The sequence below is a fragment of the Bubalus kerabau genome, chromosome 19 (genome assembly GCF_029407905.1).
Source record: "Bubalus kerabau isolate K-KA32 ecotype Philippines breed swamp buffalo chromosome 19, PCC_UOA_SB_1v2, whole genome shotgun sequence".
Taxonomy (NCBI): domain Eukaryota; kingdom Metazoa; phylum Chordata; class Mammalia; order Artiodactyla; family Bovidae; genus Bubalus; species Bubalus kerabau.
In genome coordinates this window covers 33,639,273-33,749,806 of record NC_073642.1, presented here as the reverse complement: position 1 = coordinate 33,749,806, position 110,534 = coordinate 33,639,273, and the positions used below count along the sequence as shown (strand labels likewise).

The 110,534-nt window shown below is 53.3% G+C and overlaps 4 protein-coding genes across 19 annotated transcripts in view; 1 reads left to right on the top strand and 3 right to left on the bottom strand.

Annotated features, from left to right (window-relative positions):
- Window positions 1-10,613, bottom strand: part of SNUPN (snurportin 1) — an 18,110-nt gene extending 7,497 nt beyond the window's left edge. The window contains exons 1-5 of one of the 6 annotated variants that reach the window (XM_055556118.1): window positions 10,448-10,613; window positions 7,404-7,566; window positions 5,666-5,813; window positions 697-801; window positions 367-463 (exon numbers count right to left, since the gene is read on the bottom strand). In XM_055556118.1, the coding sequence (XP_055412093.1) occupies window positions 367-463; window positions 697-801; window positions 5,666-5,813; window positions 7,404-7,561 (508 nt within the window). In that variant the 5' untranslated portion in view covers window positions 7,562-7,566; window positions 10,448-10,613. Of the gene's footprint in view, window positions 1-366; window positions 464-696; window positions 802-5,665; window positions 5,814-7,403; window positions 7,567-8,065; window positions 8,143-10,049; window positions 10,202-10,231 lie in introns of those variants that run through there. The other 5 variants (XM_055556117.1, XM_055556116.1, XM_055556115.1 and 2 more) reach the window with 5 other exon arrangements.
- An 18,234-nt stretch (window positions 10,614-28,847) lies between these two features.
- Window positions 28,848-29,939, bottom strand: IMP3 (IMP U3 small nucleolar ribonucleoprotein 3). Its single transcript, XM_055556212.1, has one exon. It carries the CDS (start codon window positions 29,825-29,827, stop codon window positions 29,273-29,275), a length of 555 nt encoding a protein of 184 aa, XP_055412187.1. The 5' UTR covers window positions 29,828-29,939; the 3' UTR covers window positions 28,848-29,272.
- Window positions 29,940-40,890: 10,951 nt separating this feature from the next.
- Window positions 40,891-72,240, top strand: SNX33 (sorting nexin 33). 11 transcript variants are annotated; one of them, XR_008705712.1, is made up of 5 exons: window positions 40,891-43,910; window positions 56,661-56,771; window positions 62,443-63,566; window positions 63,713-63,806; window positions 65,087-65,878. XR_008705712.1 is itself a non-coding variant. In XM_055556770.1 (3 exons), the coding sequence occupies exons 1-2, from the start codon at window positions 42,449-42,451 to the stop codon at window positions 56,729-56,731; spliced, it is 1,533 nt and encodes a 510-aa protein (XP_055412745.1). In that variant the 5' UTR covers window positions 40,891-42,448; the 3' UTR covers window positions 56,732-56,771; window positions 63,713-65,878. The 11 variants fall into 11 exon arrangements, 3 of the variants coding, with proteins under 3 accessions (XP_055412745.1, XP_055412744.1, XP_055412743.1); XR_008705710.1 differs by having other exon boundaries at window positions 62,443-62,747; window positions 63,713-65,878; XR_008705708.1 differs by having other exon boundaries at window positions 63,713-65,878.
- On the bottom strand, window positions 67,105-101,933 carry CSPG4 (chondroitin sulfate proteoglycan 4). Its single transcript, XM_055556767.1, has 10 exons — window positions 101,702-101,933; window positions 82,646-82,809; window positions 77,414-80,941; window positions 75,776-76,258; window positions 75,278-75,454; window positions 73,476-73,674; window positions 73,262-73,396; window positions 72,996-73,162; window positions 69,216-69,399; window positions 67,105-68,939 (listed from the first exon to the last, which is right to left on the bottom strand). Exons 1-10 carry the CDS (start codon window positions 101,787-101,789, stop codon window positions 67,105-67,107), a joined length of 6,960 nt encoding a protein of 2,319 aa, XP_055412742.1. The 5' UTR covers window positions 101,790-101,933.
- Between the last annotated feature and the right edge of the window lie 8,601 nt (window positions 101,934-110,534).

Below are 110,534 nucleotides of genomic sequence, written 5' to 3'. Positions count from 1 at the left end.
AAAAGTGAAAGGGAAATCGCTCAGTCGTGTCCAACTCTAGCAACCCCATGGAGTACAGCCTACCAGGCTCCTTCATCCATGGGATTTTCCGGGCAAAAGTACTGGAGTGGGGTGCCATTGCCTTCTCCGTGGGAAAGGTACACTGACTTTAATTCAGGGGTTTAATTCAGCAGGCCTCCCAAGTGGCAACTATTCTGCAACTGAAGCGGCCTGACCTTGAAGGAGAGCCCAGTGGGCAGAACAGTATCTTTGTGCAGTTCCAAAGGTGTCCTTTCAAAGTGGGTCTTTAAAACAACTAAGCAAGTAACCGAGCACTGTCTCTTACTGATTATAAAACTTAATAAACAGACAACTTTACGTAGGCACCTTTCTCTGTTGTTGAGTTTCGCCTGTTGCCTCCTGGCAGAAGGGAAGGAAACGTGTTGACACAGTAGCCACTCTTGGTGTAGGCACTGGTAGAACCCTGTGGGGAAAGACAGTTACATCAGGCATCAAGGTCTCCTCCCCTTTTTGTTTCCACACTCTGCACGGGTGCCATCAGTCCAAGGATGGCTCTCACCAAATCCCTCCCGCAGGAAAGCGTTTCAATCCCTGGGCGGGCACAGCTGCCTGACAGATAAGGAACACAGAGCATGCAGAGAACCCCTCAAGCTGCAGGCCAGGCACGCTGGCACGGGCGTAGGAGCGGCTACTCACCTGGGAAGCCACGATAAGGGATCTTTTTCCAACAGGGCACACGACCACAATCCATTCCTGCCCCAAATCTGAAGGGACGTCAATTAACCACTCTGACAGCATTAACTGGGAACACAAAAAATGGTGTTGAAAGTGAACGAGGCTGATGATCTTTAGTTGGATGCAACTAAAGATCCTGCCTGCCACAACTAAGAACTCGATGCAGCAAATAAATAAATATTAAAAAGAAAAGAAATATATATATATATGGCTTCCCTGGTGGCTCAGATGGTAAAGAATATCAGGAGACCCAGGTTCAATTGCTGGGTCAGAAAGATCTCCTGGAACAGGAAATGGCAACCTGCTCCAGTATTCTTGCCTAGAGAACAAGAGAATGGACTTGTGGCGAGAACGGCGAAAGGTGAAGACGGGATGAACTGAGACACAGCGCTGACACACACACTATCATGTGTAAAAGAGACAGTGGTGGGAAGCCGCCATGAATATTTAACACAGGAGCCCCACCTGGCGCTGTGATGATCCAAAGATGTGGGATGGGGGTAGGAGGGAGGCTCAAGAGGGAGGGGGGAGATATATATATAATTATGACGATTCGAGTTGTATGGCAGAAACCAACACAACATTGTAAAGCAATTTTCCACAAATTAAAAAAACAAACAAACAAAAAACAGTCAACAGGAGTGTGCTGTTCCTGTGTTTACAGTGACAAAGAATTTACGTCCTGGGACTTCCCTGCTGGTTCAGTGGCTAAGACTTCTCCTTCCCAATGCAGGAGGTTCAGGTTCAATCCCTGCTTAGGGAAGACCCCACAAGATGGATGCAACTAAAGATCCTGCCTGCCACAACTAAGAACTCGATGCAGCAAATAAATAAATATTAAAAAGAAAAGAAATATATATATATGGCTTCCCTGGTGGCTCAGATGGTAAAGAATATCAGGAGACCCAGGTTCAGTTGCTGGGTCAGAAAGATCCCCTGGAACAGGAAATGGCAACCTGCTCCAGTATTCTTGCCTGGAGAACTCCACTGACAGAGGAGCTTGGAGGGCTACAGTCCACGGGGCTGCAAAGAGTCGGACACGAGTGAGTGACTAACACTTTCACTGCATGTATATATTATAATGAAAATACACGTAATAGAATGAGAACAGAAAACTGACAGTGGAGCCTCCACCTCACTCGCTCTTAGTAATCAACTCATCTCCTGTTCACCCTGAACTTCAACTTCTCACCTTCATTATCTGCATCCATATACATTCTTACTACCTCACATACTATACTGGAGGATGCGACCCTCTTTCTTTCCTTACTTTGTCCCCCCAACTACCTTTATCACACCATTATGTTCTAGGGATTATACCTCAGAGATGAATAAAATCCTTTACCTTGAGATGCTCTAAACTAGATCAAGTCCCAAACTACTGACCCAAATACTACACCAAAAGATGTTAGGAAATCTACCTCAAAAAAAGAAAGAAAAAAGGCTGTGGTAAAAGGAATTTGAAAAGATCTGCTCTTCCGTTCATCACTGGTCCCTCCCATTGATACCACCTATCAGGTAATCCCTCCCACTGAATCTATCGTCTCTCCCATCTCTCCTTCCCTGTAGGCCACAAAACACAACCCCTAATCCTCAAATCCAAGGCAAAAATAAAACTTTATACTCTACATTTCTATTAAGCTCTTCCACTTTCTCTTTAACTATGAATACTTCATATTTCCTGCTGCTGCCTTCCCACCCACTCTGATACCCTCAGTCCAGATTTGCTGCCTCACATCTCTGCCTGACCTCCCCGCAGCTGAGCATCTCTATTCCCTCATCTCCCCCTCCTTCCTCCACACCTGGTGCGATGCTGCCAGTCGTATTCTCCTCGACACATGCTTCCTTGGCTCCGTAACACACCACTTTTCTGTTTTTCCTCCAAACAGTCCTCCACACACTCTCCCAAACATGTAAATAATCTTCAGAGGGCTGTTTTAGGTCCCCCTTTTCTTTTCCTCTTAGACGCTATCCCCCGTTGGGGTGAATCTCATCTACTTCTGTAGCTTTACTTGTCATTCCAAAGAAGATGCCTCCTAATTCTCTCTTTTTCATCTCCAGAATTCTTTGCTTTGCTCCAATTTTGTATTTCCAGCTGTCCACTTGGTATCTCTTTCTCTGCTGGTCCTCTCTGTACCTTAAACTCAGCATATCCAAAACAGAATTCACTCCCTTCTGTACCCTAAGTACTTCCCACCCCTGAAACACCCACCCTTCCCCTTCTGCATTCTGTGCCCTATTAATAATATCATCACCTCCCTCTGTGTTATTCAATCTTAAACCCAAGGCATAATCAACAATCCCTTAAACAACAGTAGTAATGCAACATCAAAAGCACAAATGACAAAACAAAAGATAAATTAAGTTTACATCAAGCTGTAAAACTTCCGTGCTGCCAAAAATATCATTAAGAAAGTGAAGACAACCCAAATAATGGAAAATATCTGCAAATCATGTATTTCATACAGAACTTATAAAGATGTATCTCACACAGAACTTATAAAGAGCTCTTACAACTCAATAACAGAAGACAAATAACTCCACTCTTATATGGGCAAAGAATTTGAACGGACATTTCTCCAAAGATACTGGCTAATAAACACATGAAAAGAAGCTCAACATCATTAATCACTAGAGAAATGCAAATCAAAACTATGGAACAGCACTTCACACCCACTAGGATGGCTATACTCAAAACGCTGGACCATAACAAGTATTGGCAAATATGTGGAGAAACGAACTCTCACACATCGTTGGTGGGAATGTAAAATGGTATAGTCACTTTGGAAAATAGTCTGGCAGTTCCTCAAAAGGCTAAACACAGAGTTATCATACGGCCTAGTGACTCCCTCCCAGGGATATATCCAAGAGAAATGAAAACGTATGTCCTCACAAAAACATGGTAAACAAATATTCATAGCTGCTGCTGCTACTGCTGCTAAGTCGCTTCAGTCGTGTCTGACTCTGTGCGACCCCACAGACGGCAGCCCACCAGGCTCCCCCGTCCCTGGGATTCTCCAGGCAAGAACACTGGAGTGGGTTGCCATTTCCTTCTCCAATGCATGAAAGTGAAAAGTGAAAGTGAAGTCGCTCAGTCGTGTCCGACTCTTCGCGACCCCATGGACTGCAGCCTACCAGGCTCCTCCGTCCATGGGATTTTCCAGGCAAGAGTACTGGAGTGGGGTGCCATTGCCTTCTCCGATATTCATAGCAGCAATATTCATAATAGCCCCAAAGTGGAACAATTCAAATGGCCATCAACTGATGGATGGGAAAACAAATGTGGTATATCTATACAACAAAATATTACTTGAAAAGGAATGAAATTCTGACACATGCTGCAACATAAATGAATCCTTTTGCTAAATGAAAAAAGCCAGACACACTTTTACTGCCCTCAGTAGACTCACCATCAGCTCTTTTAGCAAACCTAGCTCCCTACCACAATCTCTCTCTTCCAGGCCTTTCTACACACTGATGTGGGAGTCATCCCATGAAGTCCCACCTCTGCCCCTGGCTCAAAAATTCTCAGTGCTTCCTCACAGTCTAGGCCAGAGTCTAAATCTCTGTACATATTTCTGCTATATACCTCCCCCAACCCTATGTTGCTCCATCCACACATACCCTCTGTACATCCCTCCTGAACACATCATATATTCCTCTCCCACCTCTGGGCTCTTGTTTAGCCTTATTGTGCTGCCTGAAACACTCTGAAATGCTCTGTACCTCTGCCTGTCCTACCCACGATTCAAAGCTGTCTTCTCTTTCATTAACCTTTTCCTGATTTTGAAACCCTGCTTCCTTCCCTGCTGGAAGTTAATATCACTTTCTTACTGAAAAAAAACATACTCTATACTTACTCTAGACGTGCACGGGCTATTTCCAGCCCATGTATACTTTCTGAGCATAGCCTAGCTTAACAAAGAACAGGGCCTTCAATAATGTTTGCTGGGGACTTGCCCAGTGGTCCAGTGGTTAAGAGTCATGCTTCCACTGCACAGGTTTGATCCCTGGTCAGGGAACTAAGATTCTGCATGCACAAGGCTTGCACAAGTTCCTTGCACAAGGCTCAATAAAACTCAACTGTACTTTGTCATGGAAGATGTCGTCTGTGCTATATTTGAGGCAGAGAAAGAGGATGGGAGTGTGTGCACCCAAGAACCATATTCTGAAAGTAGGAGAGGGTGCTGAGGTGACAAGACACTCGGGTTATAGAGAGAAGTATGCAATAGCAGGGTAGACCCCTGGCCCCACTCAGATACATGCCCTACCTCTGGAATACCTGGGTTGCCTAGAGCACTGGACAGTCTCCATGCCTGCCTCCCCTATGGCACCACAAGCCACAGTGGCTTCTCCTCTGGAATCAGCAGGGCACTAAGTGAAGTTTGCCGCAGTGTCTGTTATAGTGGTCTCAACCTCAGCTGGCTAGCCTGGGGGTGCTAGGCAGCTCCCAGTGTTCAAGGGCAGCTGTACTTCCAACCTTCAACCACCTGAATGTAAAGGTCCAAGACTGGCATATTAGTCCACCACTTGAGAAAGATTACTAACCTGGGGGGGTGGGGTGGGGCACAGTGCTGGACTGGGCAGGCCTAATCCAAAACATCTGTAAAATGACTAGTAAAGAAAGACAAGAATGGAATCAACTAGCATATCAATAGCTCAGCGGGTTTTGGCAGCAGGTCAGAAGCCTTTGCTAACAGCATGGGGTGATGATTCTGAAACCCACTATTCAGATTCCATCAGCGACACCCATCAGCACACAGAGCTGTAAGCCATCTCTTCATCTCGGAAATGTTCTGTACATCAGCACTTTCAATGCAGTTCCTGTTCTTCCTATCTCATTCCTCTCTGTTCATGGTAAGTAAAGAGCTCTGACTGCACAGTAAATGGAGCAGGACCAGCTACACCTAATCTTCTCTGGACCACTCACTTGATTAGCATAGCGTTTTGGTAACTCCTTGCCAGTATCAACGTCCATTTCCTCATCATCTTTCTTTTCTTCTTCTTCTTCACTCTCCATCCCTGTCCAGTCATCTTCAGCCAGTCTTCTGGCATGGTTCACATAATCCAGCCGCTTTCTGGGGGGGGAAAAAAAAGGCATAAGGCCAGGTCTTTATGTCTCACAGGAAGACACCCTACAATGTGACAGATGTAATTCAAAGTCTCTAAATTCAGGAGCAATTTGGAAATTGTGGTGGGAGTAAGAGATGATAGAATTTCCTTTGTAAGCCTTAACTAGTGACCACCTCCTCACAGTTCCTAAATAGGAAACCCAGTTTAAGCACACTCGGCTTTCTTCAGAGTTTCCTAGGAACAAGCAAAGTACAATATTTAAAGGAATTTTCAAGTTTTGCTAGTGGCTGATCCCACTCCCTCCCACTCCGCCCTAGACGCCCATCTCCACGTAGGTGAGAGCTGACACTTCTCTGCCTGGCAGACATCAGTCTGAAGGCTCTCAGGGACTGCAAGGAGGAAACCCTGGGATGCAGTGAGAAGTCTGAGACAGGGACAGCTTCTGTGGCTTTCTGAGGAACAGCAATGCATCTCCCCTAACTTTCAAAAAAGACCACTTAGAAGAGCTAAGGAAATCTAATAATAATGTATCAACATTTATTCATCAGCTGTAACAAGTATACTATAAGATGTGGGGAACTCCCTGGCAGTCCTGTGGTTAGGACTCGGCATGTTCACCACTGTGGGCCTAGGTTCAATCCCGGGTCGGGGAACTAAGACCCTGCAAGCTGCTCAGTGTGACCAAAAAAAAGAGAGCGAGAGAGAAAGGAACTTGATGTCTAGAAGACAGATTTTTCACCATGTACTCTTTTATGTATTGTGAATTTTGAACCATATGAATGTATTATCTATTCCAAACTAATTAATCACAATTAATTAACTGTGGAGGTTATGGAGAAGGAGCGATCTGAGAATGTAATCTGCAAGCAACCCAGAAGCCACAGGGTACCATCTCTGCTACACACATCTAGCGAGGAAGCAGTGGGCAAAATGGAAACTGCATCAAAATTGCAGCTGTTGACAGTTTCTCCTAATCCTTAATTCCTTACCCAGAAGAGGCCTGTGTTGTACCGAGAATAACAGGACAGGCCTCGCCTTCAGAGCAGCCCAGCCTCAAACGCTCGCTATCCTATAAACTCTCTTTCCCTGTTTGCTCAGCTTGGCACTGAGACTGAAGTGTATGGAAGACATTTCCTCAGATTCCCTGTGGAATTATTTGTCTGGAACTCCCAAGGGCTCCACAGAAACATCTGGGCTGAAGGAAGACAGGAAGCCCACACCAAAGCCAGAAGTCAGAGTGCAGGAGAAGCCACACAGGGAATGTGGGGAATGGAAGTCTGGGCGTGACTTTCATAAGCCCTTAAACTGCAAAGCTCAGTACTGCTGCCAGGAAAAAAGAAAAGAAAAAGTTAACCAGATAGTTGAGCTTTTGCTTTCAAACTTCAGTCTCTCCCTACTTCCTCATCTTTTCCCAAGCTCTGGATGTCAAGGATGTCTACCTCTGCCGGGATTTATCCCTCCTGACCTTGTGAGCAAGAACAATCTACAAAGGGTTCACTTTGAAGGGGGTTCTGTAGAGACAAGCCTGGAGCCTCCTGTGTGGTTCACAGCTGCCAGCCTACAGAGAGAAGCTAAGGAGTTAAAACATGTCTTACAATTTCTGCAGTTCCAGTAACTGGCGCCGCCGCTCACTCTGCTCCAAGGAACTGTACTTGGACTTGTACTGGGACAGGCGGGGGTGTGGGGTGGCTGTGCTGTTCAGATCTTGAGACACAGAAAAGCTACCAGCCAGGGCTTGACTCAGTTCTTCCATCTTCCCTACAAAGGAAAACATAAGAAAATGGTTCATTCATTTTGTATCACCTCCTGGGTACAGGCAGTTATGATGTAACGTGATGGCTACATTCCTAAGAAACCTCACTTAATCCAAAATCACAATTATTTCCATTGGGGAAAAAAGGAAATTAAAGGGTGAGTTACATATGAGCAAAAACCTTTTCCCTCACAGATATTTTAATAATGGTCATTTTGATAGTTCTGAGTGTATAAACTTCAACATCAATCACTAAGCAAATCCACCTGGTGACTGAATCTAATTTTTGCTCTTTGTCATCATTCACCAGGGATCTTGTCACTAATTCCTTCTTACTATCACTGACATTCAGTGATGTGATCAAGTATCTAGTTTTTTCCTGAATAGTTCTAAAAATCTGTTTTTCGATAACTAATGTAATTGTCTTTTTAAGACAATTTTTTAAAGAGTAATTTCAGATGCAGTTTGATGGGCTGTTTAGTTTTCTAATAAATGCCAACTCACATCAAGAAAATCGAGCTCCAGGAGAAGTGCTGGTTCTGAAGCCTTGGGAGGAAGACAAGGAGCCAAAAACCCAAACCTGGCAGTTACTTTCTTGGTCTGTAGTTTGTTTTGTATGTTTGTTTGGGGCAGGCAGAAGCAAAGTTTCAAGGTCACATATGCAGGACTCACTTGGAAAAGAACTAGAATATGGAAGGCCACCTCCCAGTTCAGTGAACACCAGCTGCCCTAAGAGTGTAAAGGACTAACCCGTGGCACATTCGGGAGACAGAGGGTGGATGTCACACTACAGACAGACCACCAAGGGCAACCCTAAAGAATGGGAGCAGAAAGAGACGACTTCACACTTCACTCACCCTTCCCTGAATGAAAGCATGGGGCAGTACAGAAGCTTGTCGCTCAGTCAAATCTGACTCTTTACAACCCTATGGACTGTTTGTGGCCCACCAGGCTCCTCTGTTCATGGGATTTCCCAGGCAAGAATACTGGAGTGGGTTGCCCCTTCCTGCTCCAGGGGATCTTCCCCACCCAGGGATGGAACCCAAGTCTCCTGCTTAGCAGGTGTATTCTTTATTATTGAGCCACCCAAGAAGCCCTGCACAGGCGCTTACCCAAGGATTAAATGTGTGCCTCAGGGAATTCCCTGGTAGTCCAAAGGTTAGGACTCTGCTTTCCCTGCCCAGGGCTCAATCCTTGGTCTGGGAACTAAGATCCCACAAGCTGCTATGGCCAGGGAAAAAAAGTGTGCCTCAGACTGTAAGAAAACAGGAATATTTGGGAGAAACTGGACTCACACAGCTGGGCTGGCCCAACCCTTCAAGTTCTAGTACAAACCAGAGGACACCACTAGTGTTCAAGTCCAGCCCAGGCCAGGTCCAGTCCTCTCAGCATCAAACCAGCAGGTTCATCTCAGAGCCTCCACAGTGAAAGACACACTCTATGGCCTCTACTTGGCAATGAGTTATTTTCCATTGCACACTTGAACTCAGATTTTTATTTCTTAATTTACAGCATTAGGTTTTTTTTTTTTAATGCCTGCCGCAGGGTTTGTGGGATCTTAGTTCCTCAACCAGGGATGGAACCCCACTGTGAAAGCACCAAGTCCTAACCACTGGACAGCCCGAGAATTCCCTAGTTTTTTGTTTTTGTTTTCTAATTTGAAAGGACATTTTGTGTGTGTGTGGTTAAAAACACATGACATAAAGTTTACCACTTAATCATTAAGTGTATAATCCAGTTGTTAATTACATTCACTGTTGTGCAAGCAATTTCCAGAACTCTCTACTCTTGAAAAATGGAACCTTTATACCCACTAAACATGAATGGAAAAAAAAAAACTTAAAGTTTATCAGTATGGATTTGAGGCGTACTGACACACATATGTTATGCAACTGGGGGTGGCCATTCATGGTTGAGGCTAGGTGGTAAGCACTTAGGATTCTAAATTGTATGCTATTTTCTGTATTTTTCTATACTTTTGTGTAAGTCTGAACACTTCCATAATAAAAATTTTTAAATATTCATTACGTCTTCGGTTTACCAAGTAATGACCAAACCAAAAATACATTAGGCCTCATCATGCCTTACCGTGGTGTGGGCTCATGCTCTGCCAAGAACTATAAAATCCTTAAAATTGATGCGTTGTATACTGGGGAGGGGCGGCTCCCCTCCCCCACCCCCCGCCCCGCTCCCCTGTACCACGCTTTTATGGCTGTCCTTGGCTAGCTCCTGCTTTCAACCCATTCTTCGGATGGAGATGACTCAAGGGTTTTGACTTGGCGATCTCATCTTCCATCTCCATTCATCCTCTAACTCTCAATTTCCGACCAGCTCAGGCCTCCCCTCCGAGCTCCAGACCCCGCGTGTTCCCCGCCACGGCTCCTTCCTCCTTTCCCTCCCCCTCCGGGGACCCCCGCGTCGAATCCCCCAGCCCAGGATTTGGGCTTCCTCGGCGTCTCCCATTGGGCTTCAGTTCGGGGGCCTCTACCTGCTCCACTCGACAGTCCTCCCCGCCACATCCCCGCACTGTTTTTCTCTATGGACGAGTGCTTGACTCGTCCCTCCCCCACAAAAGTATCCCCGAGGGGTCCAGGCTAGACAGCCGGGAACTTGAGAGTGGAAGCCCGCCCAAGGAAAGGCCCCGGCCTCGCTCGGCGCCCCCACCCAGACCATGCCTCGGGAGGCCGGGAGCGTGGAGCCGGCCCGAGGGAGTCACGGCCGGGCGCCTAGGGACAACTACGGAGCCGACGAGGCCCAGGCTCGAACTCAGGACTCACCAGGCCGAGGTGACGATTCCACGCGCAGCCTCCACCACCGCCGGGCTGACCAATCAGCTGCCGTGAGAGAGCCAGCCCCGCCCGCTTGGCTGCCGCCTGGCCCACCCACCTCGCGCTGGTAGTTTCCGGCTCCTCTAGCCGTTGAGAACTCTGGGAGTTACTCGGGGATTCGGTCACAGGTTTGCGGTTACTTCCGTCCTCAACGGCTGGGTATTTTCCAGTCCGCTTGCGTTTGGGGTCCGCCTTCTGCTCTTGTGTTGTGACCCGTCTGCAAGGTGACTTGGCTGGGCCGAGGCCTCACTCCTTGGCACAAACTGCTCCAGGTTTCTTTGGCTAACAGCAGGAACTCCGATCTCGCGGCCGGGCATTCAAGTTCCTCCAGCGCCTGCGTCCTGTCGCCTCCCCCAGATCCGCACAGTCCTTAAGGGTCCAGCTGCAGTCCGCTCCCACTCCTGTGCCCGTGCTTATACGGGCAATGCAAGTTGCCCTGAATGACTGCCTCCTCCTCACCCGCCCGGCGGATCCCTAAGTCTCAGTCGTCCCCTCCCCATCTCCTCCTTAGAACACTGGAAACCTTGATTACAGCCCGTTAGTCGGCTGTGAGCTTGGCAATGGTAGGGACCTGGTTTGATTTCTGCCTCCGGCAAACGGCAAGGTACTGGTGAAGGAATCATTGAATTGGTGCTAAGGGTAGAGGGAAGCAGCTGAGGTTTAGGAAGTTAAACTAGACAGTGGCCTTTGTAAACTAGGACCGCAGAGATGCGAAATAGAAATGTGAATAGCCATTTATTGAATACTTACGTTGAAGCGGATACCGTGTTTCACACGCCCTATCTTATTTAAACTAACAATAATACAAGGAAGTAGAGACTGAAGCGAGAGAGGTTAAGTAACGGTGGAAGTCACACAGCTTTTGAGCCAAATAGTTAAGTTTGCGGCATGGTTGTCTTACAGGGAAGTTGAATATTACTATACTACGGAAACAGTGTTGGCACATTTTGAGTCCAAGGAATGCCAAGGTGTGGATTTGTTGCATATTTTATATACACGATTCCATCCATTTGGAGGTCAGATTGATGGAAGGGCAGAGGGGTCCTGGAAGACCAATTAAAAAAATTTTTTTTAGAATTTATATAGGTGAGCTTTAACTTGCAATGATTAGGCTGTGCACTAGGTTATTTGATGCATTGGCAGATAAAAGCTGATTTATGAGACTGACTTGGACACCAGGATATTAAGTATTTTGTGTCTTAGAACCACAATTCTCTACCCACCACCACAGAGGTCACAGAAAATAAAAGCCCTATACATTGGAGGAAAATAGACTGACATGGACATATTCATGCACTGAGGTCCAGGAGAATGGCTCCAGTCCATCATTCACACCAGATGAATAACTTCTCATGTCACTGAAAAAAACAAACTAAATGGCACTCAGCCCAGGGGCTCATCTGGGGCCAGTTTACTGTAAGGGGAACTATGCTCTACCTGCAACAATGATACCATAACTGTAGACTCTTGCACTCCACAAGGTTGGCCACATACACCTGTATTTAATGTCTTTAAACCAATTTACTTTTTAGAAAAGCCTAGTACTTTAATTGTGCCCATCTTTGCATGATATGTTCCCCTGGTATCTCTAATTTTCTTGAGATCTCTAGTCTTTCTCATTCCATTGTTTTCCTCTATTTTTTTGCATTGGTCACTAAGGAAGGCTTTCTTATCTCTCCTTGCTATTCTTTGGAATTGTGCATTCAAATAGGTATATCTTTCCTTTTCTCCTTTGCCTTTAACTTCTTTTTTCAGGTATTTGTAAGCCCTCCTCAGACAACCATTTTGCCTTTTTGCATTTCTTTTCCTTGGGGATGGTCTTGATCACTGCCTCCTGTACAATGTCACAAACCTCCGTCCATGGTTCTTCAGGCACTCTCTCTATCAATAAAGGACAGAAATGGTGTGGACCTAACAGAAGCAGAAATATTAAGAAGAGGTGGCAAGAATACACAGAACAACTATACAAAAAAGATCTTCATGACCCAAATAACCACGATGGTGTGATCACTCACCTTGAGCCAGACATCCTGGAATTCAAAGTCAAGTGGGCCTTAGGAAGCATCACATCACTACAAACAAAGCTAGTGGAGGAGATGGAATTCTAGTTGAGCTATTTCAAATCCTAAAAGATGATGCTGTGAAAGTGCTGCACTCAATATGCCAGCAAATTTGGAAAACTCAGCAGTGGCCGCAGGACTGGAAAAGGTCAGTTTTCATTCCAATCCCAAAGAAAGGCAATGCCAAAGAATGCTCAAACTACCGCACAGTTGCACTCATCTCACATGCTAGCAAAGTAATGCTCAAAATTCTCCAAGCCAGGCTTCAATAGTACGTGAACTGGGAACTTCCAAATGTTCAAGCTTGATTTAGAAAGGCAGAGAAACCAGAGATCAAATTTCTAACATCTGTTGAATCATTGAAAAAGCAAGAGAGTTCCAGAAAAACATATATTTCTGCTTTATTGACTATGCCAAAGCCTTTGACTGTGTGGATCACAACAAATTGGAAAATTCTTCAAGAGATGGGAATACCAGACCACCTTATCTGCCTCCTGAGAAGTCTGTATGCAGGTCAGGAAGCAACAAGTAGAACTGGACATGGAACAACAGACTGGTTCCAAATAGGAAAAGGAGTATGTCAAGGCTATCACCCTGCTTATTTAATTTACATGCAGAGTACATCACTCAAAATGCCAGGCTGGATGAAGCACAAACTGGAATCAAGATTGCTGGGAGAAATATCAATAACCTCAGATACCCAGATGACACCACCCTTATGGCAGAAAGTGAAGAGGAACTAAAGAGCCTCATGATGAAAGAGAAAGAGGAGAATGAAAAAGTTGGCTTAAAACTCAACATTCAGAAAACTAAGATCATGGCATCTGGTCCCATCACTTCATGGCAAATAGATGGGGAAACAATGGAAACAGTGAGAGACTTGATATTTTGGGGCTGCAAAATCACTGCAGATGGTGACTGCAGCCATGAAATTAAAAGATGCTTGCTCCTTGGAAGAAAAGCTATGACCAACCTAGATAGCATATTAAAAAGCAGAGACATTACTTTGCAAAGGTCCGTCCAAAGCTATGGTTTTTCCAGTGGTCATGTATGGATGTGAGATTTGGACTATAAAGAAAGCCAAGTGCTGAAAAATTGATGCTTTTGAACTGTGGTGTTGGAGAAGACTCTTGAGAGTCCCTTGGACTGCAAGGAGTTCCAACCAGTCCATCCTAAAGGAAATCAGTCCTGAATATTCATTGGAAAGACTGATGCTGAAGCTGAAACTCCCATACTTTGGCCACCTGATGCGCAGAACTGACTCTTTGGGAAAGACCCTGATGCTGGGAAAAATTGAAGGCGAGAGAAGGGGACGACAGAGGATGAGATGGTTGGATGGCATCACCAACTTGATGGACATGAGTTTGAGTAAGCTCAGGGAGTTGGTGATGGACAGGGAAGCTTGGCATGCTGCAGTCCATGGGATCACAAAGAGTCAGACACAGCTGAGCAACTGAACTGAACTGAGTATGTTTATTTGAAAGAAGAACACCATATCATTACCTTAAATCACTTCCCACTTTAATAGAAAGTACCTATGAACGCAATAGTGAAGATAGTATAATGTTATAATCTAGATACTGATGTATACAAAAAAGTGTAAGGCTGTAGACTTTGTAAAAATCAGATTAGCAAATGTTGGAAAAGTCATAAGGAGTAACACAGAATTCTTCTTTTATATAATTAGAAAATTCACAGCAAACATCTACTTTCTCAATTTAAGACTTAATATGATTTAAGGTGTAATTTGGGGATTTCCCTGGCAGTCCAGTAGTTAAGACTCTGGCTCCATCGCTAGTCAGGGAACTAAGATCCTGCATGCTGAGCCACATGGCCAAAAAAAAAAAAAACGTGGAATTTATATACCCCCTAAAATCTGGTAGGGTTTCCCAGGTGGTGCATTGGTAAAGAATCTACCTGCCAATGTAGGAGACACCAGAGAACTCGGGTTCTATTCCTATGTCGGGAAGATCCCCTGGAGAAGGAAATGGCAACCCATTCCAACATTCTTGCCTGGGAAATCCAGTGGACAGAGGGACATGGTGGGTTACTGTCCTTGGGGTTGCAGAAGAGTCGGACAGGACTGAGTGACTGAGCACACAAAGTCTAGTAAGCACGTATAGGCAGAAGAATCTCTACCTTGAAAATAGGAGATTGAGGGCAGAAAAGTGTCCACCCTTTTCCCAAAGAGGAGCCCTGAGTGTCACTGTCTCTCAATTAACAAATATGTGTTTAATGCCTACTGTTGGTCAGGTATTGTGCCAGGCCCAAGAGATACCATAACGACCAAGACTGAGTTGATGCCTGCCTTTCAGGAACTCACAGCCCAACTGTGGTAGGAAAGATAAACAATAGATGCCATAGCTGAGTGCAGACCAGTACCAGGGAGTTCAGGTGACTGGACAGAGAATGAGTTGAGTGGAGCTGCTGAAGCTACAGTGTTTGCGAAACTCCTCTTCCAGGAGGTAACATCTGAATCTAGACCTAAATAATGAAAAAAGGAGCCAGTCACAAGGATAGGAAGACCAACCATTTCCAGGGGAAGGCACCATGGGTGCAAAGAGAGGCTTTGTGTGAAGGGTAGACAGAAAGCCTTTATACAGTTCATGAGGTTCTTGCGGCAAGTATACAGGATGGTTTGCCATTGCCTCCTCCAGTGGATCATGTTTTGTCAGAACTCTCTGCTATGACCTGTCCTGGGTGGTGCTACACTGCAGGGCTCATAGCTTCATTGAGTTATGCAGGCCCCTTCACCATGACAAGGCAGTGATCCATGAAGGGGTGAACTGTGAAGAAGGTAGAACACCAAAGAATTGATACCTTCAAACTGTGGTGCTAGGGAAGACTTCTGAAAGTCCCTTGGACAGCAAGGAGATCAAATCAGTCATCAACCTTAAGGGAAATCAACCCTGAATACTGATTGGAAGGACTGATGCTGCTGAAGCTGAAGCACCAGTATTTTGGTCATCTGATTTGAACAGCCTACTCATTGGGAAAGTCTCTGATGCTGGGAAAGATTGAGGGCTGGAGAAGAGGGCGTCAGAGGATGAGATGGCTGGATGGCATCACCGATGCAATGGACCTGAACTTGGGCAAACTTTGGGAGATGGTGAGGGACAGGGAGGCCTGGCCTGCTGCAGTCAACGGGGTCGCAAAGAGTCATATACGACTGGGTGACTGAACAACAACAACAGACAGAAAGCCAGCAGGAGGGGGAAGCAGGAGACAAAGGGAGTCACAGAGGCAGGCGGGACACAGGCCTGTGGGCCAAAAGGAGTTCGGATTTTACCTCCATTACAGACAAAGGTTTTTAAACAGCTGTAACATAACCAAAATTGAGCTGCAGAGAGAGTACACTGGCTATTGGATAGAGAACTGAATTCAGCCAAGCAAGCATGGAGGTCAGGAGGTCAGTAAGCAGCACTAGCACTCAAGTTGTGGCAGTGGACATTATAGGAAGGGCTGGACTGGGGATATAGTCTAGAAAAGAAGCCAAGAGGGCTCACTGTTCTTAAAAGGAAGACGTCACTAAGAATTATACATGTGTAAAAGTCTAGCCCCCAGCGAAGACTTTCCCCTTGAAGTTACTGAAATTGAAAAGGGAACTGCTTTCCCCTATGTAATTCAATATTTAAGGCCTGGAGGGGGAAACTGAGACTGTGGAGTTGAAATAACTCCCTGAGGCCATCACCTACGCCATCTTAAGGACCGGTGCTTCTCACTGCCCACTTGGAGACACCTGCAGGAGGGGGCTTTTTCAGCTGTTTGTGGCAGGAAGGAGAAGTTGAACTGAGCGTGACAAAGTCGTGTATCAGTGGGAGGGGTCCCATGAGCCAGGATGCAGAAACTCAGTCATAGGAGACTATTAAGTTCTGGGACATGGCAAACCTCTTCTCCATCCCAGCATGGTTCCTGGGGCTCAGCTCTGGGTTGCAGGAAGCATGTCAGAGTGATTAAGGTTTTAGGCTCTGGAGTTGGATGGCTTGGGTCTAAATTTTAACTCAGTTACTCGCTGGCTCTGGGGCCTGCATGTTTATTTCATCTCCATATGCCTCAGTTTCCCACTTTGTAAAATGTGGCTAATAGCACCTACCTCATAAGATTATCATAGTTAAGTGAGTCATTCCAGGGAAGGTCTTTAGAACAGTACCTGGCACAGGCTAAGTCCTCAAAAATGTTGTTTTGTTTGTAGGCAGAGGAACCAGAGATCAAATTGCCAACATCCTCTGGATCATTGAAAAAGCAAGAGAGTTCCAGAAAAACATCTACTTCTGCTTTACTGACTATGCCAAAGCCTTTGACTGTGTGCTGCTACTGCTGCTAAGTCACTTCAGTCGTGTCCGACTCTGTGCGACCCCATAGACGGCAGCCCACCACGCTCCCCTGTCCCTGGGATTCTCCAGGCAAGAACACTGGAGTGGGTTGCCATTTCCTTCTCCAGTGCATGAAAGTGAAAAGTGAAAGTGAAGTCGCTCAGTCATGTCCAACTCTTAGTGACCCCATGGGCTGCAGCCTACCAGGCTCCTCCGCCCATGGGATTTTCCAGGCAAGAGTACTGTGTGGATCACAATAAACTGTGGAAAATTATGAAAGAGATGGGAACACCAGACCGCCTGATCTGCCTCTTGAGAAACCTATATGCAGGTCAGAAAGCAACAGTTAGAACTGGACATGGAACAACAGACTGGTTCCAAATAGGAAAAGGAGTACGTCAAGGCTGTATATTGTCACCCTGTTTATTTAACTTATATGCAGAGTACATCATGAGAAACACTGGGCTGGAAGAAGCACAAACTGGAATCAAGATTGCCGGGAGAAATATCAATAACCTCAGATACCCAGATGACACCATCCTTATGGCAGAAAGTGAAGAGGAACTAAAAAGCCTCTTGATGAAAGTGAAAGAGGAGAGTGAAAAAGTTGGCTTAAAGCTCAACATTCAGAAAACAAAGATCATGGCATCTGGTCTCATCACTTCTTGGCAAATAGATGGGGAAACAGTGTCAGACTTTATATTTTGGGGCTCCAAAATCACTGCAGATGGTGATTGCAGCCATGAAATTAAAAGACGCTTACTCCTTGGAAGGAAAGTTATGACCAACCTAGATAACATATTCGAAAGCAAAGACATTACTTTGCCAACAAAGGTCCTTCTAGTCAAGGCTATGGTTTTTCCATTGGTCATGTATGGATGTGAGTGTTGGACTGTGAAGAAAGCTGAGCACCGAAAAATTGATGCTTTTGAACTGTGGTGTTAGAGAAGACTCTTGAGAGTCCCTTGGACTGCAAGGAGATCCAACCAGTCCATCCTAAAGGAGAGGTCTTGGGTGTTCACTGGAAGGACTGGTGCTGAGGCTGAAACTCCAATACTTTGGCCACCTCATGCAAAGAGTTGACTCATTGGAAAAGACCCTGATGCTGGGAGGGATTGGGGGCAGGAGGAGAAGGGGATGACAGAGGATTGGCTGGATGGCACTACTGACTCAATACACATGAGTTTGGGTGAACTCCAGGAGTTGGTGATGGATAGGGAGGCCTGGCGTGCTGCTATTCATGGGGTCGCAAAGAGTCAGACACGACTGAGTGACTGAACTGAACTAAACTGAATAAGATAACCTTTCTCCAACTTCCCTGGTGGTCCAGTGGTTAAGGCTCTGCTTCCAGAACTTCCCTGGTAGTCCAGAGGCTAAGATTCCATGGTCCCAGTGCAGGGGGCCTGGGTTCGCCTGGTCAGGGTACTAGATCCTGCAGGCTGCAGCTAAAGGTCCCAAGTGCCACATCTAAGACCCAGCACAGCCAAATAAATAAGTAAATATATATTAAAAAAAAAAATGCAGACAGCAGTGCTTACCCAGATTAAAGGGTTTGAAGCAGCTTGTCCAAGTTATGTACAGCCAGAAAGCCATGGGGCCAGGATTTTAATCCAGGCCCCACTGATTCCAACGACCTAATCTTTACTCTGCAAGATCAACCGAACAACCAGTGGTTAGGACTCTTGAGTTTTGTTTTTTCTATTTGGATTCATTTTTGTTTGTTTATTGGCTGCACTGGGTCTTCATCGCTGTGAGTGGCGGCAAGTTGTGGCAAGCAGGGCCACTCACTGCCTTGGCTTCTCTTGTTGCAGAACTTGGGCTCTAGGGCATGCAGGCTCTGTAGTTGCTGTGCACCAGCTTAGCTGCCCTGAGGCATGTGGAATCTTCCCAGTTTAGTCACTCAGTCATGTCGGACTGTCACTCTGTCGTCCCCTTCTCCTCCTGCCTTCAGTCTTTCCCAGCATCAAGGTCTTTTCTAATGAGTCGGCTCTTCGCATCAGGTGGCCAAAGTATTGGAACTTCAGCATCTTCCCAGACTGGGGTCAAACTGGCAAGCAGACTCCCAACCACTGGACCACCTGAGAAGTCTGTTAGAACTCTGATCTTTCACCGCCCAGAATCCCATAAGCCTCGAGACATGACCAAAAAAAAAAACCAACAAAAAGCAAATTCTCAGGCCCACTCCAGACCTCTTAAATCAGAAATTCAGAAGGAATGGGAAACATCTGTTTACACGAGCTCTCCGAGTGAATTTGATGCCTGCTGAAGTTGAGAACTGCTCTAAGCCATAAGTGTTTGGAACTTGGAGCCAGCAGCAAGCAAATCCAAGGTGCATGTGTGTGTAAATAAGTGACTGGGGTTTCGATAGTGGCTCAGTGGTAAAGAATCTGCCTGTCAATACATGAGACATGGGTTCGATCCCTGATCTGGGAAGATCCCATATGCCATGGAGCAACTGAGCCTGTGGCCCAGAACTATTGAGCCTGTGCTATGGAACCTGGGAGCCGCAATTACTGAAGCCTGCAGGTTCTAGAGCCTGTGTTCCAACAAGAGAAGGCACAATGCGAAGTCTGTGCACTGAAACTAGAGAGTAGCCCTTGCTTGCCACAGCTAAAGAAAAGCTTGAGCAGCAAGGAAGACCCAGCACAGCCAAAATAAATAAAAATATTTTAAAAACTTAACTAGAACTGAGAAAAAAAAAAAAAAAAAGAACCAGAATTGAAACAACTGAAACTGTAAAACTTGTAGAAGAAACCACAAGGGAAAATCTTTATGACATTGAATTTGCCAGTGGTTTCTTGGTTATGACACCGAAAGCACAGGCAACAGAAAAAAGTAGATAAATTGGACTCCATCAAAAGTAAAAACTTCTGTACATCAAAGGACACTATGGGGAATTCCCTGGCAGTCCAGTGGTTAGGACTCTGTGCTTCCACTCCCAGGGGCCCAGGTTCAATCCTGGTTGGGGAACTAAGATTCCCTAAAGCCGCATGGCATGGCCAAAAAAAAAAAAAACCCAGAAAGCAAAAATAAACAAGGACGTTGTCAAGAGTGAATAGACAACCTACAGAGAAAATTTTGTAAATCAAATATCTGACAAATGGCTAGTATCCAGAATATAAAAAAGAACTGCAGCTCAACCAAAAAGACCTAACTTAAAACAGGCAGGAGGGACTTCCTTGTTGGTACAGTGGATGAGTCTGCCTGCCAATGCAGGGGACATGGATTTGGTCCGGGCTCTAGGGAGATACCACGTGCCTCAGACAACTAAGCCCATGCACCACAACTACTGAAGCCCACGCTCTAGAGCCTACGAGCTGCAGCTACTGAAGCCAGCACGCCCTAGAACCGGTGCTCTGAAACAAGAGAAACCACAGCCATGAGAAGGCCACACACCACAACTAGAGAGTAGCCCCCTCTAGACACAATTAGAGAAAGCCCTCAAGCAGCAGGGAGAATCCAGCACAGCCATAAAAAAAAATAAACATAAAGTAACCCAAGGGAAGAAGCCCAGATCTAAGATTTTCCATTGTCCTCTCCCTATGGGGTCAGGACAGCATTCTTCTGCTAGCTTCCATGGATGACAATATGCACAGAATGCTGCCACCCAGCGAAGATCACCAGGCCAGAGTCTTTATTGGGGCTCCATTACATAGAAATGGTTAACTGTCAAAATAGGTAGCTAGTGGAATTTGCTATATGACTCAGGGGGCTCAAACCGGTGCTCTCTGACAACATGGAGGGGTGGGAAGGGGTGGGAGGTGGGAGGGAGGTTCAAGAGAGAAGGGACATATGTATACCCATGGCTGATCCATGTTGAGGTATGGCAGAAATCAACAGAACATTGTAAAGCAATTATCCTTCAATTAAAAATAAATTAAAAAATGAATGGTTAACTGTCCACCTCGGGGCAGTTTTCAGCCCCTTCAAGACTACAGCTATTATTCCCAAACTCCCACCCTTCATCATGGTGTGGGTGTGGCTCAGAGCCCCACCCTAACTCACACTGCTGTTATCTGACTGTGCCAAGGGCCCCAGGCAAACAAAGACATTCCCATCAGAGGTGACAGTCCACAGGTTTAGGGATTACCTCCCAGAAGAAAGGGTGATGACCTTTTGGGGCAAAGTTATATTCTTTTTTTTTTTTTTTTAATATTTGTTTATTTTTACTTCCCTAGTGGCTCAGACGGTAAAGCGTCTGCCTGCGGTGCCGGAGACCGGGGTTTGATCCCTGGGTTGGGAAGATCCCCTGGAGAAGGAAATGGCAACCCACTCCAGTATTCTTGCCTGGAAAATTCCATAGACTGAGGAGACTGGTAGGCTACAGTCCATGGGGTCGCAAAGAGTCGGACACGACTGAGCGATTTCACTTTTTTTGGTTTATTTTAGCTGTGGTGGATCTTGATTTGTTGTGACATGTGGGTTGTTTTTTTTTAGTTGCAGTATGAGAACTCTGAGTTGTGGTTCATGGGATTTAGTTTCCTGACCAGGGATTGAACCCAGGGCCCTGGCATTGGGAAAACAGAGTGTTAGCCACTGAACCACCATGGAAGTCCCCAAAGTTAAATTCTTTACTACACCATAATACCAGTGGGAAGTGGCTATGGCAAATAGTGTGATAACTGTTCAGAATGACCAGACCCTGGGAGACCCAGAGTGAGGCCTGTTAGATTCTCCTCTGGCTTGCTCAGCTCCCAAACCCTCAGCTGCTAGTGAGTCCAGATATGTAAACAGCCAGCTTACTGTAGCCTCTGTCTTCTTCAGATAGGGACCGGGACTTCTCTGTACTAATTTCTCACGAGCTTTGAGAGCACCATGCCTATCACCAGGGCAGGAGCTAAGGAGAGACAAATGAAGGGTGCAAAATTTAAGCAGGTGCTCATTTTTGGGGTCTAGCAAGTACCCTGGGTGCCTTCTCCCCTTTAAAAAAAATGTATTTATATGGCTGCACCAGATCTTAGTTGCAGCATGCAGGATACAGTTCCCTGTTGTTGCTTAGTTGCTAAGTCGTGTCCATCTCTTTGCGACCCTATGGACCATAGCCCACCAGGCTCTTCTGCCCATGGGATTTTCCAGGCAAGAATACTGGAGTAGGTTGCCATTTCTTTCTCAAGGGGATTTTCCCAACCTAGGGATCGAACCTGTGTCTTTTGCTTGGCAGGTGGTTTCTTTACCACTGAGCCACATGGGAAGCCCACATTTAAGGCTGAGTTGTGAGGCATGCAGGATCTTGGTTCTCCGACCAGGGATCAAACCTGTGCTCCCTGCGTTGGGAGCTCACTAGACCACTAGGGAAGTCCCTCCTTTGTCTCACCTTGATCCAGCCCAGCTGGTCACTACAAAGAGGCTAAATTTGAAGCAGTTATTAAACACCTACTGTATGCAAGTCCTCATCCTGGGGCCCATGGTGTTCCATCATGCCTGAGCCACACTCTTGGGCAGTCACACTAGCCACAGGCAACTTGAGACTAATATTAAAATACCATGCAAGTCAACTGCTGCTGCTGGGGGATGAGACAAATGCAGTTCAGCCAAGTTGCCAGTTTTCACAGCCAAGGCATCCTAGACCAGCTGACAGCCAGCCAGCCTACCTCCAGACTTAAGAGACAGCACAGTCAAAGTCAGCAGAGTCATTAATCCAATACACACTCAATCACAGAATCTAAGTGAGCCCAGCAAAGATCTGAAGTGCCAGGTGACCTGCAAATTCATGAGCTAAATCAATGCTTACTGTTTTAACTCTGAGTTTTGGGTTGGGTTTGTTATACACCGTTATTGAGGCAATAGATAACTGATACAGAAATTGGCCAGACCAAACCAACACAATATGAAGCAACTATCCTTTGATTAAAAATAAATTAAAAAAAAATTGCTCAGACCAGAGGTGCATGTGACTAAGTAGGCACAGAACTGGGCAATGCCAAAAGCTCTGACCTAAGTACTTACAGAATGAGGCCTGAGCTCTCTTCTTTCCTTTTGTTGCTTCTCCTCTGGCTTGTACAGCCCCCAAACCCTCAGTTGCTCTTGACTACTGTGGTCAGAGGCATTTTTACCTCGACATAGCTCACATGCAAAATCACATGCAAAGGCCTCTGGGGGAATGGCAGCCTGGGACCTGCTTTTATCCACAACGTTCCCAGGTCAGCTTGGTCCTGTAATTTTTTTTTTTTTTTGGCTATACCACAGGGCATGTGGGATCCCAATTTCCCAACCAGGGATCGAACCCACGGCCCCTGTTTTAGAAGCTCAGAAGTCTTAACCACCAGGCTGCCAGGGAAATCCCGGTCCTATCGTTTTGATTCTTCATATCCAGCCAGAGTCTCTTGGACATCCCTTGACAGTGAGGCCTGCCCAAGAGTCCATCTGGGCACACAAGCTCATTAGAGGGCTTTGTGATATCGTCACATTATCTTCATTTCACAGATGAGCAAACAAGGCTCTGAGGCGCGAGGAAGCTTATTTGTGATTAAATAGTCAATAAAAGATGGAGCCTGTGTTCTGCCCCAACAGCTGGAAACAACCATTTCTTAAATATTCCAAGTTAAAATACCATAGTAATTTGAAAAAGGTTGAAGTGTTATTAAGGGCACTTTTTCAAACTTGAACAAAGGTTTTGACTCATCAGTGGATTGTGAAATTAACTTAGTAGGTTGGGACCAGCATTTAAAAAAATTAATAATGACACATAGTTTTATAAAACTTTTGTTTCAGTTATCTACATATTAATACTTAGGAAGCTGGCCTAAGTTGTGATGGCGCACCAGGCTCCCGGAGGCTGAGGAAAGCTGACCATTCTTTTTTTTTTTCCCCTTGTGATGAGCAACTTTTAGTATCTACCTAGTTATGTATTTATTTTGGCTGCACTGCAGCAGCATGCAGAGTAGGGATCAAACCCAGGCCCAGCAGTGAAAGTGCTGAGCCTTCACCACCACCACCAGGGAATTCCCAAGCTGACCTTTCCTTGATTCACTGAATTTGGGGAAGAAATGATTTTCAGTTCCCTGGGCTCTTTGTCCAAGCCTCTTTCTAAGAGAGGTTAGTGTCACTCCTTTTCTCTTTAATGAGACCATTTCAGTCACTCTTTGATTAAGAACACTGCTTTTTAAAGCTGTTTCTTTTCCAAAAACTTGCTGCAGGTATAAACGTCGGACTGAGATCATACAAAACTGTAATTTATCTTAGCATAATGCACAATCTTCATAGAAAAGTTGGAAAATACTGAAAAGCACAAAGAAAAAGACTAAAATCCCAATACTACTACTACCCAGAGACAATATTTTTTCCATTATTTTGTCTATGCTTATATGTCTTCAAAAAAATGGGACACTATTAGTACTGTTTTACATTTTATTTATTAACTTTTTGAGTCCTTAAATATCTTGTTACAATAATTTTAATAGTTGTGCTTCATCGTAAAGATATCCGGTAATTTAATAGATCCCCTTTAGACATATTTTCAATTCTTCCCTATTATATTCTATTTTGGGGGCTTCCCTGGTGGCTCAGACAGTAAAGAATCTGCCTGCAATGCAGGAGACCCAGTTTCAAACCCCGGGTTGGGAAGATCCTGGAGAATTCCCCTGGAGAAGGGAATGGCAACCTACTCCAGTACTCTAGCCTGGAGAATTCCATGGACAGAGGAGCCTGGCAGGCTACAGTCCATAGGGTCGCAGAGTTGGACACGACTGAGCAACTTAAACACACACATACATGGTGATGAAGATCCCTGTAATTAATTTTTTGCAAATATCCATAATTTATTTATGCTGAATTCTTAAAAGGGGAAGTTCTAGGTCAGAAGGTATATAATGTATGTTTCTAAGGTTCTTGATACATGTAAAACCGCTCTCCTGAGAGCTTGTACGAACTTGCCCTCCTGCCCCCTGTGTAATAAATTTTTTTAATTATTTATTTTAATTGGAGGATAATTACTTGACAATATTATGATGGTTTTTGCCATACATCAACATGAATCAGCCACAGGTATACATAAATCCCCCATCCTGAACGCCTCTCCCACCTCCCTAGTCTTAATATCAATTTTGCCTTATATATTACCACAGAGGCATTACTTTGTCAACAAACGTCCGTCTAGTCAAGGCTATGGTTTTTCCAGTGGTCATGTATGGATGTGAGAGTTGGACTATAAAGAAAGCTTAGCGCTGAAGAATTGATGCTTTTGAACTGTGGTGTTGGAGAAGACTCTTGAGAGTCCCTTGGACTGCAAGGAGATACAACCAGTCCATTCTAAAGATCAGTCCTGAGTGTTCAATGGAAGGACTGATGTTTAAGCTGAAACTCCAATACTTTGGTCACCTGATGAGAAGAGCTGACTCATTTGAAAAGACCCTGATGCTGGGAAAGATTGAGGGCAGGAGGAAAAGGGGACGACAGAGGATGAGATGGTTGGATGGCATCACTGACTCGATGGACATGATTTTGAGTAAGCTCTGGGAATTGGTGATGGACAGGGAAGCCTAGCATGCTGGGGTTCATGGGGTCACCAAGAGTCGGACATGACTGAGCGACTGACCTGAACTACCACAGAATCTTCTTTACTTCTCTATGGTTAAGAGATCAGAGACAGAATACCCATTATATTTTCTGTAAGTTTCAGTTTCCTCCTTAGCATGCTTGATTCCAAATTCTTGGTCAGTTTCCAGAGGTTTGGATTGTGGCGCTGTTGCCATAGGGTGCAGTAGCAGTCAGTTGGAAAGACTCAGGAAAATAATAGAGCCATACGGTGATAAAAAGACCTGATGTACCAGTGAGATATTATTCTTTCCAAAAAGAAAGAACTACATTGGAAATTTCTCCAAGTCATTTTGTAAAGAAAGACATGTTTCAAAGCCCCACCAAAAATAGGCAAGTAAGTAGAATAGAGTAAAGGACTAATCAAAGGCAGCAGAGAGAACATGAAAAATTAAACTTTTTACAAGTTTAATCTGGAGCCATTCTGTCAAACTAGAGGTCACAGATAAGAAAATTTATATTGTAGTTGTTGTTAAGTGTGTTTGGGGATGTTGCTCATTTGGGTGCATCAGTTTGTTGCCTGGAAAGTAATAAACTTGTTGCTTAGTTGCTAAGTTGTCTGACTCTTGCCACTTCACGGACTGTAGCCCGCCAGGCTCCTCTGTCCATGGAATTCTCCAAGAAAGAATACTGGAGTGGGTTGCCATTTCCTTCCCCAGGTTGGGGTGTGTGTGTGTGTGTGTGTGTGTGTGTGTGTGTGTGTATAACAAAACTTGTCATTTTAGCTATTTTTAAGCGTACAATTCAGTGGCATTATATTTGCAATGTTGTACAACCATTATCACTATTTCCAATTTTTTTTTCATTGCCCCAATCAGAAATTCTGGACCCATTAAATAATATTTCCCATTCTTTCCCCCCACTCTATATTACCGTATTTGTGACAAGGAAAATGGAGGCACATAGAGGCCAAGTAAAATAATCATTACAAGCTAGTTGGGCACAGACCTGGTGGCCTTCTGAATCACTTGTTTTGCAGTGGGTTTTTTTTTTGGTTTGTTTTTTAAGCCCAAAGTTTCTGGTTACAGGTTCTGGTAAGAATCTTGAATTTTACTCCTAACTTTCTAAACCCAGTTTCCTTCATGAGAACTTTGAAGTTGTATCTGCTTGAGTGATAAGGGCAGGATTCAACTACTCCAAAGGGACCAGTCTGCCTTGCCCTGTCAGGGGTCTAGTGAGAGCTGGACGGCTGTAGGTGGTTTCTGCCTTCTAGAACCACCAAATTCTCCCCCGTAAGATCCCTAATTCTAAGAGCCCTGAGGACACTCCTCAAATGGGCAAGAGATTCTGCTCAGCCACCAGAGCTGAGGAGTGGGATTCTTTCTTCTTCCTTTCTTAAAGGAATGGCACTGAAAAGAATACGGCCTCTGGAGCTGCATGAGCCTGGACCCGAACCCCAGCTTTGGACAAGTTCTCCTCCCAAATTTGTTTGCCAAACTGAAAATGTCTAAATACCACCACCTACCTGTAAGGGTTGTTAGGAAAAGAAATGGCAGCCTAGCATAGACAGGACCTCAGTGAATGTTAGTCAAACCTTGGCAACTCAATGCCTGTTCCTTGTTCAATTCAAACCTTTACACCCTGTTGGGGACCAACCATGTTGTCTAGAGCTGCTGCTTCTCTGCTGGCTTGGAAACTGAGGTTCAGGAACTGTTTCTAAACCCTGATGTTTCCCAAGGGCTGGCTGTGACAATGTTTGTACTTTGTTTGTTTTGGACACACCCTGTGCCATGGGACATCTTTGTTTTTGACCAGGGATTGAACCACCAGCCCCTGCTTTGGAAGCACAGAGTCTTAACCACTGGCTCGCCAGGGAAGTCCCCGCATGACTCTTTTTTTTTTCGGAGGCTAATTACTTTACAATATTGTATTGGTTTTGCCATATATTGACATGAATCCACCATGGGTGTACATGTGTTCCCCATCCTGAACCCCCCTCCCACCTCCATCCCCATCCCATCCCTCTGGGTCATCCCAGTGCACCAGCCCCGAGCACCCCGTATCATACATCACACCTGGACTGGTGATTCGTTACACATATGATAATATACATGTTTCAATGCCATTCTCCCAAATCATCCCACCCTCGCCCTCTCCCAGAGTCCAAAAGACTGTTCTATACATCTGTGTCTCTTTTGCTGTATCACATACAGGGTTATCGTTACCATCTTTCTAAATTCCATATATATGCGTTAATATACTGTATTGGCGTTTTTCTTTCTGGCTTACTTCACTCTGTATAATAGGCTCCAGTTTCATCCACCTCATTAGAACTGATTCAAATGTATTCTTTTTAATGGCTGAGTAATACTCCATTGTGTGTATGTACCACAGCTTTCTTATCCCTTCATCTGCTGATGGGCATCTAGGTTGCTTCCATGTCCTGGCTATTATAAACAGTGCTGTGATGAACATTGGAGTACATGTGTCTCTTTCAATTCTGGTTTCCTCGGTGTGTATGCCCAGCAGTGGGATTGCTGGGTCATATGGCAGTTCTAACTCTTAAAAGAAGCATTCCAGCTCCACCACTTATTGGCTATGCAATCTGGGGTAGTTTGACCCATCTCTGCCTCAGTTCCCTTATTTGAAATGTAGAGAACCGGGCTCCCCACATCACTGAATTGTTGGATTAAACGGATTAAGATATGTAATGCACTAAGTGTCTGACACACAGTAGAAGCATTTGCTATTATTGTCATCTCCAGTGTCACCTTCTCGTTCCTTCACCAAATGTTGCCTTACACCTGGGGAAATGGAGATGGTACAGGAAAAAGCAATCCACTGGTCCTGGCATTCTGTTATTTTCCTTGTAGTGGTACTGAGTAAATGCGATAGTCTTCCTACCAGTGAGCTGGCTGCATTAGAACAGATCCTCTCCCTTCATGTTCCTCCATTGTCAACAGGCTAGGCTCCCTGACTCCCAATCCATCCTTTGTGTCCCTCAATAAAACCCACTCTAATTAGGCAACAAACCTTTCTCTAAATTAAAGGCTAGGCAGGTAGTGATGGCGGGCTGTGATGGCTAGTAGCTGTGCAGCTGCTGCTTTGGGCAGGCAGCCCTGGAGCCTCCCGAGGGCTCCACTCCTAAGAATTTTCCAAGACCCTCCTGGGCTACTTCTAACCGCTAGATAGACAAGCTACAGGGTGATTATTTCCTTAGGCAAGCAAACTTCAGCCCTCTAATATGGTATTTCCTGAGGCTGGAATAGCAACAGGAAGTCCTGTGGGGAAGAGTTCTGCCAAAACACTCATTCTGAGGAAGGGATCTGTAAACGGACAAATCTGCTCAGCCCTGTGCAACATCCTGCAACCTCCGCACGTGGAGCCCAGGGCAGGCCTCACCCACAGGCAGCTAGCTGCCACCACTATTCTGTGGGTTCCTGAATTCAGGGAGACCTATAGATGCCACCCTATGTGACAAACCCAGACAAAAATTTGCACTTAAAAAGCAGTTGGGCCACTTATTGGCATTAGGAGAGCATTCCTTTAAACAAGAGAAAGAACTCTGAACACTAAAATCGCATCTATTTTATGAAAACTTGAGACCAACCTCTACGACATCTGTACACAGTTTAATCACGAACAAGAGCAAGGATTCCAGTTAAATAAATTAAATCACACTGTCCTGTTACAAGGAAATGAAAAGAAAGCTGGAGGCGGGGGTAGGTCCTTCCCCATCCCAAATCCTTGCATTCACACCAGTGTTTCAGATATAAGAACATAACAATTCCCCAGTGCAGCACCCAAACCGCTTCCCATTGTTTCTTATGGCAGTCACTGAATTACCAATTGTCCGAAGGCTAAGAAAATTTCGTGGAAAAAGGGCGTACCCTTTGGCTCCGTGCGTGGCCTGTAGCTGAGGAGGCAAGTTCTTAAGAACCGACGACAGGCTGATAACACTCTTGGGGAGACGCGCCTTCACAGAATCTCAGGCTTGTGTCTCAGCTTCCCCATGCAGTCCTGGCGAGGGGAGATCCGCTAGGCGTCCAAATCGAAGTCGTCACGCTCCTCATTGTACTCCAGCACGTGCCGCTTGATCTTGGACGAGTCAACCCAGGTGACAAAGTCCTCCATGCTTCGCGTGACAAGGAAGGCGGGGTCGGTGACCACGTCGGGGCCCACGCGCACGTGGCCCTGCTCCACGAATGCCACAGCGGCCTGGAGGTGCTGCGCCATGCGCAGCTTAAGCAGCACGGTGGGCAGGCGGCGGCGGCAAAAGGACGAGGCCGTGACGAAATCGCAGAGCTCCAGCGATCCCCTCGTGGGCACTAGGCCGAGAGCATACAGCTTATCCAGCAGCGCGGCCGAGGAGCGCACGCGAAACGGGTCGCGCTCAGGCAGATCGCGCAGGCGCCGGGCCAGCTCGCGCACAGCACGGCTCAGCTGGTTGTAGCGCGTATAGTCCTCGCGCCGCTGCAGCCGATAACGCCGCAACACGCGTAGCTCATGCAGGTTGTGATCTGTGACCTCCCAGTTCAAGAAGTCCACCTGCTTGAGCAGCTTCTGCTCGTGAAACTTAAGCTTCCGCACCATGATGGCTGCTCAAACGCTGCCAGACCGGAGGCTCAGCGCGCATTCCGGCTGCCGCGCGACTTCCGCCTCAGTACGGCTAGACCCGGCCGCCTTGGGGATCCTGCGCCAATGAAAGGAAGACTCAGGGCCAGGCCTCCCATTTCCATTGGTCAAGATGAGGCCACGCCCCGTGCTCGTATCTCGCGTTTCTTCTCCGCGTTCTCTGAGGGAGGCGCCTGGAGAGGCCGGGGATGGGAGGGGCGGCCTCCTAGGCGAGTCTGCGCGGTTTTAAGTTGCCGAGAATTAATTACCTAGTGCCGTAATTATTTCCTCTCGTTTAGGTTTCTGTCATTCAGGGCCTCTCTGGGGAGCCTCTTCCAGAAGAGCTAAAGAGGATAGTTCCGGGAAAGAGGGGTGACCGCCGCGCTAATATGGATTTACTGTGCTAACTGACCTTGGCGGGGGGAGGGGGTGGGGGGGTGGGCGGGGGGGGAGGGGGTGGGCGGGGGGGGCGGGGGCGGGGGGGGCGGGGGCGGGGGGTGGGGGAGGGGCGGCGGAGGGGCTGTCCTCCCGTCGTGTGGGGGCTTCTCGGAGCCGACAGGGGCTGATCGGGTATCCCCACAGCCTACTAACCGCAAGTCCATTACTAGGCGGGCGGAGATTTTTCACCCTACCAATTGGTGCTTGAAGCCACTGAACCTATTCAGTACTGATTCCCAGGCTACTTCCTGCATGCCCAGAATCAGGATCTACCCAGGAGTCACTTGAAAATCTGTATTGTTAACAAGAATGCCACGTGATTCATAAAATCCAGTAAATTTGAAAAGCTTGGATAGTACAAATCCTGACTCTTTAATCGGGGCTGAAAAGAATTAGCCTGACAGGTTGGATTTCTGGAGTATTTAGTGAACCCAACACTTTTTCTGCAAATTATATCTGTTTTAGTTTAGTGTAGCACTAACAGGACTAACTTCTTTATTTACCCAAGACTTTGACGCCACCTAGCTTCTTTGCCTATAATTTTATTTTTGTATGCTTTTCATTGTTTTTTAAAGATACAATATTTGATATGGGCGATACTATATGTAACATATGTGAGATACAAAGAATACTTGTGGACCCAACAGCCAGTTTAAGAAAGCATCACCAGGACCTATTCAACCACTCTCCCAGTCAGAGGTAAAGATATCTGCTCTCCTGAATTTAGTGTTTATTTTTGCCTTTTGTTTAAAAAGAAAAATAGTTTTATCATTTTATGCATCCCTAAGTATACTGCAGATGGTGACTGCAGCCATGAAATTAAAAGACGCTTACTCCTTGGAAGGAAAGTTATGACCAACCTAGATAGCATATTCAAAAGCAGACACATTACTTTGCCAACAAAGGTCCGTCTAGTCAAGGCTATGGTTTTTCCTGTGGTCACGTATGGATGTGAGAGTTTGACTGTGAAGAAGGCTGAGCCGAAGAATTGATGCTTTTAAACTGTGGTGTTGGAGAAGAGTCTTGAGAGTCCCTTGGACTGCAAGGAGATCCAACCAGTCCATTCTGAAGGAGATCAGCCCTGGGATTTCTTTGGAGGGAATGATGCTGAAACTCCAGTACTTTGGCCACCTCATGCGAAGAGTTGACCCATTGGAAAAGACTCTGATGCTGGGAGGGATTGGGGGCAAGAGGAGAAGGGGACGACAGAGGATGAGATGACTGGATGGCATCACTGACTCGATGGACTTGAGTCTGAGTGAACTCCGGGAGTTTGTGATGGACAGGGAGGCCTGGCGTGCTGTGATTCATGGGGTTGCAAAGAGTCAGACACGACTGAGCGACTGAACTGAAGTATACTGAGAATTTTCTTACGTGAAGCATAGCCCATGGATCAGCAGAGAGCTGTTGAAAATGCAGAATTTCAGACCCCATTCCGGACTTACAGAAACAGAATCTGCATTTAACCAGATCCCCAGGTAATTTGCATGCATGATATTTGAGAAGTGTTGCTTGGATGATATCACATATGGAATTTTTTTATATATAGCTGCAGTTGCTTTTTAAAAAACTACTGCATTATATTCCATTGTTTTGTTGTTGTTCATTGCTCAGTTGTGTCCGACTCTTTGCGACCCCACGGACGCCAGGCTTCCCTGTCCTTCACTATCTCCTTGAGTTTGCTTAAACTCATGTCCGTTGAGTTGATGATGCCGTCCGATCATCTCATACTCTATTGTTCCCTTCTCCTCCTGCCTTCAATCTTTCCTAGCATCAGCGTCTTTCCCAATGAGTTGGCTCTTCGAATAAGGTAGCCAAAGTATTGGAGCTTCAGCTTCAGCATCAGTCCTTCCAATTAATATTCAGGGTTGATTTCCTTTAGAATTGACTGGTTTGATCTCTTTGCAGTCCAAGGTACTCTCAAGAGTCTTCTCCAACGTCACAGTTTGAAAGCATCAATTCTTCAGCGCTCAGCCTTCTTTATGGTCCAACTCTCACATCCATATATGACTACTAGAAAAACCATTGTTTGGTTCTATCCAATTTATTAATCCATCTCCTGTTGGATTTTTCTTTTTTTGGAGTGACTATTTTTTAGCAGTACTACATTCCTGTAGGTTTCCTGTTGCACCTATGCAGTAACTTCTAGTGTACATCTTGAAGTTGAATTACTGAGTTGTACATATTTTTACTTGTACAATTACTGAGTGAACATGTAAAGTGCATGCTCAGCTTTACTAACTATTGTCAAATTGTTTTCCAAAGGAGCTGTACCAATTTATATTCCTTTGTCACTATATGAGAGTTCCCTTTGTTCCTCATTCTTGACAGTGCTTGGTTGGTAGACTTTTTAAATATTTGTGAATCTGATGAGTATGTGATGGCATTTTATTGTGATTTTAATTTACATTTCCTGATGAATAAAGGTTTCATATATGTTTCTTCCTCTGTGGAATGCCTCTTTGTGTATTTTTCTATTGGTTTGTGGAGTAGGTAGAATAGTGACCCCCCTCCCAAGATGTCCACCCAGAGCCTGTGAATGTTACCTTATAGGAGAAAAGGGATTTTTCTTTAAATTAAGAATCTTGAGACAATGACATTGTCCTGGATTAACTGAGTCAGTCTCATTAATCACAAGTGTCCTTAGAAGTGAAAGAGGGAGGCAGAAGAGTCAGGGAGATATGATGATGCATGCAGAAGTCTGAGATGTGATTTCTGACTTTGAGGATGATTGGGAGCCAGGAGCAGAGGAATGTGGGCAACCTCTAGAAGCTGGAAAAGGCAAAGAAATGGATGTTTTACCTAGAGCCTTCAGGAGGAACATGGCCCTTGCTGACACTTTGATTTGAACCCAGTGAGATCCAGTTTGGTTTTCTGGTCTTGAACACAGTGAAAGAATAAATCTGTGTTGTTTAAAGCCACTAAGTTTGTGGTAATTTGTTGTAGCTGCAATAGGAAACATACAGATTGTTTGCTTTTTTTTTTCTACTTTATTTGAAGGTGTTCTTTGTATATTCTGGATAGTAATCCTTAGCTAGTTATCTATGGCGTGCAAATATATTTTCCCAGTTTGCACTTCGTCCTCACCCTTCCTATTCCCCCAGCCTCACTCCCTTCCATCTTCAGCCTTTGTTCAGTGTGTGGGGGAGGACTCCCTTCTCCCCAGACAATAAACATAATAAATAAGTAAATTATATTTGTTAGCAGATGATAAGTGTCATGAAACAAAATTGAGCAGGATATAGGAGGGCTTGGGGTGAGGATGGGCTGTAATTTTAAACAGGGCATGTGAAGGTAGGTCTTACTGAGAAGGTAATATTTCATGGTGGGTTAGCCATGTGGATATCTAGAGGAAGAGTATTTCAAGAAGAGGAAGCAGTGAGTGCAAATGCCTTAAGATAGAAATGTGCCTGGCATCTCAGAAGAGGAATAACAAAGCCATCTTGGCTGGAGCAGAGTGAGCTAGTAGGTGAGGAAAGGGAGCTCACATAACAGAGGCTCCAAAGGCTCTCTTAAGGTCTTTGGTTTTTAGGTTGAGTGAGATGAGGACACTGGAGGGTTTTGAACTGAGAACTGACATCTAACTTATGTTTTAAAAGAACCACTCTGACTGCTGTGTTGAGAACAGACTGTCAGGAGGCAGAGGTGGAAACATTGAGGCAATTAGGAAGTCGTAGTGATGCAGGTGAGAAGGGTGGTAGCTGGGACCAGGAAAGCAGTTGTGAGATGCCAATGAGAGAGGAGTTCCAGAATAAGAAGAAAGGTCAAAGAATGGCTCCAGTTTTGGACCTAAGCAAGTGGCAGAAAGTACTCATTACCTGAGATGGGGGAGATTGCCAAATAGAACAGATTTGGGTGGCAAGATTAGAAATTCAGTTTTGGACATGTTGGCTCGGAGATGTCTACTAGACATGCAAAGAGAGATGGCAAGGAGAACGACTTGTAAGTCTGGTAAGTCTGGGGTTTTATTTTTTATTTTTCTTTTTTGCCAAACCTTGAGGCATGCAGGATCTTAGTTCCCCAACCAGGGATAGAACTTATGCCCCCTGCAGTGGAAGCATCAAGTCTTAACCACTGGACCACCAGAGAGTTCCATCAGTTTGGTATCAGCCCAGAGAAAGGCCTGGGCTGAAGATTTAAAATTTTGGATATTATTGGCAGAAAGATGGTGTTTGAAGAAGTGAAAATAGAAAAAGACAAGAGGACCACGCTACTAGTAGGCACTCTGGTGTCAAGAATTATTGACTTTGTCCCTTTCCGGCATTCAAGATGTCGAAGCAAGGTGTGAAATTCTGGATTTCCTTGGGTCTTCCGGCTGGAGCCATGATCAACTGTGCTGACAACACGGGAGCCAAAAATCTGTATATCATCTCTGTGAAGGCAATCAATGAATGACTGAATAGACTTCCTGCTGCTGGGGTGGGTGACATGGTGATGGCCACAATCAAGAAAGGCAAATCAGAGCTGAGAAAGAACGTACATCCAGTGATGGTAATTTGACAACGAAACTCATACTGAGAAAAGATGGTGTGTTTCTTTATTCTGAAGATAATGCAGGGGTCAGAGTAAACAATCCCTGGAGGAGGAAATGGCATTCCACTCCAGTATTCTGTCTGTGCACGGACAGAGGAACTTGGCGGGCTCCAGTTCACGTGGTCACAAATAGTCTGACACGACTGAGCAACTGAGCACATAGTAAACAGTGAAAGCAAGATGAAAGGTTCTGCTGTTATAGGACGAGTTGCAAAGGAGTGTGCAGACCTGTGGCCCAGGATTGCATCCAGTGCTGGCAGCATTGCACGCTTCTTCGATGTATTTGTAAAAAAGATGTAAAATAAAAATTATTTTCTACCCCGCCCCCCCCCCCCCGGAAAAACAAAACAAAACAGAATTATTGGAGAGAAGTGGATGAACCAGTGTAGTAGAAGGGAAACCAGGAGAGTGTGGCTGGCCAGTGCAAATGAAGAAAGTGTATCCAGGGGGAAGGAGCGATCAACCTGGTCAAATGCTACAGAGAGCCTAAGTACAAGAGAAGGGCTGAGAATAACCATTAGGTCATTGATGACTGATAAGAGTTTCAGTGGAGTGTGAGATTGAAAGAATGGCTAGAGGGGTTTAAGAAGAGAAAGGGAGGAAAAATGTTGGAAGCAGCTGTTAGAGATGGCTATTTTGAGGAATTTGCTGCAAAGGTGAGCAGATAAAGGGACTTGCTAGATGGTCCAGTAGTTACGAATCTGCCTTGCAATGCAGGGGACATGAATTCAATCCCTGGGCAGGGAACTAAGATTTTACGTTCTCAGGGCAACTAAGGCTGCAAGCAGCAACTTCAGAGCCCTTGTGCTCTGGAGCCCATAATATGCCATAACAAAGATCCTGCATGCCACAAGTAAGACCTGAGGCAGCCAAAAGAAAAAAGCAGAGGTGGGGTGCGGGGGGGAGTAGTTTTGGCGGGGGAAGTGGAGTCAAGAATCTATTTTTTAAAGGTGTGGATTGACTCTTCCCTCAATATCGACATCTTGTTGGTTGTCATTCCAGTCTGTTCTACCCCCATAAAATCCCAAATTTACTTCTCCCCAGACCGTTACCGCAGGCCTTCATCATCTCTTGAATGCATTTCTGTAGTAATAGTCCAGTGTGTCTACCATGCTAGCCGCCAGCAGAATCAGCCTGGAAGCCACTGGCCATAGTTCTCCCTTGCTGATTCCTTTTCTAAAGGAGGAAAGCTGGGATGGGGATGGATGCTGTTTCCTGTGTCTGAGTCAGGGTCCCAGCAGGAAAGAGAGAACACACTCCAATTAGAATAACACGAGGAGAATTTAATAAAAAATTTCCTAAAGGAATGGGCAGAGTGGGGAAACCGCAAAGGTTAGTGCAGTTGCCTGAGAGTAGTAACTGTGGGTCCTGTTACCCATAGGTTTGAAGAGAGTTGGGAATAGAAGATATAGGTTCTGGAAATCTCTGTGAAGCTTAAGAGTGAGTTTTCCTCAAGAACCTGAAAATAGGGTGGCCACTGTGAGACAGAAACCACCTCCTCCCTCAGCAGATATGGAAGTAAATCCAAGGTGTGAATGTGTATACATATGTGACTTGGGCTTCCCTGGTGGCTCAGTGGTAAAGAATCCACCTGGCAATGCAGGAGTTACAGGTTTGACCCCTAATCTGGGAAGATCCCACATGCCCTGGAGCAGCTAAGCCCGTGCTCCACAACTATTAAACCTGTGCTCTAGAGCCGGTGCTCCACAACAGAAGCAACCACTCCAGAAGCGTGCGCACCGCAACTGGAGAGTAGCCCCACTAGCTGCAGCCAGAGAAAGCCTGCGTGCAGCAACGAAGACCTAGCACAACCAAAATAAATAAAATTAGCAATATGTGGCGGAAGTATTTGGGAACCAACTAAAGACCATCAAGGTGGTGGCTGGGGGTCCCTCTGAGGGATGGGGTTAGACTAGGGGTTAGGCTAAGCACCGAAGATACTTTCAAACTGTGGTGTTGGAGAAGATTCTTGAGAGTCCCTTGGACATCGAGGAGATGAAACCAGTCAATCCTATAGGAAATTAACCCTGAATATTCACTGGAAGGACTGATACTGAAGGTCCAATGCCTTGGCCACCTGATGCAAAGAGCCAACTCATTGGAAAAGACCCTGATGCTGGGAAAGATTGAGGGCAGGAGAAGAAGGGAGTGACAGAGGATGAGATGGTTGGGTGGCATCATCGACTCAATGGACATGAGTTTGAGCAAATGCTGGGAGACAGTGAAGGACAGGGAAGCCTGGCATGCTGCAGTCCATGGGGTCACAAAGAGCTGGACACAACTGAGTAACTGAACAACAACTAGTCGGGTGAGTAGAAATCCCATCAATTGTCAGGAGCAACAGTTAGAACTGGACATGGAACAACAGACTGGTTCCAAATAGGAAAAGGAGTACATCAAGGCTGTATATTGTCACCCTGCTTATTTAACTTATATGCAGAATACATCATGAGAAACGCTGGGCTGGAAGAAGCACAAGCTGAAATCAAGATTGCTGGGAGAAATATCAATAACCCCAGATATGCAGATGACACCACCCTTATGGCAGAAAGTGAAGAGGAACTAAAAAGCCTCTTGATGAAAGTGGAAGAGGAGAGTGAAAAAGTTGGCTTAAAACTCAACATTCAGAAAACGAAGATCATGGCATCTGGTCCCATCACTTCATGGGAAATAGATGGGGAAACAGTGGAAACAGTGTCAGACTTTATTTTTGGGGGCTCCAAAATCACTGCAGATGGTGACTGCAGCCATGAAATTAAAAGACGCTTACTCTTTGGAAGGAAAGCTATGACCAACCTAGATAGCATATTCAAAAGCAGAGACATTACTTTGCCAACAAAGGTCCATCTAGTCAAGGCTATGGTTTTTCCAGTGGTCATGCATGGATGTGAGAGTTGGACTGTGAAGAAAGCTGAGTGCCGAAGAATTGATGCTTTTGAGCTGTGGTGCTGGAGGAGACTCTTGAGAGTCCCTTGGACTGCAAGGAGATCCAACCAGTCCATTCTAAAGGAGATCAGTCCTAGGTGTTCATTGGAAGCACTGATGCTAAAGCTGAAACTCCAATACTTTGGCCACCTCATGCAGAGAGTTGACTCATTGGAAAAGACTCTGATGGTGGGAGGGATTGGGGGCACGAGGAGAAGGGGACGACAGAGGATGAGATGGCTGGATGGCATCACCGACTTGATGGACAGGAGTTTGAGTAAAGTCTGGGAGTTGGTGATGGACAGGGAGGCCTGGCGTGCTGCGATTCACAGGGTCGCAAATAGTCGGACACGACTGAGCGACTGAACTGAACTGAAATAAAGGTAAAATGTTTACAACAGTCTAGCACTCAACAGGAGAATGGCACCCCACTCCAGTACTCTTGCCTGGAGAATCCCATGGACGGAGGAGCCTGGTAGGCTGCAGTCCATGGTGTCGCAAAGAGTCGGACACTGCTGAGCGACTTCACTTTCACTTTTCACTTTCATGCATTGGAGAAGGAAATGGCAACCCACTCCAGTGTTCTTGCCTGGAGAATCTCAGGGACGGAGGAGCCTGGTAGGCTGCCATCTATGGGGTCACGCAGAGTCGGACACGACTGAAGTGACTTAGCAGTAGCAGCAGCAGCACTCAACAAGCACTAAGGGAGTAGCTGCTTCTTAACAAGTTTGGAGAGAGGTTCTGCAAACAGAAGAGAGATCACAGAAAAGGGGTGTCCCGAAAGCAGCTGTGGGAAACATATTCAGGCTCTGGTCCTGGCGATCCTAGGCTGAACTGAGTCCTTAGAATCAAGGCTGCACCTGTGATTGAGGGGACCAGACCTCAAGGTTTCTTGGCTGAGAGAACCATTGGTTCTTCCCATCCTGGGGCATTCAGTTTCACTGGACTCAACTTCTGGTAACTGGGCTTCCCAGGGAGTAGCTCAAATTGCCTTGATCTATTGATGCATAAATTCAGGTGTGCCTGGACAGTTGAATTTCTCTTTGCAAAGTAATACCTGGGCTTTTGGGGTTTGCACATAAACCTTTATTCTGGTCAAATGCCAGCTCTGTGTGGGGCATTGGATCTACTCACTGAACCAGTGAAATTGGCTTTTGGAGCCAGAAGCCTGCAAATTACACCCTTCAAAACAACTCAAGGTGGGGAATTCCCTGGCAGTTTAGGGGTTAGGGCTCTGTGCTTCTAGTGCAGGCGGCATGGGTTCTATTTCTGTTGGGGAACTAAGATCCTGCATGCTAAGCCGCCAAAAGGCAAAAACAAAATAAAACAACAGCCCAAGGTGCCCACCTTTACAGCACCACCTTGTGCCAGTTAATCTACAAGTGGGGAGTATTAGCATGAGGGGGAAGGAGGTTCTAGATAGAGGAGGTAGACAAGGCTCAGGGCATAGCCAGGAAGGGGAGTAGGGGCTGAAGCCTTTGTTCATCTTAGGTACCTCCTGTCTACTTAAAAAAATTGGACAACATGAGAGTTGCAAGTTAAGTTTTATCTGGGGCAAAATGCAGATTGTAGCCTGGGAGACAGCACCTCAGATAGCTCTGAGAAACTGTTCCACAGAGGTAGGAGTTAGGGGGAGGACAGTATATATGTGATTTTGGTAAAGGGGGAGTACATTGTAATCAAGCAAATATTTTTTGTAGAAGGTTTCTGCTAGTCTTGTGAAGCTTCTGTTCATCAGCATTAAGGATTTTAGTTTTAGTGCTTTTCTTAATATGAGGAGATACAAGAATTGGGCTCATAAAATCAGCTCCCGAGAATATCTATCTGAAGACCTGTCCTGCCAGTTTTTCCCTGAGCACAGGGTGCCTCATTTCTGCTTTCCACCCTGAACTCCTTCAGGGGTGGAAAGGCCAGTGGTGCAGCAGCACAGGCTTTAATCCTTATAGTTAGGTAGGTAGATGGCAAGTGCCAATTTGTAGTTGACACTCCTCCTCCAGGAAGCGTTCCTTGATCCTTGCTCAACCCAGGTTAGGATAGGTGCCCTTCCAGTCACATTTCATGGCACTGACCACACTGGGCAGGGAACATCGCTTTATTTTCCTGATCCATCTGAACTTCTGGTAGGTGAAGACAATGCCTCGTTTGTCTTTGTAGCCCAGGAGGCCTGGTACAGAATACTCAGTTAATGTTTCCTTGAGTGCATGATCAAATGAATGAGACAAAGAATGAATGAACAGAGGACAAGAGTTGTTAGGTCGCTCAGGCGTGTCCAACTCTTTGGTACACCATGAACTGCAGAATGCCAGGCTTCCCTGTCCTTCACTATCTCCTGGAGTTTGCTCAAACTCATGTTCATTTAGCCGGTGATGTCATCCAACCATCTCATCCTTTGTCACCCTCTTCTCCTCCTGCGCTCAATCTTTCCCAGCATCAGGGGCTCTTTCAATGTGCCAGCTCTTCTTATAAGACAAGAGGGTAGATTGTAAACTCTCCAGGGCAGGCACCCCCACTACCTTCTGGTACCCTGATCCCCAGTGCCCAGCACAATGTCTGGCAGAATCAATGACCAGGGTCAAGTACCCTTTACCTCTTCCCAGAGCCCCAGCCCGACCATTCTTCTCGTCTCCGTGGTGCTAGCAGACAAGACACCGGTCTCCGCCAGCCGCCGCACAAAGCACGGCGGAACCTGATCGTGCCTGCTCTTGTTCTCCGTCACTACAGATGCAGAGTCTTGTCTTTCTCCCTGAAGGGAGTCGCCCAGGACAGGGGTTCTCCTGGCCCTGTCCGTCTAGGGTACTAGGACCCGCAGCAGCCCGTATCCCAGCCTGCTCAAGCTTTTTCCGTGAGGGCATCGCTGGCTCTGGGGCCCCCTCCAGAAAACAATCCCCAGGCCGCGCCACGGCGGCGTTCCGCCGGAGCGGTGGCGGGACGGGGAAGCGGGAGCGGGGGTCTGCGGGTTTCCGCGCACCCTTCCTCCACCTCCCGGGTCCCGGCTCTGGCGCTCTCCTTGTAGCCCCGCACGTGGCAAACTTTCAGAGTTTTCCTCACTTGCGTCACGGAAAAGGCAAGAGGGTGACGGAGCCCGGGAGGCGAGGCGGCGGCTGGAGAGCTCCCCCGCGCGGCGCTTGAGCCCCTCGGGGCGAGAGGTGTCTCTCTGAGAGCGCGGACAGGCTGCGGGGGTGCGGATGCCCTAGGGTCTGGCCCGGGAGGCTGCCTCTCGTCCGCGATCGATCGTCTCCTTGCTCTCGCATCCCGATCTCCCGGCGAGTGAGTGAAGGCGCCCGCCACAACCGAAAAGAGAGGAGTAGGCGGGAGCCAGGCTGCTGCGTCCCAGGCCCGCGGGAGGGCGGAGCCGGGCCGTCCCTGGCCAGCCAGGACGCAAGGAAGTGCCGCGGAGTTTGCCCAATTCCCCAGCCTGCTTTTCCTTCTCCCTCCCTCTCCCCACCCCTCAACCCTCCCTCCCCGCCCCCCCGCCGGCTATTCCCTCCTTCCTCGGGACGCCACCTCCCGGAATCGCCTTTTTTTCTGTTGTTTTGGATCTGGCTTCTCGCTGGCGGCGCCGAGGAGCCGCGAACGCTAGAGAAGAACGCGGGCTCGGGGCACAGCCCGCCGCCCACCGGCGGGATCCCGCAGGGCAGAGCGGAGGACGGACGGACAGACGGCGGGACTGACTGCCGGCCGCACGGTCAGCTCTGCGAGCTCACTCTCCAAACTCCTGTTGAGTGTGTGCGTGCACGCGAGGGGTGCGGGGTCTACGTCCGGCGCGCCGGGGCGGGTTACCAAGGGGATTACCTTTGGACGAGGGTCCTTGGACTCAGATCAGGTCATCTTCAGGCTCAGAAACTGCTGAGGAATTAGACAAACAAAAGAGGCCACTCAGCTAGTGGCCAAGAGTCGCCCGAGCGCCTCGTTGCGTCCCCTCCTTTCCCCCGGGTTGGGGCTGGCCGCTTGGGGGCGGGGAGAGGGCACCCGAGCCGGCTGGGGGCTGGGGGCCGGGCCGGGCCGCCGGGTCGCAGAGTTGGCCGGCCTGTTGTGTAAGCCTTAGTCCTTGTTTTCCCGGCCTGGCTTGTTGTGAAGCCGGACACATCCACCCCTGGATTCGATTCAGGAGGCTGCCGCTTTTCTCCTTGCCCCTCTTGGATTTTCTGGATTTTTGAAAACCCAGTGGCCCAGGAAGAGGAGGAGGAAGGAGGAAGGAGATCTGCAGAGGAATGTGAGAGCCTCCCGAGGCCCAGGCTGGAGGAGCCAGAAGGAGCTGGGAGCCAGAGCTGCCGGAGTTTCTGGGACGGTGGTTTCCGAGTGATTCTCTTCTATTTTAGAACATTGTTCCAGCGGAGAGTGTCGAATTCTTGCCTGCTCAGGGCTGGTTTTCTCCGAGTCACTTGACTTTTCTTCTAGGAGTGGGAGGAGGAGAGACTGTCCCCTGCAGGGGCTGCGGAAGGAAGGGAGGAAGACCAGGGACATGAGCCGTCCCGGCTCACAGGCATGTGCGGGCAGACCTGGTAGGGCCGATTCTGGGCCGTGGACATTGCTTTGAAGAGAGGGAGGCTGGATACCTTCTGTGGGTGCTCAGACCCCACAGTAAGGGCTGAGAGACTGAGGGCTGTGGCCAGCCTTGAGTTGCTCGTGCATCCTCGGACACCCTAACAAGTGTCCTCAGTTCTGGGCGGGACTCTCCTCATCGTCTCTACCACTGGCCCAGACATGGCACTCAAAGGGCGAGCCCTCTATGACTTCCGCAGCGAGAACAAGGAGGAGATCAGCATCTGGCAGGACGAGGACCTGGTCATCTTCAGTGAGACCTCGCTGGATGGCTGGCTGCAGGGCCAGAACAGCCGTGGGGAGACTGGGCTCTTCCCTGCCTCTTACGTGGAGATCCTCCGTTCTGACACCGGCTCCAACCATGCCAACTACTCCGGCAGCCCCGCAGGCTCTCTGGGCACCCAGGTGAGCTTGTATGACAGCTCCAGCACTTCCAGAAGTGGCGGCGGCAGTGGCTTTCTGTCAAACCAGGGTAGTTTTGAGGAGGACGATGACGATGACTGGGATGACTGGGATGACGGATGCACGGTGGTGGAGGAGCCACGGGCCAGTGGGCTGGGCACCAATGGGCACCCTCCGCTCAACCTCTCCTACCCTGGTGCCTACCCCAGCCAACACATGGCCTTCCGGCCCAAGCCACCCCTGGAGCGGCAGGACAGCCTGGCATCTGCCAAGAGAGGCAGCGTGGTGGGGCGCAACCTCAACCGCTTCTCGTGCTTCGTGCGTTCTGGCGTGGAGGCCTTCATCCTGGGTGACGTGCCCATGATGGCCAAGATCGCTGAGACATACTCCATTGAAATGGGCCCCCACGGCCCCCAGTGGAAGGCCAACCCCCATCCATTTTCGTGCTCCGTGGAGGACCCAACCAAACAGACCAAATTCAAGGGCATCAAAAGCTACATCTCCTACAAGCTCACACCCACCCACGCCAGCTCACCTGTCTACCGGCGCTACAAACACTTCGATTGGCTCTACAACCGCCTGCTGCACAAATTCACTGTCATTTCGGTGCCCCACCTCCCAGAGAAGCAGGCCACAGGTCGCTTTGAGGAGGACTTTATTGAGAAGCGGAAGCGGCGGCTCATCCTCTGGATGGACCACATGACCAGCCACCCTGTGCTGTCCCAGTATGAGGGTTTCCAGCATTTCCTCAGCTGCCTGGATGACAAGCAGTGGAAGATGGGCAAACGCCGGGCTGAGAAGGATGAGATGGTGGGCGCCAGCTTCCTGCTCACCTTCCAGATCCCCACAGAGCACCAGGACCTGCAGGACGTGGAGGACCGCGTGGACACCTTCAAAACCTTCAGCAAGAAGATGGACGACAGCGTCCTGCAGCTCAGCACGGTGGCCTCAGAGCTGGTGCGCAAGCATGTGGGGGGCTTCCGCAAGGAATTCCAGAAGCTGGGCAATGCCTTCCAGGCCATCAGCCATGCCTTCCAGATGGACCCCCCTTTCAGCTCCGAGGCCCTCAACAGCGCCATCTCTCACACGGGCCGAACCTATGAAATGGTTGGTGAAATGTTCGCTGAGCAGCCCAAGAATGACCTCTTCCGGATGCTTGACACACTGTCTCTCTACCAGGGACTGCTCTCCAACTTCCCCGACATCATTCACCTGCAGAAAGGTAAGAGCCAGTGTGGGCTGGAGACCCTGACAGCGTCTGCGCTCTGCAGGGCACAGGGCCTATGAGGATGGCCTAGATGGAGCAGAGCGGCTCAGCTAGTCTTTCGGTCTCTGTCTCATCTGTTCATTCAGCAAGGGTGTTGAGCACCTAGCAGATGACAGGTGCTATTCTAGGTACAGGGATATTTATGGGCAGGGCTGGTCCCTTTCCTCATGGAGTTCACTGTTTACCTTCTTGTCTGTTCATTCACTCACTCACTCACTCATTCATTCATTCATTTTCTCTGTTTCTGTCTCATTTACTCATTTACCCATTATACATCGAGTCCTCCAAGTTATTAGACTGGGTTCTGGAAACACAGAGCTGACCAGGGCCCAGCCCTTGCCCTTGAGGAGCCCACAGGCTTGTGGGGGACATGGACACAGACCCAGATAACGAGAGCACAGAGCGTAACCTATCTTCCCGCTTGTCAGCAGCTCACCTCCCTGCCTTTGCAACTTCAGAGACTGTTCTCATGGCTGTACATCCTATCTGTGAGCTTCCTCCCTATCTGTGTTCAGGAGGGTTGGCTCTCCCCATTTTGCAGATGAAGAAGCTGTGTCCACACAAGGGTGGCTGCACAAGGAGTCCATGGCCTAGCTGGGACTGTCCCTTCCTTTTGCACCTCCCCAAGGACACATGCATTTTGGCCACCTCCCAAGCTCAGCCGTGTGTTCAGTTCTCACGGTCTCCTCCCTAGGGGAGGGACAGGATGGGTCCCTGTTGCTGTGGGGCTGTCAAGGAACTGCCAGGGAAGTGACTCATAGCCGGGTCACCGAGGGGCACCCGGACTGGGCTGAAGGAGAAACCGGGGGTCCAGGGCACTGCCCACATGGTCCATCCGATTCCCCCTTCCTGAGCCTGGCTTCTCTTCTTGCCTGAGCACTGAGTCAGGAGCTGACCGGCAGGTGGCTGAGTCTTGTGGACTACAGGCAGGGCAGGAGGGAGGTGTGGTCCTCCCCAGGGCTGCTTGGTAACTCAGGAAGAACGTCTGCAGGGCGTGGGGCTGGCTCCCAGGCCCCTGAGCCCTGAGGTCAGGCCTGGCTTGGTGGAGAGTTTTCCTCTGGGCGGGGCCAGGAAGCCGGCTCTGCACTGAGCCTCGGGGACAGCAAACATCACCGCCCTACCCTGGTTGCTGGTCGTAAACCAGCCTTGTTTTCCTTTTGTTGTTGTTGTTCAGTCACGAAGTCGTGTCCGATTCTTTGCAGCCTCATGGACTACAGCACGCCGGGCTTGCCTGTCCCGCTCTATCTCCAGGAATTTGCTCAGAACTCATGTCCATTGAGTCAGTGATGCCATCCAACCGTCTTTAGGAAGTTAACTTCTAGAACTTCTCCAGCTTCCAGACTCTTTTCTCCCCTTACTGTCTCTTCTTCCTCCTTCTCCTCTCTGCTTTTTTTTTTCCTTCTCTACATTCCTCTCTTCCTCCTTCCCTTCTTTCAGCTTCAGGAGACATGACCTGAGTTCTGGTCCTGGCTCTGCCCCCAATTTGCTGTGTGTCCCTGGGCAGTGCCTTCCTCTCTCTGGGCATTAGTTCCTCAGTCTGTAACACAGAATGGACAGTGTGAGCTCTCAGGCCTTCAGTGGGGGTGGGGTGGGGAAGAGAGTCCTGGGGAGGGTCTGGTCGAGGACAGAACGATGCCTTAGTTTCGGCTCTGAGTTCTGGGCAGGAACAGGGCAGGGGTGGTGGCTGGGCCAGCTGGCCCACTGGGGCAAGTGTCGCCTTAAGTAGAGCCACGCTCACTGCCGCACTAGGGCTGGGAAAGCTGGTTCAACCAGCTCCTCGGATGGCGTGTTCCTGTGTGGGCAGCAGGAGAAAGGTGAGCAGGGGCAGTGATGAAACAGCTGCTCACATGCGTGGCCGGGGACCCTCCACCCAGGGCAGAGCTAGGGGCAGGAAGGCAACCCTGGACTCAGGGCTCCCAGGCTCCCATTAGAGCAGGAGGGATAAAGGCAGTTTGGCCTTTCTGGCCCTGGATCAGGGGCACAGAGCTGAGAGGGCCACTTCTGAGTTTCCACTGGAGGCTAAGATGAGGGGTCAGTGGTCCTCTGGGGGGTGATGTATTCAACCTCAGACAGATGCCACATCCACCTTCCCTTACCCAGAGGACCCCTCCCCATTTGGCCAAGGGCTTTGGGGCTTACTATTCCACTTTCTAGGCTCTGTACCACCACTCCCAGCCCTGTGTGGGGCAGGTACTACAGTGGTTAGGGAGTGGGGCTGGACTCTGGCTGAGACAGAGTTGGGCAGGCTTTGGGGAGCCACAGCCTGCTATGGGGAGAAGAAGTCCCATGGTGGCCCTGTGGATAGAGACCTTTCACAGAGGGAGGAGCAGGAAAGTTGGGCCCTGGGTGCCCAGGATGCTGTCAGCCTGTTCATACACTTTCTAAAGCATGGTGAGCATGTGGGAGAGGCTTTGGAAGAAAGGAGACGGGAGGCCTGGTAGGGTTTAGGAGACCAGAATTTGGACAAATGTTGTCTTTGAGGTGACCCTGATTGAATTTGCTCCCCTGAGAAAGCTTAGGAAAATGGGCCATGGAACCCATTTGGTGCAGAGGTGAAGCCCACCAGCCTTGCCTGCCCACCAGCCCAGTCCCTGGAGCTCAGTCCAGGGGTTTCTCCTAAAGGGAGAAGGGTAACCATGTGATTTATCATCCAAACCAGGGCAATCTTGTGGGGGGAAAAGAGAGCCTTGATAATAGTTAATCTGGGACAGCAAGGGGAAATGGTGACTGTCCAGGGCCCCTGCCTGAGAGCCAGCCAGGGCAGGACTCTGTCCTAAGACTCGTCACAAACCACGGAGGTCAGCGTGGGTCCCCCCATTCTCCGATGAGGGGCAGTGAGGTGGGCTGATCATCAGAGCAGGATTGGAGCCCCAGTGTCTCTAACTCCACAGCCAGGTTGTAGCCACTGTGCCAGACAGATGGGAGAGGGGGCTCCCTAAGGGGTGTGTGCCTGGGGTAGACGAGCCAGAAGGGGAAGGACCAGGGAGGCAGTTGGGTGCTCTCGCACCAACTCAGCCGGCATCCTCTGTGGAGGATGGACGGAGTTCCTCCAGAAGGCAGGCCCTGGACCACACAGCATGCATGGAGGGGTCACGGTGCTCACAGGTTGGCCAAGGCAAAGTGGCCCTTGCAGGACCAAGTTCTACCCTGGGGGAATAGGTGGGTCTAGCCTCTGTGCTCTGAGCCATCACCAAGCTCTCCTTCTGCCTCCCCTCCTAGGTTCCCATGAACAGAGAATCATATGGCCCCGAGCCACCACCAGCTGGGTCTTGGCTGTGACTGAAAAGCAGTTTGCACCTAGCTGCACATAGCATCTGGAACTTTTATCCTGGAGCTCCTGGAGCTCCATCCCAAGTACTTTAAACATATTAGTTCAATTAAACCTCTGCTCTAACTAGAGGGCGAGGACCATCATGATCCCATTTTACTGATGTGGAAACTCCAAAGTGCTATACTGCCCTGAGCCGCTGTCAGCAGCGTCATATGTAGTCCAGCCTGTCCTGTTTGACAGTGGGAGACCTGCAGTCCTTGTTGGAGGTGACACAGTGGACTAGGACCCAGACCTCCTGCCCTCAACCTAGGGTAGGGACAAGGTGGATTCAGGGGGAGTTTAGGGAATATGCCTGAGACCCTGGGGATCTGAAACTCCAACCTTCCCGTCCCTGTTTCTGGGATCCGGTCTATAGGACAACTGCCAGGGCAGGAGGTGCCCGGGGCCCTCAGCTCTCAGGGTGAGTCCTAGGTGGAATGTGGTGGGGTGAGGGGGGACTGGCCCAAGCCCTGACTCCCGGTTTGTCTCTGGGGTGCGTTAGTGTTAGCTGGTACCAGTCCCACATCTGAGTCACAGGGTGGAGGGTGACAGAGAGCAGGGTGGGGCCTTCTCTGGCCCCCAGAGCCTTTGCCCCCGATCCCTGGCTCCCTGCCTGTGTGTGGATACCTAGCAATTGCAATAGATTCATTCCTATATCTGGGCCTCGATTTCCTTCCTCTAAGGCCATGGGCTTGTGCTTACTTGCTCAGTCAGGTCTGACACTTTGTGACCCCATGGACTTTGTAACCCACCAGACTCCTCTGTCCATGGGATTCTCCAGGCAAGAATACTGGAGTGGGTAACCATTCCCTTCTCCAGGGGATCTTCCCAACCCAGGGATCGAACCTAGGTCTCCTGCATTGCAGGTGGATTCTTTACCATTTGAGCCACCAGGGAAGCCCAAGGCCATGGGCTATTTAAGGCCTTAAATAGCTTCTTAAATGCAGGTCCGTCCCCACCGCACCCAGACTTTCTCAGGAACGTGGAATCCAGGCTGATATGTTTCTTTTGCTGAAGCCTAACTCTAGTTTCTTTGTCCAGCTATTTTCTACCTTTCTTCTTCTGGTTCTTTCTACCTCTTGGGAGCTTCTCAAATTCCTGAGTCCATTGTCTGGACGCCTCATGTATGTGCCTGGAGGACTTGGCCTGGGCCCCCTGCAGTAGAAGTGGTGTCCACTCCCCACTCTGCAGGGCTCCCTCAGGGCCAGATATCCCGCACTTTGTGAGCATGAAGGAGGCCGGGAGCCCCTGGACAAGTCCTTTCCCACCAGGGCCTGAGTTTCCTCTGAAGAGTACTGGCGTGGTGGTGGAGGTGAAGGTGGCCCTGGGGGTAGGGGCTGGACACCTGTCCTCTAAGGCTGCTCTAGTTCTGAAGCCTCTCAGGGGGGTCTCATCTTGGTCCCACGGTCAATCCCTCTCCTTCTGCCCAGGTCTGGGTGATCAACCTAGGGAAGGAACCCAATTTGGAAGAATCTGAATGAATCAATAAGAATGGAACAAGAGGCAAGAAGAGGTGGTTCAAGGAAGGTGCTGAAAGGGCTGAGCGGGCTGGGAGCTGGGCACTGCGGAGTTCTTTTGGGTGCTGTGTTGGCAGTCCTGGAAGTGTTGCAAATGTGAGTTGGTTTGCCCGAAATGCCACTATTTGCCGATTAGCCACACACTTGCTGTCTTCTGTGGGTAGTGCTCCTCCTAAAGGCAGGGTTATTTCCAGCACATAGTAAATGTTCAGTAAATGCATCCTGAATGCATCCAACAACTTGAGAGTAAACAGATTATGTTTCAAAGGTCCCTGAGAGGCTCCCCCTTAAGGAAGAGGTGAGAAGCATTAAAAACAAGCCTGTTACTCAGGTGCGGTGGGTGCTTTTGAAGCGCTCCGGGAGCATGCTGTCCTCTGTGCCAAGCCTGCCCACCTCCACACTCTTCTTCACACTGTGGATTCCCTACAGCCCTGTGAGGAGTGCCTGCCAGGCACAGGCAGACTTCCTCCCCGGCTCAGCAACTGCCCACTGGCTTCAGCGCAGAATCAGTCAAGTGCCCGTTAATTCAGAACTGAAATCCTTTCACCAATAGCCTGTTGATTCACTCAGGTTCTTCCAAATTGGGTCCCTTCTGCAGGTTCATCCCCTGGCTCCCCGTCTGTCACCTGGTTATGACAATGGCCTGGGGACTGGGGTGAGGAGGGAGCAGAGCCTATATGTGAGAGACTCACACAAAGGAAAGCTCCAGGTGGTCTCTGTTTTAGAATCAGCAGTGTGATGGGGGCAGGGAGGATGCTCCATGTGGGAGTGGCACCTGATCAGAGCCTTGAATTATGCATAAGGATCGGGAGGCAGAGATAGGGAGGTAGGAGAGAAAGGGTGCGTTTGATGAATATGGGGTCAGTGCGGAACAGGTGCAGGGGTCAACTCCCAGAGGGCCTCCCAGGCCAGGAGAACGGGGGACCTTGCTCTGCAGGCCAGAAGGAAGCCAGGGGAGACCTGGAGCTATGGGTGCCAGCTTGGCTGCTCTTCAGGTGCTATGGAGAACCTCTCAGAGGTTGGGACTGAAGTGGGGAGACCCGTGGGGGGCCTGTTGCAGCAGTCCAGTGAGATTGAATCTGTTTAGCAGACACATGTCAGAATCTGCATGGGCTAGGCTTTGTTCTAGGTGCTAGAGACATTGAGCTCATACCTGGAGGGACGCAGTCAGAAAAACCACAGAGAGGTAAGAGCTGTGGTAGAGGGAAGCCCAGGACACCTGGGAGCAGGCGAGGCGCCTGATGCAGTGGGACTGCCCAGAAGGCTTCCTGGAGAAGGTGATATCTGAGCTGAATGGGGAACCAGCATGAGGGCTGATGAGGCCTCTGGTGGATGGGGACAGCCTGGTCATAGAAGTCAGTACAGCTAACAGGGCTGTGACCAGTCAGGTGTACGCCGCTGGCAGTGCCTCATGTTTGGAGGGAAGATGGTACGTCTGGCTTAGGACATGCTGAAGGTGAGGGTTCGGGGAACATCCCTGTGGAGACATCAAGTGGCTGGACCGTGGGTCTGGAGTCCAGGAGGGAGGCCCGAGTTGAGCCGATGAGGGTACTGTCTGCCCTCGAAGGGTCTCAGGGCGGGGTTAGGGAGCGAATGGGAGAGACCGGAGCCCTAACTGCCCTTGACCTCCGCTCTGCCTGTGCCAGGCGCCTTCGCCAAGGTGAAGGAGAGCCAGCGCATGAGTGACGAGGGCCGCATGGCACAGGAGGAGGCTGATGGCATTCGCCGGCGCTGCCGCGTGGTGGGCTTTGCCCTGCAGGCCGAGATGAACCACTTCCACCAGCGCCGCGAGCTCGACTTCAAGCACATGATGCAGAACTACCTGCGCCAGCAGATCCTGTTCTACCAGCGGGTCGGCCAGCAGCTGGAGAAGACGCTGCGCATGTATGACAGCCTCTGACCGCTGGCCCAGGCCCTCGCCCCGCCCCCAGGGCCTTCCCACACCAGCAATGCCTGGAGGGCAGGGACTTGGGGGTGGCCTTTGGAGGAGTCATGAATATCCCTGGGAAAGTCCCCCACCCCTTAGAGCTGGGGGCACAGCAGGGATGGGAACGGGGCCAGGAGCCCTCCAGGCCCAGGCCTGGGCTGCTGGTCAGTCACTTGAGGCCAGGCCAGGGTCTTAGCTTCCCCTGGAGCCTATAGCACATGCCCACCTGGCCACTTCCCCCTCATTCGTTCAGTAGACACACGGGCCTGCTGCGGTCAGACACTGGGCATCCAGGGCTGCGACACGCCTGCTCTTGTCCCCAGTTGAGGTGGGGGTCAGACGCAGAAACAGGCGGGGGCAATACAGAATGATCGATGGTAAGGAATGGGCTTCTGAAAAAAAAAAAAAGGAATGGGCTTCTGGAAGCTCGCTGAAGGGACCACTCGTTCTGCCGGTCAGGGATACTCCATGGAGCAGGTGACATGTGACCGGTGTGTCTTGAAAGATGACAAGGAACTGCCAGACAGTAAGTGGGGACAGTGGACGGGGAAGGCATTCAGAGTACAGCCTAGACAAGCTGTGGAGGCCTAGAAACACCTCTTCTCCTCTCCTTTGTCTTTCCCCAGCAAGTTTGGTGCCCCCTTGGTGTGTCCCCTTGTGTGACAGAGGGTAGGGATCTGCCTGGCTCCCATGGCCCTGGCCCTGCCCCGCTCCCCCCCACCCCACAGGAGGGGCTGCAGGCCAACTCCCTCCCGACTCCCCCTTCACCAGCTGAGCCCCCTCACCCCCTGGCTAGGGGACCATGCAGCATCTTTGCCCTGGGCTCAAGGTGCTGAGACAAGCCACAGACCCCAGGATTTTGGTGGTACCTGCCTGGAGGGGACACCCGCAGGTTACTGGGTATTTGAGTTCACCAGCCATCACTCTCACACTCCTGGCAGGCTTGGACCTCCGGCTCCCAGGGGCCAGCTTACCCGTCGCCCCAGGGATCCCGGGCCCACCTGCCCATCACCAGGCTCACTGTGATGCCATCCAGGTCCTGGTGGGATTGTGCTGTCTCCCACTCACGTTTACATCCTCAAGGGGGCTCTTCCCATACCCCCAGGTCGGGGTATGGTCAGAAACTGACAGATGTCACTGCTGGCCTTCCCAGGAGGTCATGGCTATTTCTGGCTGCTGCTGCTTCAATCTTCATTCTTTCTTGTTTTCTTGATAAACCTTTTCCAATTAAGATAACAAAAGTATGACTCCTTATTTGGATCCCGGGGCGGGGGGATGAGGGTGGAGGGAAGGGTGGAGCCCTAGTTGTTCCTGGGAGCAGCTGGACCAGATTCTGAGGTCGTGATGGGCACAGCATTCACTCCAGAACCTCAAAAGTTGGTGGGGGGAGGGCAGTGCTGGTGGTCAGGGCTAGCTGGGGGCCTCTGGGTGGCCATGGACCCCAGCTAAATGCACACCCTTTTGAGACCTCACTCTCCTCTTTTCTCAAACGGGTGGACTCCTGCCAGGGGTTTGGCCCTGCTGCTCTGTGATCCAGGACTGAGGGTCACACGAGGAAGGGACAGTCTAGACAGGGGGTTCATCTCCAGGAGGGCATATCCCAGCCTTGCCCCCAGGAAAGCCCAGTCCAGCAGAGGGGGTGGGACTCAGACCCTGTGTCCTTCCCTGGGCCATCCAGTCCAGGGTGCCCAGACCTGCAGTGGCTTCCTGGTTGGAAACTGAGGTGGACCCCCAAGCTGTGCCCTTGGATGTATCCTAGGCAGGATGGACAGGAATCTGCACACAGGAAAGAGGAGGGCTGGAGGGTCAAGGTTCTCTTGGGGGCAGTGGAGACTGGGTGGAGGGAGGGAGGCTGGGGTCCGGGCATCAGGGGAGGCTTTGGCTGGGCCAGGGGCTGCAGGAGCTCACGGCAGTGAGATGGAATAAGGGGCGGCAGGTACAGCGGGTAGAGGCAGCAGAGGCTCCCTGATTGGGGCAGAGTGTCCTCAGAGGAACTTCTGGAATGGGCCCCTGGCCCTGGGTCAAAATTAGGTCAGATTTGGGACTTTCTGTGGAATTTTCCCCTCTCTCCTCCCTGTCCTCCTTTCATTTTCCAGCCCATCTGAGGCCTTTCCCACCCTTAACCTCTTCTCACTTCAACCTCTAGGCAGCCTTCTGCAGTGAGCTCTCTGACCATGGGGAGAGGCGGGCGTGAGGGGGTGGTCTTCCCAGGGCTCGTCTGTGTTGAGTGATGGGAATGCTCTTAACACCAGTGCCTGGAGAGTCCCCTGTTCATGCTTCCTGCCCTGGGAATAGTGTCGCCTCTTGTGTCTCTTGAGAGGGGTGACCACCTCCCACACCTTCCGTCCTCAGGGTGAGGGGGCTTAGTCTGACACATTTCTCAGGAGGGGCTGCACGTAGGAAAAGTATTGAGATGTGAGGTAAGGGAAGGGAAGGACGGGCCAAGCCTCTGAGGTCTCTAGGCTGGGACGGACGTCTGTGTGGTGGAAGCGGGGAGTCACAGCCCTTCTCTCTGTGAGGATCGGGGTGCTGGGGGAATTTGAGATTGATTTGGGTTGGCTAGCCTCTTTCAGCAAGAGCCGGGGGACCAGTGTGCGTGGGGGCCCGGTCTGGTGGTGGCTGGGGCTACTGGCCGGCCTCAGTCACACGCCAGGCAGATGTTCCAGACTGAGCTGGGCCCAGCTGCCTCTAGTTTCCTCCCTTGGGAGGAGGGTGGAAAACAAGGCCTCTCTTTCTGCCCTGGGCAGCTACCAGGACCTGGAGGTGGGGGGCAGGGGACCCTGAGCCTGTCTTGGCCCAGCCCAGGGAAGGAGTCTGCTTTGTGGCCTCAAATGGGGGTTGGAGAATGGGGATGGCTCTGTGATCCTGCACCCTATTGCTTCCTGGGCACAGGAGGGCCATGGACCATGGGGCCACTGCTGGGCCATGGCTGTAGCAGAGCCAGGTCTGGTCACAGACACAGTTGCCCAACCCAAAGCGGATACAGCCACACAGCCTGCCCATGGGCACACAGGTCACACCTGGCTCCACACACACACACGCATGCATGGTCACATGCTGACACACCTGTACTCCTAGCCACAGTGCAGCAGCCACACATTCCCAGCCATGTCCACACTTGCTCACACCCACATGCACGGTGTCTCTCTCAGTCACTCTGTCCCTCATAGCCCCACCATAGTCCTGTGCACACAGGACTCACCCAGTGGCACACACACTCAAGCCATGCGTGGTCACAAAGTCACACGTGCACATAGCGAAGGTGTCACACACATAGATGCTCTTAGAGTCGGCCTGCATCACCTCCTGGGGGAACCAGTCCAGATCCTTCATTATCTGACACCACCAAGTTCAGTTCCTCGTTGCACAGACGGGAAACCTGGCTATATCACCCAGTGGGGATGGGGTATGCTCTAGTCAGAGACCAGTTCCCAGTAGGCTCTGTGGCCTGGCCTTGGCCACTCCTGGGCAGTCCCTGGGGCCAGACTGCCTCTGAAGGCCCCTGGCTGAACCCACTCAACAAAGCTCCAGGCATCTCGTGTCTAAGAGCCAGGATGTGGTGGGCAAGTCCCAGGCCTGGGCGGGAGGAACATTCCTGCACCATCTCCTCCCCAAGCCTGCAAGGACTGGGCCCGCCCTGCCTGCCCGCCCGCTGACTCAGGCCTCCAGGAGCCAAGCCGGCTTGGCTCCCTCACCCACCCCAACCCACCCCAACCTGCTTCCCCACCACTGCAGCTCTGATCCCTCTCTCTGCTGCTTGGGGCAAGAGGAGATGGTGAGGCCTTGGCAAAAAGACCATGAGGAAGCATAAAAATTCACCTCCCCCAGATATAGCTCAGAAGGGCTGATTGTGAAACCCTGCTCCGGGCTTTGGCAAAGCTTTTTTCCTTTGGTTTTGTTTGGTTAGTCAAACTCCAGTGCAGTCTAGTCTGTTTAAAAGCAGTGTCTCACATGGTTGCGTCCTCCTTGGTCCACATGGCAGCCCTGGTAGGCAGTTATGCCATTCCACAGACGAAGAGACTGAGGCTTGGCCCGAGAGAGTATGTGACCTGGCTAGGATCACACAGTGGGTCAGGGGTGGGGATAGACTTGAACCCAGCTCTCTGGCCTCATTCCCTAAAGTCACCTTGATTAACTCCAGAGGGGTTGGCAGATCTTAGCTCCAGAGGTGTGAAAGAATGGGAGGCTGGTAAAGTAACTGCTGAAATGTGCGGGGGCTCTGAGGCTGGGGCAAGTCCCGCCAGCCCCCAAGGGATGAAGAGGCTGAGGGTGGCATCGCACAGCGAGGTCTGCAGTAACTCAGGGTCTCCGTTTACAAATGAACATGTGCGAGGAACATCACTTCACTTTTCTGTAATGACCTGAATTTCCCTTTTGCTTTCTCCTTAACCCACCCAATAGAAAAGTAATCTGAAATCAATCTTGGGACCCTCCTTTCCCCAGGGAGGCATGTAAGTTTTGGGGTTGGCATATTTGAAGACTCTAGGCAGGCCCCTGGCACTTTGAATTTTAGAAGCTGAATCCCTGATCCTATCACTCGTGTGAAATTTTGCCTGCATTCCTCATTAAAGGTCATTCATATATACTTACTTGAGTTGGGTTCAGTTAATTACTTGACAATGTGTTGTCGTGTAGATATTTAATTAAATTTTATTCATTTTGATTTTGTCTTTATTTTCTTTTGCTTTTTGGTGTTTTGCTACTTTTTGTCTACCTGGCTACAAACATTGCTGTGGGTCTTGCAGAGCCCCTGGACCCTGGCACTGGGCCTGTGTGCCCACCGTGGTCCCAGGTTAGCGCTGGACCTTTGGCTCATCTTCCCGAGTCTCCTGCCTTCCCACCACCTCCTCCTTTGATCCCATCCTTAAGCCTCCGTGGGTCTGGCCCTTTTTCAGTTTGGGGCACTCCAGGTTCCTTCAATTGTCCCTGTACCTCGTGGGCCTCAGGGAACCTCAAGGGGCTGGAAAACCATTCCACAGCCTCCACCGCACATTCAAGCACGAGGCGCTCTGGGAAGCTGCTTACAGACCCTGTGCAACCCTTTGTCTTAGTCTGGTTCTGCCTGGGAAGGGGTTCAAGTCCCCACTGCGTCTGGATCTCCCAACATCTGGGGCATCCACCATCCCCTGGGCAAGGGGTACTGTGGTGGACAATGGATGGCCAGTGTTTCACAACCACCCAATATGCAAGAGATAATCAACATCATTTCATAGACTGGGAAATAGGGCCCAGTGAGGGAGGTGCAGAGTAGCAGAGCTGGTGTGAGTGATACCCAGGGTCTGGGCTACCTCTGGTGGGGAGGCAAATGACTGATGCCCAAGGTAGGAGCTGGGGGCTGGCTGGTGCCTGGAGGTACCTGAGGCCTCTTCTGGGCTGACTTAGTCCCTTGGCTGCCATTGGAAGGCGTGCTCTGGGTGAGGGTAGCATGAGGCTCTGGCAGACAACCCTGCTGCCCCTCAGACACAAAGCCTCTTTCCCTCCACCACTCAGAGGCAGGACCGTCGTGGCTGAGCCTGAGTACAAACCACTCTACACCTGCTTGTCGTCAGGATGTTACTTAATGCTGCCATGCTTCCGCTTCTCCATTTATAACAGGAATTCCAGATGGCTGTTAGGGGGGATTTATGAGCCAAACACGTCAGCAGGACAGTGCCTGCACATAGCCAACGGCCCAGTAAGGAGAAGCTGGGATTACCAGCCGCCGAGCAGCCCTAGAGACAGGCAGGACCAGGAATACCATTACCCCACTACATGAGTGAGAAAACTGATTGGACGAGCCCTCTGAGGCCACCCAGTGGGTGGATGTCAGGGCTGGGCCCGAGTGCACAACAGCGGCCACTGAATGGCCGCCACGTGCTGCTCCGTGGTGGGCATCAGCCTCAGTATTCCCGGGAACTGTCTCCTTGCTCACCATGCTCTGGAAGGTGAGAACCACTTCTGGATTTCTCCAGCAGACGGAGACTCAGAGGCAACGAGTCACCTGTGTGAGAGGGCGCAGCTGCTTGGTGGCAGGCAGGACTGACTTCTGCGTGGACACAGCCGTGCCCTTCCCACGGCACCAGGTGCCCTTCCAAGGCTGGCAGGCTGTTTGGTGGGCTGGGGTAGGTGGGCAACTGTCCTGTGGTAGAGCGAGTGCAGGAGTGCTAGGAATCAAGGGGAATCAGTGGGGAGGTGGTGGGGATTGGTGGAGGTGACCATGCGCCTTCAAGGAAGGGCAGAGGGCTTGGCCCACAGTGAGTGCTAAGCAAATATTGAGCGATAATTTTCTGTGGGCTTCTCTGATGGCTCAGGTGGTAAAAGAATCTGCCTTAGGGTGGGGTATGGGAGCAGGATCTGGAGGCGACTGGACAGATGAGGCTGGGGGCAGGGGGCTGGGTTCTGGTGTCCAAGAAGAAAGTGAGTCAGGAGTCTCCTTGCTCAAGGGGCCGACATGGGAGGTGGTGGTGAGAGTTGGTAAGGAAATGCTAGGACTGGGGACCCTGTGGGTGCTGAGGCTGAGCTGGAGAGCACGGGGGCTGTAGTCCTGGGGCTTCTGTATGGGGCACGCAGGGGTGGTTTTAGGGCTGTGTGCCTGGTGTCCCAGAGTGTGTGCATCCCCCTGTGTGCTTGCTGGGGGGCTGACGCCAGGTGTGAGGTCCCCACCGGGGTGCTCTGTGCCTGTAGTCAACCGGCTACACATGCTCCCCACTGTGTCCCCAGCCCTCACTTCCAAGCTCAGGTCCTGCTTCGGAATCATGCTTGAAAGTGAACGTAAAAGTCGCTCAGGGGTGTCCGACTCTTTGCAACCCCATGGACTATCCAGGCCAGAATACTGGAGTGGGTAGCCTTTCTCTTTTCCAGGGGATCTTCCCAACCCAGGGATCGAACCCAGGTCTCCCACATTGCAGGCAGATTCTTTACCAACTAAGCCACAGGGGAAGCCCAAGAATACTGGAGTGGGTAGCCTCTCCCATCTCCAGGGGATCTTTCTGACCCAGGAATTGAACCAGGGTCTCCTGCGTTGCAGGCAGATTCTTTACCAACTGAGCTATCAGGGAATTGTGCTTAGCTCCTCTTTTTCTCGCTTCACATCCACCCGTGAGCAAAGTTCCTCAAAAGAGATCCCACACTGGGTCTGTCTCACCATCTCACCAAGAGTCCCAAGCCAGTGCCATGCTTGCCCAGACTACTGAGTAGTCTCCAAACACTTCTGTTGTCTCCTCCTCCCAAAGATCTAACAGGAGCCAGGGTGAGCTTTTTTTTTTTTTAATATTTATTTGTTTGGCTGTGTTGGGTGTATATATGTGTAGCTGCCGCATGTGGGCACCTCCTTGCGGCTACTACAAATACTCCAGTTGTAGTTTGTGGGCTTAGTTGCCCCTCGGCACATGGGATCTCAGTTCCCTGACCAGGGATTGAACCCGTGTCCCCTGCATTGGGAGGCAGATTCTTAACAGTTACTGGATCATCACGGAAGTCTCCAGAGTGCTTTTTAAGACCATATTATAAACCAAATCACATCTGTCCCATGCTTTTGACCTCCAGGGCATCCTGCTGTTCTTAAGAGAGATTCCTAACTCTTATCACAGCCACAGGGCCCCTTTGATCTCACTGTGGAATCCTGTGTATTTTGGCCACAGAATTCCAGACCTGCTGAGCTGCTAGTTCTCAAGCTTGTTATACCTCAGGACCTTTGCATTTGTGGGTCTCCTCTGTCTGGAATGTTTTTTTTCTGCCTTCTAACAAAAAGCTATATTTCGCATCTAACTTGGGCACTTTTAAGTACTTGTAGAGGAGGCTGTGTGATATCTAGAGTTTGCTGGAAGCAACGGGTGCTGGGAGTGAGACACTGGCCCAGGGTTGATAATTGTTCTTCCTCCCAAATGTCTGTGTGGTTTGAACCTCAGTTAATTCAGGTCTTTGCTTAAAACGTCACCTCCTTGGAGAAGCCTTCCTTGACTTCTTAGTTCTAGTGCTTTGTATCTTTACCCTGCCTTTTCCCCTCTTCATTTTACTTATTATCAATTGCCAATTATATATGTACATGTATTTAACTTTTTATTTTGGAAAGTTTCCAGCATATGCAAAATAGAGAAGCTAATACAGTATCATGGATCGCTGTGTGTCCATGCCTGAGCTCCAACAATTATCAACCCTGGGCCGGTATCTTACTCCCCACGTTTGTTGCTTCCAGAAAACTCAAGATATCACACAATCTCCTCTGCAAGTTAGATGTTAAATGTATCTGTTTGTTAGAAGACAGCCTCCAGGGGACCTGGGGTCACTCTGTCGTGCCCAGCATGGTGCCTGGCTCATAGCCGGTGACCCAGAATGTCTACATGGCTGTGTCTCGGGTCTCTGGGGAGAAGGTGTGTGTGGGTTCTGGTTTGCACAGGTTGGCTGCTGTCAGGGAGTGAATCGGCACATGTCTGCGTGCACAGCTGCATGTGGCAGTCCCTTAAATTGTGTGTGTGTGCACACACGTGTGTGTTGCCACAGCGGCTGGTGGCTGAATGCATGCTTCTCCCCTGATGTCATCTCCCACACCCCCTAGGAGCCAGTGACTTGCTCTGGGGAGCCGTTCCCTCTTCCTAAGCAAAGTGTGGGTGCGAATGGGTGGGAGGGATCAGATCCTATCCACTGCCTCCACCCCAACCCCGCCCCCGCTTTAGAGGGCTGGGTTCAAGGCCAGAGCAGAGAGCCCCTCCCTGTTCCTCTCTGGTTAGCGAGGCTGTGCTGTCCTAGCCGGCCGAGCGGGCAGCCTCCTTCCCTCCCTGGCACTGGAACCCTGCCCTGTTGGCCTCGGCTGGGTGGGGTGTGGGGTACATATGTATGAGGGTGGTGGTGTCCCAACCTGACCTACTCTTCAGGCTCCTCGGGTGACTCCTGGATAATTGGGCAAACAGGGCCACTTACACTGGGGGTGACTGGGTGCAGAGCTCTGGTCCAGGTCTCAGAGCCCCCAACTTCCTACCCTGGTTCTGCGTCATAAGGGGTGGACCCTGGGGTCACGGGCAGTGGGAAGGAGTGCTTCCAGTCCAGCACCGGGCTTACTCTTGGGGGCAGCTTCTGCTCAGACCTGGCTTCCACAGGAGCGTCTCTCAGCCTCCTCCCAGAGCTCTGTCTGCTCCAGGGCCTGTCTCCTCCTCGCTCAAGCTCTGCATCATCTTCCTCCCTCTTAATACTCCTACTTAACCTCAGGTAAGTCCTCTGACTCAATGGGGAGGCGGGAGGTCAGAGTGGGGCTGCTGGCTTCTCCTACCCAGAACCTGGCCCCTTGCTGCACACCTCACTCTCCCTGCCCCAGCCCAGCAAAGCACATGCTCCCACGTCCATCTTCTTCAGGGGGGGATGCATGCATCTGGCCTTCCAGGAAGACTGAACATTTGTTCAGCACCTACTGTGCACCAGGCACTGTGACAGCTGTCATATATCACAAAGATCACAGCAACACCAACCTGGAAGCGCCTACAACATGCCAGATCCACGCCAGGCAGTTCAACAACTGCTGTTACAACAGCGACTCATCACGGCGTCGACATTCACTGACTGTTTACACACGTACTGAGTGTTCACTGCGTGTCCGGGGCTCTTCTAAGAGCTTTGCAACAGCCATGACCCTTTGAAACAAAGCCTTGGTCAGTTGCTCTGCCAGGTCCTAACTCAGGCAGAGGAGCGGGAGCTGGCCGGGGCCTCTGGCTGCACACGTTGCACAGATGCTGGAAGGGATAAGAGATGGGGCAGAAATGAAGGAGTGGGGCTCTAGGCAGAGAGCGGGCGGCCTGCTCCTCCCAGCTGGCTCTGTCCTCTCCGGTGTCAATGATCCCATCACGAGTTACAACAGGTGGGTGGACTTGTACAAGTTCACTGGGCGGGCACAGTCACCACCTCTGCCCTCCCTCCTTCAGTTCGTGGATTCTGCCCCCAGACTCTGAGGTCCTCAGGGCAGACCGTGGGGCAGAAGGGCGAAGGTCCTGAGGCCTGGAACCTTCTCGGAGTCCTCAGACCTTGCCCCAGCCATCTTTGCAGGTGACATGCTCACAAGGCAACCTTTTAGCTGGGTTGACTCAGAAGGGGCCTTTCCGGCCTGAGTCACCGCCTTCCAGGAGTGCCCAGGCTCTGCCAGCCTCGCCCACCTGCCTGCTTGCTCAACAGCCCTTTACAACAGGCTCCACCTTCCTCAACAAGACCCAACAGGGTTCCCCCTGCCGCTTTCTGGTTCTTGGCGGTCTCTGCCCTGGTCAGCATGGCTGGCAGCCCTGGCCCACCTGCGTTTGCTCTGCTGCCTTTGTGGGAACCAGGAATCCCACTCTGCTGGGAGAGGCATCCTTGGCATCTGGAGGGGTTTGGAGACTCGAGGAGGCCCAGCTCTGCCAGCGGATTGCTGTGTGACTGTGGCAAGGCACTCCTGTAAGGTTGGGACTCTGAGCCCCCAAGATGAATGCAGGCAGTCCAGCAGTGGTTAGACCAGCTGGGCCAGGAAGGTTCTGTCAAGGGGTTGGAGTAGCAGGGGATCCTGAGTGGTAGGGGTTCTAGTTTGTCTCCCCCCTCCTGCCCTGTGTAATTCATTTTGACTCTCTCTGGTGGGCTTCCACATTTAACTTGGTCAAAGTGTTCTGCCCATGAGATTCTGAGCAGATAGACCCCAGGTGTCTGGGTGGGAGGGAGCCATGGTTCGGGTATGGAGGGACAGAGAAGAGTCTGGGAGGGAGAGAGTCAAACCTGCCCCTTAGAAACCTGAGATCTGCCTGGGCTCGAGAGGGGAGGCGGGAGCCGGAGGAGCAGCAGCGGGGAGCCTCATCAGCTCTCCTGGGGGATGAGGGGAGCTGGGAAAGGAGGTCTGGGTGGGACTGGTGTGCGAGACCTCTGGGTCTGTGGGGAGGGGCTGTATTCTGGCAATAGATGTTTCTTGACCATCTCTGCATGCCTAGCATTGGGCTGGCATGACCCTGCCCCGAGGGAGCACACAGCGTTGAACCTTCTGCAGGGAGAGGCTGCAAGGCTGGGATCTTCTCCCAGGCTGGGGGCCTCTGAGACCTGGGAGGGGAGGGGACCTGGGTGCTTCAAAGACAGTCCCAGCAGCAGGGCAGCACACAGACTGGAGGTCAGAGTCAGCGTTTATTTTGGGGGGCAGAAGAGTTAGCCTGGAAGCCTCCATCCAGCCCCTCCTGCTCCCCACCCTCTACAGGATGGAGAGTTCTGGGGAGGCCCAGCACCTCTTCCTGATCAGGCTGGGAGGTAGCCGGGCCAGCGGCTTCTTCCCTCTTCTCCTGACTGCTGTGCCCTGCCCTGGAGGAGACCCGATGCGCTGACCAGTAACCCTAGCTGGACACCTCCCTTCTTTGTCCCTCCCTCTGCAGGTGGGGAGGGGCCAGGGAGGGAAGGACAGGCTAGATTGCAGCCGGCTTGGTGCGCAGAGCTGCTGCACTGTCCAGGCACCTGTCTGTCGCTGGGAGGTAAGGGTGGGAGTGTGCAACTCCTTGCCTACTCTCTTCACTGGATCTGACCTCCCTGCCGGCCTCACCCTCCCCTGCTTCAAGGACTTAGACAACCTAGCTAATTTGGACTTCAGGACTGATACCTGAGCCCTTCATGACCTCACAAAGCTTCAGAAGGAAGCCTCAGGTTTAGCTCCAGGCTAAGGGCTACCTGAGCTGGTAGTTCCTAGATTGGGGGCCAGGGGAGCTCTCTTAAGGTAGAAAAGTCACTTCTGGGCCACTGGTTGATTTAAGCAAGGGCTGCTTCTGTCTTTAGGGACTCCCAGGACATCTGAAGTGTGAAAGAACACAGTACAACCCACCAGTTATCCTGGTGGCCACAGGGGCCTCTCAGAGGAGCTGGCACCTTTTATGACGACTCAGCCGTCAGTTAAATACTGTACCTCATTGCACTGAGCGTGGACATGTGAGCAGGAGGTGGGCTGAGCATGCTTGGCATTAGCACTGCGTGCCTGCTTCTGCCATGGAAAGACCCGGTGCTCTGTAAGGAGAAACAAAGCAGCCAGAGCCGGAGGCCCTCCCGCTCCGGGCTTTCCCGCACCAGCCAGCTCACGCCACCAGGTTAGGGCACACGTGGTGTGGTAGTTACTCACTAGCATGTCTGGGGCTCTTCAGGAAGGGCTGGGTATATTTCTGTTTGCATCTCCCACAGGATTTTTGGCACCAAATGCCCTTGCCAATGTCTGACTAATCCCAGCGGTGATTACCCAGGGATGACATTAACTATGAGAGGACCTAGGATGGGACGGGGGCTGCAGAGAGAGGAGTCCAGCATGTCTGGTTCCCCCATCTTGGTTCCACTCACTTGCCAGGGCTCCCTCACATGTGCCAGCCAGGAACAGCAGACCCAACCTGAGAAGTTGGGGGGAGGCGTTGCTGCCCAGGTACCTCCAGCCCTTTAAGATCTGGAATCTTCAGGGCCCAGAGGAAGATACTAACACCCTTGGCAGTTCCCATTGGTCAGGAGAGATTGGTTGTGGGGAAGGAGGACCATTTCTCTTGCTTCCTATTGGAGGACAATGGTTCCAGCTCTGTGGGTTCTACAGCCGCCCCAGCAACTCGACTTAAAGGGCCAGCTCCTAGAATGAGGAGAGGGGCTCAAAGGAAGCCCCCCCTTTTTTTAGCATCTAAGAGACTAAACCACTGAGGGTGGTGGGCAAGGCTTCTTCCAAGCTGGTGACCTGGGCCCTTCTGGCAAGCCCTACCCTGCTCCCCACACCCCTTTCCACCATCTTTCCCACAGTGGGGTCACTTCCCCACTGTGCGGAAGTGAGTTCGGACCTGGTGATGGGCCGCATGTCCCGGGTCCCACATGGCCAGCTTCTGGGACTGTGGGAGGACTATAGGCAAGGGGCACTCAACTCTGGAGTTTGTGTACCTGTAAGTGTGTGTTTGTGTGTGTGTGTAGGGGGTACATAGGCAAGTATGTATCTCTGGGTTGTGTTTTTGAAAGTCTGAAAGTGCACAGCTCTGAGCACAAGCCCACATTGTGTGTGTGTGTGTGTTTGTGTGTGTGTGTCTAACAGGGTCAGAGGCTCCCGGACATTCCTGAGTGCTTGTACGCAGGCTGGCTACTGTTCTCAGTGCCTGGGAGGACTCAGCTACTTAAATGAAGGAATGGTGAGTTATTTTGTAAAGTGGGTAGCAACCTCCTTAAGTTGGGGTGCTTATCTGAAATCTGCAAGGGATTTACCTAATAAACTGAGGCCCCACATTTAGAATGGACTCTGAGGATGGTATGCCAGTCAAAGACCCTCTCCCAGGTCCTGGCGGAGCCGCTGGCACAATGCCTGGGTGCAAGCCCACTGTCCAGCCCAGGCTTGAAGGAGCAAGAGCAGTATCGGCCTGTGCCAGCTTGCTGGGGGCAGGGCAGGCTGGGCCACGTGAACAGAGAGGGTGTCGTCAGGCCTCTTGGGGGAACCTGAGCCGAGCCAGATCCTGCCTGGCGGGTCCGTCACCTTCATCTCAGCTTACGCTCCCAGGGAAACTGGCTGCTCTGGGTGGAGGCTGGCCCCAGATATCAGGGCCCCGAGGATGCAGCCTTGAACTCCAGAGAGAGGCAGACCAAAGAGTGGGGCGTGGCATGGAGACGCCCTTGGCAGGGCCCCTGGGTGAGGCTGGCGTGGGGTGGATTGGAGAGGCCAGGCTTGAAAAGGAAGCTGGAGCCAGGACTTTGAGCTCCGGGTACAGAGGGATCTCTGCAGAGCTGCTACTTATAGGTCCTGGCTACCTTCCATGAAGGGGAGGCTTTCAATGTGGCAAGAGGAGCTGGCTGTGCTCAGGGTTCTGGTCTACCCAATGCAGGAGACATGAGACACAGGTTCGAACTCTGGGTGTAAAGATCCCCTGGAGTAGGAAATGGCAACCCACTCCAGAATTCTTGCCTGAAGAATCCCCATGGACAGAGGAGCCTGGTGGGCTACAGTCCATAAGGTCGTGAAGAGTCAGAATGAAGTGACTTAACACGCACGCATGGCTGCCTGCTGTGCAAGACTCTAGACAAGCCTCTTGCCCTCTTAGTCCCCCCGGGTCCTCTGGGGGCCCTTCCTGCAGTGACCTACCAGGATTCCAGGTTTCCTTCCCAAAACTTCTGAGAGTAGGGGAAGCCCTAGGAGGGTGGATGCTGAGATGTGAAGGGCATCGTGGGGAGGGGTGGTCCAGGGACAGCAGCATGGAGGGGAGGGAATCTCCCCTCTTGTCCTAATTTCTGGTTCAGATGCTACAGATGTGGAGAACGGCAGAGAGGTGATGCTGCTGAGCTGCCAGAGGCTGGCTGGGGCCCTCCACCCCCAGTGCAGCTGTGCTCAGATCCCAGACGCCCCTCCCTTCATCCTGCCCCTCCCCCGCCCTCCCACATCCCCCCAGAGCTCAGACCACTTTCCTGCTGCTTTTCTCCTGAGGACTTCAACCTGCTCCCAGGGCCTGGGCTCTTCTCTGGGACCTCGAATCTGTCTCCATTGCCCACGACCCTGGGAGACCCTCTGAACGGAAAGGACCAGAGAGTGGTGGCTCCTCGGCAACTCGTGAAAGACCGTCTGAGGATGCTTTGTCTCAGATCTATCTCTGACTACAGGGACAGACGACTTGTTGGAACACTTGCTGCTTGCTCTGCCTTTGAAAAGAAGCACTCTTGGTCCTCTCGTTGGAAGGGTTTGTCATTTAGTCCCTCAGTTGTGTCCGACTCTTTGTGACCCCATGGACTGTAGCCTGCCAGGCTCCTCTGTCGATGGGACTGCCTAGGAGTGGGGTGCCATTTTCCATTTCAATATACTGGAGTGGGGTGCCATTTCCTTCTCCAGGGGATCTTCCCACCCAGGGATTGAACCCGTGTCTCCTCCATTGACAGAGGGGTTCTTTACCTTTGAGCCACTAGGGAAACCCTGTTGGAAGGGCAGAGACCAGCAGAAACCTTCCATGGGAAAATCTCCAGGGAACCGAGCAGAAGCACCTGTGGTGGTCCTCCTCTATCCCTCTCCCCGTGCCCCAGCCTTGGGATCCCCAAGTCCCCCTCTGCCCCTGGCCCCGTGCCCCAGCCTTGGGATCCCCAAGTCCCCCTCTGCCCCTGGCCCCGTGCCCCAGCCTTGGGATCCCCAAGTCCCCCTCTGCCCCTGGCCCCGTGCCCCAGCCTTGGGATCCCCAAGTCCCCCTCTCTCCCCATCTTTGCTGTTCCAACCTCTTGAGAGATGGACAGAGAAACAAGGCTGTGGAGCCCCAAACTCAGGCTAAGACATCTATAGCTGGGGCTCTGAATGTTTCTTGGTTTTGTTTTTCTTTTCTTCAAGCTCCTTGGAGAGGGCCTAGCTTATCTCTACCGAACCAAAGCCCCATCCCACAAAGACTGGCCCACCTGCCCACACAGGTGGAGGCAGAGGAGATCTGAAAGGCTCCAGGAGGTGGAAATTCAGGCCCCATCTATCCTGGTGACTGGCCTGGGGAAGTGCAGCCTAGTGTGGATGGGGGCCCAGTGCACAGTCAGACAAACAACACACAACTGTCCAGAACCTCTGAAGCACCTTTTATCCAGGCCTCACAGAGCCCAGTGCCCCCAAGTACCCCCCACCCACAACAGTCCTCAATGGGCACAGGCATTGCAGCACTCCAGAGCTTGAGAGCCTGTATGCTCCCCAGCCCAGCCCTCTCTGGGGCCACAGACCCACTTTTGCCTAGCCATCAGCCCATCAAGGTGTGGCCTTGGGAGTGAGCTGGCCTCAGACCTTTCTCCATCCCTTACCCCAGGGGCTCCATCAGTCTGGGCTGGCTCAGCACCATGTTAAATAGCTTCCTTGCAATCCCCCTTAAATAAAACCATCCCAGAGCAACCCACCCACCTGGCACCCTGGATATATGATTCCACTGCTTATGCTTTTGAGAGAGTAGGGGGGACCCTCTTTTCCTGCCCTCTGCTCCAGGGAATAGCATCTCCCTGAAAAACCAGGGGAAGAAGTTTTCCTCCCCATCCTGGGGCAGAGATGAGGGGAGGCCTGGCACAGAGTGGAAAATCCAGGAATCCCCATCTGTCCCCACCATCCCTCTCTGCTCCTTGCCCTCTTAGCAGCCTGGGTCAAGTGTGACTTACCCAAGGTCACAGACCCAGGACTCAGAGTCCTGCTCATCTAGGAGGTGGCTCTAGTTTTGATCACCCACACTAGCTCCAAGGCAGGGGACTGACTCCGAGCCTACCTCTGTTCTCGGCCCCTTGCAGTTCTCTTGGCCAGAAGTGAGCTGGAGAAGTTCCAGCTCTTGACCCCACTTGGTCCTTGATCCCTGGGCCTTCCTCCCAGCACCCTCCATACCCTGGTGTCCCCAGGACTCTCTGGCCCTGGGGAGACTCAGACAGCACCAGGGCATGGGAGCAATAGGGCAGGGGCCCGAGCAAGCCTGTCCCTGGCCCAATCGGCATCTGGGCCCAGGCCAGGCCTCACACCCAGTACTGGCCGTTCTTGAGGGCAGGGTTGGCTGTCCGGCAGAACTGCAGCAGCTCGGGGTCAGGCTGGCCCCCCGGTGGGGGCCCCTGGCCAGGCACGGCCATCAGTGGGATGGCCTGGCCTGGATCCACCTTGCGGAAGGTCTCGGCGTCACTGGCCAGGCCGTTTCGGGGCTTGGTGGTCAGCACCTGGACGTTGTGCTTGCCTGTCTTGTTGCGTTTGCGGAGGTAGAAGAGCAGAGGCACGATGAGCGCCAGGAGCAGGAGGACTAGGCAGATGGGGATGATGATGCTGAACATGTTGGCCTCCAGGAAGCCCAGGAAGCCCCCGCTGGCCACAGGGGGCACGGGGCTGGGGGTCACTGGGCTTGGCCCGCCCGTGGGGGTGCTGCTCTCTGGCTCCCTGGCTTCGGTCCAAGCAGCCTCAGGCAGACTGAGCAGGGCCACTCTGTAGGTCCGGGCTGCGTTGAAAGGCTCCGTGGCAAAGTCCAGCGAGGCCACAGCGGGAGGGACACCCCTTGCCCACAGCTCCAGAGTGAGACTGTCACCCGTGGGGCCGGGAGAGCTACCCTCTGGCCTTCCCACCTCCAGCCCCAGCCGTCCATCCTCAAGGTCCTGCTGGGTGAACTGCTCCACAAGCTGGCCGCCCCGTGGCTCTGTCCTGGCCCGGGGCACTCGTACCACGCGGCCGTGCCGGGGTCCTGCCAAGAGCCGGAAACGCGGCACACTGCCCGTGCGGTTGGCCAGCTCTCCCGCATCTAAGACAGTGGGGTCCAGGCGCAGGGTGGCACCCTGGGGCCACGGCCCACCTGCCCACACATGCAGCAGAGCCCTCACGGTGACGTTCACCGTGGCAGATGCGTTGGCACCCCTGGCCAGTGCCAGGATGCTGAACTGATCCTGAGAGGAGGAGAAGTTGGTGAAGGCAAAGACCACGTCTCCCTGGTCTACCTGGAGCTGGCTGAAGGCTGTGGCAGGCTGCCCGCCCACCAACAGATGCCCGTAACAGGGCCCCTGGGTGAGGCGGTAGGCTGCGTCCGGCTCCTCCCGATCGGAAACCACTCGGAGCTGCTGCCGGCTCAGGGAGGAGCGCCCTAAAGCTTGGGGCACCTCCAGGGGTGCCCGCAGCTGCACCTCAATGGCTGAGGGAAGGACGTCCACCGCCAGGGACATGAGCAGGGGCGGGCTGGCCCCGTCGGACACGCTCAGCTGGAACACGCCCACCACACTGCTCCCGTTGGCCACGAATGCCAGGCGTCCTGCATCCACGTCAGCCTGCGTGAACCGGGTCACCGGCCCCGGGCTGGCCCCCGCCAGGCTCAGGAAGCCGTTGTGGGGGGCCCGCTGCACCTCATACTCAATCTCTCCGGGAGCGGAGTCTGGGTCCACCACGCTCAGCTGGGCCCGGGAGACAGGGCTACGGGAGCCCCGGGTGAGCCGGAGCGGGATGGAGGCCTGAGGCTGCGGCGGCCGCTCATTCACATCGCGCACTGTGATGGCGAAGGCCTCTGAGGTCTGCGGTCCCGCCACGGAGGCCCCCGCTGGCCCCTGGAGGTGGGCGCGGAAACGGAAGCCATCCTGCTGGGTGCCCCCGCCTCCGTGGGCATACACCAGCTGCCCTGCGGCCAGCTCAGACTGCAGGAAGTGGGGCCGCCCGGCGTGGAGGGGCTCCTCGGACACCAACAGCTGGCCCCGCGTGGGGAACTGCGTGATCTGGAAAAGCACGTCGTGCTCCAGGCGCCGGGGCGATGGGATGCTGGCCAGGAGGTTGGCGGCGTCGAGGGCTGCGGTGGTGATCTCAGCCCTCTGGCCTTCGGAGACCCAGAGACCTGGGGACGGGACACAGGCTGTGAAAGTCCCGTCCACCGAAGGGAGAGCCATGGACATTCACACCAGAGTCTTCAAGGCCGGGTTGTCCCTCCCTGCTCAGACCAGGCACCCCAGCCTGGGGCTCCGGGTCCCATGAGGACCGGTATGTATCCCCCTGCTGACCCCACCTGCCCATCCTCCCTATAATGTACCAGGCCCTCAGAGCTGACATGAGCTGCTGACTTTTGGCCTTGGGCCCCCCACCCCCAAATTTGCCAGCCCATCATGCTGTTCACCTTTGTTCCTCCAGAGGCGGCTGGGGCGCTGGGGACAGGCAGCCTCGAAAGTCACGGTCACGGCAAGGGTGGCGACCATGTCGGGGGCAGGGGGTGAGGACAGCTGGAGCTCCAGGGCGTCATGAGCCTCCCAGAAGGGCTCGGAAGGCATCTCGTGCTCATACAGAATGTTCCCAGCATATACCTGCAGGGACACCCACTGGTTGGATGAGATCCTGCAGGGCCTGGGACCCCCTCCGAGGCTGGCACCAGCACCGGGCGCTGGGGTCTCCCTGGCAGACACCCAGAGCCCAGCCACCCTCGCGGCTCTCCCCAATGTGCCTCCGTCTATGTCTCCATCAACTCAGGGGGTCGCCATAAAACAGTCAGACGACAGTGAAGAGCTAGGCTCTGGATCCGGATGCCTCTGTCAAATCCCAGCTCTGCCACCTTGGGTGAGTCACCTCATCTCTCTGAGCCCCTGGGAAAGCAGTACTCTATCTGTGCTTCTCTCCACAGCAGCTCGGTCCTCTTTTGTATGAAATCCCTGTCCCTCTTCCCTACTGAAGCCGCGGCTTCTACCAATGCCCATCTTTTTCCCACGGCGTCAGTGTCCCCCCAAACGGATCAGTCCCATCATTAGGTAACTATGCTATCCACCCATCTTAAAGAAGAAACTTCTCCTGACTTTACTTTTTACACCAACATATGTTTTTCCACCTTTTAGGCTCTTTGCAGCAAAAAGCTAGAAGGAATAGTCTATACTCTCCCCTATGCAGTCTTGAGCACGCTCCCCCCAGACTTTGGTTCCTGCTGTTGCCAAGGGGACCATGGCCTCCATGTCACTGAATCCAGAGGCCAGTTCTCAGCAGCACTGGACACAAGTGAGCGTCCCTTCCTCCAACCCACCCGATGGCTTCCAAGCGGTTCTGCTCCCTTGGTTGACCTCCAGCTTCACTAGTTGCTTCTTCACAGACTCTCCTACTGGTCCCGCCCCTTCCTCGCCCGCTTCCCCCCCACCCCATGTCTGTGGTTTGGCCTTGACACTCTGCCTACAGGCACTACCCACGCGCTCTCACTGGGTCTCACGTCCTCAGATGCCAGCCATGAGACGACCCCTTTATTTGTCTCTCCAACCCCAGGCTTTGCTCTCCTGAACTCCAGGCTCATAGCTACCTGCTTCCTGGGCAGCTCCACTGGGATGTCTGAAGGACATCTCAAACTCAGCATATCCGAGACAACCCCTGACCTGCTCTCCCTCTCCCAGCCTTCCCACTGCGGAGGGCATGGCTCTGTTCGTCCTGTGGCTCGGGTCCCCAGACCATGAGTCCCCCCTGATTCCTCGCTTCCTCTCTTACAGTGTCATCTCTGGCCTGGATCATTGCTGGAGCCGCCTAACTGGGTACTGGCTCTCTCTCTGCCCGCCACGCATGCGTGCTAAGTCACTTCAGTCGTGTCCAACTCTTTGCAACCCTATGACCCTAGCCCGCCAGGCTCCTCTGTCCATGGGGATTCTCCAGGCAAGGATACTGGAGTGGGTTGCCAGGCCCTCCTCCAGGGGATCTTTCTGACCCAGGGATTGAACCTGGGTCTCTTAGGTCTCCTGCATTTGCAGGTGGGTTCTAACACAGAAGTCAGGGTGAGCCTTTAAAAATCTAAGTTGGGTTCTGTCAGTCTTGCTCAGATAGTGCAAGGGCTCACTACCCTTTGCCTTCAAAGACCCTGTGTGACCCGTTACCTGCGACCTCACTTCCTCCCTCTCCACTCCAGCCACGCCCGCTGTTCTCTAGGGCCAGCTGTGTGTTAAACACCAAGGAATAGTCTCCACTTCCATCAAGAAATCCACTCCCTCCCCTTCTAATCCCAATGTGTCCTCTTGGCTTATCTTTTGTTTTCCCCTTTTAGGAGACACAGGGAACTATTTTCCTTCTCGTGGAAAAACAGGACTTGTGCAATAGTGCGAAGGAAGCCGACTGGGGTCACAGTGTGTGGGAGGTTCGAGGCTTCCTTCTCACTGTTGCACCGGGGTTGTGGTGAAGTGGGGCCCCCTGCCTGGTCAGGAGGGGGAGCAAAGCTGGAGGTGCTCTTCAGAGGCTGTCTGGGAGAGGGGAACACAAGCTTTTTAAGAAACTGGAAATCAGGTTGTGTGTGGGTGAAATACCCCAAAGGTTCTATCTTGTCCACTAATTTAAAACTATTAATTGCATGCACAAGCCAAATAAAACACATCTGTGGGCCAGCTGTGGTCCACAAGGACTGCCAGCTGTGACCTCTGGCCCGGGGCTGACCGATGAGCAGGAAGGAAGCAGAGGCCCTCGGGAGCTGGGTGGTGGGAAGCTGGAGGTCTGGGTACATGAGGTACTTGTGGGTGGGGGGGCTGTCCTGTTGGGGATGAGGCAAATCACAGGTGAGGTGGAGAGGGGTCCCTGACCTCTGGGAACCAGCAGCATCCTTTGCTGAAAGAATCTTGGACTAGCAATCCGAAGGCATAGCCCTGGGATGGCTTCTCCCTAGCCATGGGATCTGAATAAAGTCCCTTAAGTCCCTTGACCTCTGTAAGCCTCAGTTTCCTTATCTGTAGAATGGAGACACCTGGTCCCTGTCTCCTCTCCACTGCCCCCAGCTAAGAGTACTGTCAGATTCCACCCAGTTCTGCCCTGCCCCTTTCACCAAGGGGAGGGTGTGTCTGCCTCAAAGCCTCCTCCAGCTTCCCTGGGTGGCGCTGCCAGCCTGGCCCCCTGGTGGCCATTCAATCTAGTCCACAGGGTGGGGGAGGGGCCTGAAGTCCTCCTCCTGCTCCACCCCTCTCCCTGGGCATCCCAGGGATTCAGGGTGCACAGCTGGCCTGCTGAATATTTAATTGTGGGGAGAGGTTGGAAGGGGGGCCATAGCAGATGCTGGGAGCACAGAGAACCCCAGCCTGGGGGATGGTGATGTGAGAGACCTGAGAACCTCTTTCCACCCTCATTAAAGTTCCTTCCTGCCCTCATTTGTAAGACACTCCGCCTCCCCTCCCCCCTCCACCGCCACAGGGAGAGCCTTCAGGGCGAGCCAAGGCTGCCCTGGAATGCTGGGCACCTCCTGCACTTACAGGGACCTTAATTTAAATGATGGCTGCTGGCCCCACTGGCCCAGGTAGCACAGAGCGCTCTGGGACCCCAACAGAAGCAGCCCGGTGGTCTGCCTCTTCCCATGGCTGAGAGTTCTAGCTTTCACTGGTGGCCTCTGCTCGGGGGCAGCTGTGTCCTGAAGCTGCCCTGAAGCATGGATGGCAGCTTCATCCCCAGCTCGACTTACTCAGCTGCTTGTGTCCACTCATCTGCTTTCAGGACCCACCCTGCTTCTTTCTGGCTTTTCACCTGAGCCCCGGGCTCACATCTCTGCCCACAAGCCCACCAACTGCCTTCATCCCAAACTCTACCCACCCCAAACCAAACACTGTCCCCCACCAGCCACTGGGGTGTCTGGTGTATTCTATGCAGTATACCTTTGCCCTAGTCCCCTAGGGTCCGAGTGCAGTTCCTTCTGGAAGCCAAGTCTGAGAACCTGATCCCAGGAGAACCGGGCCCCTAGAGCCCTGGTCTCCTGCATCCTTCTTCCTTCCCCTGGAACACTAAGCCCCATCCCTCCGCCATCCCCCTGCCTGGCGGCTTCTGGAAGGTGGTGCATGCAGGGCCTGGACCATGGCGGGCCCAGGGAGGCTGGAGCTGGTACCTGTGTCCACAAGTGTGTCCAGGGGGACAGTGGGCCTTAGACTGGATGGAGTCTAAGCCTCGAGTGGCTGAAGAGAGCGGCCCTTACCTCTGCCTGAGTGAAGTTCTCCAGGGCCTCCCCAGTGCTGCCCCGCTGGGTGTGGAAGAGCCGGCCAAGCTGGGGGCCCCGCAACACCCGGTAGAGCAGGTGGTGGGGGTCAGTTCCCGCACTGGAACTGGCTCTCAGGCTCTGGCTGCTGAGCGGCTGGATGGACCCTGCGAGAGGCCAAGGGGGACTGTCAGCCTCTGACCAGGAGGCAGGGCCAGACCCACGGCCGCTGGGGAGGCAGAAGGGCCCTGGCGTGGCTCACCCACCTGGGCAGACGGTCAGTGTCCGGCTGCCCTCCAGGGAGAGGAGCAGCTGCTTCTGGGCCGTCACCCGGAAGAAGTGTCCCGCGGAGCTGTGCTCGCCGTCAGACAGGCTGAAGCGGAAGCCTCCGTCCAGGGCTCCTGGGACAGGAGGGGAGTTGAGCCTCGCTGGCCCGCGCCGGCACCCAGCCTCGGGGCACCCCCACCTCTCGGCGCCCACCTCTGTGTGAGAAGAGCACGAGCCCGCCGTCGAGCTGGGCCTGGGTGAAGCTGTGGGTCTCGGTGCCCGGCGCCATACTCAGCACCACCCGTCCGTTGCTGGGCTGCTCCAGGGTGTAGACCAGGTCCTCGGGTCCGGAGTCGCTGTCTGTGCTCCTAAGGGCCTCCGCTGGGATGGGCACCGTGGCCCCCTCCCACATCTAGGGATACAGGCCTGTGAGGGATCTGATCCCACCAAGCCTACCCACTTCATTCCTCCCTGGCCTGGGGGCATCATCAGGGCTCCAACCGCACTGCCATCCGGGGCTCCCCCACACAAAGGGGCCCTCCACCCCATTCACTTTCCCCTATTGGCCCAAGGTTCCCACGCCCAGGCTCCCTGCTCTCCATCTGCCCTAGTCCAGCTTGTCCCTCAGGGCCAGCTCATGTACCCCTACTCCAGGAAGCCACCAGCTTTCACCCCTCAGAGAGTCTCCCCACCCTGACCCACAGCGCCATTTCTGTGGTTCACTGGCAGGGCAGGGGTCTCCCTTCAGACCCTCCATGGCGAATCTGGGCAGGGGCACAGGATGGGAATCGGATCAGGATACTTAGAAATGGGCTCCCCTTCCAGGTGAAGGATGGGGTGGGAGGCTTGGTGAGCTGGAGAGGCTGGCGGCAGACCACTGCCTTGCAGCACTTGATGGGGGCCCAGGTGCTCCCAGTGCAATCACGAGCCCCCAGCCCGGTGGGTGAAGGCTTCCTGGGTGCAGGCAGCCCCTCCCCATGCTCAGAGTGAAGGGGAGACCCCACAAGCCTCTCTCCTGTTAGCAGGACAGGATCCTATTCGGAGGGTCCTGTTGGGTCAGCAACTTATGAGCAGTATTGGGGAGGGGGTCCCTAGAAAACCAAGCACTCTGGGATTTCCTCTCCCAACCCAAGGCTGACCTCAGCCAGAGCTCTGGAAGGAGGGCGTAATGTATAGACCAGGCCTTAGCACAGGGCTCCTGGTACAAACACAGTGGACAGCACCACCTGGTGGCGAAATGGCACACAGCACCATCTGACTGTGGTCTCCCGGCAGCCCTCTGCCTGAAACCTACCCTCTGCAGGCCTCCCTGGCACCGGGCTGTTCCCCACAGGTACATCCTATACACCAAAGATTCTCATGTCACAGACAGCCCAAATCGGCCCTCTTCTGAAATCTTCCATAGCTGCTGCTGAGCCAGAGGTTATACCCTAGAGGTCAGCATTCAGTGCCCTGCCTGTTCGCTATCCTGCTGTGTGGCCCTGGTCAAGCCACACTCTTTCTTTTCCATCGGTGACTTCCACTGTGACCCTGGAGAAGTCCTGTCACCTGTCTGGGCCTCAGCCTTCACCTCTGCTGGATGGGGACCCCACTATCCTGCAGTAGTGTAAGAGTCAGGGGATTGGGGGGTCCAGCTGTGGCCTGCACTTGCTGGGGGTGGAAGTGGGGAGCAGTTGGAGTCCACCCCTAAGGGTTTGAAACAGTTTTCTTCAGGAGTCCTGGTGCTGAGCCAGAGCAAAAGCTTCCTGACGAGGGTGAGTCCAGGGAGCAATGGGACTAAGCATGTCCATTCACAAGGCTGTCTACTGCACTTGTAAGTGACCAATTACAAAGCCTCACACCTGTGTTCTATTTTCGGTGCAGTAGCTCTTCTCTCCTCCCAATAACCTAGAGTGGCATGGGGCAGGATCCCCATTTTATAGAGGAGGAAACTGAGGCTCAGAGAAGGGGAGCTCGGTGCTGGGCCGCTCTGGTGGGGATGGGGACAGTGGGAGGCGGTCCTAGAATGCTCTCACCTGCAGGCCTGTGTTTGTGGTGAGGATGGGGGGCTGGTCATTGACAGGCAGGATGGTGATGGTGAGGACCACGGGGTGGCTCTGGCGGTCCATCTCTGAGGCGTTGGCCACCAGGACAAAACTGTCTTCCAGTGTCTCACTCCCATCATGCACGTAGCGGATCAGCTGCTGTTCCACCTGTGGGCAGGCCCCGGGCCGGAGGTCAGGCCCCAGCAGGCCTGAGTCCCCTGGTGGGTCTCAGGCCCAGCACCCTTCATGCCCTGCCTTTGGGCACGGGAGACTGACTCCTTCAGAGCCTCTGCTTCTGCGGGCAGTGAAGGGGACTGTCATTTCTCCCAGAGTGAAAGAATGATGGAAATGGGGACACTCATTTCTCTCTGCCGGTGAAGGAGGGTGAGATGAGGTGCTCTGTAAATGTGGGCTCCTGCCTCCTCTCCTTGCATACCCTCAGACTTGGCCCCCAGAGCTGGGCTGTACCCTGGGCCTCCCTGACCGTACCTCTCTCCAGGCGAAGGCGCTGAGGCTCCCGTCTTGAGGTCCCTCTTCTCTCTGCAGGGCCCCATGCCGGGGCGGCTCCAGCACCTGCAGGTGGAGGGCCGGCAGCCTGGGGAAGTAGGACCCCGCGATGCGGAGCAGAGGCGGGACCAGGGTGCGGGCCCCGCCCTCAGGGACACTGAAGTTCTGTGCCTCCAGGGGGATGGCGGCGGGCAGCACCTCCAGCTCCACGCGGACGCCCTCGAGGGGAGCACCCAGGCCTGAGGACACATCCAGGGAGAAGGTGTCGCTCCAGACCTCAGGGCGGGAGTGCAGGTACAGGACCCTGCCCGCATCCACTGCCTCCTGGGAGAAACGGTTCACGGGGTCCAGGCTGGGCGGCTCAGCTGCCACGGCGCCAGGCGACAGCATCACCAGGTAGCCGGCGCTCGGCGGGGTCTTCACTGAGAACACAATATCCGCTGGTGGCACTGCCTCCTGGGCTGCCTGGTTATCAGAGGGGTCACAGGGGGAGCCTGTTGAGGCCTCTGAGACACACACACACTCTCTCCGAGATGTACACAACCACATGGCCTCAGGTTCAGTGACACGGACATACAGTCTTATCACACGCCAATGTGTGCACCCAGACACGTATGTCACACACGGATATACACACTGACTATCCATGACATGCTATTGCCACCAGAGGGCGCCCCATCCTTCTGCGCGTCCTCGATTCCTATGCTACGGGGCTCTTTGGAGCTTGCAGACCCGAGTCCAGTCCAGAGCCTGGAGGGAAGGTGCTCCCTCATCTGATGACCCAGTCATAACAGGCTACACACCACCCCAAGCTCACATGTTGTATTCTGTCCCCCTGCCTGGAAGACTGTCCCCCTGCTCCCTGCTGTTAAACCCCAGACTCTTCAAAGCCTAGCTCTTCAAAGCTGCTTTCTCCTGGGCAAAGACTTCCTTCCAGCCATCAGATATGTTTAGTCACCATCTGCCCCAAAGTCTCGACAGCCTCAACAACCACAAGAGGCTCAGAAGCTGGCAGCTTATTCTCAGTAGGAGAATAAAGCCCAGAGAGGGCAAGCACCTGGTGTGAGATCACACAGCATGGCAATGGACCTACCGGATGGCCTGTGGTTGCTCAGTGAGGTTCCTGGGTGGTCAGTGGCCCTCAAGGCCTGGTCTGAGGCACAGGAAAAGAACAGAGGACACAGGAGCTGGCTGGCAGGATGGGTGTGGGGGGAGCCTAACCTGTCTCTAAGGCCTGTAATCCTCAAAGTCTGCACCCGTCAAAACCCTTCAGACAGCCTACTCCTATTAGAGTGCAGATTCTCAGGCTCCAAATCAGAGTCTGTGGTCTGGGTAGAGCCCAGGAATCTGCATGTCGAGCACAGCGTGTACACGTGTGCATGTGACATGTGGAGGAATATGCAACCCACAGGCAGCCGTGCATACAAAACACGGCCCAGAAACCCTCAGGCACACAACATACAGAGGTACAGGTACACACCCAAGGCACATGCACACATCTGGCCCAGAAGCCACCAGTTACATCCCAAGCCATCCAAGCAAGCATGCCTGCCATGATTGCTCGGGTTAGGGGCCCCGTTTACTCGGCCCAGACCTCTGCTCAGGCCCCCGGCCCTTTACCTCCAGCAGATCCCTTCTGATCTCAGCTGCCTCTCCCTGGAAGACGTAGATCTTCTTGTGCTGGACGAGGTGCAGGGGGGCCACTGGCCCCTCGACGGCAATGGTCACTTGCAGGGTGGCTTCTGTGTGCACAGGCCCTGCCTCCACAGAAAAGGCCAGGGTATCACGGGGACTGAGGCTGCCGTTGTGATTGTAGAGAATGGCCCTCTCCAGCAGGTCCTGCTGGGTGAAGCTGGTGACTGGCTGGCCAGCCCGGAGCAGCTGCCCCCAGCGTGGACCGGCTGTGACCTGGTAGTGGACCTCATCACCACTGCGGATATCTAGATTGGTGTCCAGGGGGAGCACGTCTGTGTCAATGGTGCCCTGGCCTCCTTGAGGGACCACCAGGCCAGAGCCACTGGCCACACGGAGGTAGGGTTCCGAGGCCTGCACTTCGAGCAGCGCTGTGGTCTGGTGCTGCCCGTCGGACACCTGCAGCTGGATCCAGCCGCGGTCGGCCCCTGAGTGTACAAACAAGACCCGCCGGTTCCTGAGATCCTCCTGGGTGAAGCGGTATATGGGCCGAGAGGGCTCGTCCACAGCTACGATACTGCCGAAGAGGAGGTCCTTGCGGGTCAGCACCAGCTGAGCATCTGCAAAGCCGGAGTCGGCATCGCTGAAGGCCACATCGTCCGTGGTCAGCAGCCGCTGCCCGCCACGAGCCACGTGGAAGATGCGGCTGATGGTCTGCACAGGAGCGTGGTCATTCACGGGCTGGATGGCCACGCGGAAGACACCCCGTACCTCCTCCCAGGCCATGTCACTGCTGCCCTCGCCCTGGCGGGTAGCCACAAAGGGGATGTCATCTTCCATGGTCTCGGAGTTGTCATGCTGGTAGACCAGCCGGCCGTGCAGCAGGTCCTCATTGGTGAAGGATGTCACCATGGTGGCCTCGTCCTGTGCGTCTCGCCACACCAACCTGCCGTGGCGGGGTCGCTCCATGACCTCGTAGAGATAGCTGGCGCTGTTGAGACTCTTGACAAAGAGGTGGTCAGCAGAGAGGACGCCCTTCCCGCCCTCGGGCACCGAGAGGAGGACATTGGTGAGGACAGGGGCGTCCGGATCACCGCCAATGTGGATGGAGAAGGTGTACAGCGGGGAGAAGTGCGGCGGGGCTGTGACGCGGAAACGGAAGGCATCCTCGACTGCCTCTGAGGCACGAGCTGTGGCCCCGTAAGTCACCCGGCCAGCCTGCAGGTCATCCTGGGTGAAGCTCTGGCCGTCTGACAGCCGCATGCTCTGAAGCTGAAGATTGCCCTTCCTGGGAGCCTGAACCACCTCATAGTGGAAAGTGGTGGGGTTTGGGCCTGCCTCCTCCAGGGTGGCCTCCAGGTGGGCTGTGGTGAGGGCCTCCTGCTGGGTGTTCTGGGTGTGCAGTGGCTCCAGCCGCAGCAGCCTCACGGTGGCTCTCTGGATCATCACTGGGAAGGTCAGATTGCTCAAGGCCTCCTGGCCCACCTGCACCTCCAGGGTCACGCTCTCCACTGTGTCCTCGGCGTGGTGCTGCGGGTCGGTGCTCAGGTACCTTATGCGGCCCTGCTCCACGTCCCGCTGGTGGAAGGCCCGTGTAGATCGCCACTCGGTGCCCTCTGCCCCGCCTGCCCCCTGCTTCTGCAGCTCCCCCAACCGCAGGGCCCCGGTGACTCGAAACAGCACGCTCACATCCTGCCCCACGGCATTGGTCTCCACCGACAGGTTGGCGGGCAAGATGGGTGCAGCGGAGCCCTGGGCCAGGCGCAGCCCCGTGTTGTGGAGGACTTGAATGGCCGGCCTGACGGCCACCACCTTCAGCGTGACTGGGGGGCTGGCTTGCAGCCCATCGCTGACCCGGAATGTCAGGTCTGGGGCGGGCCCGCCACGATGGACGTAGACTAGGCTGCCTGCCTCCAGCTCCCGGCAGGAAAACTCGGTTGCTGGCTCCCCGGGCTGGTCTCGGCGCTCCACGGGTAGGCCGGCGGGGGCACCGAGGAGCTGGAAGGTGAGGCCCTCGCAAACGGAGTCTGGGTCGTAGGCCTGGAAGACCTCTGGCCCCAGGGGCTTCTGAGTGTGTTCCAGGATCACCATGAGGCTGCCGTGTGGGAAGATGACGCGAGGTGGGTCATTGACAGGGTTCACCTGAATGGGCAGGATGTATGTTTGGCCCCTGCGAAGGCAGGAAGGCACGGCCCCCCGAGCTGTCACTGACACCTCGAGCACCAGCTGGTCGGAGGGGTCCTCGGAGCCATCGTGGGCAAAGCGGGCCTTGCGGTTCACCACGTCCAGAAGGGTGAACATCTTCCGTGCCTGGGCGCCCGGAATGTCCAGCTCCAGCTCACCGTGGCGGGCCCCGCGGCTCACGCTGAACAGCACCTGGGACTTGCGAAGCTCGGCCTCATTCAGGTCCAGTGTGGGCTGCACGTGCCGCCACTCCAGCCAGGCTGTGCCGCCCTCAGCCACCACCAGCGGGCTGACGGTCAGCAGCTGGGTGAAATTGGCAAAGACCGGGGGCAGCCCCGGTTCTGGCACGCAGGGCACGGGCAGCTCCATGGCCGACCACACCTCGGGTGCCAGGGTGGAGAAAGCTTCATACGGGCCGTAGGCGTCCTCCTCGTACTCGTCTTCCTCCAGCCTGCAGCCGGCTGCCATGTTGCGGGTTAGCAAGGCTTCCCGGAGCCCCTGCCTCTGACCGTTGACGCTGAGATCCTCCATGCAGCCCAGGAGGGAGACGTTGACAGCCAGGCCCAGGCGGTGCTCCTGGAGGTGGCGAGAGGCCTCGGCATCCAGCCCCCCGAGGAGGAGATTGCCTCGTGGCTCCAGGTAGCTGAGGACCCCACGGTTGGAAGTCCGTGTGGGGTACTGGTCCACGGAGATTTCCAGCCGGTGAGCATCCACGTGGACGCTGACCTCGTGGGGCTGCCCATCAGCCACAGGCATGCTGTTGTGGAGCAGTACGGTGCCCTGACCCTTCTCTACCACGGCTCGCAGGTGGCCCTCAAATATATCGACATAGATGAAGTCCCCCTGCCGGCCCCCAGCCTGGAAGGCCAGGGGCGCCTTCTGGCTCCGTGTGGTGAGTGTAAACTCCAGGGTGCCTTCGTCCCGAGTGCCCCAGGCAGGGAAGGCGGCCAGCGAGTAGGGCCCAGAGAAGCCCACGGCCACATCGTCACCAGCAGAGAACTCCTCGGCACAGCCCTCAGGCACATCCGCCGTCAGTGGCCGGAGGAGGCTGCGGCCATTGAGGGTGGCCGTGTGGAGGCAACCTCGCAGGGGTCGGCTGGCTCTCGTCAGGTAGGGCAGGTCAAGGCTCCCCGTGCCCCCCAGGAAGAGCCCATAGGGGACCTCCAGGGGAGCGCCCTGGACTGGGGCTGAGGCATTCAGGAGCCCGTCGACTGACAGCAAGGCCCAGCTGTCTGACACGGTCAGCTCCACGATGTGGGGGACAGAGTCGCTCAGCAGCGTCTCTGCTGGGGTCTGCAGCCTCACCTCTTCCTGGCCCAGGAGAAGTCGGACCTGAGGAGACACGGTGGGAAAGGAAGCAGATTGCAACCAGTACTTCTGCGGTAAAAGCGTAACTGGCTCCCCACACTTGGGGTCCCCGGAGCAGAGGGCCTAGGACAAGTGCTTCTCATGCCACTCCCCTCTTTCCTGCCAGCTCTTTACTCATCCCCCAAACCCTCCTCAAAGTGATTTCTGAACCAGGCCTGGATGTGCGCAGGGGACCCTGATGTGAATCAGATGTGGTCCCTGCCCACGCAGACCTGTCACACAGCAAGATGCTTTCCTAGAGATTCAGCCTAAATTCTTGTATGTCTCCCCTCTTTCCTTAGGTGAGAGGTGCCAGAAAAACCACCTTGGAATACAGAGTATTCCTCCCCTGGAATAATGGGCACCTGAGAAACCCTTGCTGTGTCCCCCAAGTAGAGCAAAACACCTTGGAGTCACTGAGGCAGCTAGGCTCATTGTTCAGGGAGGGGGCACCCAACCAGATGCTCGGTGTTTTGACCTGTCCAAGAGGGGTGGTCCTTGGGGAGAGAAGGTTCTGTCTCTAGGGCACTGACACAGAACTGGCTCTGGTGCAGGGCTCCCACAGCCAGATGGTAGAATGGGTGGTGGCAGAGTATGGAAACTGAAAGAGCAGAGCACTATGAACTTATGGCCTTGGGAGTCCATGTATGGAGCCCCTTTCTAGGAGTGTGGCATCAATATACCTGGCAGAAAGAAAGAACATCAGTGCCAGGTTGTACCAGGCCATGTTCAACAGTGACACCTTGTGGCAGTGAGAAGCAATGGCAGCATCAGATGGACAGAGGGGACCAGAGTCCTCTCCCCACTGGAGTGTGGAAACAAATGGCTCTCCCAAAGATGGACTAAGACTTCACGTCCTCAAACTCTTCATGGTCAGGGGAAAGCCTCCAGAGACAGCCAGAAGACTCTTTGCAAATAAAACTTGTGGTAACTTGAACAATTAAATAAAATTAAGGAAGCTGTGGGGCTTCCCTAGTAGCTCCGTGGTAAAGAACCCTCCTGCCAGTGCAGGAAACATGGGTTCAATCCCTGGGTCAGGAAGATCCCCTGGAGAAGGAAATGGCTACCTGTTCCAGTATTCTTGCCTGGAGAATCCCATGGACAGAGGAGCCTGGCAGGCTACAGTCTATGGGCTCACAAAAAAGTTGGACATGACTTAGTGATTGAACAATAGAAGTAGCATTCCTAGTTGTTCCATCATCGACAGACAGTGGTATACTGTCATAGTGGTGATAGAGGGTGGCCAGGGCTTTGCCAGAGGAACGCACAAGGGTGCTGGGACCCAGGAGAGGGGAATCCGCCCAGGTGAGGAAGGGGTGCCCATGCTGAGACTTCAAGGGGAGGCTGGAGTGAGGCAGGTGCAGGGAATGAATGAAGCTTGCATCAGGCAGAGTAGTGAGCAAAGGCTTGGTAAGAGCAAGAGACCACGGGATGGCAGAGAATGGAGAGTGGTCGGGGTGCTCAGAACACCAAGGACCGGCGAGGGGTCGTGGTGAGAAGCGTGGCTGGAGAGCAAACGGGCAGAGCGGGTTCCTGAGGGGCTCACACTTCTGTCCATCTCAGAGCGGGTCGGTGCGGGGAGGGCCCTTGAGTCCTCAAGGTGAAAGCGACATGCTCAAGGTCACAGCTGGTGGGTGGGGGTGTGCACTGGAAGCTAGAGAAGGAGTCCAGCAGGGCGACGTCACTGACCTGCAGGCGTCCGGAGTAGAGCTGCAGGAGTAGGTAGTCAGCCGGGCCTGCCGCCAGGAGAAGCAGGGCCTCGGGCTGTGCCGTGGAAAACTCCAGCTGTAGGTCTATGTCGGTCAGAGCCGTGGCCACAGGGACCTCCAAGTGGTTCTCTCCGAAGAAGGAGGCTGTGTGACAAGAGAGAGCTGTGGTGAAGTGCGGCCCTGTACCTGGAGGAGGAAAGGAGCCTCAGGGTGGACGGCTGGGCCATTTGGAGTACGCTTCAGGCGGGGGCTCCCCCTTGGTTCTCCACAGTGCCCCCTGTGGCCTCAGCTGGTCCCGGCGCCAGAAGGCACGGCCTTGCCTCATGAACAGCCTGGACCCTGGCTCTGAAGGAGGTCAGACCCAGCAATCCCAAGCATCGAGGTCTCCTCCTCGGGGGTTTCTGGGGCCAGAGGCTTCTGCCAGCTCCAGCTCTCTTCCCCTGGGCTCTAGAGGAATCCCCATCCTGGGTCTGGCTCCTTCCTGGCTCAAAGGGAAACCATCACTGGCTTAATCAAGTGGCCCGAAGGCCACAACCCCCAGAAGTGAAGCTCTAGGAGAACCATTGCTACCCAAACTGATCCCTGCTCAGATTCCTTCTCCGAGGTGCCCATCTGGTTTAGCTCCTGGACTGGCTGGCCACGGCTGAGCCCTGGTGGTGATGAGTCCACCGAAGAGCAAAGGCTCTGAGCCCAGATGGAGACCACGTGCGATGCCAGACCCAAAAGGGGCCAAAGCTTCCTCCATCACCCTGTATTGCTTCCTGCTGCTTAGCTATTAATGGTCCCTGGTGAGCTGTCAGATCCGGCCCCATTATTTCCACCGTGGCCCGGAAGCCAGGGTTCAGCTGAGTTCTCCAAGCCTGGGTCTCAGACTGAAGGCAAGGCCTGGGAGGGGCTGACGGTCTGATGGGCCTCCCAAGATAGGAGGTCATATTTGGGGTTTCCCAGGGTCACTGTGTAGACCCTACACTGGGACACCTCCTCTTTTTAAGTTGTCACCCCCTCCAGGAAATTTCTCCAAATGAGCTTCCCTTGGCCTCTAGCCTGCTGCCACAATTTCTGGTCCATTCCTTTCATGGAGACTAGTGCCAAATATAATACTGACTCTGCCCCCTTGATGTCCAGGGCTGCGGGGGGGTAAGGGGAGACAGGAGGGGGTTAAAAAGATGGTTCATCTTCCTTGAGCTTCTCTTAAATCCTCTGTGAGTCAGTCAAGGCTGTTGGCATCGTTAGGGAGGATCTGTTCCCCGGAGGGTCTGAGCCAGCTCACATACACCTGAGGAAGCTGCATCAGCCCCTGGAGGCGTCCCAGACTTGTGTGCCCTAAGGGCAGTCAACACGGCCTGTAGAGATGGAGGGATGCCCAAGAAAGATGAAGCTCTCCCCTTCAGGCTGAGCTGAAATCCCTTCTACTTATCCCCTTTTGCCAGCACTTGCTGGCCACACCAGAGCCTTCTCTAGAAAGCTAAAGAAATCAAAGCAAAAGTGCCAAGCCATCTAGGTGGACACAGCCCGGTGGGCCCAGCACATCTCGGTGTCCGCGAGGGACAGACCAGGGAACTGGCAGCTGGCAGGCACCTACAGGGGTGTTTTATCTGCAAGGTCACGGACTCTGAGGAACAAATTGCAGCACACTAAGCTGGGGGCAGCCACAGCGCAAGGAGCGGAGGCAGGTGGCCCCCCGTAGGATGGAGCCACCACCACGGCAAAGCTCAGAATGGCTGGCAAGAGATGACTGTTACATTTTCAGGAATTTTGTAAGCCAGGTGATGCTGCCCATTGAGCTTATTTATACCACGGAAAGAGGCAAAACACACTGATCAGGGCTCCCTCTCTCCCGGAGAGCCTGCTGTTAAACCCTCACCTGCTTAACATGCACTGGCTGGGGGCCTCTTTGCTTCCCAACTGTGTGCAAGTGAGCACAGGCCCTCACCCACACTCCCTTTCACTAAAGGTGGATGTCAACCTGCCAGGGCGTGGTCCAGCTGGGGACCAGGCAGGAACTGAAGCAGCTGGCTGGCTCTAACCATTGAACCACCCGCCCGCAGCGCCCTCCTGGCACGGGGGAGTAGCAGCCTGTTTGGTCTGGTTCTCCAGGCCAGAGTGGGAGGGCGACAGGAAGCAGAGGTGCTTTCCAGAGAGAGCTGGGGTCTGAATGGGCCCATTGAGGGGCTGGGCCCTGCTGTTTCCTGTGGGGCCACGCGGGAAGGGCTCACACAGGCTGCCTTGTGCAGCTGGGAGCGCACAGGCCGGGAAGCCCCCTCACCCCAGCAGAGGCCTCTGAGGCCTTGCTGGCTGAGGTTTTGGAAACTCTGACAGTGCCATTCCCCCCATCTCCTGGTCTTCTTCTGCTGCCTCTCTAACTGTTTCTGATGGGTGGCAGTGGTAAGAATCAAGAGTCCCTGTCCTGGGCAGTGGGCCAGGCGAACAGTTGGAGAGCGCCTTCAAATGGAGAAGGCAGGCAGGATAAAGACGGCATGAGCTAGGAATCAATCCTGGAGGGCTTCCTGGGGGAGGTGAGGGTTATGTAGAGGAGCAGAGAGGGAGGGAAATGGGCAATCTCAGAGGGAAGCAAGGCCAAGAGGCTGGCGGGGATGTACAGGTTCTGGAAATGCTGAAGACAGAGGAGTAGAGAGGAAAGCAGCAGGGGCCACACCAGGCTCGGCAGCCTGATAGGGATGTCAGGGCAGTGCGGGGGAGAGAGGAGGCCTCATTACAGCCTGGAGGCCTGGCCTTGACGCTCCTGGGTCAAGAAGACCCGTGATTTATCAAAACACCAGTTTAGGCCTGCAGCAGCTATGTGGGCTCTCCTCTGGGCCAGAAGGGGCCCAATTCAGGCCTCAGTGTCACCATTCTGTAAAATGGGCACCCCTTCCCACTCTCTCCCCCTCCCGTCTGTAGGGATTAGTCCTGGAAGTCCCTTTCTGGCCTGAGGTCTGCTCTCAAAGGTGAGTGTGCAGAAGGTCATTGGTATGGGCTGCTTGGGCAGCTCCAAGCTTTTGGCATGGGGGGATCAGGATGCCTAGAGGGCCTGAGGGACAAGCAGGAGGGGCAGGACGAGTGCCCCAGGTATGAGTTTCTCTGCCTGGAAGAAGGCACACAGGCGGGTGTCCTGGGCTGCGTAGCTGTGTACTCGCCTGTGTGTGCAAGTGTGTGGGTGGCTGCTGGGAGTGTGTTTTGGGTTTGCGTAAGGCGGTGTGTTTGTGCATGTGTGCGCGTGTGGGCCGGGAGCTGCCAGGACAGAGCAATGATTGTGCCCAGGCCTGTCCTGCCCCTCGGTGCCCGCCTGCCGTGACTTGGCTGCTCTGGGCTCCATGAAAGGGGCAGTGTATTCCTGGAGGGCTGCCACCCCTCCCGCCCAGCACCCATCCGCCCGAGAGGTTTGCCGAAGGTGGAGAATCCCGCAGCTTCCCGCCCTTCCTGCCCATGAACAGGGCGCTGCTGTCTGGGTCCAGGGCGGGCGCCTCCATCCCTCTTCCTGAGACGAGGGCTGGGGGCACAGAAGGAGTCTGTCTCCATCCCCGCCGCACCCCTTCCTTACACACAGAGATGAAGCCTAGATCAAGGTCCCCCAACAAGCCACCCCCTGGCAGAGCATGGCTCATGCTGGCATCTCCTGGCTCCCTGGGCCACTCCTAGGATGTTTATGAGTGAGGACCGGGTCCCTGTCCCTGGGGGACCCCAAACATGAGGCTTACTTGCATCGTGGCGTTCAACCCTCCGCCTGGCAGCAGGATTTTGGCCTCTCAGTCTCTCTCAGGCTCCCCAATCACCCCCCAGGCCAGGGCCAGGGGCTCAAGCAAAGGTGCCTTTCCAGTTCTGGGGCTGCTGCAGACCCAGCTCCTAGGAACCCCTGGGGCTGGCCAAGTTTGTCTCTCCCTGTCTCTGTCCCACAACTCCCTTTCTCTGCCTCTGCTCATCTACTTCTCTCCTTCTCTTGGTCTTCAGCCCCTTCTTCCCCTTCCCATCCCGGCTGTAACTCGGGGCACCACCCTTGCCCTAGGACAGTCCAGAGAGCCAGACCTGCCCCCCTCCCCCACCCAGCCCTGGGACCCCCATCCCTTGGTGATGGGCGCACAATATCAAGGCTCTCTGTGGCCCTTGCCTGGAGGAGGGCACTTGGCTTCCACTTATCAGACAGACAACTGAGGCTTCAGAGGAGAAGCAATTTGACAGAAGCAGAAAGCCTGTAGCTCCGGGCCTTGCCGCCTATCAGAGCCCTGCCTGCCTGGGCACCCCCACCCCACCCACCCTGGGCAATCAATTTCTTTGTGCCCCGTTTCCATCACATTCCTGGTCGCCTGGGGGCAGCCAGGCAGCCCCGCAGCCGCATGCGTCATGGGCAGCAGCAGCATTCCTGGGTGTCTGCTGCCGCCTGACTTTATAAGGGAGAAAGTTCGGGAGCCCAGAGCTGCTGGGCAGGATGGCCAGTGGGGAATGCCTGGCCCTGCAGTCAAGGGTGGGTGGTGGGAGACCTGGACCAGTGGATGTAGGGGACGTTCAGCTAGTGACACTGAGATGGAGCAGGAGGTGAGAGGTGGGCGGGGAGAAAAGTGGGAACCCATACATTCATTCACTCATCATTCATTCACCAATATAACAACCTAGCAATGGGAATGGAAAAGGGGAACTAAGTTGAGAGACACAGAAAGCCTGAGGAAGGTATTAAAAGTGAGCTTAAAAAATAAAGACCCCCCTCTCCTCTGCAAAGACTGAATTCGGAATCCAGACGGAGGCCTGAGGTGGGAGATGGAGGAAGAAAAACCAAGAGAGAGCAGGCAGGATGTGGGACAGGAGTGGGGAGGGTGAGGAGGCAGGGAGACCCCAGCCAGCTGGGGGAGGAGGGGTCCTGCTCTGGGGTGAAGCTGGGCTTCTCCTCCAGGAGTTCTCGGGGTTTGGCCCCAGGGGTGACAGATCCTGTTTCTAACCAGATCCTGGGTAGGCAGCGGTGAGGCTGGGAGAATCCCTCTGAGGGAGTCTGAGGGGCTGCAGAGAGCGCCAAGGCAGGGCTGAAGGGCTCTCTGTCTCCCCTCGTTGGGGTGTGTGTGCGGCCCACCTGTGGGCTGAATGCGGCCCTGTGTGCGAGCAGGGATGGGCCGGGTGCTCTGCCCCGTCACCCAGGCTCTCTGGACCTCATGCCTGATCCCCTCCTCTCGCGCCTCCAAGGGGCTCATTTTTTCTTTACTAGCACTGTTCCCAAGCCAGGGAACCTCTGGGGAGGCCCGGGTTGGGTGGAAAGTTCCCTCTGATTCAGAACCAGAGTTTCCGCCCCCAGGATTGGCAGCGAGGCTGATGTTCCCGCCACCACCCCTACCATTTCGGAGCTGGCAAAGTGAAAGTGTGGGGATGAGAACTCGACCCCACAGAGCACGGCAGACCCCCGAACGATCTCAGAGGGCTGCATGAGTGTGCCTGAGGGCAAGTCAGCGCCATGCATCATGGCGGGTTGAGGGCAGGCGTGTGGGCAGGTGAGGATTCAGTGCCGTGGGCCCAGTCTGGCTCTGGATGGTGGACCATGACTCCCTGGCTACACCTGCTCCCAGGGTTCCCAGGTGAGGGAGAAGCTGCCACCGCATCTACTCAGGTGCCCGACCTTCCCTCATCACATCCCACAGTCCCCCAAGCCTCAGCCCTCCCAAACCGAGCTATGACCTTCCACCCAGGCTGTTTCCACTGAAGATAACAAGGGGGTAAGTTAGAGGGATGACTTCAGGTCAGACCAAAAGGACAACGTAACCTGCCCATGGTGATGACACCGGGGTCATAGAGCCAAGGCTAGGTGGCTTAGCACCTGCCGGGGCTGGCGCCTAGGAGATGCTCACTCACCTGCAGACCCACAGTGCTCATGGCACTGGCTCTGCTGCCCTGATTCCAGACCAGAGAGTGACCCAGAGCCACCCCAGTGGCCCGCCAACCACCCGCACCTCTCCTGCCCCGCAAGCCTTGGCTGTAGGAACAACAACAGCTTATGGGAGTCAACTTCCGCGGTGGCTTCCCTGGTGGCTCATGGTACAGAATCCACCTGGAATGCGGGAGACCTGGGGGCAGTCCCTGGCTTGGGAAGATCCCCTGGCGAAGGGAACGGCTATCTGCTCCAGTATTCTTGCCTGGAGAATCCCATGGACAGAGGAGCCTGGTGGGCTACAGTCCATGGGGTCACAAAGAGTCAGGCACCACGGAGCAACTTTCACTTTTGCTTTCATGGGAGTTAAAAAAGCAGCCTTCTTCTTGGGAGAGACAATAGCTGTCTCCATCGAGTACAGGAATGCTGGGTCCTCCTGCCCACCTCCCCATCTCAACACTACAGAGACCTCACTGGGGTCAAGACGACCCCGCCCTTCCTCACTCCAAGAACTCTTGAGCTCCGAGACTCCCTCTGGGGGACTTAACCTCTTCAGTTGCCTTTCTGGTTCCTCACAAGGCCCGAAAGGCCAAGGCAGGACAACCGTTTCCTTAGCTATTGGCTGATCTCTGACCCTGGTCACTGGCCTTGGCTATCATCTAATCAAGCATCTGGAGGCCACCCGTGCTGAGCGGCATTCGCTGGGGAGCATTTCCAATTCACAGACCCCCTGTGGAAGGTGAGCACCCCTGGAGAGGAAGCAGGGGATGGGTGGGGGTGGGATATGCCGAGCTTGGTCCACAGGCATCAACAGGGGCAGGGCTGGTGTCCTGGGCGCCCAGTCACGTGTTCCGACCCTGGGGCCCACGTGGGGCACAGAGGAAGTGGGAGGGAAAATGAGAGGTTTTGCTGGAAGCAGCAGCCCAGCGTCCACCCAGGCTGGAGGGCTGGGGTGGGGAGGAAGCAGGGCCCTCAATGAAGTCTTTGTGGAGACTCTGCTGCTCCCCGGGGTGGGGCGGCCGAGGTGCGGAGCAATTCCCAGCGGCTTTTCCTTGTCTTGTAATTTGCCGCCTTCTAGGGCGGCTGGGTGGATTTCCATGCCCTTTCCCACATCCCCTTCCCTCCGGCTTTCTTGGCTGCAGAAGCAAGGTGGGATCCTCATCTCAGTAGGCCCAGGCTGAGAAGAAAGAGAGGGAAGGACCCTCGCCTGGCATTGGGCCTGCAGTCCCCAGCCCCCAATAGGGTCCTTGTGAGGTTGCTCCCATTTTACAGGTGAGGAAACTGAGGCTCCAAGACAGCAGTCGTCTGTGTTAGGGTGTCAAGATGGACTGCGGCCGGGCTGGGACTCAAGCCCCTGTGCATGTGGCTCCAGAGCTGGGTGCTGTGGATTCAGGGAGGGGTGTGTGCCCACAGAAGCACGGAGGGGAGTGGGGTTAGTTAGTGTCTGTGAATCGGAAGTGGAGCATCTGCTTCTGGCCCCAGGGGGAGGAGGGTGTGAGAGCTGGCCCCCTGCCTGGGCAAAACACACTTTTTCCCTTCCCTTCCTTTCCTTGAGGGCTCCCTCTCTCAGGGTTGGGGGTGGAGGTGGGAGGGAGTGAGCGGGGCGGGGGAGCATCTGCTTGCCATGGGTGGTTTGGCAGCTGGCCTTTCCCAGTGTGGCTGGCTTGGGGCCGACCGGACCAGGGAAGGACCTTCTTCAAGGCTGGCTGAAGGCGGCACGTTCCAGAAACCAGTGATAAGTGCTACTCATGCCCACTGGGGTCTTGGAGGTCAGAGAAGAGGGTGGAGAGGCAGGGGTGTGGGCTCTGCCCAGGGTGAGACGGGGCTCTCTGGCGGGCCAGCCCCTGCTGTGGCCAGAAGCCAGAGCCCGGATGCCTGTTGCTCGTCTCCGAGTCTCCCCATCGTTCTGGGCTGAGAAACCGCTGAGGGCAGGGCTGCTGGAGAGATGTCTCAGGGCTTCCCCCAGCCTGGCAGGCAGATCTGGGAGACAGTGAGTGTGCAAGCTAGGATGGGGATTCTGGAAGCAGTGACTGTGGGTTTGGACGGAGGCCTGGCCCCATTTGGCTCAGATTGTGTTCAACAGGCCGAGGGCCCCGGAGAAGCCAGCACCATCGGTGCCTCAGCTCCCCCACCTGAAATATACGATAGAGGGGTGGGGTGACCCCACAGACGGAAGTCCCACATCCAGGAGACTGGGGGAAGCAGAGGCTTGGATCAGGGATCACCCACAAACCTATACACACACCCTTGGCCTCTGGCCAGCCCAGGCAGCAGAAAGTGGCTGGTGGACAGGTGTGATCACTACAGCAGGCAGAGCACGGCCGCCTCCGGCCTGAGTGGCCACAGGCCTGGCTAGCGTGGAGGCTCTGGAGGGCAGGACCCAGTGCCTACATCCGCAGGTCAGCTCATCTGCCATGCACACATGCAGCAGTGGAGGAAACATCGGCGCCCAGGGGCATGCAGGGACAGTGATGCTGCCCATAGGATGGCTTTCCCATCAGCACTGCTGTCTGACAGCAGACAGGCCGATAAGCAAGTCCCTGGCACTGGTGCTGTGCCCGCAGGAGTGTGTGGCCTCAGAGGGTGGACCAGGAAACCTCAGTGCCCTGGCCGGGGGCCTCTGTGCTAACCAGGATCCACCAAGATCCCCAGACTGACACCCCCTGCCCCACTGCTGGGCAGGCCTGACTCCTCTTGGAATAGTTCCTGGCACTCTCACCTGCCAGCTTTGTAGACCCCTCCAGTCTGTCAGCACCCACTGAGCTGTGCTCCATCCCTGGCCCCCTCTCTCCAGCCCCCCACTTCTTCCCGGGGTTCGGGCACTGCCTCTTTGCTCTGGTATGCCTATCTCTGTCTCCAGCACCAAGTCTCCAGGGCTCTGGGCCTGCCTGCCAATGCCCCTTGGACATTTACACCAGGAACACCCAAGGGGAGCCCCCCAAACCCAAGCCCACTTGTTCAAGCCAGACTCAGCATCATCTATCCTCCAACCTGCTCACCACCCAGTGAAGGGCCTACGGGCACCCACTGATGGGCAGAAATCTGAAAGTTGCTCTGACCCTCTCCCTCTTCCTGATCTTGAATGAACTTCCCATTCATTCAGCCCATTCATCGTCCTTCAAATGTGTCTCCCATCCTGCTTCCCTGTGCCATTCCACAAGACAGATGGTCACCATCCCTCGCCTGGCTTAATGAATTTCCTGCCTCCCTTTGTTAATCGCAGCCACAGTTAGCCTAAACTGAGTTGCTCCATCATCCTCGCTTGCCTGGATGCCTTCTATGGCTCCCCAGTGCCTCCCATCAAGCCCCCAGTCCTCTGGTGTGGCACTGAAGATGCTGGATGACCTTGTTCCCACCCCACCAGGCTCTCCTGTTCACTCCTCCAAACACCCAAAGGTGCCATCCTCACCAGACCTGGGCTGTTTTCCTTCCACACCTGACAGGCCTGCACTCTGGCCTTTGCTCAGGCTGGGCCTTCTGCCCAGCAAGCTCTCCTTTCCCTTTTGCCTGTGAAATGCCCTCACGCTCCTTCAGGAAAGACAGGCTCCCCACCCTTCCCCGCAGCCCATAGCTCCTTCTCCCGCATTTGGGGTGCAAAGAGACTCCACCGCAGCTTGAGGAGCTGTGTGACTGTCACCTCTCTCTGTTAACACTGTGAGTCTCAGGGACAAGACTGGTGATGGGAGGTGGCGAGAAAGGGATGAGAAGGCCTGGCAGGGCAGGAGGAGGCCTTGTTCCCTGGCTGACCCAGCCGGGAGGGGCTGTACCTAGGAGGCTTGCCCCAGCTCGGCCCCTCCAACTTGTCTTACCTCCAGGCTTGCTTCCAGCCCTCCCCTGCCCTCCGGGGCCCCAGTGCCTGCAGGTTGGGGCAGGGTGGGGTGGGGTGGGACACAATGGCTGGGGCGCAGTGGGGCACTGCCCCAGCCGGGGAGTGCTTTTCTGGGCCTGTGGTGACAGTCTAGTGCTTGTTTTGAAAGAAAATAGACCCTGAGCCCCTATTTATAGCTGGAGGCCATAGCCACAGACAGGAGATGGATGGCGTTTGAGGCTGTGCAGGCCCGTGTGCAGGCAGGGGCCGGGGGTGGAGCCATTCCCAGGCCCCCTGCCCCCCTTTCTCAGCCTCCAAGCAAACTGTCTGAGGGATCCTAACGTTCCTTGGGACAGGATGTAGCCTGTGCTCTGGGGAGGGAAGGTGGGGGCTTGGGTGATGAGGAAGGAAATTTTCTAGCAGCATGGGTCCCTGGGGCCCAGAGTCTGTGGTGGGAATGGCTGGAGGTGAGGGTGTGTGATGTCTAGGAGTCTAGGAGGCGGAGAAGGGCCTGCAGAAGGTGGGGGTGCCATCTGCCACTGCGACTGGATGATGGAAAGAGAACAGGCCGGGGCCACAGAGATGGGGCAGCCAGAGAGGGCCAGGCAGCGGTGGGGAGTGAGATGGAGAGACAGCCTTGGGGAGAGACGGGGAGAGGCGGGGGTGGGGGGCCGAGCCGCGGGCCAGCTGACATGGTGAATAGAGGGGAGACGGGGAGCAGGGGAAGAGCTGAAGTGGGGGTTCTGTTCCATAGAAAATCTTCACCGTGGTCTGGACAGACTGGTCAGTGCACGTCGGATCCAGGTGAGGAAGGGCAGGAATCAGGCATCTCTGTGGCCTGTACCCCAGAAGGCCAGGCCTCTGCCCGCTCCCACCACCCCCAGGGCTGGAGACCCTGTGTGCCTGGCAGTCTATGGCTGAGAGGCCCCGGGGTCTCTTTGGAGGCAAAGCAAAGCTGTGGGGGCAGAGCTGATGCTGAAGGGCTTTGTCGCCAAGGTCTCTGAAAGGCTGTCCTGAACAGGGGAGCGGGGTTGTTCCAGGACTGCTGGGGACAGGTCTGGGTTCTGAGGTGCTGGGTGGGGAGTTCCCTGGGCATGGAGGGGTTCCAAGCTGAGGCGGTGGCCTGGGCTCACACCTGCCGCTGGCTTCTATTCAGGCCTCTCCCTTGGTTGGGCCGTTGGGGGCTAGGGGGTGTCTATAGCCCTGGTCATGTGTCATGGAGTTATAGCCACAACCGGTGACTCAGACAGTTAAAAAAGGAGCAGCTCTGAGCAATGACTCAACTGGCTCTGGAGGGGCTGGGTGGGTCTGGCTGGTACAGGATGGGGTGGTCTGGGTTTATTTTTGGTGGGGTGGGGCTGGGGCCAGGGGGCTGGAAGATGGGAACCGGGGGTGGAGAGGAGCCGTTGCTCTCCTCCCAGGAGAACCCCAGGGCTCTGTGCCAACTTAGAAAAACGGTTTCTCCATGCCAGGGAGCTCTGGCAACCCGGGCTGCCTCTCAGTCCTGTTCTAAGCCCAGCCTGCCTTGCTGTGTGGACCCAGACAAAAAGCCGGCTCTCTCCGGATATAAACAAGAGATCTTTCTCCTGCTCCGAAGAGGCTTGAGCTCAGAATTTTAGAGCTGACCTTGGAGAATGGACATCTGACCCAGAGACCCAGAGACAGACAGAGGTTTGCTCAAGGCCACACAGCAGGGCCAGGTATCCCAAGGGCTGACATTACACATTTGGCTCAAGTTCCTGCAACATCTCTCCTATCCCAGGGCTGTCAATAGTTGGAGGGGCAGGCCCCTGTTTGAGTACCTTCTCCCTGGAAGGGCTCAGCTGGGCTCCAGATGAGTGTCTGGAAGTATAAGGGCCAGATGCTCAGAGATGGAGCCTGAGCTGGGGACAGGAGCCTGGACTCTATTAGCACACTACCAGGGAGCTGGCCAGTCTTTGCCCAACAGTCTATTCAGGGGATGAACGCAGAGGATGCCCCCACACTGGGATCATGGCTTGCGGGGGCCAAGGATCTTTACCCAGAGAATCTGTCCAGTTGGCACTCCCCTAGGCTGCTCACTCCAGTCTGAAGCCATTTCCTGAGACCCTCTCTCATCTCTACCAACTCTGATCTCACACATCCACAGACTCAGGCATCACCTATACCTCTGGTGGGTCCAAGCAGCCTAGGCAGGGCAGAGAGAATCCTCAGTTCTTCATTCTAGATCCTCTTGATACAGATTCAGCCACTGCTGCTTGCTGAGTGGCATTAATAGCCCCACAGGAGCTCCAGGGGAACCATCTCATGTCACCGGGCCCTGGCCTCCAGCCCCTACCGTCACAGGAGCCTGAGAAGGGTGGGCAGAGACCAGGGAGAAGACAGGCTTCCAGGATCCCCACCCTATAAAGGTCTTGCTGCCTGCTCCTTCTCTCCATCCCCATCCATCTACTTCTGGGATAGGAGTCATTTGGTCACTCATTCAACAGATTGGTTGTGCTGCATCTTGGCTCAATTGTCTCTATCCAAGGCGCCATTAGGCTTTGGGGTGGGGCTCGGAGGGGCTTTTCTGCTTCTCCTCACACAGGAGAGGTGTGTGGACCTCAGCCCAGTGAGTCAATCAGATGTAGCCTCCCCACTCCCCTCCTTTTAAGGGGTCCTGGGCTGGCTGGCAGTCAGAGCCTGGCTTGACAGCTCCATTTTCCACATCACTTTGCCCCAGACAGACCCTCTCCTAGGGCCACCTCCTCCAGTCCCCTGCTTTGGAAACTTTCTCAAAGATTTCTAAGCAGGAACCCCCGCGCTCCCGCCCTGCTCCAATGATGCACCTGCCCCACTCCAGAAGAAGATGGTAATAACGGAATATTAGCAACCTCAGGAGCAGGCACCTGCTGAGCATTTACTCCAGACAAATCCTCAACACGCAGGAGGCAGGAATTATTTATCCCATTTTAGAGCCTTTTCTGAGGCTCAGAAAGGCCTGGTCACTTGCATCGAGTGGCTGGGAGGGAACTGAATTCTGAGCTGTCTTCTACCGTGTTCTTCACCAGGTGAGCCTGGCCTCCTGCCTCCCCCAGCCCTGCAGAGCTGAGGACTCAGAGGAGGGAGAGGTGGGGCCTGAGTCAGGACTGTGAGGCGGGCGGGAGGGAAGCTTACTCTGAGCTGCTCCAAGACGCCCAAAAAGGGTGATTGGTTCCTTCCCTCACTACGGTGAGAATGTGTGTGTGTGTGTGTGTGAGTGTGTCTGGGCCTGAGGCTGGCCTGGCTGGCCTCCAGCTGTAGAAGAGCTGCGCCGGCCCCAGTTGCTGTACACAGGGAAGAGGCAGGGAGGGGCTGGTGTCGTGGGAATCAACATCCTGGGCCCACTGATATTTATAGCTGCCCCCTCTTGAAATACGGGGAGGAGGGGCTGCTCTTAGGTGGGAACGGAAGTTGGTCTCCTTCTCTCCGCCCCCTCCATCTTCCCAGAGAGCAGGAGGGCCCAGGCTAGGGGCCCTGGCTGGGTGGTGGAGCTGGGGGCTGTATCTTGAGCTGGGGGCTTCCCCCAGGCTGCTGGCTTGGGGGCTGGACAAACTCCTTTTAGGCCCTTAGCCAGGCTGTTGAAAGCACTGTGTGTGTGTGTGTGCACGTGTGTGCAAGCATGCACACATACACATGCACACATACCTACTAGGTGTCACACTGATGGAGGTCACAGAACAAGGGCAGGGGCCAGGTAAGAGTAGGGGGAGAAAGGCCTGTAACCCCACAGAGATGGAGGGTGGGGCCCCAGAAGGGTGGTAGACTAGGCTGCAGCCCTCAATAATCAGTGGGAAAAGGCAGCCCAAGCAGGGGGTGGTGCTGGAGCTGAACCTTGAAGGATGGAGAGAAAAAGAGAGACCATTTGTAGGCAACAGCGTGGGCAGCAGTGGAAGGGTCCCAGGGATTACGGATTGTTATCTGATGGTCTAGTGCACCAGCCAGACGATGGGACACAGCATAATCCTTGAACGTGGATCCCAGCTGATCTACTGGGGAGAGAGAGGGCCCAGCCACAGCCATGGGTCCTGCAGGCAGGTGGCACCATGGCGGGTGCTGTAATCTTGATTTGGATTCTTTGTAAGTCGGGAAGTCCTCTCTTGTATCTGACCTGGCTCTCTCCTGCTCTCAGAATGTTTTAACTCAAAGCAATTAACTAGTTTTTAAGGAGAAGACAATGGCACCCCACTCCAGTACTCTTGCCTGGAAAATCCCATGGACGGAGGAGCCTGGTAGGCTGCAGTCCATGGGGTCGCAGAGTCGGACACGACTGAGCGACTTCACCTTCACTTTTCACTTCCATGCATTGGAGAAGGCAATGGCAACCCACTCCAGTGTTCTTGCCTGGAGAATCCCAGGGACGGGGGAGCCTGGTGGGCTGCCGTCTATGGGGTCACACAGAGTTGGACACGCCTGATGCGACTTAGCAGCAGCAGCAGCAGCAAGCCTTTTTTTACAAAGCCACAGAACGCTTAATCAAAACTGTATCTTACACAAAACCTCCATCTATAAACACATGTTCATGGGACTGCTATGCATGAATCAGGGTGGCACAAGCATCCTGTATTCCCAGATATGGGAATGTAGAGTCCCGGAGCACCTCGGACACAGTCTGAAAATCCCTGGTTGGCTCAGTGATCTCTATGCCCCTTGTGGGCCCCGTCCTGGGCTCTGCAAGATCGTGCGACCTCAGAGAAAAGCAGAGGGGAGGTCCGCCCTCTGGGAGCTGCTGGCCATATGGGGGAGGCCACACCCAAACCAGGATACAAGGACAAGGAGCCGAGAGGCCTACCACCCATCCTGCTAAGCACTTGCTGTCTGACTCTGAGAAAACAGCAGCCCCTCTCTGGGTCCTGATTTCCCTATGAACATCCTGGGGGAGCTGGCCTGGGCTGGGGAGTCTCTGCAGTGAGGTCTGGGAGGGGAAGCCACCTCACTGACCGCCAGGACACTTAAACCACGAGAGACACACACTGAAACAGTTTAGCCTGAGCAGTGGCGGGACGGCTGGCTGATACCCATCAGCACTGGGAGAGCTGGCGCTTTGGCAGGCTGGGAGCGGCAGGGGTGTGGGCAGGAGCTGAGTGGGAAGAAGGAATGGTCAACAGGAGGAGCACTGTCCAGAACATGGGTGAGCCATGCCACCAAGCCACCGTGACGGCAGCCCCAGGGCACTCCCCTGCATCTGAGGCAAATGTGGCTTCATTTGCCATCCCAGCTGTTGGGGGTGCGGTGGTAGGCATTCTTGAAGAGGATCTGCTTGTGCTCTGAGGAAGTGGGGAGGGTTTAGAAAGGTGAGGGGCACTTGCTGGAGGGGTCTGTGGAGATGGACACAGAGATCTGGGGTCCTCAGGGGACTTTCTCCTAAAGACATGTCTCTCTCTCCTCTAGTGGGGGCTGCCCACCTGGCCTGAGCTGAGAAAGGTGACTGTTGTTGGGGTGAGTGAGAACACCATAGCCCGTGTGCCCAAAGAGCGGCCTGAGGCTAGTTCCTGATGTTCTCAGAGTCTCAGTTTCCGTATCTGTAAAATGGGAATGTTTCGCGACTTGCAGAGCTGCCATAGGGCTGCAGGACAACACGGCCAGTGCCCACTCACGGCTTTCTCTGGAGTTATGGACCCTGTTTGGAGTTATGGACCCTTCTGAGAAGCAGAAAGAGCCACGAGACCCTACCCCAGGGAGAATCCAAGTTCAAAATTGTTCATATGAATTCAGTTCATTCCAAAATTACTCACATATATTCAATAATAATGGTACTAGTGTTCTTTTGAAACACATCCTAAACCTGCACCTGGAGAAGGAGTCTTTTATTATTATATTTTCTTGGTCTCATCTCAAAGCATGTGGGATCTTAGTTCTCCAACCAGGGATCAAACCTGTGCCTTTTTCATTGTAAGTGCAGAGTCTTAACCACTGGACCACCAGGGAAGTCCCTGGAGAAGGAGTCTTAACTCTTAAAGGCTCTACAGTACTGGGTACATGCTGGGTCAGGGCATGTTAGAAGCAAAAGGGCAGCTGGATGGGGCGGGAGTCGGGGAGTGGTAGTGAAAGAGCTGAGGGGCCTGGAAGGGAGGAGACCCAACCCCCAGACCCAAAGGCCCCCTTGTTTACTTGCTCCTGGCACTGAATAGGAGCCCCAGTGCAGCTCAGCACCCCCTGCCCCCCATCTTGTCCTCACCTCTTTCCCTGAAGGCTCCACCCAGCCCAGGTCTGGGAGCTGGTTTTGTACATGGTTGCTCGCGGGCCCACAGCTGTGTGGGCCAGTGTGTGTGTGTGTGTGTGTGTGTGTGTGTGTGTGTGAGGGCTGTTTCCAGTACCCCCCTCCCCACCCCCCGCCCCGCCCGCCCCCTCCTGGGCAGCACGCCCAGTTCCCTATACACTTCCTCTGAGCGTTCTGCAAACCCTACTCCCCTCCCGCCCTTCGTTGGCCGCCTGGCCCACCTGGCGCAGCCCCCTCCTTGGGCCCCCCAGGCGGGCAGCACTGAAAGGCTCTTCTTGTCTTGGCTGGGCAGGCAGGCGGGCAAATGTTGGGAAAGGGGGCTCAGTTATACTTGGTTCTGGAACAGCACTTTCAGAGTCCGGGTGGGCTGGGCCGAGGGCACTGGCCCCTGCCCCGCTCTAGAGTGCTGGAGCCCCAGTGTACACACACACACACACACACAAATGCACGACTCAGAGGCTGTCTCTGTCTCCAGTCAGAGATGGTCCCCCAGACCATTCTTAGAGGCAACAGTCTACCCTAGCTCAGTTCCTTGCTTCTGATGCTCCCCTGCCCCCACCCTAGCCCTGCTCTCTAAGACACCCCCATCAGTTCAGGGCCCCCACCCAGATGATACAAGAACCCTCTCCACCTGGCATTCCCTCCTGAGTCCCACTTGTGCCCCTCATCTTCTGCCTTTCAAAGTCAGCTATGCCAGGCAGGGAAGAGGTGCAGAAGCCGCTAGCCCTGTATGCTCTGTGGCCACTCTGACCTCCCAGTTTTGCTTGTGCTATACCCCAATACTGAAACCACATCAGCTCCAACTCAATCTCCCAATGCTCGTGGCTCTGCCAGGACTCCCATAGAGCTTAGAAAGGAATGGACACCACACTTATCATGCACACTGGCATAGGGGCCCAAGCCTAGCTGACTACGCAGGTGGGGAGCTCCCACAAAGTGTGACTGGGGGTTTCCTCCTGGGCAGCTGGGCTTCTCTGCGGGTTAGATCACTTTGCTTCCTCCCTGGGTCCTCAGTTTCCCTGTATGTACAATTGGAAGGTTGGCCCAGGTGGTCTCCAAAGGTGCTTGACCCTCAGGCCCCATGACCTGGATGCTCTGGAATGTTGACAAGTGTGGGGAAAGCATCCCAGTGTGCCTCACTCTGGTACCTGAGACTCGGAGGCTTTGGGAGTAGGCTTTTGGTGTCCAAGAGGGGTGGGAGTGATACCTTCCGCGGGTAGGGGCTGCCCCTATTGCAGAGACCAGGACAGGGAGCTAAGCCAGGCCTGGGGACAGAGGTGGGCTGCTGGAGGGGAGCTCAGACTGGGAGGGGGAAAGGGTACTAGCTCGCCTTCCCCCTCACCACTTCCAAATCCCTCCTAGAGGAAGGGGTTGCTTGTTGCTTTTAACCCCACTGGCTGCTCTCCTCTCTAAAACCTGCACTGGCTCCCTACTGCCAGCAAAGCTTAGGCTGTGAGCTGCATTTTGCCATTTCAGGTTTCCGTGCCCCACCCCAATGGCTCTTACTGGCTTGTGCTCAAAATATATATGCCTTCCATCCAGGCTACTGGCCTCCTTATCTCTGCTCATACCCATCTCTGAGCCTGTGCTCCCTGACCCCCTTCCCATCCTCCAAGGCTTAGCTCAAGGATCACCCTCTGTCCCGCCCTAGTTTGCCTCTGAATTTCTTTTCATCACACTCCTCGTCTGGATCTTTGCAGACAGGATAGGAGTTGCTGTTTGCGTTTTAATTTGCTTTTCTGCCTTCTGAATGAGTCCAAGTCCAGTCTCTATTTCTGTGCGCTCCCGACTGCCCAGCACAATGTCTGCACATTGTTGATGCTGGGAAGGAATTTGGGAATGGCTCTCAGTTGAAGCCCAAGGAGGTGGGTCCTGGAGTCGCTCCTTTGACTAGAGGCTGGGGGCTGGGTGTGTACCCATCTCTCTAGCAGCTCGGATGCCCCCTTCCCATCTCTCTAGAGGCTCAGCCTATCACCCACCCCCTGAGACCTTGAAGGATGGGGTCCCTGGGGATGGAAACAGGGAGCCTGGGGATCCAGCTCTGACTCACTCCAGTGGGGGGCTCTCCCCTGACTCATTTCCCTTTTGGGTACCGCGTGATTACTGTCCATTTGAACTGGCTTCCCCATCTGATGGGGAGAGGGGTGTGGCCTAGGTCCTTGGAAGGGAGACTCAGGCCCTTCTTCAGCTCAAAGTTGTTCTTGGGAATGGTCCCAAAAGATGTAGGCTGAAGCACTGATTCATACATACATGGGTATTAATGACTGATGGGCCCTGAGGCCACAGTTCTTATGGCATAACTAGACCATGCCTTCACTAAGGGAAGAATGCCATAATGGTGGGATTTCTGGCATTGGAATAGAGACTGGATATGTCCTAGCACCTCTCAGAAGGCATTCCATTTCTGCTGGAGTCAGGCACCAATGGCTGGGACAGGGAGGTGTGCAGGGGGTCGCCCAGGGCTGTCTGAGGGGCACAGGATATCTGAGGGGTGCCAGTCCTGCCTCTAGGAGGCTGAAGAGTGGGTGGTCCTGTCTGTCACCAGCTAGGCTTTCTCAGTGAGGAAAGAGAAGACAGGAAGGGGAGGACGGGGTGGTGAAGACAGAGAATGCACCCGGCAAAGGGGAGCAGGAGCAGAGTGGGGTGCAGCTGGAGGAGACCCAAGGATGCTGGAGGAGGTGGCGGCTGGGGTGCATTCGGGGCCCCACAGGGGGTGGGGAGGGTGGTTTCCTCCCCGCTGCCCACCTTGCAGCACTCCCCGTTCCTGGCCTGGGTGTTGGAGGTGGGGACGCCCTGTCACCAGGTGTCCTTTGGGCCCTGACTCGGTCAGAGAGAGACTGCTGGATACAGGGAGCCCAGGCGGCACCGGGCGTCCCCTCTGGGTCTAGAGGACAATCCTGCACAGAGCCACGCCCTAGGCAAGCGACCCAGGGGCCAACCTCAGATAACCAGAGTCCATTTGACCCCCAGATGGAGAGGCATCGCTGGGGATCCTGCCTCCCCTGGGCGGGGTGGTGCTGCCAGAGACCCCAGCCGGGGATGGCAGAAGCGCAGCCCCCTCATTTCCCCGTCTGGGGGCCACTCCTGGGTCTTCCTGTCCCTTTTCTCTGCCTAAGAAACCCTCCACCACTCCGCCAGTCTGGGTCGGGGTCTCCGGCCCCTCACTCACCTGTGGATGCTGGTCCCAGCAACACAGCGAAGGTCAGAGCTAGGGCCAGGGCGAGGGCTGGGAGCGGGAGCCGGGGACCCCAGCGCATCGCGGCGGCGGGCTGGGCAGCGGGAACTTGTGAGGAGCGGAGTCCGGAGCCTGGAGCTTGGACGCCAGAGTCTTCGAGTTGAGAGAACTGGCGCGGGCTGGGGCTCCCGGGCGTCCCGCCGCCTACTTAACGCCGGGGCGGGGCAGGCGCCGACCGGCGCTCCGGTTTCAGGCCGGGGCTCTCCCGGCGGCCCCCCCACCCTCAGCCGTCTTAAAGGGCCAGTGCTGGTTCGCCTCCCCGTCGAGGGTGAGAGGATCCTTACAGCTCGGTCAGACCCAGGCTCCACCTTAGAGATTCAGAACAAAATTCCAGAGGAGCCCGGATTCCCCGGGGCTCCGACTCAAGGGTTCCCGGGAGAACTCCTCTGGGAGGAGATGTGAGCTGGGCTGGTCCCCTTGCTTCTCTGCCCTCTTCTCTTGTAAGGATTGTGGGTGGGGGGCGTCCTCTCGCCAGGCCCGGGAGGAAAGACAGATGCTCTCCACCCTACGGACTGCTCTGGGGCTGCTTTGCCTCTGAGGTGTCTTCAGAATGCCATTTGGTCAGAGAAGCACCAGCCTGAAGTTCTGTACAGCTCTGTGCCCACTGGCATTGCCTCTTTGGCCTTTTCTGCCTCAATGACTCAGTCAGTAAAGGAGAGATGTTTTAGATTCTCCCACAAGGCAGGAGGGATTCTCAACTCCATGGGATCATTTGCCTCAAATGGACCCTGCCAAGTGGCTGTCAACCACTCCTGCCCCCGTTTCATGGAGGAGGAGACTGGCTCAGAGCTGGAAGTGGTTCTCAAGAGGCCCCCAGATGGACAGTAGATACCTGGTCTTATGGGATCAGAACCCAAGGCCTCCTGAATCTGGTGTTTCAACTTCCTCTGGGGCTGCCTCCTGGAAATCTGGCCCTGGATTTAGCACCTACCTAACAGTTTCAGGCTGGGGCCCTGCTGCCCTTGGCTCCCTCCCAGGCAACAATCTCAGCCTTGTCCCAAACAGGAGAAAGGGCAATGTTACTGTAGAGCTTCTGGCGTCAAGAGGCTGTGCTTGCCCTCTGTCTAATCCCAGCATTGGCATCGCCTGGCCTTGGTTTTTTTGTCCAGCGAATGGGTAGAAGAGAACCCCTGGAGTGTCTCCCCTCTCTTCCTCCATCAGAATCTGTTACCCTTGCCTGCTTTAGCCCAGCCCCAACCCCATCCCACCACTCACTCTCTCCTCAACCCCTCCCCTTGCCCAGTGATAGTCCTAACGTGTGTGTATGGCCCTTCAAAGTTTGCAACAAAATTGTGCCCCGTTCTGCAAATGAAGAAACTGAGGCAGAGGGAGGTTAAGGGATTTGAGCAAGTCTACACAGCTTCCCTGGTGGCTCAGATGATAGAGAATCTGCTTGCAATGCAGGAGACCCAGTTTTCATTCCTGGGTTGGGAGGATTCCCTATAGAAGGGAATGGCAACCCACTCCAGTATTCTTGCCTGGAGAATACCATGGCCAGAGGAGCCTGGTGGGCTACAGTCCATGGGATCACAAAGAATTGAACACGACTGAGCGATAAACACTTTAACTGAAACACAGCTGCTAGGAGGTAGAGCCAGGTCTTTGGCCCCAAGCCCACAGCACAGTGGTAACTGGGGCTCTGGGTTCAAATCCCAGCTCTCCTGCTTAGCTGTTCGACTTGAGCAAATCACTTCACTTCTCTGTGGTTTCCTTCTTTGTAAAATTGGCTTTGTGAGGATTAAAGGCGTTAATGTACCTCAAGTGCCTAGCCTGGGGTATACAGCAGGTGCTCAATGAATGCTTGTCTTTTTTTCCCTCCTTGTCCTGTAGGCCTGCTGCACATCCTCCCTGGGTCTCACAGTTTTGCATGTAACTTCCAGAGGCAGCTGCACACAGTAGGTACCCAATAAATGCATGCTGGGATTGACTTAGAAGCCAGTTGCTGCTGTTCTGGGGGAATTTTGGCAAACCTAACAGCTCCCATCTAGTTCACCCTAGGAGGCCTGGGGTGGCCGGGCTGTTCTCAGCTGGTCTTGGTGTCAGTAAAGCCATCAATTCCATACTTGTCCCTTGTTTTTCCTTCTCTCCAAGTCAGCAAGGCACCCGGTCCTTGTTAGGGACTAATTACTGGCCAAGTGTGGGCCCCAAGTTGCTGGGGCTGCTGAGAAGACAACATTTGGAGGAAAAGAGCTTTTTTCTTAGGAATGAAAAAAAAGAAAGGAGGAGAGGACTTTTGCTTCTTTATGAATCAAAAATATGGGTGGAGATTTCCAGCCACCCCATCTGCCCATCCTTCCTCCTCCCAGTCTTCTCCCATCTCCCCCTGATCCCCGCCCACTCAGATTTACCCACAACTACCAGGAGTTATTAGAGTCTGTGGAGCCTCCCACCCACAGCTTAGATTCAAGTCGGGATTAGCTTGCAACCTCCCCCTGCCTGGTTGCTAGCTGGGGAGAGAAACACAGGCCTGGAAAAATAATGGCAACCGGCAGGGCAGTAATAACCCAATGTCACTTCCCTGCTCAGGCTTCTCAGTTTACAAAACATTCACCTGGTCTCTTGACAACCCTGGGAAGCGTGTGTGTTGGGGGACAGTGTTCCCTTTTCACTGATGAGAAAACTGAGGCCCTAGCGGTAAAGGGATGCTGGGGCACTGGAGCGTACCTGCCGGGCCTTTGTTCAGCCTGTAGCCTGGGACTTGAGCCCCGGATTGCTGCTGAGCGGCATCATACCAAGAAGACTGGTGGAAAGGTGAGGACTTTGGTCTTGAAACTGATCCCTGACTGCCTCTTATCATCTCAGAACAAAGGCCATTGTTGGGCAGTGCCTGCTCCTCAATTTTCCCCCCTCCCCACCAGCCTCCTCAGCGTGCCCCCCACTAAGGCCCCTACATCCTCATCTTGAGTAGAGCCCACTAGGACCTCCATAGTATCCTCAAACTTCTTCCTCTGCCTTCTGACTTTCTCTGGCTTGGGTTGGCCAGGTGTCCCTGGTGGCCATCCCTGACCGCCCCTGCCTCTCTGGCCATATCTCACTGTCCTCCAGGAAGTCCTCCCAGCCTTCCTTCCCACCCTGAGCTCCCTTTTCACAGACGCCCTCTGTATTCTCCTAGTGCCGCCGCCTCCCCGCCGCCTTCCCGGGGCACAGAGTTGACACAATACTTCCTGTCCTCTCGGTAGATTTCTTCCCAGCAAAGCACAGGACAGGACACCCAGGATGGGGGAAGAGGAAGACCCAGGACACACTTGAATGAAGAAGGATGCCCACGGCTGAGGGCTGAAGGAGAAGTCAAAATGCTGCCTCAGTTTCTCCAAATGGTGGGCCTCCGGGAGGACAGATGATAGAGCCTCGCGTCACGGGCTTCTCCGCTGCAGAGTTCAGTCAGGCGTGCTGGCCGGGTTTTCCTGGTCACTCCCATCCTTATGCTGCTTGGATGAAGAGTGCCCACTCTGGCTGTGGCTGTGGCCGTGTCATGCCTTGGGTGGGGCCTGGCACTCTGAGTGCCTCTGTGTTTTGTACCCTGACTGCCTGGGCCCCACCCAGGGAGCCTGTGGCCAAAGCCAGATTGGGGGTAAATGGCGGGTGCTTGTGCCCCAGTGGGGCAGAGCCTCAGCTCCTGTTGCCCAGGTCCTCACCTCAGGGAAGTGGCCTTCCACCATGAAAGATCTAGGATCCAGGCCACTACTGTGCAGTTGGGGCTTTTGCTCTCAATTCTGTGACCCCACAGTCACATGGCAAGGAGCTCCATAGTGGTGGGCCTCAGGCCTGGGCCCCCAGGTCGGCTAGGAGTGGCCTTGCTCCCGCTCCTGGCTGGAGGCATCCATGGGGCTCCTCCAAGCGCAAGGCAGCCAGGACGGGAGGGGTGGGGCCTGCTATTCCCAACAATTACACAGTTCAGGAGATGAAAAGTTGTTTGCTGCCCTTGGGAGCCGACTGTGGGCTGTGGATGGGAGGCCTGTGGCAGGGTTTCTCCTGGCCAGGAGCAGGCTCTCCCTGGGTCCAAGCTGTCCTGGGGAGATGGGGGTTGGGGGAGGTCGAGGACCCTCTCAGGGCCTCTGTTCCCAGGAGCAGCACTCATCTTCCACACCACGTCCACAAAGGCTTGTGGCTTCAGTGGCTGTGACCAGCTGGCCGCAGCTGACTCCTCCTGGGGTTGTGCTATTTCTAAATATTGGCTCAGGCTGTTAACCCCTGCTCTGCTCCATCCGTGGATATTCAGCTTGGCTGCAGAGAGAGCCTCTGGGAGTCCTCGTTTGGATGGAAAATATTCGTGAACGTATTTGCTCAGGGTCTAGTGTGGGGCAGATCCTTTTGAGGGCTGGGGTGGGGCTCCCAAAAGAAGGGTGAGAAATACCTGCTTAGGACCGGGGATGAGGCTTCAGTGGGTGTTAGGAGACATGGGTCTGAGCTGGCAGCTGGGCAGGGCAGTGGAAAGAATGTGGGGTTAGGAGCCAGAGGTCTGGTCCTGCCAAGCCTTTTCTGTGTGGCCTCAGGCGAGTCACTTCACCTCTCAGCACCTACACCCTCATCTGTAAACTAGAACCGCTATGGTGCTTGGATGACGCCCTGCAAAAGGGCGCAGCGGCTTTATAAACTGTGAAGGGCGGCACCTGTTGGTTATGATGAGGGCAACTCCTGATGCCAGGGTTGTGTTCTCTGCACATCTCCCAGGAATCCTTTGAAGGAGAGGTAAGACTCACAACTAAGAGGCGGCTGGAGTGAGCTGACAGGGCTGCTGCAGCCTGTGTGGGGCTTAGTGTATGTCCCGCTTCACCTAAGGGTGTATAGCTTGGATTTCAGCCCCTGTTGGTCCCATTAGCTCGGGGTCCTTGTACAGTGACAACTCCGTGGAAGCCAGCCTCCAAGATGGCCCTCATCTTCTGACATTCGCAACCCTGTGGAGTCACTGCCCACACTGAATAGGGCTGACCTGAATGGCCAATGAATGTGTCAGTCGCTCAGTCGTGTCCTACTCTTTGCGACTGCTTGGACTATATAGCCCACCAGGCTCCTCTGTCCTTGGGATTTTCCAGGTGATAACACTGGAGTGGATTTCCATTCCCTTCTCCAAGGAATCTTCCCGACCCAGGAATCAAACCCAGGTCTCTTGCATTGTAGGCGAATTCTTTACCATGTGAGCTGCCAGGGAATGGCCAACAGGACTTTGCAGAAATGATGGAGTATGATTTCCAGGCTAAGTCACAAAAGAAATGGCAACCTCTGCCTTGTTCTCTTCTGATTACTTGCTCTGGGGAAAGCCAGCCACCATGACCTGAGGACAGTTGAGCATCCTGCAGAGAGCTCTTATGGAGAAGAACTGAGGCCTTTTGTCAATGGTCAGCACCGACTCACCATTCAATGTGAGTGAGCCATCTTGGAAGTGTATCTGCCAGCCCCTGTTACACTTTCGGATGAGTGTAGCTCCTGACGGCCACTTCTGGAGACATCTGGAGCCAGAACCATCCAGCTAAACCACTTCTAAACTCCTGACCCACAGAAACTGTGTGTGATGATAAATGTTTATCATTCTTTTAAGTTCTTAAGCTTTGAGGATAATTTGTTACACAGCAAGAGATAACTGATACAAACTTCCATGAATGTAAATTGTAGTCTATTCAGCAAGACTGGGCCTGTGTCTGGGTTCAGAAAGTAGGACTCTCTTCCCATGAGGAGTGATCTGTTTCTTGATCAATCAATGGATCGACTCATTCATTTATTCCACAAACACTTCTTAAGCACTTACCATATGTCAGGACACTTCGTTGGGGACTGGAGCACAAGGGTAAGTGACAGGAGCCCTGCCTTTGGGAACTCATAGTCTCCCTAAGTGACTTGATGATTATTGGATGTGGGGAGTAAGGGCAAGGATGTCCAGGAAAGCCCAGATTTCTTGCTTGGATACTTAGATGGGTCATGGCATCATTCATTGAGATAAATGGGGTCAGGGGGCATCTCATGAGAAGAGCTCTGAGCATGTTAATTTTTAGATGTTTTGAGAATTTCAAGTGACACTGTGCAGGCTGTCAGATACATGGATTTAAACTCCTAAGAAGGGCTGAGCCAGAGATATATATATATATTTGAGAATTGTTGGGATAAAGATAATGGGAATGAAGCAACAGAGGAGATGAGAGTTCCCAGAAAGAGGAGAATGGTGGAAAGGGAGAGGAAGTTCCCAAGACTGAACTCTGAGACACCAACATTTTTTTCTAAAAAAAAAAATTTTTTTACATTATTTCAGACTTACAGAAAAGTAGGAAGGACATTACAAATATTTCCCACATACTCTTCACCAAGATTTCCCAAATGGTAATATTTTATCACATTTTAAATTATTTTCTATGTATAGACATATTTTTTGCCTATAAGAATTTTTTGAGAGTAAGTCACAGACATAATGCTGCTGCTGCTAAGTCGCTTCAGTCATGTCTGACTCTGTGTGACCCCATAGACAGCAGCCCACCAGGCTCCCCTTTCCCTGGGAGTCTCCAGTCAAGAACACTGGAGTGGGTTGCCATTTCCTTCTCCAATGCATGAAAGTGAAAAGTGAAAGTGAAGTCACTCAGTCGTGTCCGACTCTTCGGGACTCCATGGACTGCAGCCTACCAGGCTCCTCCATCCGTGGAAGTTTCCAGGCAAGAGTACTGGAGTGGGGTGCCATTGCCTTCTCCAGACATAATGCTACTTATCCTTAAATGCTACACTGTGTATTTCCTGGGAACAAGGACCTTCTCTTTCTGAACCAGAGTGCAATGACCCAAATCAGGAAATTAAGGTTGGTATTATACTTTAAACTAGCCAGACTTTTTTTTCTGGTTTTGTCAATTCCCCAATAATATCCTTGAGAGCAAAAGAAAATCCTGGCTCCTACGTTACACTTAGTTGTCCTGTTTCTTGAGTTTCCATTATTGTAGAAAAGCTCTTCAGTATTTCTTTGTCTTTCATGATATTGTCATTTTGGGCAAGTATAGACCTGTTATTGTAACAAGCATGTTGATTTGAGTTTATCTGATTTCTTTGTAGATTCAGGTTATGTACCTTTGGTGGGAAACACCCCAGAAGTGATCCTATGTCCTTTTTTAAAAAGCATTTTATTTGGTTGTGCCGGGTATTTGTTGTGGCATGAAGGAGCTTTAGTTGCGACATGCAAGCTCTCAGATGTGGCGCATGGAATCCAGTTCCCTGACCAGGGATGGAACCCGGGCCCCTTGCATTGGGAGTGTGGGATCTTAGCCACTGGACCACCAGGGAAGTCTTGATTCTGTGTCCTTCTCAGTCCACCCTCTCAGGAGATACACAGCATCTATTTTGTCCCATTGTCGGTGATGTTAACTTACAACAATTGGTTGAGGTGATGCCTGCCAGTATTCTCCCTGTATTTTCTTATTTTTCCCTTTGCAATTAATGAGCATGTGCCAGCATTGAAAGGTCAGGTTGAGGAAGAAGAGCCAGAGACTGTGAAGGGGCAGTGGGGATATGGGAGGAAGACCAGAACATCTTGGAACCAGGAAGAGGTATTGCAAGAAGGAGGGAGTGGTGGGTCACTGTGGTCCAGTGCTCCTGGGAGGCCAGTCTGACGAGGGTGAGAAGTGGCCGCTGGCGGCAGCTTCCACATGCAGGTCACAGTTGAGGTGGAGCGATGGGTCTGAAGCCAGCTTGTAGGGAGTCAGTGTTAAAGGAAGGTGAGAATGAGACATCAGGGAAAACGCCTCTTAGGGGAAGTTGACTGGGGAGAGGTGTGTGCGACCAGAGAGATACATTTTATTTTTTTAATTATCTTTTTTTCTATAAAAAAATTTATCTTTTTGTCTATAGCAGTAATTAAAAAAATTTTTTTTATTCAAGTGTAGTTGATTTACAGTGTGTGCCAATCTCTGCTGTAGAGCAAAGTGACACAGTTATACACAAATAGACATTCTTTTTTTTTTTAATATTCTTTTCCACTGTGGTTTATCATAGGATATTGAATATAGCTCCCTGTGCTAGATGGTTTTTAATAGATGAGAGGGATGCAGAGTATATAGAGCATGATGGGAAGGGCCAGATGAGGGGTTAAAGCAAGCAGAGGATGGCCATGGACAGTGAAATATTCTCGAGACGCAGAGGAGATGGGAGAGGGTCTTCCCTCCTAAGCCCCAGGAGGGAAGCAGGAGCAGGCGCCCATGGAAGCTGGTGGTTCTGACAGTGTGGGAGGGAGCCTTTGAGTCCAAGGTCAGTCTGACGGCCTCTGTGTGCTCTGTGAGCAAGACGCAGAGCAGGGTGCTGGAGGGAGGGCCAGGTACCAGGAGGGGAATAAGCCATGTTTAAAATGGTCTCTGGGGAGATCTGCAAGCTGACCAGCACGGAGGTGGGTGGCTGGGTGGCATGGACTCAAGTCCAGGGTCTGGGGGCCATGAGTCTGTTCCCAGCAGGTCTTGCAGGAGGGCAGGTCAGATGTGGTGAACGGTGAGAACAAGGGATGGTGTTCCTGATAGGAGGGTGAGAAACCCAGAATGTGCTGGGGAGGGTGGCTGGGAGGGAGTGGAGAGAAGGCATTTGGAGACTCTGGGAGAAGGAGGTCTGGGAACTGGGAGGCCCAGGGAGTGGTGAGTGGTCCCTGGGGAGGCCTAAGTGACCAGGGTAATGGCAGGAGTTGGGGGGGTGGGAAGAAGACCATGAGCCAAGGCTGCCAGGTTTGTAAGTCAGGACAGATGGCAATCCTGAGAGGTGAGGAGGGGCACCCTGGATACTGGGGTCTTCATGGAGCCATGCCCTTGTCAGGGAAGTG

Coding starts and splice junctions, on each gene's coding strand:
- CSPG4 (XM_055556767.1), bottom strand. CDS start 101,789: ATGCGCTGGGGTCCCCGGCTCCCGCTCCCAGCCCTCGCCCTGGCCCTA. Junction 82,810..101,701: donor GCTGGGACCAGCATCCACAG/GTGAGTGAGGGG, acceptor CTTGTCACACAG/CCTCCTTCTTCGGAGAGAAC. Junction 75,455..75,775: donor GCGCCTTCGCCTGGAGAGAG/GTACGGTCAGGG, acceptor GCCTGCCCACAG/GTGGAACAGCAGCTGATCCG.
- IMP3 (XM_055556212.1), bottom strand. CDS start 29,827: ATGGTGCGGAAGCTTAAGTTTCACGAGCAGAAGCTGCTCAAGCAGGTG.
- SNX33 (XM_055556768.1), top strand. CDS start 42,449: ATGGCACTCAAAGGGCGAGCCCTCTATGACTTCCGCAGCGAGAACAAG. Junction 43,911..50,428: donor CATCATTCACCTGCAGAAAG/GTAAGAGCCAGT, acceptor TGCCTGTGCCAG/GCGCCTTCGCCAAGGTGAAG.